At 39.2% G+C, this 144,179-nt stretch overlaps 2 protein-coding genes across 3 annotated transcripts; both read left to right on the top strand.

Annotated features, from left to right (window-relative positions):
* Window positions 1-8,301: 8,301 nt before the first annotated feature.
* Window positions 8,302-53,884, top strand: Ufl1 (UFM1 specific ligase 1). 2 transcript variants are annotated; one of them, XM_004663648.3, is made up of 19 exons: window positions 8,302-8,417; window positions 9,286-9,431; window positions 11,348-11,376; window positions 12,527-12,624; window positions 13,671-13,785; window positions 25,669-25,799; window positions 31,352-31,410; window positions 35,580-35,726; window positions 37,310-37,485; window positions 39,133-39,312; window positions 40,761-40,881; window positions 43,054-43,176; window positions 46,759-46,876; window positions 48,638-48,801; window positions 48,883-49,013; window positions 51,954-52,034; window positions 52,337-52,422; window positions 52,997-53,177; window positions 53,523-53,884. In XM_004663648.3, exons 1-19 carry the CDS (start codon window positions 8,341-8,343, stop codon window positions 53,739-53,741), a joined length of 2,382 nt encoding a protein of 793 aa, XP_004663705.1. In that variant the 5' UTR covers window positions 8,302-8,340; the 3' UTR covers window positions 53,742-53,884. The 2 variants fall into 2 exon arrangements, with proteins under 2 accessions (XP_004663705.1, XP_045010927.1); XM_045154992.1 differs by lacking the exon at window positions 8,302-8,417 and adding an exon at window positions 8,652-9,068.
* A 5,118-nt stretch (window positions 53,885-59,002) lies between these two features.
* On the top strand, window positions 59,003-127,648 carry Fhl5 (four and a half LIM domains 5). The gene is made up of 6 exons (XM_004663647.2): window positions 59,003-59,097; window positions 112,925-113,093; window positions 114,623-114,797; window positions 116,010-116,179; window positions 120,130-120,316; window positions 126,873-127,648. Exons 2-6 carry the CDS (start codon window positions 112,938-112,940, stop codon window positions 127,034-127,036), a joined length of 852 nt encoding a protein of 283 aa, XP_004663704.1. The 5' UTR covers window positions 59,003-59,097; window positions 112,925-112,937; the 3' UTR covers window positions 127,037-127,648.
* The last annotated feature ends 16,531 nt before the right edge of the window (window positions 127,649-144,179 follow it).

Below are 144,179 nucleotides of genomic sequence, written 5' to 3'. Positions count from 1 at the left end.
TGGGTGACTTTAACACCCCACTCTCATCAATTGACAGGTCATCCAGGGAAAGAATAAACAGAGAGGCATCTGGACTAAATGAGGTCATAGAAGATATGGACCTAACAGATATATACAGGACATTTCATCCAAAGGCTGCAGAATATACATTCTTTTCAGCAGCACATGGAACATTCTCTAAAATAGACCATATATTAGGACACAAAGCAAATCTTAACAAATTCAGGAAAATTGAAATAATTCCTTGCATTCTATCTGACCACAATGGAATTAAACTACAAATCAGTAGCAAGAAAGGCTATAGAGCATACACAAAATCATGGAAGCTAAACAATACACTACTAAATGATGAGTGGGTCAATGAAGAAATCAAAAAGGAAATCAAAAAATTTATAGAGTCAAATGATAATGAGAACACAACATACCAAAATCTCTGGGACACAATGAAGGCAGTTCTAACAGGTAAATTTATAGCCTTAAGGGCCTATATTAAGAAATTAGAAAGGTCGCAAGTAAACGACCTAATGCTTCGCCTTAAAGCCTTGGAAAAAGAAGAACAAGGCAAACCAAAAAGTAGTAGACGGGAAGAAATAATAAAGATTAGGGCAGAAATTAATGAAATAGAAACAAAAAGAACAATCCAAAGAATTAATGAAACAAAGAGTTGGTTCTTTGAAAGGATAAACAAGATTGATAAACCCTTAGCAAATCTGACCAAAAGAAAGAGAGAAGAGACACAAATTAATAAAATCAGAGATGAACAAGGTAACATCACAACAGATTCCAGAGAAATTCAAAAAATTATAGGGACATACTATAAAAGCATATACTCCACAAAGTATGAAAATCTGAAAGAAATGGATGATTTCCTTGATCTATATGACCTACCTAAATTAAATCAAAATGAGATTAATCACTTAAATAGACCTGTAACAAACATGGAGATCCGAGCAGTTATCAATAATCTCCCAACTAAAAAAAGCCCAGGCCCGGATGGATTCACTGCTGAATTTTACCAGACTTTTAAGGAAGAGCTAACACCATTGCTTCTTAAGCTTTTCCAGGAAATAGAAAAAGAAGGAATCCTACCAAACTCCTTCTATGAGGCCAGCATCACCCTGATACCAAAACCAGGCAAAGATAGAACAAAAAAAGAAAATTACAGACCAATCTCCCTCATGAACATACATGCAAAAATTCTCAACAAAATATTGGCAAACAGAATACAAGAGTATATCAAAAAGATCATTCACCCTGACCAAGTAGGCTTTATCCCAGAGATGCAGGGATGGTTCAACATACGCAAATCTATAAATGTAATACATTACATAAATGGGTTGAAGGACAAAAATCACATGATCATCTCATTAGATGCAGAGAAAGCATTTGACAAAATCCAACATCCCTTCATGATAAAAGTCCTACAGAGACTGGGAATAGAAGGAACATATCTCAATATAATAAAGGCTATTTATGACAAGCCTACAGCCAACATATTACTAAATGGGGAAAAACTGGAAGCTTTTCCACTAAAATCAGGAACAAGACAAGGGTGTCCACTGTCTCCACTTCTATTTAATATAGTTTTGGAAGTCTTAGCCATAGCAATAAGGCAAGAGACACACATAAAAGGGATACAAATTGGAAAGGAAGAAATCAAGCTATCATTATTTGCAGATGACATGATTCTATACATAAAGGACCCTAAAGACTCTACTAGCAAGCTGTTAGAGCTAATCAAAACCTACAGCAATGTAGCAGGATACAAAATAAATACACAGAAATCAGTAGCCTTCATATATGCTAACAACAAACACACAGAGGATGAAATCAGAGAATCACTCCCATTCACAATTGCATCAAAAAAAATAAAATACCTTGGAATAAACCTAACTAAGGAAGTAAAGAATCTATACAATGAGAACTTTAAGACACTCAAGCGAGAAATTGCAGAAGACACTAGAAAGTGGAGAAACATCCCTTGTTCCTGGCTTGGAAGAATCAATATCGTGAAAATGGCAATCTAACCTAAAGCAATCTACACATTTAATGCAATCCCTATCAAAATTCCAAAGGCTTTCTTCATGGAAATAGAAAAAACAATCCAAAAATTCATTTGGAATCATAAAAAACCTCGAATATCTAAAATAATACTGAGCAACAAAAAAGAGGCTGGTGGTATCACCATACCTGATTTTAACCTATACTACAGAGCCATAGTAACAAAAACAGCATGGTACTGGCACAAAAACAGACATGTAGATCAGTGGAACAGAATTGAGGACCCAGATGTAAGCCCAAGTAGCTATAGCCACCTGATATTCGATAAAAATGCCAAAAATACTCATTGGAGAAGAGACAGCCTCTTCAGCAAATGGTGTTTTGAAAACTGGATGAAAATAGATTCTTCTCTCTCGCCATGCACAAGAATTAAGTCCAAATGGATTAAAGACCTTAACATCAGACCGGAAACTTTGAAACTGCTAGAGGAAAAAGTAGGGGAAACCCTCCAACATATTGGTCTTGGCAAAGACTTTCTAAATACAACCCCAATTGCTCAGGCAATAAAACCACAGATTAACCACTGGGACCTAATGAAATTACAAAGATTTTGCACCGCAAAGGACACAGTGAAAAAAGCAAAGAGGCAACCTACAGAATGGGAAAAAATCTTCGCCAGCTATATATCTGATAAAGGATTAATATCTAGGATATACAAAGAACTCAAAAAGTTAACTAATAAGGAATCAAACAGGCCAATCAAAAAATGGGCTAAGGAGCTAAATAGAGAGTTCTCAAAGGAAGAAATACGAATGGCATATAAGCACCTAAAAAAATGTTCTACGTCACTAGTCATCAGGGAAATGCAGATTAAAACTACATTGAGATTCCATCTCACTCCTGTCAGATTGGCCACCATCATGAAAACAAATGATCATAAATGTTGGCGGGGATGTGGAAAAAAAGGAACCCTTCTGCACTGCTGGTGGGAATGCAATCTGGTCCAGCCATTGTGGAAAACAGTGTGGAGGTTCCTAAAGCAGCTAGAGATTGATCTACCATATGACCCAGCTATAGCACTCCTAGGCATATATCCAAAGGATTCATCTCATTTCCTTAGAAGTACATGCTCAACCATGTTTATTGCTGCTCAATTTATAATAGCTGGGAAATGGAACCAGCCTAGATGTCCCTCAACAGATGAGTGGATAATGAAGATGTGGTACATTTATACAATGGAGTTCTACTCAGCGGTAAAGAAAAATGAAGTTATGAAATTTGCAGAAAAATGGATGGACCTGGAAAGTATTATACTAAGTCAGGTAACCCAGGCCCAGAAAGCCAAGCGCCACATGTTCTCCCTCATATGGGGATCCTAGCTACAGATGACTGGGCTTCTGTGTGAGAATGAAAATACTTAGTAGCAGAGGCCAGTAAGTTGAAAAGGAGACATAAAGGGTGGAGAAAGGAAGGGAGGAGGATACTTAATAGGTTGATATTGTATATATGTAATTACAATGATTGTAATGGGGAGGTAATATGATTGAGAATGGAATTCCAAACGGGAAAGTGTGGGGGTGGGGAGGGAGGGAATTACCATGGGATATATTTTATAATCATGGAAAATGTTAATAAAAATTTAAAAAAAAAAAAAAAAAGACAGGAGTGCTATTGAAAATAAGAAAACCAAACACAGGGAACCGAATGGTTTCAGCTCCATCATGAAGTCCCAGCCATGTGGAAACCTCCTCCTAGCCAGGACCATGTCAAAGAGCAGGAGTGACTTTGACTCCAGCACTTGGGGAATACCTGAAATCCTACTGAGGTTCGCCCCAAGGGAAGGGAGGCAGAAACAAGGGAAAAGAGGGTACCAACACATGATGTATCCATACAAAACATCTTGTTGTTAATAATAATAATAATTAACTTTAAACAAAGAAAAGAGATTGTGGATGGGTTTTGTTTATAGGTGCAGAAACCAGTCTCAGATAAGGTCTATACCTGTACTGTCTTCTTGTTCAGTTTTGTCTCAGTGACATTATAAGCAAGCAGAAGCACTAGAAGTGAAATGGCCAGAGCCTGTGAGTTAAATGCTGGAAATAAGTCTACTTTTTTTTTTTTGTATGTGTATCTGAACTGCCTGAAATGCTTTATACTTTTGGCACTCAATAAATATTTGTTGCTGCCAAGAAAACCCCACTGTTTTTAAATAAGTATGGGAGTGTGTCACATATCATGCACATAGTATAGCTGAAGATGCCATCAGTTAGCCATACATCAGCCACTCAGAACTCAGCATCAGTTTGCAGCTAAAACTGATATGAATTAGGAGCAGTGTAAATTCTTTGTAAGTAGTCAGCTAGGGACTGGAGAATATGGATGCCTCTTCCCTGGCTTGACTAGAACTCACTGCATTCTGCTTCAGTCTTACCCACAATAATGAAACAACAGATCCTTTCTGATGTCTTGTGAACTTTTCCTGGGCTTAGTGAGACCAGCATGGTGTTGAAGATCACTGTGAGCTAGGTGCAGTGCAAGGTGGTGAGCATACTTGACTTCCTAAGGGAGATGTAGGCCTGCAACTTGAGCTCAGCATCCTGCTGAGAGCCCAGCCCTGGCCACTGGGAAAATGGCTAAGGCCCTACAGTACACCTGGTTGCAACTCCAGCATCAGTGCTCCTGGGTGAATGGCTCAACAGGGAAGACTTGGGTGACACACACGTGGAGGTCACAAACACCCCCCTGGGCTGCAACATGGGACAATTGGGCACTGGGGAAGTGGAGGAAGGTGCATCCTGTTGCAGGACTCGCTTGTGAAGACGGCGGCTTCCCTACCCTGCAGGGTTATGTTGTATGGCAGAGGCTCAAAGAAGATAGCCTGTATCAGGCAGATCAGATGGATGCAAACATACATTCCACAAAAAGGAATAAGTTCCTGACAAGTAGGACCAGTAAGAATATGGAGAACCGGATCCATCATTTGTATAAGGGGAAGGGAAAAGGAAGAAAAAGGTGGATGTCCATAAAATACCCTGATCCCCAAGCCAACCCAGTTATCTTCCTTTTTGCCAGTCTCTGACATTCTGTCTGTCCTGAGGAGTTCACTTAGGTGGGTTGTTGTTGTTGTTGTTGGGTTGTTGTTGTTGTTGTTTTCGAAGTAGGGTCTCACTCTAGCCCAGACTGACCTGGGATTCACAATGCGGTCTCAGGGTGGTGTTGAACTCACCATGATCCTCCTACTTTTGCCTCCCAAGTGCTAGGATTCAGGTTTTTTTGCCAGAAGGAACTAACCCCAAGCCACTCTATGGCTACATGGCATCAGAAAGTCTTACATCATTAGTACCAGTGGGCAGGTTCTTTTTCAGTGAGTTTCCTTCCTGGGCACCCATCAGCCAATTAGGGTCATCTATACACCTGAACCTGGCAATCACACTCATTCTAGTTTGATGCCTAATTCATATAAATGAACCTGATCCAAGCCTCCACAAGTATGAGAGAGATGGTCCATTTGCAGCTTGGCTGGGAGGGAGGAGAAACTTCTTTTGGCTTGGGATCTTCCTGCTTTTTCTTCTACCCTGTTTGCATGGCCCCTTTATAAACCCTCTATAACTTATGCTTCCTCTGTGTCCATGTTTTCAATTATTTGCTAAATATGGAGAACTCGAGACTTGAGAGCCACTGGCTCAGGGGTTCTAAGTTCTCCCACAGCCCAGCCTGCCTCCCACATCATTATGGAGAACCAGTTCCTCCCAAGAACGAAGCTTCCATTACCTAAATCTACCAAGGAATTCTTCCAAGGAATCTTCCATCCTCAATAACAAAATAAAGCCACTTGGGATTGTCACCAGTATTCTTATCATATGCTACCTTGCCTCAAGCTCCTCTACATTGTTTCAGATATTGGCCCCTGGTAAAATATTACCCTATTCAAAACTGAAAATGCAGGTGGTTTCCAGATCAAGATAGTCCAAGTCATACCATCCAGAACTTACTCCGCTGTACTTCCCTAGCAAAGGTCTACACCAGAGCTGCACAATAGGAGGGTCTGAGAAAATGAAAATATTTTTGTATATTTTTCCATACAAGAGACACAGTCTGGGCTGGAGAGGTGACTTAGCAGTTAAGGTGCTTGCCTGCAAACCTAAGAACCCTGGTGGATTCCCCAGTACCCACGTAAGACAGATGCACAATGGTGTATGCATATGGAGTCCATTCTCTCCTATGTCTCTGTTTACAAATAAACATTTTTTTTTTTTTTTTTGATTTTCGAGGTAGGGTCTCATTCTAGCCCAGGCTGACCTGGAATTCACTATGGAGTCTCAGGGTGGCCTCGAACTCATGGCGATCCTCCTACCTCTGCCTCCCAAGTGCTGGGATTAAAGGCGTGCGCCACCACGCCCGGCCAAATAAACATTTTAAAAGAGAGAGAGAGAGAGAGAGAGAAGCCATATATGACTACTGAGCACTTGAAATGAAGCTGATGCAACTGAAGTGTCAAAGTTTCTATTTTATTTAATAATTTAAACCTCACATAGCATATGATAACTATATTGGATAGTAGGGTCCCCAAAAAATATAGTCATTAATTGTCCCTTTGGTCTTTGTTAAAGGATTGCAAACAAATTTTAGTATCAGCACAGTACTGTTTAGACTGATGCACCAGAGCATTTACTTCTCACAGATCTTTGGATCAAGGTCTAAGTGCTGTTTTCATGCCAGGTGATGAGATGTTCAACTACTGGAAGATATGATTATTAAGTAAACAAGTTACAATATATTTGTATTTGATAGTAGAAATATGAGTAAAGAATGGTGGGTACTTAGTCTATATCATACTTGTTTGTGAGAATTAATAGCTGTCATTAGAAAATTTTCTTTAAGTTGGAACACCAGGGAAGAACATGTTACAAGACAGAATGAGAGGAAAGAGGGAGAAAGCGATAGACTTCCCAGATGCCCTGGAGTCCCCAAAGTGCTTAGCGTGTGCGAGACCCTCACAGTTCACGTGTGCAGTGCGTTCTTCAGCATAGAGGGCGCTGCAGAGTCGGGCTGCAGGATGACTGGGAGAGCCTAATACCAGTTTGGACACCAAAAGTAGATACAGGGCACTAAACTTCCACTGCTGTTAGATTTTACATTTCATAGGAAGTTCTTTTGTTATCTGCTTCATTTGATTTCTAAATGGGTATGGTGAGACCGTGTCTGCTTCACCCAGCACTGGTAGAGAAAATTCTGTGAAAATTTGTTGCAGCTTAATTCTCTTTGGAACATCACCTTCCCTTACTGCTCTGACATGTCGCGTTCCAGACACCTTTTGCCACCATGACCCAGTCATACAGTGTTCTTGGTTGGCATTTGGTGACAGGTCTTATGACAGAGTTCTATACTTTATTATTTTTTTATTTTTACCTTTTTTTTTTTGTTTGTTTGTTTTTCGAGGTAGGGTCTCCCTCTCCAAGGCTGACCTGGAATTCAGGGTGGCCTCGAACTCACAGCAATCTTCCTATCTCTGCCTCCCAAGTGCTGGGGTTAAAGGCAGGCGCCACCACTTGGGGCTGTCCTATACATTTTGATTACAGGTAGGAACTTAATAGACAAGTGTATTTGTGATGTTGGCTGTGAGTTACACAGAAAAATAAAATTCAGGATGTGTTAAATAAAGTACACTTTACAAACTCTACCAACAGGACTTCAGATAAAAGGGGGAAAATATGTTTGTTTTTAAAGTGGAGAGTGAGGTATACAAGTACAATGGCAAGGGGAAGTTGGCCAGCGCCATCACTGTGGGGAGCCCCACAGGGAAGCAGGTGCGCTCCCTAGCTCCCCCTTTCGTCCCCAGTCCCGCACACTCAAATGAGTGAGACAACCCAATCCCGCAACATCTGTGACCTAAGAGTTCAGGGTGCGCAACCAAGGCAAGAACTGATTTAGTAGTGTGTATCCTACCCGTCTGCCTAAAGATACTTTGCTCTGAACCCACATAAACGTAACATGACTCCCCATTCAAAATGGATTGCTGGTAGTTAGTAAAAGCTTGATGAAGAGAATCTACCGGCCCTGGTAAAGAGAGGACGGACAGCGGGAGGAGGCCGTTTCTATAAGAATCCCTGGGCACTCCGGACTACTTTTCTATATTTGCCCAGCACCTCAGCCTCTCAGCGTCCCGACCCGCAGCGCGGAGACCACGCCCCCAGGAGAGCTGGGCGGACGTCTGGCGTTTGCGCTCGCGTCAGGGCAGGGTTTCTTGTCCCTCGCCGCGGCCCGTTCCGTCTGGCCGCCTTGCTGCCGGCCCTGAGCTGACGTGTCTGCGGCTTTGCGGCGTCGGCGAGGCCCGGCGACATGGCGGATGCGTGGGAAGAGATCCGGCGGTTGGCGGCCGATTTCCAGCGGGCGCAGTTCGCCGAGGCCGCGCAGAGGTGCTGGTCCTTCTCTGGCCGTAGTGGAGGCGCCGCAGGCCCCTCGTGTGCAGGCCTGCGCCGCTCGCGTTTGGGGCCTGCCGCCGCCGCCCTGGGCACCCCGCAGAGCCTGCCGGGAGTCCCGGGCGCACCGCGAACTGCTCCTGTAGATGACTTGGCCTGGTCCTCGGCCGCAGCTGCTCCCAGCCTGACCCGGGACGCCAGCTGTCACTCTTAGGCCACAGGCGCTCCTACACACCCCAGAACCTTTGGAGGAGATGTCCAGAGCACCCCGACTCTGCCCTGCAGTGTTGTGGGGCGTGTGTCTTTGTGATGCTGATGAAATTCTTTCATTTTATCCCTTGTGGACCCAAAGGCACTACAGCCTTGATGCATACTTTGCATTCTGTAGCATGGCTGCAAGCACCCCCAAAGCAAAAACAGTCAAATAAATCTGGGCCACATTAAGTTTGTGGGTTACTTAAGAGTAGCAGTTAAGGATTTACTAAGTCAGATCTCTGGTTTTCAGACCCAGCTTACTAGTAAGGCCAGGATGAGCATTGAATTAAAACTACAGCAGGCGGTTTCCCTATTTAAATTCCATGTCCACAATATCCTATTTCGAGTTGAAAACTGGAGGCAAGTCTAGAAGACAGGAAGTTTGAAATCTCAGTAAGCTGATGTGTATCAGTTTAGTAAATGAATTAAATGTATATAAAATGGGTATTCTGTAGATTTTAAATGATTGAATCAGTAGCATTATACAATACAAATGAATAATTTGTCATGAAGAAAGTAACTTGTTACTCAAACTTCTTGAAGCCTGTTTTCAAACACTTTACTTTATGATGAGCTATTGTCATAAACACTCAAGAACTTTTCTTCCTAGGCTGTCTGAGCGGAACTGCATTGAGATTGTGAATAAACTCATTGCACAGAAACAGCTAGAAGTCGTTCACACGCTTGATGGAAAAGAATACATCACTCCAGCCCAAATTAGTAAAGAGATGAGAGATGAGTTACATGTCCGAGGTGGTAAGTAATTTTTTTTTTATTATCATCCCCGGGATTTTTGGAAGAAAATAAAACACCCTTGAGATTATATCTAAGTAATAAATGTTATAATTTAGAGTACCCTTCTCAATTATTTATTTTTATCCCCTTATGATCAAACCCAAGGTCTGCCAAATACTAGACAAACCTATCACTGATAGTTAACTTAATGATCAGCCTTAATGTTTCTACTAGATTCATTTAAACATGACCATATTAAGTGAACTCAAGTAATATCACTTAGACATATCATATTATTGTTATTTTGAGTCACAAATACTATATATGTGATTTTTTTCAGAATTTATCTCATAATCCTGGGTTGGGTACCCAGCTATCACGTATCAAGTGGTTGATTGTGAATGTAGAATAGAAAAATTTTTTGTTGTTGTTGTTGTTTTGTTTTGTTTTTCAACGTAGGGTCTCACTCTAGCCCAGGATGACCTGCAATTCACTCTGTAGTCTCAGGCTGGCTTTGAACTGACAGCTATCCTCCTACCTCTGCCTCTTGAGTGCTGGGATTAAAGGCATGTGCCACCATGCCCAGCAAGAATAGAGATTTTGGGGCTGTAGAAATGGCTTAGTGGTTAAGACGCTTGCCTGCAAAGCCAAAGGATCCTGGTTCAATTCTCCAGGACCCACGTAAGCCAGATGCACAAGGTGAGTCATGCGTCTGCAGTTCATTTGCAGTGGCTGAAGGTCCTGGCGTGCCCATTCTATTTCTCCCTATCTCTCAAATAAGTAAATAAGTGACTAGAGATTTTTAAATGATTGTAGGTTCTCAAAAATTAAAGCTAAGGCTGTATCACCACACTTTAAAAAACGCATACATAAGCCGGGCTTGGTGGCACACGTCTTTAATCCCAGCACTCGGGAGGCAGAGGTAGGAGGATCGCTGTGAGTTCGAGGCCACCCTGAGACTATGCAGTGAAGTCCAGGTCAGCCTGAGACAGAGTGAGACCCTACCTCGAAAAACCAAAAAAAAAAAAAAAAAAAAAAACCAGCATACGTATTTATACATTAGATAACTCAGTATAGTATGGAGTTGTGTCCATCATATTGAATGCAATGTTATTGTTACTAGCAAACACAAAAAGTTGTGTTTCTTTGTCTTTTTACAATTAGAACCACTGAGCAAATTGAGCACAATTTGATTAAAGTAGAAAGTCTTTATTAGTTCTTAATCAGTGTAACTTTGGTGTTTTGTTTGTTTTTTATTTTCCTGTAATAATGCTAATAAAGTATGTGCTGTGATTTGGAATATTTTAGGCTGTCATTGCCTGATGGAAACTGAGCTTTCAATTTCAATTATTGAAAACAATTGTTTTAATATAGTTGTAAATATTTCCTTTGGTCATAGTAGATAAAGTCCAAGTGAAGAGACTTGAATACACTCCATAGGTCTAATCAGCTTGGGTCAGTGAATGGCATAATTGATGAGAAGTGACCGAAAACAACTGTGTAAATACATGATTGCTGATGGCTTCAGCTATGAAGGATTCATGTTTAGATACATCAATTATTGATGACCTGTGTCCTTCATTTGACCTGGACTCATTAAGACCCAAATCATTTAGTGTTTACATTACTTGTTTCACATATGTGTAATTTAATAACCTTTTTAAAAATATTTATTTGAGAGAGAGAGAGAGAGAGAGAGAGAGAGGGGCAGGCAGAGAGAAAATGAGCTCTCCAGGGCCTCCAGCTACTACAAACTACAAACACATGCACCATCATGTGCAACTGGCTTTACACAGGTACTGGAGAATTCAACCTGGTTCTTCAGCTTTTCAGGCAAGTGCCTTAACTGCTGAGCCATCATCTCTCCAACATGTAATTTAGAACAAATGGTTCTGTTGAACATACATGTAACTTAAGTGATTCTCTTTTCTCTAAAGGTCGTGTAAACATTGTTGACTTACAACAGGTAAATTAATATTTTTTTCTTTCTCAACTTTGAAAACTATGTTTAAAACTATGTTGTCCAGTGCTTTTTAAGTGTTCACTGATACTGCTGTCATTGTTTGTGTAGTGTTTGTGAAGAGACAGTTACATAACCTTTACTGATAGATAGTTGTTCTTTCTTGGTTGATTGGCCTCATTCCTTGCCAAACAAACTCAATAGTTATTTTATGTAATTGCAAGGTTTCTGTAATTGTAGGAATAAAACTTACTATTGTTTCTTGTTTACATATTTTTTAGAAATTAGAGGCAATGGAGAAATAGTAAAATGTGGAAAGTATTTTCAGAATATAAATGTGCATGTGATCATCAAAGCACATTTTATAAAAGCTTGAGTGAAATGGTGTCTAGTTTACTGCTTTAATAATAATTTTTTTTGTTTGTTTGTTTTTTGTTTTTGTTTTTCAAGATAGGGCTTCACTCTAGCCCAGATTGGCCTGGAATTCACTATATAGTCTCAGGGTACTCTCAAATTCAGTGTGATCCTCCTATCTCTACCTCCCAAGTGCTGGGATTAAAGACATGTAGTACCATGCCCAGCAATATAGATTTTTCTAACAAAGAAGAAATTAATTTTTCATGGCTAAAAGTAAAATAACAGTAAGTCTTATTTAAAAAAAGAAAGAATGATGATTTGGCAGAATTTTATCTATAAATTTGTGTTTTGAGACAGGGACTAACTATATACACTATCTATCCTAGAACTTACTATGTAAACCAGGATGGCCTGAGACTAATGGCAGTCTTCCTGACTTAGCCTTCTGAATGTTGGAGTTATGGGTGTGTGCTACCCTACTTAGCTAATAATACCTTAGATTAATTCAAAATTCATCTAAGAATAAGTGGTTACTTTAATAGTATAATTCTAGTGCTGATGGGGCCAGAGACAGGAGGATTACTGGAGCTTGGTGGTCAGGCAGTCTAATCAAAAAGCATTGAGCTCATGAGAGACTGTCTCAAGAAAATAATGTGATAGAGGAGAACATACAATGTCCTCTGGCCTCTCCATGGGGTGCACCCACACACAAATCAAAATTAATATATGTAGTTAGAAATGTATGATTTCCAACTTAAGGAATAATTCACACTTATTACTAATATGGTTCTATTTTCAGGTCATTAATGTGGACTTGACTCATATTGAAAATAGAATTGGTGATATTGTTAAGTCAGAAAAGCATATCCAGATAATCCTGGGACAGCTGATAGATGAGTAAGTATAATATTTCCAAGATTTCTTTCTTCTTTCAAATAGTGATTGAATTTAGGCCACTTAGGCTTTTTGTTTAGGTTTTGTTTTCATTCGTTTGTTTTTTTTTTTTTAAGTTTTTCAGGGTAGGGTCTCACATTAGCACCGGCTGACCTAAAATTTACTGTGTAGTCTCAGGGTGGCCTCAAATTCATAATGATCCTCCTACCTCTTGTCTCCCAAGTGCTAGGATTAAAAGCATGCACCACCATGCCCAGCTTGTTAAGATCTTTTATAGCACTGACTTTCATAATAAAAATCATTTCACTTAAAAAGTAAGCACTAGCCGGGCGTGGTGGCGCACGCCTTTAATCCCAGCACTCGGGAGGCAGAGGTAGGAGGATCACCGTGAGTTCAAGGCCACCCTGAGACTACAGAGTTAATTCCAGGTCAGCCTGGACCAGAGTGAGACCCTACCTCGAAAAACCAAAAAAAAAAAAAGTAAGCACTGGACTGGAGAGATGGCTCAACAGTTAAGGCACTTACCTTCAAAGCCTAATGACCCAAGTTCGATTCCCCAGAACCCACGTAAAGCCAGATGCACAAAGTAGCACATGTATCTGGAGTTCATTTGCAATGGCAGTAGGCCCTGATGTGCCCATTCTCTCTCCTCCATCTTTCTGCCTATCTCATAAATAAATAAATAAAATGCTAATTTTTGGGAGATACACTCATAAATAATATAAACTTTTGTCTTTTTTTCCTATTAAAGCTATATAAAATAGAACTCATATCATTTGTCCTATATGATTTTAATTCTGAATGCAAATTTGCTCCAAAAAAAAATACAAAATGACTATAAAATTTCTACTGACAGCAACATACATCCCCAAATGTATCGTTTGATTACTCTGACATTTGGTTGCACTGATGAGGAAAACATGATGGTGCTTAATCATAGTCTCCTCATTCCTTTTGGATCATGCATTACTGCAGTAGAAGTTAAGCACAAAAGAAAGGGAAAGCATTCTTTCTAATTGCTTTTTCTGTTGTCTTTTGTTCACCCTTAGGAACTATCTGGATCGGCTAGCAGAAGAGGTAAATGATAAACTGCAGGAAAGTGGTCAAGTCACCATTTCAGAGTTGTGTAAAACCTATGACCTTCCTGGAAACTTTCTGACACAGGTACTTTTCTTAATAGTATAATGTATATTTAGGATAGTTTTTTTTAAGAATTTTTTTATTACTTACAACTTCCATAATTATAGACAATAAACCATGATAATCCCCCCCAACATACACTTTCCCCTTCACAACTCCACTCTCAATTAGTCTCTCTTTTGTTTTGATGTCATCATCTTTTTCTCCTGTTAAATTGGTCTTGTGTAGGTAGTGCCAGGCAATGTGAGGTCATGGATATACAGGCCATTTTGTGTCTGAAATAGTGCATTGTAGGGTTTCTACCCTCCCTTTGATTCTTACATTCTTTCTGCAACCTCTTCCACAATGGACCCTGAGCCTTGGAAGGTGTGATAGAGATGTTTCAGTGCTGAGCACTCCTCTGTCACTTCTTCTCAGCACTATGGTACTTTTTGAGTCATCCCAGAGGTTGCCGCCATCTGCAAAGAGGAGCTTCTGTAATCAAAAGTATGAGTAGCATTAACACATAGGTCTTAACATTAAAAGAAGGGCTTACCGGGTGAACATAATATATCTATTTAGCCAGACACCAGCAAACCTTATACCCCTAGGGCTCCAGACTTCACCATCATAAGTTTGCAGTATCAGGCATTTGTTCCCTCCTATGGAATGGCGCTCCAGTCCAGTTAGATCTAGGGAAAGATTTTTCAACAGAGAATCCTAGTGGGAGGGAAAAGCACCAGACATTTTGACCATCAGTTGATTTATTGGAAAGGGTGGCTTGATTAACCTTGAAGCAGTATATTTTGAGAATATTTCCTATACATAAATGGTCCTGTGGAGGCTATTTAAAAATGATTGCAGTTTTCCTGGAATCACAGGCCATCCTGAGAACAAATAATAGACTCAGTTCCAGGACTGTCTTGATGCGCATAGGACACACATGCATGGATTTGTTCAGTGCTCCTGATCTTGGGTACAGACACTACCAGGATCTGTGCAGTTTGATTGCTTGATGGGTTTTATGAAACAGCTGCTGAGGATTATAGTTCAGAGAGGCTACGACAGATCAGGGAAGCTGCTAAACATCTCACCATACACAAGGGACCCACTTCAGCAGAGGATTTCTTACCACAATGTCCATAGTGCCACTATCCTTTTTGTACCTTTCTTCCTCCTTTAAACGGTTACGTGCAATAAGGGAAGAACCCAGGAATTTCACAAAATTTTAAAATTTTGGTATTTGTGTTAGTACTCAGATGTCTTGATTTATAGTTTAATAACCATGTTACCTAAAAACTGGGGATTTAGAGTACTTTTGTGTCTTCTTTTTTCCCCAAGGTAGGGTCTTGCTCTAGCTCAGGCTGACCTGGAATTCACTATGTAGTCTCAGGATGCCCTTGAACTCACAGCAATCCTCCAACCTTTGCCTCCAAAGTGCTGGGATTAAAGACATAATGCCACCATGCTTGGCTCTAGTTTGATACCATAAAGTCATTGAAGTCCCTCTGATTTGGTAGAAATTCCGTAGACTTTAGAGTTAAGGAGACCTTGCTTTTTAACATTAAGAAAGTTATTTTTACTATTATTTATTTATTTATTATTTTATTATTATTATTTGTGTTATACTTTAAGTTACATATCTGTGAAATGGCAATAATTGCTCTTCTTTTACAGGCATCACAAGACACAGCTAGTGAAATGTTGGTGTGATGGGGGCACCTTACAAATGGCAGTTGTGTTTTGAACTTAGAAATAAAGAAATAACCAAATCTAATCTTTTTTTTTTTAATTTAATTTAATTTATTAGTTTTCTTTTCAGTAAATACAGGCAGTTTGGTACCATTATTTAGGCTCATCTGTGATCTACACACTCCCATTAGACCCTCCTTGTTATTGAAAATGGGTCGTGCATTGTGGAGTTAGCCCCCAGTTATTAGTATGATAAATGTCTCTGAAAATCATGACCCAACATGTAACTCTGACATTCTTTCCGCCCCCTCTTCCGCAAGATTTCCCTGAGCCATGTTGGGTTCATTTTTGGTCTGCTTCAGTGCTGAGGTGTTGGGGGCCTCTGAGGCTCTGGCTCTCTGATTTGGTAGGAGTTGATTTTTCTCTGCATTGATCTCCTTCCCCTTTGTGCTGGTATCCAGTTCACAGGAAAACATCACCCTTGCTTATTTCGCCAGTTGTCCTTAGTTTCATTTGGGCCCCTTCTGAGGTATGTTGGGGCAGCTCTCTTCTTAGGATCTGCATCTATCTGGAAAAGAGAAGCAGATTCTCCAACGGAGAGTAAGTTAGCACTCAGAAAATTGAGATAACACTTACTTTTTTGATAGACAGTTTGATAGGTGTAGGCCCTCTTATACCCCATGATTGATGGTAGCTTGATATTGTAGAGTGGGCTTGTGTTTGGGTATGGTTCTGACTTGTTTCCCAGCTCCAGCTAAGAGTCTAGTACCACTGAGTGGATCAGTTAGCCAAATCAAGAGCAATTGATTCCTCACCATGGCTGTGTACCACTATTGCACTTGTGTGGGTATCACATCCGGTTAATTGTTGCTACTTAGGTTAAACAATGCGTTGCTTGGACAGATCTTGGTCACTTCCCCCAGTCGCCTATGTAGCGCCTTCTGGCATTAGACACGCTGACTGTCTGGGGACTGACTCTCTCCTGGCTTCCAGCCATGTCATTCCATTTTACGTGTCAGCTGCGTATGGAGTCTTCAGCAATAGGGTCTTACCACTGGCCTTTAGTGGGTCATCAATTACTCTGACAGAAGTCTGTCATTGTTTTGGGAAACCTTGTAGGTTTCTCTGATCAAAAGCTCATTGTGGATTATAGGCCCAAGCTGGAAGTGGGGGTTACAGGTCAGTGTCCACTAAGAAATTGAGGAAAAAGATAACTAATATACAAGAGTTAGAGAGGAGAGAGATAGAGGGGAGAGGGGGAGAGGGAGGGAAAGGAGATATAGGAGATTTAGGTCAGTCTTGATCCTACCCTCTCCAGTGTCTTGTGGTTCAGGTGTTTCCTGTAAGGGACTAGTGAAAGTTCAGTCATTTGGTCTGTCTTTTAGGAAGTAGAATTTTATGGTACCATTGCCATTTGGGTCCGGATTACTGTTTTCCACCCTTTGATTCCCTCCCCGCCCTCCCATCCATCTTATTGTCTAGTCCATGAGGTACTTGCTGGGTATGTAAGGCATCTTGGGCAAATTCAGGTTAGGTGTTGCAGATGAGTGAGACTATGTGTCTATTTTTTTTTCTGTGATTGGGTAAGTTCGCTGAGAATGATCTGTTCCAGGTTCAACCATTTTTCCTCAAATTTCTTTATGTCGTTTTTTCTTACTGCTGTATAGAATTCCATTGTGTAGATATACCACATCTTTGTTATCCATTCTTCTAATGATGGACATCTGGGTTGATTCCAGCTTTTAGCTGTTACGAATTGAGCTGCTACAAACATGGTTGAGCAAATCTCTCTGGCTTTTGGTTTGAAGGTTTTAGGGTACATGCCCAGTAATGGTATAACTGGGTCTGTTGGTATTTCTATAGTCAGCTTTTTCAGGAGTCTCCATATTGCTTTCCAAAGTGGTTGTACCATCCTGCATTCCCTCCAACAGTGAATGAGTGTCCCTGCTTCTCCACATCCTCGCCAGCATTTATTTTCATTTGACCTTTTGATGTTGGCTATCCTTATTGGGGTAAGGTGGAATCTCATAGTTGTTTTAATTTGCATTTCTCTGATGATTAGGGATGATGAACATTTTCTTAGGTGTGTGTTTGCCATTTGTATCTCTTCCTCTGTGAATTGCCTGTTTAACTCTGTGCCCCATTTTGTGAGTGGGGTATTTGTCTTCTTATTGTTTAGACTTTTGAGTTCTTTGTAAATTCTAGAGATAAGGCCTCTATCAGTTGGATAACCTGCAAATATTTTCTCCCACTCTGTGGGTATTCTATTGGCTTTGTTTATTATATGCTTATCTGTAAAGAAACTCTTCAGCTTCATATGATCCCAATGGTTGAGTGACTGTTTAAGAACTTGAGCCACTGGGGTTTTATTCAGGAAGTCTTTTTCCATTCCTATATCATGGAAAGTACTTCCTAAATTTTCTTCCAGTAGTTTTCGAGTTTCTGGTCTTATGTTGAGGTCTTTGATCTATTTGGATTTGAGTGTTGTGCATGGTGAAATGTGTGGATCAAGTTTTAGTTTCCTGCATGTGGTTATCCAGTTTGTCCAGCACCATTTGTTGAAGATGCTATCTTTTTTCCAGTCTATATTGTTTGGGCCTTTGTCGAATATCAAGTAGCTATAGTTGCTTGGCCCAAAATCCGGGTCCTCAAGTCTATTCCATTGGTCTATACTCCTGTTTTTATGCCAGTACCATGCTGTTTTTATTACTATGGCTTTGTAGTATAACTTTATATCAGGTATGGTGATGCCACCAGAGGTATTTCTTTTGCTGAGGATATGTTTGGATATGCGAGGCCTTCTGCCTTTCCATATGAAATTTGAGATCATTTTTTCTATGTCTGTGAAGAACATTGTAGGGATTTTAATTGGAATTGCGTTAAATCTATATATTGCCTTTGGTAGGATTGTCATCTTCACAATGTTAATTCTGCCTATCCAGGAGCATGGGAGGTCTTTCCATCTTTTCAAGTCCTCCTCAATTTCTTTTTTGAGAGTTTTTAATATTTTCGTTGTATAGATCTTTTACTTCCTTGGTTAATGTTATTCCAAGGTATTTTATTTTATTTTTTGCTATTGAAAATGGGACTATGTCCTTTATTTCTTTTTCTGTGTCTTTGTCATTTGCATACAGAAATGCTTCCGATTTTTGTGCATTGATTTTGTATCCTGCTACTTTGCTATAGGAGTTAATCACCTTTAGGAGTTTTGGGATGGAGTCTCTCGGGTCTCTTACATATACAATCATGTCATCAGCGAATAGAGCTAACTTAACTTCTTCCTTTCCAAATTGTATCCCTTTTATTTCCTTCTCCTGCCTTATTGCTTGGGCTAGGACTTCCAGAACTATATTGAAAAGCAGAGGTGAGAGAGGACATCCCTGTCTTGTTCCTGATCTCAATGGGAATTCCTCCAGTCTCTCTCCATTAAGAATTATTTGGGCTTTTGGAGCTTTGTATATTGCCTTTATTATATTAAGATGTGAACCGGCCATGCCGATTCTCTCCAATGTTTTGATCATGAAGTGATGTTGTATCTTGTCAAAGGCCTTTTCTGCATCTATTGAAATGATCATGTGATTTTTATGTTTAAGCTTGTTTATGTGGTGTATTACATTGACAGATTTTCGTATGTTGAACCACCCTTGTGTTCCTGGGATAAATCCCACTTGGTCAAGGTGGATAATGCTTTTGATGTGTTTTTGGATTCGGTTTGCGAGAATTTTGTTGAGGATCTTTGCATCTATGTTCATTAGGGAAATAGGCCGATAGTTTTCTTTTCTTGTGGCGTCTCGGCCTGGTTTTGGGATTAGGGTGATACTAGCTTCATAGAAGGAGTTGGGTAGTTTTCCCTGTTCTTCAATTGTGTGGCACAGTTTTAGGAAGATTGGTTTGAGTTCTTCCATGAAGGTTTGATAAAATTCGGCTAGGAATCCATCTGGTCCTGGACTCTTCTTTTTTGGGAGGTTTTTTATTACTTTTTCAATCTCCATGAGCGTGATGGGTTCATTGAGGTGGTTGATCTGCTCTGAGTTTAGCTTTGGTAGATGATATGCATCCAGGAATTTATCCATCTCCTCCACATTTTCCAGTTTTGTGGAGTAGAGGTTTTTGAAATAAGTCCTGATGATTCTGCCGATTTCACTGATGTCTGTTGTAATCTCTCCTTTTTCATTTTGAATTTTGTTAATTTGGAGTCTCTCCTTTTTTTGCTTGATCAAATTGGCCAGAGGTTTGTCAATCTTGTTTATTTTTTCAAAGAACCAGCTCTTTGTTTTGTCAATTGCCTTAATTGTTTCCTTGGTTTCCAATTCATTAATTTCTGCTCTGATTTTAATTATTTCCTTCCTTCTGGAGCTCTTTGGGTTGGATTTTTCTTGTTTTTCCAATGCCTTTAGGTGGATGGTTAAGCTATTGATTTGGGATTTTTCTGTCTTTTTTATGAAGGCATTGAGTGCTATGAATTTTCCCCTGAGGACTGCCTTCATTGTGTCCCACAAGTTTTGGTATGATGTGTTCTCATTGTCATTCAATTCCAGGAATTTTGCAATTTCATTTTTTATTTCATCCACTATCCATTTATTGTTTAAGAGTGTGCTATTCAGTTTCCAGTTGCCGTTGGGGCTCTTGTTGGTTTTTTTGTTGTTGATTTCTAGGAATATAGCATTATGATCTGATATCATGCAGGGAATTATGTCGATTTTCCTAAATATGTGGAGGCTATCTTTGTGACCCAGTATATGGTCTATTTTAGAGAATGTTCCATGGGCTGCTGAGAAGAATGTGTAGTCTGTGGATTTGGGGTGGAAAGTTCTGTAGATGTCTGTTAGGTCTAAGTGCTCTATGGTTTTGTTGAGCTCTCTTACTTCCCTGTTGAGCTTCTGTTTGGATGATCTGTCTATTACTGATAATGGTGTGTTAAAGTCCCCAGCTATGATGGTGTTGGTGGTTATTTCTGTTTTATTGTCAAGTAGGTTTTGTTTTATGAACTGCGGTGCCCCTGTGTTTGGTGCATACAGATTTATGATTGTAATATCCTCTTGATGGATTGTTCCCTTTACAAGTAGGAAGTAGCCTTCTTTGTCTTTTTTGATTGTTTTTGGTTTGAAGTCAACTTTATCTGATATTAATATAGCTACACCTGCTTGTTTCTTATTCCCATTTGCTTGGAATATTGTTTTCCACCCTTTCACCCTGAGGAGGTTTCTGTCTTTAGTGGTAAGGTGGGTTTCTTGAAGGCAGCAGATTGAGGGGTCTAATTTTTTGATCCACCCTGTTAGCCTGTGTCTCTTGATGGGTGAATTAAGGCCATTAATGTTTAGGGTGATGACTGTGAGATTTGATTTGATCCCTGTCATGTTGTGGTGGTAGAGGTGTGTTGGCATTTCCATGGAATTTTTTTTTTTTTTTTGTATCTACTCTGGGTTTGATTGCTGTGATCTTCTTCTTGTAGGCATTTGTGTTTGGTTATTTGTTTCTTCTCTGTGGAGAATTTCCTGGAGTACTTTCTGTAGGTTTGGTTTTGTGTTCATATAATTGTAAAGCTGAGTTTTATCATGGAAAGTTTTCCTTTGCTGGGTAGAGTAGTTTGGGTTGAAAGCCATAGTTTCTTAGAGTTTGGAGAGTATCATTCCAGGCCCTTCTAGCCCAGAGTTTGGAGAGTATCATTCCAGGCCCTTCTAGCTTTCAGGGTTTCCATTGAGAAGTCTGAAGTAATTCTGATGGGGTTTCCTTTGAAAGTGGTGTGCTGTTTTTCCCTAGCTGCTTTTAGGATTTTTTCCTTGGTGTCAGTGTTTAGAGTCTTAATGATAATATGCCTTGGGGAGTTTCTCCTTTGGTCTAGTCGGTTAGGAGTTCTGTTTGCTTCTTGAATCTTGATGGGCCTTTCTTTTAAGAGACGGGGGAAGTTTTCTTCAATTATTGTGTTAAATAAGTTCTCCATGCCTTTGGTCTGAAATTCTTCTCCTTCTGGTATTCCAATGATTCTGATATTAGGACGTTTAAGTGTATCCCACAATTCTCTCATGTTCTGTTCACAGGAACTTTTGAACTTACTGAAATTTTTGGACTCTCGAACTGTTTCTCCATCCTGTCTTCCAGATCAGAATTTCTATCTTCCACTTCGCTGACTCTATTCTTGAGAGCCTCTAGTGAGTTTTGGACTTGTTCAATTAAGTTTGCATTTTCTACTACTTTCCTATGTATCACTTCCATCGCTTTGTCCAGCTCTCTTTTTGTCTCATTTTCTGATTTTCTTGATGATTCTTGGAAATCATCCTTGCATTTCTTTATGTTTTCATTTAGTGTTGCCAGCTGATTTTTAAGGTCCTCTTTTTTTTCATTCTCCCTCAACTCTCTTAGCTCTCTTTGAATTCCTTCCAGTGTCTTATCATATTGCTCTAGCTTAGTGATGGTAGCATCCATACGATTATCTATCCTTTGTAGCTTTCCTGTCAGATCTAGCAGTAGTTTGGTCAGGGTTGCATTGTTCATTGCTTCCACTTGATGTTCTGATCCTAAACACTCTTCTATGTTTTGGTTTGTTGTGATCTTTGTTGGACTGGGCGATCTGTCTGGATTTTCTTCCATTTTATTTTTCGTGTTATTTCTTTTGCGCTGTGGTCTACCCATGTCAGTGTATGGGCAGGTAGGTGGGTGGAGCAGCCTGGGATCTAGCTTAATGCAAATCCAAGGCAGCCTGGGGCAGTTGTAAGCAGCCTGGGTTTTTGCTCACTCTTGCCAAAGCCGCCTACCTATAGCCTGACAGGGGCACCAAAGTTGCCTGAATTCTCACCCAGTAATGCACCTAAGCTGCCTGCCTTTGAGCTTGAAAAGGGACTGAGGTAGCAAGCCTTGAAGGTGCCTAGATTCTGGCTGGGTACTCTGGGGTCTGTAAACAGTCTGTGCTCTTCCGCCTCAGGGGAGTGGGGGATGGGTGGCAATGTACAGGTAGGGGATGGCACCTGCGCTGGCGCTAGTGACTCAGTGTGGACTTATATGGCTCTTGCTGTGGGACTGGGCCCACTGCACGTGCAATTGTAGTGCAGAGGCAGATGATGTGGGTACGGAATCAGGACACAGCAGAAACTGACTGGCGGCAAGTGATGTGAGAACAGCAGGGCGTGAGGGGAGGGGGGGCAGCTAGGAGCGCAGGGCGCTGTGGGATACCGTGGGGTGCTCTGGACTCGCAGGGGGGGAGGGGGCAGATCGCGCGGGGGGGGGTGAGGGGGTTCAGGGGATCACGGATTGTGCAGGGGGCGTGGAGCACTCTGAGGTAAGATGGAGTGCTGGATGCTGCGGGACGCTGCGGGGCAGTCTGGACGTGCGGCGGAGGTGGGGTGCACGGGGGGGGGGGGCTCGAGGAGCGCGGGGGGGGGGGGCGCGGGGAGTCTCGGGGCACGCAGGGGGCGCGGGGCACACCTGGGCGCCCGGGCGCTGGACGCTGCGGGCCGCTTTGAGCGCCCCTGTCACGTGTGGGTAGGGAGCATTGGGCGCGCTGGGGGGGGGGAGGCGGGTGTGGGGCGCGCGGGGGGGCTCGAGGCGCGTGAGGGTGGGGCGTGGGGGTCTCAGGGCGCGCGGGGGGGCGCGGGGGTGCGGGGCACGCCTGGGCGCCCGGGGCGCTTGGGGCGTGCCTGCTGTGTGTGGATAGAGAGCACGGAACGCGCGGGGGGTGGGGCGCGCGGGAGGGTGGGGCGGGCGTAGGGTGGTCTGGAGGCACGCGGGGGTGGGGTGTTTTGTTTTTTTGAGGTAGGGTATCACTCTGGCTCAGGCTGACCTGGAATTCACTATGTAGTCTCAGGGTGGCCTCGAACTCACGGTGATCCTCCTACCTCTGCCTCCCAAGTGCTGGGATTAAAGGCGTGTGACACCACACCCGGCTCCAAATCTAATCTTTAGTACATAGCACCTGAAGAAAATAAACATACAAAATTTACCAAACAAGAATGCATGAGGGCTGGAGAGATGGTTTAACTGTTACAGGTCTTGCCCGCAAAGCCTAAGAACCCTGATTCAATTCTCCAATGCCTATATAAGCCAGATGCACAGGTTGGCACATGTATCATTTGCAATGGCTAGAAGCCCTGGCATGCCCATTCTATCTGCCTTTTCTCTCTCTCAAATAAATAAAATATGTTTTTAAAAAAGAATCGCATGATATTAATTTGTAGTACACATTTATCCACCTATATTAAGTGAATAAGGTTTCCTGGCTGCATTGAAAGCACAAAGTATGGATCTATTGTACCTAAAAACCAGGAGTATAAGTTATATTTTCTGTGTAGAACTGTAAGTCATGGAAAATCAAACACCATTTTAACAATATCAGACTCTTAGTCTGGAGAGATAACTTAGTTGATAAAGTGTTTGCCTTGCTAGCAGAAGGACCTAAGATTGGTCACTAAAACCAATATGTATTTAATTTATTTACTTGCAAGCAAAGAGAGAGAAAGAATGAGCATGCTAGAGCCTCCAGCCACTGCAAATGAACTCCAGATGTATGCTTCACTTTGTGCATCTGGCTTTACATGGCTACTGGAGAATTGAACTCAGGTCCTTAGGTTTTACAGGCAAGCACCCTAACCACTGATAACCACTGAGTATTCTCTCCAGCCCCCTTTTCCTTATATCCCTCCCCCCTTTTTTTAAGAAAGAAAGCAAAGGTATGGCATTTCAGGTTTTATCTTTTCTTTCTTTTCTTTTTTTTTTTTTTGAAATAGGTTCTCCCTCTAGCCCAGGCAGAACTGGAATTCATTATGTTGCCTCAGGGTGGCCTCAAAATCTTGGTGATCCTTCTACCTCTGCCTCTCGAGTGTTGGGATTAAAGATATCCACCACCATGACTGGCAAGATTTTATCTTTTGGTGGGGGGGATTGAGGTAGGGTCTCACTCTAGCCCAGGCTGAATTTCACTCTGTATTCTCAGGGTGGCCTCAAACTCATGGCAGTCCTCCTACCTCTGCCTCCCTAGTGCTAGTGTATGCCATCATGGTCAGCAAATTTTATCTTTTTAATTTGTAATCCCAGTTTTGGGGAGGTAGAGATAAGCACATGCCTGGGACTTGGTGGCCAGCAAGTCCAGTGAGAGACCCTGTCTCAAAAGGAGGTGGATGGTGGGGCTGGAGAGATGGCTTAGCAGTTAAGTGCTTGCCTGTGAAGCCTAAGGACCCCAGTTTGAGGCTCGATTCCCCAGGACCCATGTAAGCCAGATGCACAAGGTGGTGCATGCATCTGGTGTTCCTTTGTTTGCAGTGGCTGGAGGCCCTGGTGTGCCCATTCTCTCTCTATCTGCCTCTTTCTCTCTCTCCCTGTCACTCTCAAATAAATAAATAAAAATAAACAACAAAAAAGTATTTTTTTAATAAAAGGAGATAGATGGTACCTGAGGAATGACACCTGGCCTGCACACACACCCATAAATGCACATACATGCACACCCACCCACATGGACATGTGCCCCTCATACACAAAAATATCAGGCTCAGACCAAATGATTTCTTACAGTACTGTATTGTGTACTTTTGGACATGAACAAACATAGCTTAATAGTTTTTGGTTCTACTTTTTCTGAATAACATAAGTTGTCTTCTGAAAACTTATCAGGTTGTTTGAAAACATTTTTCTTTGTCACAATAAAAACAGCCACACTGACTTGATACCTACTTTATTTTAGGATATGTCCAGACTTATTTCACATATATTTCACCATGACATAGTATAGCTGAGGAGAAACACTATCTCAGGTTTGAAAACAGGTTACCAAAAAAACAGATCATCACCTATTTAAATCTTGCCAGAGGTATCTTGTTAATATTAATGTCATTAATTCATGTCTTACATGTCCCTTCATTACAGAATCTTGAAATAACACTAATCTCTCTGTTAGGGTTTAAAGGTCCAGATAATGTCTTGGACATCTGTATATTGGAAGCTGCCTGTATCTAGAAAATGGGTTAATCATTCATATTTATTGTAAATTATAAGTAAGCATTATTATACAGTGCTATTATTATGATATTTAAGCTGATTAATTTATTGACTCTGCTATGAGGCAATGACACTTTATAGATTCTTATCCTTTATTTTAGCTTATATATCATGTGATCTGTGCTTTTGAAATTTCTCTGTTGCAATTATTAGTACATCATCAGCATGTAGCAGAAATGAATGGGATTACACAAATAGATGTGTTCAATTTTGTTCTTTTAAATTAATAAAAATTGACATCTTTACTCCCAGGCATTAACTCATCGACTTGGTAGAATTATCAATGGACATATTGATCTTGATAACAGAGGAGTAATTTTTACCGAAGCTTTTGTAGCTCGACATAAAGCACGCATCCGTGGACTATTCAGCGCTATTACCCGGTATGCATGTTTAATATGGGTACATTTCTTTGATATTGTAACTAAATTTCTCTTTTTAAGCATAACCTCAGAAGATCCCAGTTATTAAACAGATAGAAGGGAAGCTTCTATAAATTGGGATTAAGGATGTCAAAGACCTGGAACTCAGCCTTGTCCACCCACATGTGCTCCCTACTCTTATGATCCCTCACCATGCACTTCTGCAGAATGGAGTTTAAAAACTGCTGCCAACATCAGTGTGTTGAAGTTACTGAAGTCATGGAAAGACCATAGAGTTAGTAAAGTGAAAAGAATGTGGGTTCATGTTGCTGGCAGAAAACACCCAACCAAGAGCAACTTACAGGAGGAAAGGGTATATTTTGGCTTATAGACTCAAGGGAAAGCTCCATGATGGCAGAAAAAAAGTGATGGCATGAGCAAGGGGTTGATATCACCTCCTGGCCAACAGCAACAGGAGAGTGTGCCAAATACTGGCAAGGGGAAACTGGCTATAACACCCATAAGCCCACCCCCAACAGTACACTGCCTCCAAGAGGCTCCACTTCCCAAATTGCCACTAACTGGAAACCTAGCATTCAGAACACTTAAGTTTATGGGGGACACCTGAATCAAACCACCACAGAAGCTCTGTAACATGGTGACCATGTGACCTAGAGCAAATAGTTAATAACCTAATTTCTTTGGACTTCAATTGGAACTGATTTTCTTAAGATGCTGTGTACTAAAATTCTTCAAATCGAATGAATAACAATGTTGTTTTGAAAGTCACATTTCTAAAATAAGTATTTTTTTTTAATGTTTGGATCTTTGTGAAAAAAAAAATATATATATGGAGATTTCAGAAACCATGCATTCTTGGCTACCTCCTGTACTGTGACATCAACTTTTGTTTCAGTGACTTGTTGACCCAACAGTATTTGAAATGTCCAATTGTCTCATTTTTTAAAAATTTTTATTTATTTATTTGAGAGTGACAGAGAAAGAGGCAGACAGAGAGAGAGAGAGAATGGGCGCACCAGGGCCTCCAGCCACTACAAACGAACTCCAGATGTGTGCGCCCTCTTGTGCTTCTGGCTAATGTGGGTCCTGGGGAATCAAGCCTCAAACCAGGGTCCTTAGGCTTCACAGGTAAGCGCTTAACCACTAAGCCATCTCTCCAGCCCATATATATATATATATATATATATATATATATATATATATATATATATATATATATATTATATTTATTTATTTGGGGAGAGAGAAGGAAAAAGAGAGCAAGAATCAGCTAGAGAGAATGGGCACACCAGGGCCTCCAACCATTGCAGACAAACTCCAGATGGATGCTCTGCCTTCTTTTTCTCACTTGTATAGGTACTGGGGAATAGGATCTGGGCCCTTAGGCTTCACAGGCAAGCACCTTAACCACTCAGCCATCCCAATTCTCTCATTTTTAAAACAAACTCATCGGATTGCATATTGCCTTCCGTCTAGCAACTTTATAATTTCTCTTTTAAAAAAGTAATTTTTGTGTTTTGTTTTGTTTTGTTTTGTTTTGTTTTGTTTTGTTTTGTTTTGTTTTGTTTTGTTTTGTTTTTGGAGGTAGGGTTTCACTCTGGCCCAGGCTGAACTGAAATTCACTGTGTAGTCTCAGGGTGGCCTCAAATTCATGGTGATCCTCCTACTTCTGCTGACCAAATGCTGGGATTAAAGGTATGCATCACTATACCCGGCTTATATTTTTTAGCTTTTTGTTGACAGTTTCTATAATTATATACAATAAATCATGATAATTCCCTCCACCACCTCCATTGTGCTCTCAAATCCACCCTGAAAAAAAAATCTTTCCTCCTATTATGAAGGTCTTGCATATGGCAAGGTCATAAATATCCAGGCCTATTTTGTGTCTGGGAGATTTCATTGTAAGCAGTCCTACCATTCCTTTGGCTCTTACTTCTTTCTACCACCTCTTCCTCAATGGATCCTGAGCCTTGGAAGGTGTAATAGAGATGTCTCAGTGCTGAACACTCCACTGTCACTTCTTTTCAGCACAGTGGTGACTTGAGTGATCTTATTGGTCACCGCTATCTAAAAATAGAAGCTTCTCTACCCAAATGTGAGAGTAGCATTAATGTATGGTATAAACATTTTAAAAAGTGTTCACAGGGCAGTTTGGTGAGCATAATATATGCATGTAGCCAGACAACAGCAGGCAATGCTCCCCTAGGGTTCATGACCTTTCTAGCCATAGTCTTTCTTTTACATGAACCTTGTTGAGGCTGATGTATAATCTCAGTTTTCTTACCCTCTTGTCACTTCTCAAGCCATGCATGTGGTGACTACCATTTACATTGTCAGTATCATTAAATCTTTATCCTTATTTGATTTGCTTGTGTAGCAGCATTTTACTACAGACATTTTTTAAAACAAGGTAGCAATAGTGAATTTTATGAGTCATTTAACAAATCATAATATCCACTTATTAAACACCTTATACATGCAAGACAGTCAGTCTACAGAAGACCTGAAAGTTAAAAAGCATAGTTTATAGTCTAATGGAACCATTTTCTTTTCTATCTTTTATTCTTAAATAATCTCAAACTTTTTCTAAGTCTCTGTGACCTTTTCTTTGACCCAGTAGAGGAAGTTACTCAAATGATGTTCTTTTACCACAAGTATTTTAGTCTGTATTTTCTACATAAAAAGTTATTATCCTATATCTTGTAATACAGTTATCAGAATGAGAAAATTAATATTGATGCATATTTACATCTAGTGTTTGGTTCACTGAATATTCCAGTAATACCCTTTAGCAAAAGAGTCAGTCCAGAATCACATATTTCATGAATTGTCACATTTCCTGCTCACCTTCAGTCTGGAACACTTATTTGGTCTTTTTCTGGCTTTCATGATCTTAACACTTTTGAAGTTCACAAGTAAGTTACTTCTTTAAATGTTCAGTTTTCTTATCTGCTGTGTTTTTATTGTTGATGTGTGTGTGTATTTAGATCCCCATATTTGGGCAATATCACAGAAATGACACATCATGCTTATAATTGAATCCTGTCAGTTGGTACATAGTTGATTTTTCCAGTACTGCTGAGTGCACTGTAATCACTTAAAAGATGCATCAGATTGGCTCCTTGTAAAGCAAACTGATAGGAATATATGGAGTAGAAAGTTTGGGAACATGCAAATTATGCCATCATTCATCAAACTTACAATTTTTCATGTATTTAAATTATTTTTGAAATGATGCTCCCTAAGTTTATTCATTTGACTTTGCTTGTTAAAATTTATATATTCATATTGGCCCTAATTTATTGATTGGCTCTAAGACTGGCTTCTGTGACCTTCTACCATTTTCTTGAGTAGAGTACTTTCTTACTGGCATAACAAACCTTGTCAGATTTTACTCATTCCACTATGAATTCTGGTTCCTTCTGCTAGCATATGATATTTAGAGACCAATATCTGAATATTTGATTGCTTATTTCCACTTGGTTGGCACTATTCCCAGGTGGGGATACACTGACATATGCATATACTCTACCGTGTTGTTATCTTTCCATGTATATAGCAAACCATATATTCAAATTAGTATTCCTATTCCAGCTAGACACTTTTATTTTGTTTTGGTCTTCTCCTTTTCTTTCTTTATTTTTATTATTATTATCTTTTGGTGGGGGGTTCAAGGTAGGGTCTCACTTTGGGCCAGGCTGACCTGAAATTAACTCTGTAGTCTCAGGGTAGCCTTGAACTCATGGCGATCCTTCTACCTCTGCCTCCCGAGTACTGGGATTAAAGGCATGTGCCACCACGCCAGGCCTTTTCTTTATTTTTAATTCCTTTCTTCAACCAAAGGAAGCTTGACATGCATTATGCATAATATGTGTACTTATTTAATTAATTTCCCTTATGTAACTAAGTTCCCATTACTGCCATGGCTTCTTCTCCATGTGGATGTACTTATTCTCTGTGGTGTCTGATAGCTCACACCTGATTTCTCTTCAACCACAAGAAATTGGTTAGTGGTGGTTCCTGAGGAGCAGAACTAGGAAGCTGATTGGTAGAAATGGTTGTGAAGGGCTTCAGTTTTCTGACTTTTTGTATCTGTTTCATTTATTGCATAATCAAAAACAAAAAGCTTAAAAGATACTTTTACTATTCAAAATATAATTTTGTGGGGCTGGAGATATATAGTTCAGCTGGCAAAGTGTTTGCCATGCACACATAAAGACCTCACTGTGGATCTCCAGCACCCACATAGAAAAGCTAGGAAGTATGGTGCTGGCCAGCTAGGCTAGCTCAGTTGGTGAGCTCCAAGTCAATGATAGACATGTGTCAGAAAGAAGAGGTGGATGACACTTCTGAACAGTGATATCCAAGGCTTTCTACATGTAGACACATACAAATGCTCATACAGATGGGGCACGTGCTTACATACATTTATATGAACACATAAATATACCCATATGTGCATGCATGTGTGCACATACACAAACACATGCACAAGATATTTGTCTTTCTTATTTTCCTAATTATTGTGGTAAATGTAGTTTTTATCATGATAACTTTCAAACTACAAGAGGAAAACAGTTTCTGAGAATGAAAAAAGATTGCTAAGCTGCATGGCTTCCAGATAGTTCCAGTTAATGTCCTATAACTTCATAAGGAGCCACCAGTTTTCCTTGTCTGAGGAAACACCTGCATTCTAAAATAAAGCTTAAAATTTTGTATTAATTTTGCTATAGGTAGCCAAAAAGAACACTGGGAAGTAGTGAGTGAAAAGTGTGATTTATAGGTACACTAAACTACATTCTATTTAATCAGTAGAAAAATTCAGCCATTATTTCATCAAATGACCAAAGGTAAAGTCACTTATGGAACCCTTTATTTGTTTACAAAAATAGGGTTGTACTTAGGTAAAAGGAATAGAAAATACCAAATATAAAAGGTTGTAAGCAGAAAGACATATACAGCACCTGAACCAAAGTACTTTGAGAGTTGTAAATAATTTAGCTGAAATGCTCAGGTCAAATGATTTAAAACATATCATTGTGTTCAAATTTTTCTTTAAAAATAATTTAGTCAAAATTTCCCAAATACAGGGATTCTTTTTTTTAATTCAGTTCAGCTTTAAGCAAGGGTTTTAGTTACTAAGTGTGTGTGTGTGTGTGTGTACGCTTTTGTATATGGCCCTCTGATTTTTTTTTTTAATATTTTATTTACTTATTTGAGAGAGAGAGAAATAATATGTGAGTATGAGCATACCAGGGCCTCTTGCCATTGAACACAAACTCAGGATGCATATGCTACTTTGTGTATGTGGCTTTATGTGGATACTGGGGAACTGAACCTTGGCCAACAAGGTTCAAGTAAGTGCCTTTAACCTCTGAGCCATCTCCCCACCTGAGATTATTTTTAATAATCAATATGGGATTACTTAAATATGTTTTAATGTATGTATTTTGAATATTTTTAAAATAAACACAAATTCTCTTTTTTCAAGTTCTTAAATAAGTGTATAATAAATTAGTTTCAATTCTTCCTTTTAATTTTCCACAAAGGCCTACACCTGTGAATTCTTTGATCTCAAAATATGGATTTCAGGAACAGCTCCTTTACTGTGAGTTTTGTTTAAATTATTTATCAAATGGGGTGGTAGTATAACAGTGGTACAATGTGTTCTGAGCCTCCATGAGTTTCTGGTTTTGTCACCAGTGATGTGAAACTTTATTAAAAAAAAAAAAAAAAAGAAAGGAGGAGGGGGAAAGAAAAGAAAGTTTATTTTTGTTTTGAGCACAGTTTTGGAAGTTTCATTCCAAGACTGGGTAGGTACATTGCTGTGGGCCTCTGGTGGGTATTGCTAGAGGTCAGTGGTAGAGAGCTTGTGGCAGAATAATTCTGTTTTTATCAAGGACAAGGAAGTAGAAAGGGAGACGGAGAGAGACTTATAGGAAGAGAGGAAAGTTCCTTCAAGGGTACATCCTTAATGACCCAAGGGCTTCCCAGTAGAACCCACCTCCTAAAAGTTCTACTTTGGGTCTTTGGGAAGTTGCTCAGTGCTTACTTACAAAGCCTGACAGCTGGGATTCATTTCCTGAGACCCATGTAAAGTGGTGCATGCATATGTGACTCTACTTCACCATGACAATGAGAGGCAGGGCCAGGAGAATCTGAAGTTCTCAGGCCAGCTAGCAATGTTTGCAGCCTGGCAGTTCATTTGCAATAGCAAGACACCTTATCTCAAAGAAGGTGGAGCACAGACACTTTAACATTGCCATCTATTCCACACATACACTATGGCACACAGACCCATACACACTCACAAATTAGTAAAAATTTAAATGGTCTACGTCCACCAGTGGTGTCTCCATAGGACCACACCTTTATTCTATGGACCCTTGGAAGGCCGTCAGCATCCAGAGTGTAGTACTGCTCAGTTGTTAATGCAAAACAGCATTATTTTAATGCTTGGCCTCTTTTATCTTAACATTGCTACTAAAATATTTCCTGTTTTAAAGTTTGTGCTGTAAGAGTTTTATATTTACATCTATGTATGCCTGCCAATCATTCAATATTAATTACCTCCAGAGAAGTGGAATGAAAAAATAATGTAATTAACCTATGAAATAAAAAAAAATTGTATACATACTGTTACTTATTCACATAGAGAAAGATTTAAAGTAGTGGGAATTTTTGTCTCTGATTGTTTGGAGACAGGGTCTTTGGTAGCTTGTGCTGGCCTAGAACTTAGACTCTTTTCTCACTACCTTCCAAGTGTTGGCTTTTTACTTAATTTACTGGTATGAATGTCAGTCCCATTTCTCTAGTAAGAATTTTTTTAATTTTTTTTTTTTATTTTTCAAGGTAGGGTCTCACTCTACCTCAGGCTGACCTGGAATTCACTATGTAGTCTCAGGGTGGCCTTGAACTCGTGGTGATCCTCCTATCTCTGCCTCCTGAATACTGGGATTAAAGGTGTGCGCCATCATGCCCGGCACTAGTAAGAATTTTACAAAGAACTGAGTGTGTTAGTGCATCTCTATTGTTGGAGTACTTAGGAGACTGGTAGGAGGCTCTCTAGGCCAGCCTGGGACAAATTGAGACCCTGTCTTCAAAAAAAGATTTGTAACAATAAAAATATCATTGAATTCTTAGCTTTCCAACAACCTTAAATTATCTCCATAATAGTTATGTTTTATTGTTTGTATGTATATAAAGCTTGTAGGAGGTTTTGAGGGCCATTTTAATGATTTTCTGGAGTGACTTTTTAAAATAATGACTTAATTTTTCACTTCAGATATTTGTTCAATATAAAAATTAAAGTGAAAATTGAAAACTCTAATTATAACACTAAAAAGTAACCAGACTAGGGTCTCACTGTAGCTCAGGCTGACCTGGAATTCACTGTGTAGTCTCAAGGTTGCCTCGAACTCATGGTGATCCTCCTACCTCTGCCTCCTGAGTGCTGGGATTAAAGGCATGCAGCACTGTGCCTGGCAATACATATTATTTTTTATTACATATATTATATACAAAACCTTGACAAACTTTGGTAACTGCATAATTGGAGATTGCTATGATTATTTGAAAATGTAAAGTTCTGCAAGGGGTAAATGATAATTTGATGTTAGTGAAAAATTGAGTGGATTTTTATAGAGTCACACTGAATTTATAATCATGTTATAATCTGGACTTTAGAGAAATCTTTGAAATTCACACATAAACTAATTTTTGTTTTTCTTTTTTTTTCTTTTTTTATTTTTTTGAGGTAGGGTCTCGTGCTAGCCCAGGCTGACCTGGAATTCATTGTGTAGTCACAGGATGATCTCGAACTCATGGTGATCCTTCTGCCTCTGCCTCCCAAGTGCTGGGATTAAAGGTGTGCACCACCACGGTCTTAATTTTTATTTTTCTTAACAGTCTTGTTTTTATAAACTTTTTTTTGTACTATACATCTTGGGTGTACTTGCTAATTCACTTATAATGGCTTTTTTATATCTGCTTTGTCTTTTTCACAGAATTTTGAAAGTTAAGATGCCTAAATATTGGGGTTGGGGAAATGGCTCAGCAGTTTAAGGTGCTTGGTTTCACAGTCTGTCCACCTGGGTTCAATTCCTCAGTTGCCCCTGTAAACTCTGACTGGCATTCATTTACAGTGGCAAGGGATCCTGGTGTGTCCATACACACATACACATGGCACACACACAGAAATAAATAAAAATTTTAGAAAGTAAAGAAAAAACACTAGTCAGTTAACTTGTATAGTTTAAATTAAATCTGTTTCTGGCAGCACTATATAGTTTTGAAACTGGGCCCAGATTTATGATGGTGGAAATGATGATCCTATCATTTAGTTAATATTCATCAATTGCTTATAACATGCCAGCTACCTGTGGATGCACTTTACTTGGATACAACATTATAGGTTTTGTTCTTATCCCCATTTCAAAGATAAGGAAATAAAAGCATAAGAGAATTAATTTGCCCTATATTTTGCAAGCAGTGGATGGCAGAGTTGAGGGCTACACTTAAACTCCCCAACATTAGAATCCATGCCCTTAGCTATGGAATTGTGCTTATCTTGTAAGAATGGTTAAAATGTATTGCTTTTGTTATTTAAACATATAGTTAATAATAATGAAAAATAGTTTTGTAATTTTCCTTAGTCATGTTGATTATAATATGGTCCAGGTATCTTTGCAGTGGGAACACTGGTGATTGAAGATTATTGAGTCTCAAAGTGTTTGGTGACCTACTTTACATCATATTGTGAAATAAATGACAGCCCATTGGTTTTAAGTTAGCATTTTAGAAAGTAATGAGTTTTGTTGTGGCATTTTCATACATGTCATTAAATTTTCTTCTTATCTATCTCCCTACCCTGTCCCACCTGCCCTTCCTCTTGTTGGTTCCCTTTCTTCCCCCCAAATAGTCCTACTTTAATATCACATGGATTCCATTCTTTTTTTTTAATAGTTGTATTTATTTGGGAGAAAGAGGGAGAGAGAGACAGACAGACTGAGAGCATGCCAGTGCCTCTAGCCACTGCAAACAAACTTCAGATTCATGTGCCCCCTTGTGCATCTGGCTTATGTGGGTTCTGTGGAATCAAACCTGGGTCCTTTAGCTTTGAGGCAAGTGTCTTAACCACTAAGCCAATCTCCGCCCATGCATTACACTCTTATTCCTCCATCTCCCCCTCTTCCCTTAAGATTGCTTTCTGTCCTCTCATGGTCTCCTTTCTAATTTTATGACCAACATGTTGGTTTTTATTCAGAATTAGTCAGACTGAAATTTAACATGCTAATATTGACTAGCTTGAGTTACAAGTTTAAACATCATTAGCTGGTTTCCAAAATTTCCACAAACTTGCAATCTTGGAAGTCCAATAAATGACAGGAATTTCTGTTTAAAGTATAATAACTAAGCTGTTTAAATGTTAGTTTCTAAAAAACATATCCAGTAGGTAGACTGTGAATTATAAAATATATTAAAGATTGGGGTCTCGGGCTAGAGAGATGGCTTGGTGGTTAAGCACTTGCCTGTCAAGCCTAAGGACCCCAGTTTGAGGCTTGATTCCCCAGGACCCACATTAGCCAGATGCACAAGGGCGCACACGTCTGGAGTTCCTCTGCAGTGGCTACAGGCCATGGTGCACCCATTCTCTATCTATCTGCCCCTTTCTCTCTCTGTCTGTCGATCTTAAATAAATAAATAAATAAATAAATAAATAAATAAAAGATTGGTGCCTCTTCTGATGTACTTGTATTTATATGCATCTGTTTGAAGCTGTGCTTGAGGAACTTGTTAACAGCGGACGCTTACGAGGCACTGTGGTTGGTGGAAGACAGGATAAAGCAGTGTTTGTCCCAGACATCTATTCCAAGACACAGAGTACTTGGGTTGATTCCTTTTTCAGGCAGAATGGCTATCTAGGTAACTATTTTTCATTTTCTTTGAAACTAAAATTTCTTTCTGTACTAACTGCTCCTTAGAAAGCACTGTACTAACCCAAGTTTACATGTACTTTCCATGTTGTTGACTAGCTTATAAGGGTTCCCTTTGACTATAATAGTAGTCACCTCAAACTCTGGGTCTTGGAACTGAGTTTAATTTAAGCATAGTTACCAAATGACTGAAATATTAAAATGCCAAAAGCTAAGCTGGGTGTGGTAGCGCTTGCCTTTGGTTCTAGTACTTGGGAGGCAGAGGTAGGAGGATCTCTGTGATTTTTAGTCTATCCTGAGAATACAGAGGGAATTCCAGGTAAGCCTGGGCTAAAGCAAGACCCTACCTCAAAAAAACAAAAAAAGAAAGGAAAGAGAACCAAAAGCTGTACTGTTAATACCTTCAAGTTATATTAAGATGGTATAAACTATAAGTATTTTTATATCTTAAAATAATTACATTATTATATTATCTTTATTATTTTATGAAGTTGTATTTTGTTACATCCTTTTAGAAATATTCATTGTCAACTTTGCACTACTCATTTTTATCAATGAATACTTCAGACACATCAAAGTTATTTTTATAAGTTGTGTTTCTTAGGTTGTATAATCATTTCAGTAGAGTAAATTCAGTCATTAAAACAATGGCCACTCAGAAAGAATGTAAGAGGAATGGTACCACTCCTTAAATACAACTGTCTGAACAGAATTTGGTCTCAATATCCAAGACCTCGCAGTGCCTAGGAATACCCACACAAGACCCTCATAATAGGAGAAAAAGATGATGACATCAAATTAAAAGAGAGACTAACGGAGAGAGGAAGGGGATATGACAGAGAGCAGAAGAAGAAAATGAGGAGGGGGGGAGGGAAATACCATGGTTTGTTGTCTATAAGCATAGAAGTTGTCAATAAAAACATGCATTTTTTTTAAATGACCACTTAATTTGATCAACTTTAAAACCCAATGTATAGCAGATTACATTCTCAGTATGAAATCTATAATAAAGAACATAAGCATATGCTAAGATACTGGGGTGTTGCTTATGTTTTCTTGATCTCTTTATAAGGACTTTTAATATCCTTAGTCACAGAGTAGGACTAGAACTTTGTTACAACTAGTAATCTGCTACTAAAACATTTTGTAGTATAAATTAGATTGGAGAATGACTTTGAATGTCTGATGGTGTATTTTGAATAATAAAGTTCACTTCTCTAGCTTTAATAAGCAAAACAAATTTCAGTTTTTATTTCTTAATTTGAACTATTACCATCTCTTTTACTCCCACTTGCGACTTGTGATTGTATTGTTCTGTCGTACTCATGTTTTCCTTGACCCTTCTTTGGTTGGAGATGGAGTCACACAGACTATATTCAAGAAGCAATAAAAATTTGAGAAGGTAACCAAGGAATAAGCTATAATACATTTTTGTGTCTTAGCCCTCAAAAGAATCTGGAATGCAGTGCATTTACAATCAGAATAGTTTGGGTAGTATATAATTTTTTTCCTAAGATTTCTGAAAGATGTGAATGACTGACAGTCCTGTTTAACTTTGCTATGTATTTCTAGAATTTGATGCTTTATCTAGACTTGGGATTCCAGATGCTATAAACTATATAAAGAAAAGGTACAGGAGCACACAGCTCTTGTTTCTGAAGGCAGCCTGCGTTGGTCAAGGACTTGTCGATCAGGTGGAAGCATCAGTAGAAGAAGCCATCAGCTCTGGAACGTGGGTGGATATTTCTGTAGGTTTTCTTTTTCTCTTTAATAATAAGTGATATTTTACTAGTATATGCCCATTTAAAAACTAGGATTTGTGTAGCTTAGTGTTTAAACTCTTGCTTATCATGTATATGGCCATTGGTTTCATCCTCAACACTGCCAGAAATAATTAAATAGTATATATAAAGATAAACTTGGCTTTAGAGGTGAATCTCTAGCTGTCACTGTTATAATAAGTGTATACAAATAAATATTTTTGAGACAGAGTCTCAAGAATCCCAGGCTGGCCTCAAATTCACTGTGTAGTTGAGGATGACTTTGAACTCCATTGTTTTTCTTTTTAAGACATGGTCTCATGCTAGCCTGGAAGTCACTCCAGCCCAAGTTGGCCTTGAATTCACAATGGCCTCCTAAGTGCTGAGAGGTTAAAGGAATGAGCCACCATGTCCAGCTGACTTTTAGCTTGTGGTCTTCCTTCCTCCTCTTCTCCAGTGCTGGGATTACAAGTATGTCCCACCATGCCCAGTCTGTGTGGGGCTGGAGATGGAACCCAGGGCTTCATTCATGGCAGGCAAGCACTCAACCTAGATATGTCTCCAACCCAAATAAAACAATCTTAATTTATTTATACGTACTTAAAGTCTTTCTAGCTCTTGAAAGTATGGTCTTTACATGTATATAATCAAATCCAGAATTCTATAGAACTCAAAACAAGTAAGAAAATAAAGCACTGATCAGTACTAATAGAGATATTGATGAGACTGTTCACAACTTTTATTTTTTTCATTTTTCAAGGTACGGTCTCACTCTAGCTCAGGCTGACCTGGAATTCACTATGTAGTCTCAGGGTGGCCTCGAATTCATGGCAATCCTCCTACCTCTGCCTCCCAAGTGCTGCGATTAAAGGTGTGCACCACCACACCCAGTTAAGGCTTTTTATTTTATCCAACCATTTTCAATTGTGTTGGCTGCCAGCATCGTGGAGTGTTTGTTTATCCCCTGTCCAGTCATCTCTGCTGATATATTAACACAGGCTGCTCTACCACATACCACAACCTACTTCAGTGTTGGCCTGCCCTTCATTAGGCCAAAGACAAGTGTAGGTAAAAATAAACAGAAGGCTAGTCTATCATCTTATAGTCAGAAGTAGAAAAACTTCCTGGATACAAAATTTCCCAAGGTATTTTTATCTATGTGACAAATTAAAGTACTTCTATGTGCCAGGTTCCATTCTCTGTATTGAGAATGTGGTAGACAATCAGGTTTCTGCTCTTGGTTTATGCACTTACCTTGAGGAGAGACTGTAATCAGAATAGTAATGCCAAGGAAAAGCCAAGGAGAAACCTGCAGATAAAGTTGTCAGGACTTACTGGTGGGTTGTAGATTTAATGAGAGGAATAGAGAGCTTTGTAGTTTTGGGTGCTTTGTGCAATTCCAGGTTCCTTTGTTAGGATATGAATGGTGAGATAAGATAGAAAGTACAATAAATGATTTCAGAGCTCAGGAATATGGCCAAACCAGAAATGCAGTTTAGGAGATTGTCATCATAAATATGGTTCTGAAAGCCACTGGGTTTAATGAGGTCACCTAGGGAGAACCTGTGTATAAAGACACATACAATCTCTGTTGTATTGCATTGCTACTTATTTTCATTTTGCTTGTACTTCTAGCCTCTGCTGCCTAGTTCTTTGTCAGTTGAAGATGCGGGCATGTTGCTCCAACAGGTGATGAGACCATTCAGCAAACAGACTTCTGCTGTAGTCTTTAGTGACACAGTTGTAGTCAGCGAAAAATTTATAAATGACTGTATAGAAATATTCAATGAACGGATGCACCAAAAAGCTGAAAAGGTATTCCATATTTCCTTTCTTCTACTAATCTTAGCAGTATTTTCATATTGTATCATGATGTTGTCTTCTGAAAAATTGGATAAGCAATCTGATGAAAAATGAGCATCAAGCCGGGCGTGGTGGCGCACACCTTTAATCCCAGCACTCGGGAAGCAGAGCTGGGGGAATCACTGTGAGTTCGAGGCCAGCCTGAGACTCCATAGTGAAATCCTGGTTAGCCCGAGCTACAGTGAGACCCTACCTTGAAAACTATAAAATAAAATAAAAAATAAAAAATGAGCATCAAACAACTTTTGCCTATAATGCATCATCTGTATTTCTTCTTTTATTTTTTCTTTTTTTCATTTTTGTCAAAACTTGTTAGAATTTAGAGAACTAATGTTATAAATTGAAATCGCATAAATGAAATTACATAATTTTTATTACTGAAATACACAAAAGTGTTATCTATATAAATGCACCCTGAACTGATGATGTGATTAGAGGAGCTTAAGGAAAGATAAGTGAGGACCATACTTTTAGTATAAGGTCTGTGCACATACACACACACACAATGTGTTTGCTACATCTGGCCTCATTAAGTTGGGGTATGTAAGCAGGATAACTTACTGTTCTTACTATCAGACTAGATTAAATATTTGGACACTGTATTTTGAGGCAGAAGTAACGCAAGTTCGATCTTCCTGTAGTCTTTTCCTAAAGTAAATTTAAAAAAAAAAAAAAAACTGTTCATCAATTTTCTTCCTTGCACTGTCTCCTGCCACAGAAATTGGTTCAGAAAAGGGTGATCTTCTTACACCTTGGATCATCAACATTCTAAGCATTGTTCTTTATGAAGCCCAAAAAGGAAACAATAGTATCTTTATCATAAAAATATAGTTTTGTCACAGACATTGTAGAACTTTCTCCATGAAAAAGGAAACTGTCTCTGATGTTGGAAAACACTGTTTGTTTTTAATTGTTAATACAAATTTTAAAAAGTGGAAATCATCAAGAACAAATTAATGGAACTATAAAAATTATAAAAATAAAAGGCAAGATAGATTTATTTCAGTTGATGTGTAACTCATGTGGTCATGTAGGTGATAGCAATTTCATTATCTTCCTTGTAATTTCAAGTCTTGTGCTACCAATGGACTTGGGAAACTCAAATAGAAAGTAGATACAGCCGGTTGTGGTGGCGCACGCCGGTAGGATGTTGCTGAAGAGGCAGAGGCAGGAGGATCAGGAGAAAGTAGATACAAAAAGCTAAGAACACCAGGGGAAGAGACTGAATTTTTTTGGCAAGGAGAAATAGCCTCACAGTGGAAGTTGTGAGGAAAAGCTTTACAGTTCATAGCAATGAAACAAAACAAGGGTAATTAGGATATGAGTGAGTATATATGCTACTTCTATGTATTTGAAATGCTACCTAGTTTTGCCTATTAAAAAAGTGTGTTTTATTTCAGGAAATAAAAAATAATCCAGTGTATTTAATCACTGAAGAAGATCTGAAACAAACTTCCATGTTAGAAAGTGTTAACACAAATAAGAAGGATAAAAAAGATGAGCGCAGGAGAAAAGCAACAGGTATTGACATTGACTCATTGAGAAGGCAGTTTCAAAGATGAGTTCCACTCGTGAGTGTGCATTATATGCAGGGCTTTCATTAGGGCACGTGCACACATGTATATACTGTGCTTTGATCATCTGCACCCTCCCTATTGCTCTTTGTTATTAAGGCCTCTTCTTTCCCCAATAACCAAAACTGCCCTGAATGTAACATATAATGCTGAAACTATCAGAATTTTAAACTCTGCTATAGATCCACAGAAACAAAAACAACCTAGTCCACATATGGAAACACACACATAGATCAAGTAGTGAATAGACATGCAACCCCAGCCAGCCCATTCTTGACTAAGAGACTCAAAACATGTCTTGGAAAATGACAGCCTCTTTGAGTTTTTGTGTGAACCTTGCACTTTACCCTTTGAAAGGCCATTTGTTTGATTGATTTGCTTTTAATTTTAACTGATAATCTGAATATTTTGCTAATATATTACATGTTAATTATGAAAATGAAATTTTATTTTGTAAAACTGAATTTCATAATTGTACCTACTTCCTGTTCTTCATTTTGAATTTTAAAACTGGCCAAGTTCACATTCACCTTAAGGCTTTTGTGCTAGCTGTTTCCTTCACTTGTATTGCTTTCTCCAAAATATCAGAAATTGAACTCCTCTAAGTGACATTTCAAATGTCGCTTCCTCAGAGACCTCCCTATTAACCTAGATTTGTTGGTTTAATGTTTGTTTGTTCCCTTCATCATTGAAACATATCACTTCACTGTGTTTTATACTTTGGAAACCATGCCCAGGGTTATATCTCTAGTGCCCATATACTTGGCATATTTTAAGTGGTTTATAAATATATATTGAATGAATGAGTCTCCCCCAATGAAACTGTATAGTTTAATTTTTTGTTTTGAATGTAGTCATTGAAAATCACTGTAGGTTGCACTTATATACTAGTAACTTATATTTGAGAAGTACATGTATTTCCCATGCTTTTCATACTTAGAACAAATTATTGATGCTATGTCAGGGTCAAATAAATTTGATATTCAGCATTTTTCTTTAGTAACTACAAATATTTCTAATATAATTAAAAACATAATTTTTGCTATGGAAATTCACTTCTTCTTTTAGATAGCTTTTGTTCTTCCAAAACCTTGCCTGCAAAATATCACAATGTCATTTTAAATTTTCTTTTTAGTCTTCAAAAATAAAAAACTTTATTTTCCTGGAAAAAAACTTTTATGGTTAAATAATATTTTCAATATATTTCAGTGCTTATTGTTCATTGCAATATACATACATCATTGTAAATCAATTTCCAATAGCAGGGTACTACCTCAATAATTTAACTTATATTTACAGTGTTTAAATCTGTTTGGTTTTTATTTTGTTTTGTTTTGTTTTTCAAGGTAGGGTCTCACTCTTGCTTAGGTTGACCTGGAATTCACTATGTAGTCTCAGGGTGGCCTTGAACTCAAGGTGATCGTCCTATATCTGCCTCCCAAGTGCTGGGATTAAAGGCATGTGCCACCACACCCCACTAAGTCTGGGTTGTTTTTTTTTTAAGTGTTTATAATCAACAGGTGATTAGTAATGTTTTTCTGTGTTGTGAGTTTAGTATTCATAAACATCTATTTAGCACCAATTATGTACTAAGCATTATTATATACCCCAGATAGAAACATTGAAGTGTGCTCCTTGCTTGAGGATCACAAACATGATCTGTGTCATTGGGTGTGTCAATATGTCTCTTCCAAGCATGGATAATAATCTTTCAGCCAAAAAGGCAAAATCAAGTAAATTTAAATATGGGAAGTACTGTGTTAGTGGGAGGAGATAACAGGAATGTATAAATAAAGATGGGAAGAAAAGATGGAGGAATGGATTTGGCTAAGAGGAAATGAGATTATAGGTACAGAAAAGAGAAAGAGGAGATTTTACTTAGTGCAAGCAGGCTATCATCAGAGGCTTGCTTAAGTACAAGAGATTTCATGTGTATTGTTTGGATTTATATTGAGTTGTTTATTGTCCTTTTACTCAATATAAAAGCTCAAACTTTAAAAGAATTGTAACAGTTTCTTTAGTTTGCCTTTTATTTTTCAGTTATAGAGTAAAATATAGTAGTACGATATCAATGTCTAAAAGTTAACTAGATTGTACCAACTAACGTTATTTCCACCAGAGGGCAGTGGAAGTGTCAGAGGAGGAGGTGGGAGCAATGCCAGAGAATACAAAGTTAAAAAAACCAAGAAGAAAGGAAGAAAAGATGAGGAAAGTGATGATGAGTCTCAGTCAGCCCATGTTGGTATGTAGCATTACTCTGTTGACCCACAATGGTATGTAGCTTTAGTTCTTTTTCTGTGTGTGTGATTTTTTTAGACGTTTGTCTGAATATGTATATAATGAAGTGTATGCACTTACAAGTATTCTGTTTTTTTAGCTTTTCAGGCCACGCTTCACAATATCAATACTAGATACCTCTTGTAATCAATGGCAGTTAGGTCCATTTTAAGTATTGTCTGTAACTGATCAAGCACAAACATTATTCTTGTAAAAAACCAATTGCCCAGTAATAAACCCTTGTGACATCTACAAAAATGCTTGATTCAAAGAGGGAACTGGTCAACCAAGGCAAAAGTACAGGAAAAAATGAAAAGTGGTAATACAATACTAGAAATAAAATTGGAATCAAACCAGGTATAGTGGCACACATATATAATCCTAGCCCATGGGAGATAGAAAAATCCAGAGATCCGGGTCAGCCTTGACTACATGAGACTCTGTCTCAAAGCAAAAATTTGGAATTAATCTTTATGCTGCAGTAATGGAAGGAATATGGACAGAAGAACTTAGTAATAGCCCACTTACTGACTGACATAAGTGGGGAAAATGATTGTGACAAAAAATGAAAATTTCTTAGAAAATGTAGGAGAAAAAAAATCACATTCAAAGAAACCTTGAAAATTTCTAAAGACATTAAAAGAGAATTTGTGGGCTGGAGAGATGGCTTAGCAGTTAAGCGCTTGCCTATGAAGCCTAAGGACCCCAGTTCAAGGTTCTCTTCCCCAGGACCCATGTTAGCCAGATGCACAAGGGGGCGCATGAATCTGGAGTTCATTTGCAGTGGCTAGAAGCCCTGGTGCATCCATTCTTTCTCTCTCTCTGCCTCCTTTTCTCTCTGTCACTCAAATAAAAAATAAAAAATATTTTTGAAAAAAGAGAATTTGTTTATTTAACTCTTACAACTTGCTAATTGCTATAACAGTTCTCATTGCTGTGTACAAATACTTGGCCAGAAGCAACTTATGAAAGGAAAAGGATTTAATTTGGTTTACCTTTCTAGATGGTAGCATTTTCTTGGTGAGAAAAGCATGGCAGGAACAGGAAGCCAATATTGCATCATCACATCAGTTCATCAGCTGGGAGGAAGTAGAGAGCAGTGACTGCTGAATGCTCAGCTAGCTTTCTGCTTTTTTACAGTCCAGGAACCCAGCCCATGGGATGGGGCCACCCTTACATAGGGAGGGTCCTCCCATCTCACCTAACCTGATCGAAAAATCTCTCATAGAGATGACTGGGAATTTGTTTCTGTGTTGATTCTAAATCCTATCAAGTTGACAACAAGAAATTAAGCATCTCAGTTACTTATATATAAGGGAAAGAATTAAATAAATGCATGCTTCCTTTCCCAGGCTAGTGTTCACTCTACAAGAGACATAATATCTTTTAAATAAAATTATATAATTTTACTTGTTGTTTAAAAAAAAGAATGAAACCATAATACTGCCTTCCTCCTTTTCTCCAACAAGAACAATGATCTGTGAGATTAATGTACCTCCTCTCTCACAGAGTTCAGTCTATTGAGCTACAGCTGGGAGATGCAGCTATCAAGTGATGTGGCTGTAGCTACAATGTCTGTCAATGGGTGATAACTCAGTTACTTATACAGTGTGCATCTGTGTGTGATAGCTCAGTCACTTTACAGTGTGTGCCTGTCTGTGTGTGATAGCTCAGTTGCTTATACAGTGTGTGTCTGTGTGTGATAGCTCAGTTGCTTATACAGTGTGTGTCTGTGCGTGATAGCTCAGTCACTTATACGGTGTATGTCTGTGTGTGACATCTCAGTTGCTTATATGGTGTATATCTGTGTGTGATAGCTCAATTGCTTAGGCTTTGCTTTAAATGTTCTAAGGTTGAAATCTCAATGTACAGAAAACAATGTTAAAGAAAAGTGTCTTCATAGAAATCATTCATTCCATTTATACTTATTTTAGGTAATATTGTGATGGTCTTATATGTGTTTTTACTTTTTGTGTGTGTGTTTATAAATCTTTTTAATCCCTAGATATACTGGGTATATGCCTGAAAAAAGACATTTTTTAAAAGTTGTCTTTCATATCTGTAATCTTAAAGAAATGAGGCATGTGATATTCCTTTTCTACATAGATTATTGAGGAACTGTAAAGGTAATAAAACCATTCTGCCTAAAACTGATTTCAGTACTTTTGAAAAACCATTGTGTTGTAATCTCTGAAATGGAGAATAAAATTAGGTTTTCAACTGAAATACACGATGAACTCGGTATGAAAAATTGTAGAAGGTATATACAACTCAATAACTTGTAAAGGCATGCAGGAGGCAAGCAGGGAAGTCGGGCCATTAATTGTGACATCAAGATTGAATATCAGATCTCAGAAAAGAAAAAATACTATACAGTGATTTCAAGTGCTTATATCTTTATTCATACTAAAAATTGATATTAAGCCATTATATTTTTATTGTTTCTCTTGTAGAATCAGTAATCTAATTTAACTGGAAATAATCACTTTTATAAAATGTTCAACTTTACAGTTTCTAATGGAGATATCTAACTGTCTTTACTACCCACACTTTTCCAAGTAAGTGGGTGGCATTACATTTCCTCAATTAACAATTATTTTGTGACATTAGCTGCATATACATTATTAATATTGAATAATTTTTGTAGAAACAAAAATACTCATCTGTGTCTTTCCAAAAAGACATATTTTGCTTAAATATTCCATTAGAGTTGTGGTTTATATGATTGTTACCTTTCTGAAGATTGTAAATTCCAAGAATTACTTGATTTTAATAAATATTCACTTTTATAAAGAAGGAAATTCTGCTTACTGTCTGTTGTTGAACAAGGAAAAAATTATCCTTTCCTAAAAGATTATCTTAAATCCACTTGATGTTTTCACATCCAGGTGTTTACTCATACACATTACATGAGGGTAAAATTATCTTTTCTCTAATTGCCTTATAGCAAAGATTTATCTTAGGTTAGAAAGTAATCATTTAAAGGAAATTCTGCTGACCCTACTATTTATCCTGTTTTAAAAATCAATATTATTAGATACTGCTCTTAACATTAACCTTTTTTTTTTTTTTTTTTTTTTTTTTGCTTGTGTGTGGTATATGCATATGTATGTACTTTGTGCCACCCCGTATGCTCATCTGGGGCACATGAATTCACCTAAGGTTGCTAGAACAAGCATCAGTTGTGCAGTTCTGTCACTCTTCAACCTGTCTTTTATTTATTTGAACCAGTCTCTTACTGGCACTAAAGCTTGTGTGATTGTTAGATCTTTGCTCCCTTACTCAACTAGGATTACAGACACACATGGCCATGCCCAGCTGGTTATATTGATGCTAGGTTTCTCAGGCCAACATGCTTGCACAGGAAATGCTCTTAAACACTGAGTCTTCTTTCCAGCCCGACATTACCAATTTTGTGTACATAAAAACAGCCTGAGCCTCTGGGTAGATTGAGTGCATGATCATATGATTGAATGTCTTAATACCTCATCTGTTTTAATCTGCTTAGCATTTTGTTTGCTTTTCCCATTGCTCCTGTCTGATACAGGAAAGAAGATGCCAGAGGTCACATTCATGTTCCAAGATGAGATTGAAGATTGTTTAAGAAAACATGTGCAAGATGCCCCTGAGGAATTTATTTCTGAACTTGCTGAATTCCTAATAAAGTAAGTATAAGACATTTTTCTTTCCCATTTATAATAGAAATAACAGTTTTCACCAACATCAAAAACATGTGTTAGGATTTGGGGTTTTGTTCATTTTTTGTTTTAAAGCTTGGAACTTAACTGAAATTCCAGATCATGCCTATAGAGGCAATTCATTTAAACAGTTAAAAAGTGCTTTGTATAAACAGATACAAATAGCAACAGAAAGAACCTTTAGAGATGTCCTCTTTCACAGATGTTGTAGTCTTGGGTCTTGGTTGGGACTGATCTCTTACACAGCACAAAAAAACTCAAGAAGTAAAAAATTCTTGCTTTTAAGAAGAAATAACAACCTCAAAGAGAGTAAGTTTTTAGACAGTACTTCCTTATATATGAGTTACGCTAACTTCACATACAAAAGTAAAAGAAATAACTTGACCATTATTAACCAGACCAACACGTGAATCTGCATAAATACAATCTGGGAACCCAGTGATTTGAAGTTTTTGATTTTAAAAATAGAGCTTTTGTAGTGAGAAGGGTTTTTTTTAACAAAAGTAAACATTTTTGAACATAAGTATATTATAGAAATATTTTTTCACATGTAAAAGTATGAAATAATTATGACTATTTATGTGCCATTGTTTTCTAAACTGTTGTAAACTGAGCACAAAGGAATTTTTAATGCATTATCTTAATAGTGCTTTAGAAATTGAGTTTTGGGCTGGAGAGATGGCTTAGCAGTTAAGTGCTTCCTTATGAAGCCTAAGGACCCCCGTTCAAGGCTCAATTTCCCAGTACCCATGTAAGCTACATGCACAGGTGGCACATGCATCTGGAGTTCGTTTGCGCTGGTTGGAAGCCCTGGTGTGCCCTTTCTTTCTTTCTTTCTTTCTTTCTTTCTTTCTTTCTTTCTTTCTTTCTTTCTTTCTCTCTCTCTCTCTCTCTCTCTCTCTCTCTCTCTCTCTCTCTCCCTCTCTCTCTCTCTGTCACTCTCAAATAAATTAATTAATTAATTTTAAAACAGAAATTGAGTTTAAAGTTGTCATTACTGACAGGAACAGATTTTTGTTACACTAATCTCCAAATTATCTTTAAGCCTATGTGTTGGGCTGAGGAGATGTTTCAGTGAGTTACTGTGCCTGATGCAAGCATGAGGGCCTGAAAGAGCCTAAGAGCACCAGAATTCAATTCCCCATGAACCACACAACAGCTGGGCGTGGCCACACACATCTGTAACGCTAATCCTGAGGAAAGTTAAGACCAGAGAAGCACTTGGACTCACTTAAACCATAGCTCCTTATTTGGGGCAAGACACCATTTTAAGGAAATTTGCAGATGAACAAGAGAGGAAGGATGCCCAACAGTCACTGACTTCCAAGTGTCTGCACATAACACACGCCTTAGCACACTTATTACACATGTGAGTGTTCATTACTGCTCTTTGTTATCTTTAGAGCAATGCTTTTAAATACTTACTAACTGAGAAAAATATACATGTAAGTTATAATTCCTCAGACTGAGGAACAAATTCTTAGTGAACTTATCTCCAAACCTATTATTAGCATTCAAAAATTAGGTTATATTACACTGTTTTTCAAGCAAAATTGTTTTTGTTTCCCTTCTCCCCTTCCTCGTCTCTCTTTTTCCCTTCTCACTTTGTGCTGTCATGACAGGTTTTCCACATTTTATTGGTTGGGAAAATAGAGTTCTTACATCACTAAAAGGAAAGTCTCTTGTCTCCATAAGCAACTATGCCATAATTGTTTGTCTTGCACTCAGGCCTCTTAACAAGACTTACTTTGAGGTAGTACGATCAGTGTTCATGTCTTCAACTACTGCTTCTGGAACTGGCAGAAAACGCACAATCAAAGACTTACAAGAAGAAGTTTCAAACCTATACAATAATATTAAACTGTTTGAAAAAGGGATGAAGTATTTCGCAGGTATATTTAATATTACTTTATTCATTGAGTCTCATGCTTCACAGAGGAAATTAGCCTGAATAAAGTCCCTTTCTTTTCCAGATGACACACAGGCTGCGCTGACCAAGCACTTGCTCAAGACAGTTTGCACAGATGTCACTAACCTCCTGTGTAACTTCCTGGCTGCAGATCTGATGATGGCAGTAGGTGACCCTGCAACCATCACAAGTGAGGTGTGTGTGAGTGATGATTTGGAACTTGATATCACTGGAGTCTGAGAATGCTTTTTATTCTCTTTCACTGTAATCATTTAAAAAGAGGGCTGGAGAGATGGCTTAGCGGTTAAGCGCTTGCCTGTGAAGCCTAAGAACCCCAGTTCGAGGCTCGGTTCCCCAGGTCCCACGTTAGCCAGATGCACAAGGGGGCGCACGCGTCTGGAGTTTGTTTGCAGAGGCTGGAGGCCCTGGCACGCCCATTCTCTCTCTCTCCCTCTATCTGTCTTTCTGTGTCTGTCGCTCTCAAATAAATAAATAAAAAATTTTTTAAAAAAAGGATTGTAGATTTTTTTTTAAGAAAAGTATCAAGGCTGAATAGATGGCTTAGCGGTTAAGCGCTTGCCTGTGAAGCCTAAGGACCCCGGTTCGAGGCTTGATTTCCCAGGACCCACATTCGCCAGATGCACAAGGGGGCGCACACGTCTGGAGTTCGTTTGCAGTGGCTGGAGGCCCTGGTGCATCCACTCTGCGCGCTCTCTCTCTCTCTCTCTCTCTCTCTCTCTCTCTCTCTCTCTCCCTGCCTTTCTCTCTGTGTCTGTTGCTCTCAAATAAATAAATAAATTTTTTTTAAAGTATCAGAATTTTTCAGAAAATATGAAAGATGTTTAGAAGAAAAAACATCTAAAGATCTTTTTTTAATATTTAATTTATTTGAGAAAAAGAAAATAGCCATGCTAGAGCCTCCAGCCACTGCAAACAAACTCCAGATGCATGTGCAACCTTGTGCATCTGGCTTACATGGGTCCTGAGTAATTGAAACTGGGTCCTTTGGCTTCACGGGCATGCACCTTAACTGCTAAGCCATCTCTCCAGCCCAAAATCTAAAAATCTTACTTAACTCAGGTATACTACAATAAATATATAGTTGTTAGCAGGATTTGTTTATATAACCAATCCACTAAAAGTAAAGATATTAATACACAAGGTTAATTATATCATAAACATGATTTTTTTCTGAGTATTTTTGTCTGTCTCCCCTTTTCCTATGAATTTGTTACTTCCTTGACAATCTGTTCAGTTTCTTTATTGTCCCAGTCATTTTTATTTGATGGCACTATCTCATTTAAATATTTAGATAAAGTCAAGTTCTGTCTGATTTTTTTTTAATTGCTATCTCAAACTAAATCCAAAGGTGATCTCTTTCCACTTGCAATATGTGATAGTGTGTGGCTCCTGCTTGGAGGAAGAAAAGTCCACTCTATTCCTAAGGTGACAACAAATATCTCTCCTTTACTCCCTCTCCTTCTACATCCTTGGTCCACTTACAGCTGGAAATACGGGAAAAAGTGAGGACATTCAAAGGTCTGCACATGACTGACTGGCTTTGAACAAGGTGAATCCCAGTCAATCTAATGCTTATGGCCAAAAGCACTGTGGTTATTGCCACACAGGTGGCATGAGTTGTTTTCTTGGGGTGTTTTTAATTTTATGTAACTCTCATAGTAAAGACCAACCCCAAACAAGTACAATTGTTTTTCGCTCTTACTACAACAAAGTACTGGCCTCCTTCTTTTTCCAACAATTCCCAACTATCTGGAAAGTTCCAGTTTCCTGTACCAAGTTCTTTGTAAGAATTATGGGCAAACTCGCTTCATTCTCTTAGCAGAACCACAGAAATACTGATGGGAGGTGAGGCCAGGAGGCACTTCATAGCCTGTGTTTCCCCAAGCACAGACACTATCCCCTTTACTTCCTGCTGCCAAGTCATTATATTATAGCTGGTTCTTCCCAAATTTTGTGTTAAAAGAAACTGGCTATGGTATGTAATGTTTCCAAACTTCACAGGATACTTATCTGTGGAGAAAGATGCTGAAAGTTCTTTATACCATACACCATAAGAAGCTGATGAAAAAAATGTAGGAGGATAAGCAGCCTTGCCTAAGGGTGAGCAGCTGAGAAGAAATGCCCTTTTAGAATTCAAGCTGCACTGGGAGAGTTACAGCACCATGCCACAGGCTGGGTACATGGTGGGGTCCCAAAGCCAGAGTGAGAGAGGCTCTGGAAATCTGAAGAACACAGGCAGTTTCTTGTTTTTTATAAGTTTTGGGGAGAGGAGGAAAGTTCTGCTCTGTGTGATTGGACATATGCCAGGAGCCAGAGGCACTAGTAGGACTCAAGTCAGGAACTTTGATGGCCTTGGGTTTCCCTAGCATCAACACTATAGTGTATTGCCTCTCCATTTAGCCTTGGTCTTGGGAAGTGAGAGGACTTGTGTTTACATCTGTGCTCTAACAAGAACCACAGAATAAGAACACAGGTGTCCTTACTTCAGCCATCCCTAATCTTGGAATGAATGAGGGGTGACCACATCATGGCTTCTCAGCTGCACTGGGGAGAGAATAGCACTTCTTTCCACCCCAGTGGGAAGCGAAGGAAGCAGTCTCTTACCCCAAACAAAGGCCAGGGACTTTCTAGTGTGTCTCTTATGCTGCTGGAGGACCACAACTGCATCTAGCCATTCTGGTTAATTGTTGGCTTGCTCTCTGATTTTATTTTTAAACATAATTTTGTCCCTGGTTTGAAATCTAAAGTTGAAAAACAAAAACAAAACTGTTAAGTTATACTTAGCATTCTGTTACAGTGCTAAATATATGGTATTTGTTTGCTCTTGTAGGCACTATGTATCAGAGACATAATGCCAGAGCTGAAGAGATGGCTTAGTGGCTAAAGGAGCTTGTCTGCAAACCCTAAGAACTCACATTTGAGTCTCCAGGACCCACATAACTAGACGTGCAGTGACACAAGTGTGCAATGTTGCAAGTGTGCCACAGGGGGTCACATATGTCTGGAGTTTATTTGCAGTGGCTCAAGGCCCTGGCATGCCCATTCATTCATTCATTCCCTCCCTCTCTCTCTCTCTCTCAAAATAAAAATGCCTAAAGATATTTTTTCTTACAGATAAGGAAAAAAATTATAAGCAAATTACCAGAAGAAACCAAAGTAGCTCTCACAAAACTCCACAACTGTCTGAATGAAAAAGTGAGTAGACTAGTTAGTTACTATAGCTACAGCTTTATGCTATAAAGCTCTTTAGTCAGGTTTTATCAGAATATGGTAAACCTAACCTAAAGTAAGCATTCTCTATTCAGATACATTCTGGGTGGTTAAGGGGAGAGGAAGGTGGGAGCACTTAACATTTTTAACTATAAATCCCAATTTCTGTAAGCCAAAATGGTTTTGTTTTAAATTATATTTGGGGTATAAAATTATAGAACAGTATTGCATGGCTATATCTCAGGCACCTGCATCTGAAAGTCAACTATTGTATTAAATATTTTCAGAGCATAGAAGACTTTCTTTCCTGTCTGGATTCTGCAACAGAAGCTTGTGATGTTATGGTGAAAAGGGGAGATAAAAAAAGAGAAAGGTGACGTTGCATTATTCTATGTTATTATTACTCCTATCTACAAAGGATTTTATTTCTGAAATTTGAATATGAGTGTGAATCTTGCACAGAGAGCTGTATGTATTTTGTTTTTATTTACTTATTTATTTTGAAGTAGAGAGAGCTGTACTTAAATGTCTGTAAACCTTTAAGCAAAATCAGTCTTAAACAGTTAGATATTTCTTGGACCTTCTTGGTAATATAACCAAGATCCCTAAGCCCATAGTTGATTAAACCTTAGACTTACTAGCATTGGAAACTTTCTTACAGAAAAACCCTACATAACTTAGTACAGTTCCGTATGATTTCCAGCAACTTAAAACAAAAAGCATACTTTTGAGTACCCCTGCTCTATAGCTTTGTAATTTTCTGGCATACTACTCTACACATTTCAGATAAATTTATTAATATGTGTATATCACATTTAAAGAATTTCTTAAAATTTATAGAATTGGGTCATTAAAGTAGAGAAACTAAAAAGTGAATATAGATGTAAAAAAAAAAAAAAGACATAAAATGTTGAATTCTTATTGAAGTGACTTTAATTTGGTTTTAGGCAGATCTTATTCCAGCACCGACAGGCACTGACTGAACAGCTGAAGGTCACAGAAGACGCTGCTCTTATCCTGCACCTCACATCTGTGCTGTTATTTCAGTTCTCCACCCACAGCATGCTCCACGCACCTGGAAGATGTGTCCCACAGATCATTGCTTTCCTTAACCATAAAATTCCAGAGGTACACATGTTTATTATATTGGAAAATTCCAGAGGTACTACATTGGGCATTTTTTAAGCTTTTAGACTTTGAATATTCTGAGTGAATAGATATGAATCATTGCCAACACTCTCAGGCCAATAACAAAACCAAAAAATAACTAAGCAACAATAACGAAAAATGTTAGCATCTTATGCCTGCTTTCAGGAATTGGAACTGTCAATTAGGCAATTGACGCTTTCCACACTCACAGACATTGTTCAATAGTGATAACCACCTTTGGTGTGTCTGTCAGACCAATTCTACTTCATCTGTTCCACAGGGTGCTGAATTGCATTTGGTACATTTTCCCCTTTCTCTTCACAGGATCAGCATGCTCTTTTGGTAAAGTATCAAGGCTTGGTTGTGAAGCAGTTAGTCAGTCAAAGTAAGAAGACTGGGCAAGGAGAGGATCCCTTGAGTGATGAGTTCGACAAAGAACATGACAACACCAATACTACTCGGAAAGAGCTTCAAGAACTTTCTGTATCCATTAAGGACCTTGTTCTGAAATCTAGGAAAACATCTGTGACAGAGGAGTTATAATCCTCTTTACTTTTGTTATATAGTGAGCATTTTCCTCCAAAGTTAAAGGTGAAGTCAACAGAAATAGTTACCACATTCTTTTGTCCCCTATTGACCCTTCCCCATACAATCCAAATAAAACAGCAGCATTGTATTAAATGTAAGTCTTATAAAGATGTGAATTTTTGTAAGTTGGGTTCTCCATGAAAGACTTTTTTTCATAAAAATTCCCTATAATTCTTATAAAACTTTTTCACAAAGTTCTAGAACACTTTACATGTTAGTTTTATTTTTTTCTAGATGTTGAAAAAGAATAAAAAGTACTGGTTTGCTGTTTGATTTCTAAGGGAAATTCTTACATACATTTAAAAAGAAACTTAAAATGTGGTCTTTTTTAAGAAAAAAAGAAAAATACCTTTGGTATATTAGAGATAAAAATGAATCAGGAAGTTTATTTTTAAATCAACAGAAAAATTCTTTAAAAGTAAAAGAAATTTTCAAAATTTACTTTTACTACTGAACCCTGGCCCTTACTGCTGGTATTAGAGGCCTCTGCGCCAGTTTATAGGACTACAGCAGGATGCAGAGGAACCTGTGAGCTGTGCTTGCTGCAACAGCAAGATTGGAACTGAGATTTAATTCTGTACGCATTATTCTTTATTACAATGACCAGAAATACAAAGATTTTTATCTGGTTAATCCAGTTTACATTTCTAAATTTGTTGTTTTTAATCTTAGCAGCTGTGCTAACCCTTAAGAACCTGCCTGACAGATAATTAGACTGCTCTTTTCTAATGAACAGAGGATCTATAAGTGCATTTAAATTATGGAAACTTTTTTTTTGTCAAAAACAGAATGTTTATAAAAAGATAAGTATTCTTCTTTTCTAAGATTATTAGTTTAAAGTAACTAAAATTCCTTGGCATGATCACTTAAACCAAATAAGTGTTAAGTGACATTATTTATCAAAAAAGAATTAACATTTTGATTGTAATAATAAGTTAAATCTCAAATACTGATTCTGTTTTATGTAATTCCTTACATGATATATGAATGTTATAATGTTATTAAGAATGTTATAGTTTGATGAGACTGCTCAGTGGTTAAGGCACTTGCCTGCAAAGCCTAATGACCCGGATTCAGTTCCCCAATACCCACATAAAGCCAGATGCATGAAGTAGCACATGCATCTGGAACTTTTGGCAGTGGTTGGAAGCCCTGATCTTCCCATTTTCTCTGTTTCTCTTCTCTCTTTCTGTGCTTGTAAATTAATAAATAAATAAAAATATTAAAAATAAAGTACAATGTTATATTTTCAAATATTTAAATGCAAAAGTAAGACTACCTCTTTTTTTTTCCTTTTTAGTGTCAATTTTGCTTAAAAGTAATTTCTGTCTGAGTTTTTTTTTTTTTTTTTAACTTGATGATAGGACTGTAACATAAATATGTTTTCCCTAGAGTATGTGTATGCTGTCATCTAAACAAAGGAGGAAGATGGTGAAGCCTCTGTGGCTACAGATTCCTCATTTATGTTCCAGCAGATACCAAAATCATCCATATCTGTGTCAAACTCAATCATAGAAAATAAATAGATGATAAAATAAAATCATTCTGACTTAAATAAGATAGAAGATATGGTAAAAAAAAATTAAATTTTGTCTTTGTATTTTCTTTCATTTATCAAAATAGTTCTTATGTTTCCATAGTAAATAAAGAAGTATTTATCATTTTTGTAAATAAAGTTAACTGATTTCATATATGAAGACTCAATTTCATTACTAAAGTTAAAATTTTAAAATATTTACAGTCATAATAATGGCCATGCTTATGAATATTAAAATTGCCTATTTTATTAAATTTTATGTACTTTAAAGCTTTGATTGTTTTGATTAATATGGAAATTAATTGACAAACATTAAGGGTATTGGAAAACTTACCCATTTGCTTTTGCAGTGGTAAAGGAAACCTACTCCTGGCCATCCAAAAGATGAAGTGAATGGTCTCACACCCTAGCTATGTGAAATAGCTAATGTAAAGAACAAAGGAGTACCTTTCCCTTCCTTATCTTCCCCCAACTGAAGAGCCCTATAAAGCCCACTATCTGTGCTCCTCTCTTGTGAGCCAGCCTGGTGGCTTGTGTTTTTTTCCAAATAAAAGCTTTCATCTTTGCCTCAGAGTGGTTTCTGTGATCTTGGTCACTCCCGAACCTTACACTAACTTGATTCCCAAGTACTCATGTAAGCCAGATGCACAAAGTAGCACGTGTGTCTGGAGTTCATTTCCAGTTGTGGAAGGACCTGGCATGCCCATACTCTTTCTCTGTATCTCTGCTGGCAAATAAATATTTTTTTCAAAGAAACTAATTCAAGAGGCTGGGAAAATGGTTTTGGATTCAACTGAGGACCACTGCATAAATGAAATGGAGAGCAATCGGGAAAGATATCCAACATCAACCAGGCTTCCTCTAGTTTCGTACCATGACATCATACTCCCTCTTTGCCCAGTCATAATCACAACTGTTCACTATTCAGCACACAAAGGCATAAAAATACATATAATGGGCTGGAGAGATGATGGCTCAGTGCTGCAAGACCTGACCACCTGGGTTTGATTCCCCGCTGCCCACATAGGCAAGATGCACTATGTGGTATGTGCATCTGGAGTTCCTTTGCAGTGGCTATAAGCCCTGGTGTGCCTGTATTCATTTATTCTCTCTCTTCCTTTCTACAAATAAGCACTTAAAAATACATATAAGTACTTCTTCTGTGTACTTATTTCTGAAGTCCATATCATGTCAAACTTAGCACATTTATGTTTCCCCATTAATTTGTCTTTTGTCATAGGTCCCTCACCCATGAACCTAAAATGGAAAAGAAATGTTCCTCATATGACTTTGCATGTGGTCTTAGCTTTCTAATAATGTGTATTTTATGATAACTGAAACTACATGCAAACATTTACACAAACATCTAAGCATTTCCTTATGTACTTAACATACATATATAACATTCAAAAATAAAGTGTGTAGTCACACACACATTTGGGCTATGGATATCTCAGATTGCAAATAATTTTGTTTTATATTTCTCAATTCTTCAGATTTTCTGCAAGATGCATTTTTATAATTCAGTAATATTTTTAAAGTAAACATTGCTGTATAGCAATGTAAAGGACAAAGGAGAACCATCCTGGAGCACATGCAAATTGTTTTTATGGCTGATAAGATAATTCATCTGAAAAATGTGAGGGCTAGAATTCACAAATGTTGATAAATTGGAGGTGTCCTTTAGTAAAGTAGGCAAAACACAATTGGAAACATTGGAGGCAGGTAGAGAGTAAGGGAAGTTGAGAGTCATAGTAACGGTGGATGACTGCCATGCCTGATGCCAGGCACACAGAAAACTGGTAGGAATATGATGGTTTTGCTTTGGGACTAAGACAGCTTCAGGCCTGTAGACAAAGATTCCAAGAATATTACAAAAGCATGCAGTAGGTAACAGGAGAGCTGTGACCAATGAGAAAGATTTAGGAGTCTTGTGGAGAAAGCACAAGGCACCCTCCGAACAAAGGAAGCTAAAGGGGAGGATGAGGAAGTGCCCAGTGAGGAAGGATCAGAAGAGTGTAACTTACTGAAACTGGGGGATACAAACTGAATAGGCATGGTCATACACAAGAAGTCTCCTGTAAGATTCAAGGCAGTGATCTGAGTAATGATTGTTTCTGTGTGCTTGTATGTGTGCATAGTAGTAGTTCAAATGAAAAGCAAACTGCAGAAAACAGGATGACAAGGCTGTGAAACTGAGTCAGTCCATATGAACTACCCTCTTGGAAAATGGGTATAAATCCATTGCAATGGCCACTTAACTACATAGGGACATAGACACTTTACATCTCCAAGATTTGCTTTCTTGCTCACAAATAGAAGAAAATGTTTACTTAACAAGTTTTTGATTATATTACTAATGAAGTGTACTGTGTCCTTTCACTGATCAGAATTTGTTATTATACCTGGGCATCATGGCACATGCCTTTAGCCCCACCACTCCAGAGGCTGAGACAGGATTGCTTAGAATTTGAGGTCAACATAGGGCGACACAGTAAGTTCCAGGTCAGCATGGGCTACAGTGAGCCTCTGCCTTGAAAAAATAACTTGTTGCTGCCAACCATGGCTGTATCTTCATGTCATACTCATGAAAGCTAGGTGGACAAAAAAGCAGAATTAGTTGGCTCTGTGTTTCCTTGTCTCAATTTCTTTGTATATAGCTGATCTTGACTTCAGAAATCATTAATATATGCTTTAATCACTTCAAATAAACACAGTTTAAGTTGGTCCTGGAATAATGAAGTTCAAGCAAAATATTTTCCCTTTCATCCCACTTTCTATACTGAAGGAATGGCCTCAAATGGAGATTCTTAGAACAAATGCCTCTTGTTACATAGATGAATGTGACCTACTGAGAATTCCTGTGGTGAACTAGTTCCATATCCATATTTCTTCAGACCCAACTCCAACATGGCTGGCCACTTTTCAAAATTGAACATTTCAAAAAGATCAGCTGAGTCTGAGTTTACATGAAGTCATACAGCATGGACATGACATAACAATTGGTACCAACCTGTGCAGAGATGAGCAGAAATCCACACCACAGGTATACAAAGCAGGTGACTACCCCAAGTTATTCTATTAAAATCCAAGGCTCAACATTCCCAGACTCCCCAAGAAAGAAGTAATAGCAGCCACGTCCCAAATCTCATCTGCCTCACTACCAAGAACTGGAAAGGTGAGAAAGTGGAGCCTTATCTCTTTCCAATAGTTCACCAGCAGCCATATGCACTCCAGGCATTTCTAACCTAAAAGGAGGGTCCTGGTAACTACCAGAAAATAAAACCACAAACAAATTGAATATGTAGATATAAAATACATCATCCTTTTAGAGAATGTTTTTTTGCAAATATGTCCTTAATTTAGCTTACTCAGTGGGAATTTCTGAAATGAGCATTTGTCTGTATTTTAAACTTGGAGCTTATCCAAATATTTCAAATACTAAGACTGGCTAATTTTTTTTCCCTTTAAGGATGTTCTGAAGAGAATTTTTCTTTGTGATTTTAAGTATAAAATGACAAGGAATAGTTTTCAGCCTAGTAGGAGTCATTTATGTGCATGTCACAAACTTGGAGAAAACACAGGGATCCTATTCTTTTTTTCCTGAAAAGTTGAAAAACACTGCAGTTGGGAGACTTGGGTAGATCTCGTGACTCATTCCATTCCTTTTCAGTTTAGGATTTGACATGCATGTGGTTTAGAGGGGGAAAAAGAAACACATCATCTACTCTCCTTTGTGACTGTGTAAACCGAAGAAAGAAGCAATAAGAAAAAGTGAGTATTTCTCCATGTCCAATAGGTTTTGTTTATATGGTATTCTCAAATTTCTTAAGGACAAGAAATTTTTGGAAACTTTGCAGTAATTGCTTAAGAGAAACTTTCAATTGATAAACAGGTACATACCTTGAAATTTTAGCCCTGACAGCTACTGGGTTTAATTTGCTGGACTTTAGGGCTCTCCTCATTTCAATGTGTGAGTGGAGACAGCACAGTGGCCAGAGAACTCTGGAACCACCTTCTGGGTCTGAATAGCTGTCTCTGTACTTGGAAATACTTACTTGAGGAGAGGAGGAAAGATTTCAAGTTTTATTTTTCTTGATTTAGTTGAGTGAATAACATTATCGCTGAGAATATTTTATGACAGAGTTATCTTCCCAAAGAACATTTGCAATTGACTCACAGACATTATGTAAAAGGAGTTAGTGAAAAGCCTCATGTTTTCAGGAAAAATGTTGCTACTTTGTGGGAACAGGCACACAGTGATTCATAATCTTAGACTTCCTAAGGTTGAATTAAAATGTCTGTATATCCAAACCACACAAGTACATGACAGACTATATCAATCCAAACTGATACTTTTTGAAATTGGGGCAGCATTATTTAAGCAAAAAGCATCTGTCTCTGTATTTCAGTCATTCTCTCTTTGGTATGTGTATTTGAAGCCCAAATGGGATTCGTCAGCTGTCATTTAGGATTTTAGAAATGTAGGAACTAAAACAAAATATGTAATTCTTGTACACACAGTGAAAGAAAACCTTTCAGCCACTTTGGCTGCTGTTTCTGATCTATAATGCTACCATGTGTAAATTATAGCTATGGAATAAAATTTAGCATAGATATCATGAAAGTTTCTCATCATGTATGTTAAGATACCCAATTGACATCATGAAACAACTTTCTTTTTTTTTAATTTTTTTAATTTATTTATTTGAGAGCGACAGACACAGAGAGAAAGACAGATAGAGGAAGAGAGAGAGAATGGGCGCTCCAGGGCTTCCAGCCTCTGCAAACGAACTCCAGATGCGTGCGACCCCTTGTGCATCTGGCTAACGTGGGACCTGGGGAACCGAGCCTCGAACCGGGGTCCTTAGGCTTCACAGGCAAGCACTTAACCGCTAAGCCATCTCTCCAGCCCCATGAAACAACTTTCTTGAAGGAGACAGTAAATTGTGATGCCAGGTTTCTCCATTTGTCTGGATATTACTACTTGAGACCAGATTAGTGTCTAACACAGTATCACCTCACTGACAAGTTTACCCCTCCTTCTTATTAAAGTTGCTTACAAGATTTTGAGTAAAGATGGATTAATTTAGGTTCAGTAAGGCTAGGTCTTTTCTACTTCAGATACCTAAGTATTTTGTTTAGAACATTTTAAAGAAGTTTTGATATTTTTTAATGTTTTTCAACCTGGGAAATGCCATCTCTTTAGAAATGAAAATCAAATACTTCAACTTGCAATGGTTTTGAATCAAATGTCACTAAGTTTTTCACATTGGTGCTCAGGTCAGTATCTTCCTGTTGTCCTATTCTTGGCTGTCTACTGCTACCACAAAGGGAGCTTTGATGAGAAGGAAGGAGAAGAGGCATAGAGATCCTTCTCACCAAAGCTTCTCGACCCTCGTCCATATGATCAACTTTAGGCCTTATCTGTGTCTATACTAGTCTACAAAGGGACCATGGTGCCCTCAGGATGTCACACAGGATCAAAGGGCTTTCTCAGAATAAATAGCAAAATAAGTTACTGATTAATATGATAGGGAGGATACCAAGAACAAGCCCATTAAAGATTCTGACATAGACTTTACCCTAGAACTTTTTCTAAGATGCCCCCAAGTAATTTATGAATTCATTCTACTATATCTTTGGTCCTGGTCAAACAACTCTATGTGGCTATCTGACAGTATTCTCCAGCCTCATCACTGAAATGCGCAGGTATGCTAATCTCTTTCCCTGTTTCTTAACCTACTTCCCCCATGTAAATGCTCCAGTAATCAATGAAATCATGATAAGCCAATAGGGAAATCTAGAAAAATGAGAATGAAGTAATTTTTCCTCCCTCTTAATTCATATACTCTAAATGTCTCCAAATTCTGCCATTGCAACTACTTCAATTTCCACCTTCTTTCCTGTTACTGCCACCACTTTCACCTTACCATCTTCTTTCACTTGGTTAACAGTAGCTCCCTAATTGTCCTTCTTGATGCCAGCCTCTCCCTCTTTGTCTGAATGTATGCTGAATGTATGTAATGACCAAGAGCCTTCTTGAGGAATGTATTGTCAGAAAAGCCCTACATTGCAGTAACACAAATTTCATCAAACTTTAAAGTGCTCAGAATCACCTTGCAGGCTTGAAAAAAATTCAGATTCTGTTTGTGCAAGTCTGAGTTGGTGCCCAAGTTTTTGCATTTTAACAAATTATGGGTGGTGTTGACAGTACTATTCTACCTGTGGTGGTTTGCATGTGAATGTATGGACCCATAGACTCAGGTGTTTTATTAATATTGAGTTTGCAGCTTTAGCCCCTTAGCAAGCAGATTCCTACTATAGGGAGTGTGACTGGGGTCTGACTAGCCCAAAAGTATGAAGAGCAGTTGGAGTTCAGGCAGGGTTCTTGTCTGTTGGGACTCATATATTTGCTGCTGTTGGTGTTTGCTTGCTACAGTTTTTCTCTCTGTTTAGATATATCAAGTTAGCAGCTTCTGCCAGTACTGATGGATGTTCCCCTGGATCTGTTAGCTTGAAGTATATCCCTGCCTCCCATAAACTCTGTCTGTTTGTAAATTTTTCCAGCAATGTGGAGCTAACTGTAACAACAACTTTCACTGTGGAGCAAAGAACTCCCCCTTGTCCCAGATGTGAGGCTCTAATCACAGTTGTAGTACCCATAACGTCCATGAATTTTCAGGAGTCACAAAGCCTATGTGTGTCTGGTTTTCTCCGTGAAGTGGAGATCACAGTGATGTCCTACATTCTCATAGGCTAGATGTGATAATATCAGTTGCAGTGGAGCCTTGCAAAATACTAATTATTAGTGCTAGTTACTATTACTTATATCAGGACTCTGAATAACTTAGTCTCTATAGTTTTCTTCTCCAAATCATTTTTTCACTACTGCACTATTATACACACATATATACATATACATATTCATGTACACTCTACTTTTGGCTATACTGAATGACCTTCAGCAAGTACCTCTTTTCTATCAGTTTTCCCTTGGTACTTTTTTTCAAACCACTCTGCATATCATTCCAACAACTCTCATCTTTCAACCCTCCTCTTGGAGCTGTATCCCCTGGGTAGTACCTTCTTCCCAATTACATATTTGGCTCCACACTGTGTTTCACAACACAGTGTACCCTTTTGGATATATGTGATCTCCTTGTTTTTCTTTTATGTTAGGAGCATAGCTGTGGCACCGGCTATTGAATTTCTAACCTGCTACATTCTCCTTGGCAGGTATAGATGAATAACAAAGGATGAATGCATTTTATAGACACATTATTAAGGACCTTTAAAATGATAAGCAGAGATGGGAACAGAAAGCTTTAGGACCTTGCTTTTTTAAAATAATTATTTGACAGACAGAGAAAGAGAGAGAAGCAGAGAGAATAGATGTGCCAGGGCGTCCAGCCACTGCAAATGAACTGCAGACAGGTGCACCCCCTTGTGCATCTGGCTAACGTGGGTCCTGAGGAATCAAACCTGGGTCCTTTGGCTTTGTAGGCAATTGCCTTAGCCACTAAGCCATCCCTCCAGCCCAGGACCTTGTTTTTTTTTAAAAAAAAAAAAATAATAATAAATAGGACTGGAGAGATGGCTTAGTGTTAAGGTGCTTACCTATGAATCCCAAGAACCTAAGTTTCATTCACGTAAGCCAGATTCACAAAGTAGTGTATGCATCTTTAGTTCATTTGCAGTGGCTGGAGGCCCTGGCGTGCCCACTCTCTGCCTGTTTCTCTCTCTCAAATAAATAAATAAAATATAAGAAATAATAAAATAAGACTTGGACTGTGAACCCACTAGTAGAGAACACACATGTACACACACACACACAAAGAGAAAGAGAGAGGGAAGACACAGAAAGAGACTATCATGCAACCATATGCTTCTAACCTAGATATCATCATTTATTCAGTTAAAGTTGGGATGTTAAATGAAACTGAAAACAATGTGCATGGCACCAAAATGGTTGTGTTCTCAACCCAGTCTGTGACTCTTGTTCTGATTAAGCTAATTAGCTTGTTTCTGTGAAAATTTATTATGTGGCTGGGGGTGGTGGTATAAGGTGAATTCAAACACAAAAGAACTTTATTAGTTCATGTAAAATACCAAGCATTTCAACAAGAAATTCTAAGTTAATTACAAAACAAGATAGCAAACCAATGATGACAGTATGATAGCAAAAGTCAAAGCTTAGAAGTCTAAACAGTGCTGAGCTCTCTGTGAACTCAGTTCCCAAGATAGCACGCTACCTGTACACTGGAATACAACCTCGTATAGAACTCTGCATTAGACTAGAATGGTTCTGCTACTTCCTCTTGTTACAGGGTCCTGTGTTGCACAAATAAGACCACTGACTCACAGAACATGAGTCAAAGTTTTTTTGGGTAAAAAAAGATAGAAATGGAGAAAAAAAGGATAGTCTGGTATACCAGGACTCCATTTTAGATTTTGAGTGAATCCCTGAATTGTTTGGAGTGTCAGTGTTTACAAAAAAAAAAAAAAAAAAAAATCACAATTTGCTGTGACAGTTGCAGCCATAAAAGTAAAAAAATAAAAATTAAAAAATAAAAATGGAACTTGCAAAGAGGTCTGTTGCTCAGTTACAGGAAGCGCCCCCTGGAGGGTGCGAGGTAGGCCTGTGACCAGGAGTCCCACTTCTCTTTAGGAGTTTGCTCAACAATGCAGCCCCCAGGAAATGCTATTCATCCCAGCTGAGCCTCTTGTTTACCTGCTGTTTGTCTGCCATCAACAGAGTCTCAAGACTTCTACATTTCTCTAGGTTAAATATAGAGAACTATAACATTTTGCTCTTTTTACACTCTCAGATTCTTTTGTTAGAATTTTGTCTCTACCAGACTTCAACCCATCTCACATGATTGCTAGCAAAGTCCTGAGATTTCTCTTACTGATTTTTCACAGAGCAGTACTCACCAAACAGATCCTTTAATTTTCCTTTTGATAGGTTCTTTTGAAATACATTGTTAAGGGCTGAGAAGGTGACTGAGTAGTTAAAGCTGCTTGCTTCTTAAAATGTCTGCCCTAACACTATTTAAGAATAAACTATTTGGTTTTCTTTCTAATTTAATTGTAATGATAACACTGAAGATGTTGAAATGAGAGGGAAGGGTCAATAAATGAACTTCTGGGGATCTAATTTGCCAGCTTAACTTTTTTTTCTCTTTTTCTGCATCATATTTTATTTTTAAATTTTTCAATCTGTTCATGTGATGCATCACATTGATTCATTTGCATATGTTAAATTTGTCTTATATTCCAGGGCTATTACTCATGGATGAACAGTACTTCTAAAATTTTTGATAAGTTTATACATGTATATAATATATTTTGATCTTATTCTTCCTGAATTATCCTCTCTTTTTATTAAGAACTTTGAATGGATACATTATGTGTTGGTATCATCATTTCCCTCCTAAAATTCCACTGAAGGCCCACTTTCACTTTTTTCTTCTCTTTAATTATATCTGACAATTGTTGACAGAACAGTTTGAGTAGTATGTCATAGTCAGAGGTTCCCTGATGCTTTTTAAAAGAATACTAGCATTTCTCCTTATCAAGGTATCAAGGAATCACCTTTATTTTGACAAAGACAAAAATTCATACAAACTGCTAATCCATTCATCCATATAATAACCTAACTACTCACCAACTTGACCAAACCAGCATAGCACTACAGAAAAACTGGTTAAGGTTCGATTTTCATTATTTCATGAAACTAGAGAGGCTCCTGTAGACAAAGAATTTCTATCCTAACTTCTGACCAGATTCCTGTCAGTCTAGAACTAACAGTTTCCATTCTGCCTAAGGAGTTCTCTCCACATAAAAGTCAACATTTGATATATGAGTATAATTTTACTTGTAAAAAATTGAAAAGCAGCTTGACACTAAGCTTGTTCTCTAAATCAATATTTTGTTTCTAAAAATCATTTCCAGTCTTATAATTACATCAAACCTATTCATTTGTTCTCTGAAACTTTTATAATTATACTATGACATAAAATCTAGCCTTTGACCTATAATTGTTCTAAATTCAGCAGTTGTACTCCAATTTTGTTCAATATTTCTATTATAAAAGTAATACTTTATAATATATGATTTGCAAAGTACTTAAAAGAAAACATTTTATAATTCCATCAAGAGGCTTGAAAGTTGGACAAATTTTTTTTCTAAACTTTTTCTCTACTTTAAGAAAAATATTGACATAATTCAGGTCATAGTGATTCTATTTCTTTTTACACATAAGCAATATAATACTATCACCATTCCACTAAATACCACCACAAACACCATAGTAATGATTTCTGGAATTATTTAAAAAGTCACATGGAAAACAAGTGCAGTCTTCCTCTTGGTGTGGAGAAAGTTCTTCTCAAGCCCTAGGTAAACTTGAGCTTCCACTAGCAAACATGAGCAGGTTGTAACTAAAATAATAGAAAGCAAGCTGGGAGTGATGGTGCACGCCTACAACAAACAGGGGTGAAGAGCTAGGACAACCCGAAACTGGTAGGTCTGGGTCAGGATCATTTGCAGCAAAAGACCCTGTCTCGAAGAAGGTGAAGCAAAGGTACCTCCAGGTTGTCCTCTGACCTCCATACATGTGCTGTGGCATGTGCACACCCATATACACACATCTACACATACATATATGCATACATATACATGCATATACATTCATACACCCATACACACACTCCCATATACACACGTATAAAAACATGCAAAAAATAAAAATAAAATTTAAAAATATTAGGACTTAGGGAGCACAGCTATAATCTCAGCAAGAGAAGGTAGTGACAGGTTGATCCCAGGGATTCATTGGCCATCTAGTCTAGTCTAACTGGTGAGATTCCAGTTAATGAGAGACTCTGGCTTAAAAAGGTAGGTGGAGAGGGGCCATTAAAATTGTTAGAGCCACAAGTTGTGACACTTTGCACAGAGACATTGCCTCTCCCTCATAATTGACTGATACCCCACAATGCATGACCCACAATCCCCATGGGGTTGACCTGCATCCCCAACAAGGATGGCCTCTTCAGAAAAGGGGCAGGGATGAGAGAAAGGGTAGTACCAACATGTGTTGTTTACATAGTAAGCTTGTCCATATCTAATAAAAATAAATATTAAAAAATATTTAGCATTCAGGCTGGAGAGATGGCTTAGTGGCTAAGGCATTTGCCTGAGAAGTCTAAGGACCCAGGTTCTATTCCCCATTATCCACATACATCAGATGCACAAAGTGGCATGTGCATGTGGAATTTGTTCTCAGTGGCTAGAGGCCCTAGCATGTCCATTCTCACTGTTAAATAAATAAATAAATAATATATAAAATAAAAATATAAAAGAAATTGTCCTAGGAAGCCAGGCATGTTGGCACATGCCTTTGATCCCAGCACTCAGGAGGCAAAGGTAAAAGGATCACCATGATTTAGAGGCCACCCTGAGATTACATAGTGTTTTCCAGGTCAGCCTGGGCTATAGCAAGACTCTACCTCAAAAGAGAAAGGAAAAAAGATGAAACTCCTCTCAGGCTACCATTTCTCCCTTGTCCCAGGAATTGCTTCCACCTCCACCTCCTGAAGTTAAAAAAAAAAAGCAAAGTCCAGGAGCTACATATTGTGTGTACCTGCTGTCTTCCTTTCCAGAGAAAGGAAAAACCTGAGTCCCTGAGGACTGTTTCCTTCTGGGTGTTTTGGTAGTAAAGAGGAGGACATATGCAACAAGTCCAGTAACACTAAAGGACACACATAAAGACTACTGGGAAATTGCTGTGAGATTTATAATGCAATGTAGTTTGTAGACTTTTTTCCCCCTAGTAATTCACAAGCCTGGACAATAAGAAGCGGTTTGGTGAAAATTTGTTTGTGGCGTATGAAGAGGCAGAGTGGCTTTAGAACTGTTTGCCTCACATAACATTCCTATACTATGTCACTAGGCCTATAATGGTTGCATCTAATCATGTACAGACGTTTTTACTTGCATTATTCCCTAAATAATACAGTATAACAACTATTTACAAGGGAAAAAATGGTGGGTGGAGTTTCTGAGTCTAACACCTGCGGTTGTCCTCTGGCCTCTACCCATATGTGCATCTGCACACACATGAACACGCACACACACTAACACAGAAATATAAAAAATAAGTAACTAGTAATAAAATATGAAAGCCTTCTTTAGGTCTCAATCACAGAAAACAGGTGGTGGCTAGATTTGTTTATACTTGTCAAGCTCATAAACCTTGCCTTTCTGGATCTGAGGAACTCCTGTGAACATGTACATAAAGTTATATTTCATTGAAATAGTTTAAAAGATTTTAAAATAAAACTGAGTAAGGAACCTTGTTTTACATAATGTTCATAAATGCACTATAAGCCATAAATCCATATTAAAATACATGTTGTACTTCATTTATGATCTTATTCAATTTGACATCAAAACATCTAAAAATATTGATTAAATACCATTATCAGAATTACCTATAGAAAATGGATGCTGAAAATCCACAACTCAAATAAACTGTAACATAGTGAGAAAATAGGCAACAAATTAGATGTTTTTTGACTCTGCTTACAAAACTTTACCACTTTTTTGAGTTTCTATATTATTCAGCTTTCAAGACATATCCCTAGAAGTTTTTCCAGAATTTCCTAAAAATTGCCTGGAAATTCTCAGAGCACACTGTATACACCTCCACAGGCTGTCTCTCCTTTCTTCTCACCCTCCTCCATCCACAAACATTTACTGAATGCTTAGCAAGGCTAATAATGTAAGTTACCAGGAATCTGGTGGCATGCACACTTTTTTTTTTCTCTACATTCTGTGGAACAGGAAAGACCATTAACTAGAGATAATAAGAACTGTTATGAGAACTGAGGCCAGTGAAAATTTACTACTTACAGCCAGATTCCAGTCTGGAAGCAGAGTAATGAAGTAAACCTGGTAAGTGAATGTCTCTCATTTGGGCCAAGGTGCATATCATAACTCAACATGTGGCTCTGACATTCTTTCCGCCCCTCTTCTGCAAAATTTCCCTGAGCCATGTTGGGTTCATTTGTGGTTTGCTTCAGGGATGAGGTGTTGAGGGCCTCTGAGGCTCTGGCTCTCTGATTTGGTAGGAGTTGATTTTTCTCTGTGTCGGTCTCCTTCCCCCTTGTACTGGTATCTGGTTCATCAGGAAAACAGCACCCTTGCTTGTTTCACCAATTTTTCTTAGTTTCTGCTGGGGCCCTTTTGAGGTATGATGGGGTGGCTTTCTCCTTAGGATCTACATCTATCTAAAAAAGAGAAGCAGATTTTCCAATGAAGAGTAAGTTAGCACCAGGAAAAATGAGAAAATGAGATAACCCTTAAATTTTTTTTTTCCAGGTAGGGTCTCACTGTAGCCCAGGCTGACCTGGAATTCACTATGAAGTCTCAGGGTGGCCTCAAACTCACAGCAATCCTCCCACCTCTGCTCCCGAGTGCTGGGATTAAAGGCATGAGCCACCACGCCCAGCTTAACCCTTATTTTTTTAATAGAGAATTTAATAGGTGTAGGCCCTGTTGTAGCCCATGTTTGATGGTAGCTTGATATTGGAGAGTGGGCTAATGTTTGAATATGATTCTGACTTGTTTCCCAGCTCCAGCTATGGGTTCCATACCATCACAGGGATCAGTTAGCCAAATCAAGAGCAGTTGGTTCCCCACCATGGCTGTGTGCCACTATTGCACTTGTGTGGGCATCACAACAGGTTATTTGCTGCTAAGTAGGTTAGACCATGAATTTCTTGGACAAATATTGGTCATTTTCCCCCAGTCGCCCATGTAGCACCTTCTGGCACTAGACTGTCTGGGGACTGACTCTCTTCTAGCTTCCAGCCATGCCGTTTCATTTTACGTGTCAACTGTATCTTCAGCAGTAGGGTCTTACCACTAACCTTTGGTGGGTCATCAAGTACTCTGACAGAAATCTGTCTGTCTTTTAGGAAACCTGTAGGGCTCTCTGATCAAAAGTTCAATGTGGATGATAGTCCCATGCTGGTACTGGGAGTTACAGGTCAGTGCCTACTAAGGAAATGAGGAAAACAATAACTAATAAACAAGAGCTTGAGAGAAGAGAGAGAGAGAGAGAGAGATAAGAAGAGGGATGGAGAGAAGATGTGGAAGATTAAGGTTGGCCTTGATCCTACCCTCTCCAGTGGATCAAGGTTCTCTCTCTCTCTTGTGGTTCAGGTGTTCCCTGTAAGGGCCTGGTGAAGGTTCAGCCATTTGGTCTGTCTTTTAGGAAGTAGAATTTTATGGTACCATTGACATTTAGGCCTAGATTTGTGTTTCCCACCCCTTTGATGCCCTCCCCTCCTTCCCCATCCATCCTAGTGTCTAGTTCACAAGATGCTTGCTGGGTATGTAAGGTATCTTGGTAGATTCAGGTTAGGTGCTATAGATGAGTGAGACTATGTGGCGATTTTTTTTCTGTGATTGGCTAAGTTCACTGATTTGAAGGTTCATTCAAATTTTCCAAATTTCTGAAAAGATTGGCTTTATAAATAAGTCCTTGGAACTTAGTTTTCATGTGTATAAAGTGATCACCTTCAAATTAATTCTTTGAGGTTTTATATTTTCTGTTCAAAAACATAAGATTCTGTACAGATGTGCATTGAGATTGTCGCATGAGCTTTGAGGCCAGCAATAGAGCTCCAAAAGTGTGACATTGCTAGCTGTCTTCCCCATGTCTTTCAGTATCTGAAGAATTACCCTAGGTGTAAATGTTGGTTGGCAGGAGACCTAGGTGGCTTTGGAGCAGTACCCAATGTTATAGAACTGTCACAAAACCCATATACCTACAGAAAGAAAAATTTTAAATTTGAGTCATTTTTCTATCTTTATTTCCCATATGCTTTCCTCCTCAGCACTGTTCATATTTATGTAACTCCTCCTAATTTTAAGGTAGATTAACATATAGTATCTTGTTTGTTCTAAATCATCATCTATTAACATAATTTACAAAAATTCTGCTTTGCAAGGAAAATTACAAATGTTATGTTTTTACCATACATGTATTTAGATATATATTTATATTTTACCATATATGTATATATGCAATTGTCAAAATGCCCAATGGGATGATGACAATGCCTTGTTTTCTATAGTGTTACTGTAATCTGTCTCTAAAATCAAGAGAACTGTAAACTGAGATTAAGAAGTTGGAGGTTAATTTGCAATTTCATGACTTTGACAAACAGTGCATATGTCATGACAAGCTTCAGTGGTGGCCTGCTGGGCTTCAGGGGAGTGGCTGGGCTGGGGCTTCCCCAGGCCTGTGAAGAGACAGAAGAAGTTCTGCTTATCAAAGCCTACCCCTGGATCATGTCATCCTCTGCAGACTTACTGAGAGCCTGGAGGCTTTAAGGAGCATTAGTTTTGGAAACAGAATAAAAAGATGTGACAGGACAGTGGATCTGCATGCCAAACCTATATCCATCAGCCAAAACTGCTCATAGGAAGGTAGGATTTTTATAACCTTTGACTTGGTCTATCAATTCCCCCAAAAATGAAACTGAATGCATATAGTTAATTAGAAATCAAGCAAAGGATTCCCACCAGATTTACCATACAAGAAACACTTTAGACACAAGGGAGTCATAGTGATGTCCCCCAATTTGACATTCCAGAGCTGGGGGTGCTATAACCTATTTTGTAGGCCTTGAATCATTGTCACATTTTAAAAAGTAGAAATCCTATGCAAATTACCATTTTTTTTAAATTTTTTTGGAGGTAGGGTCTCAATCTGGCCCAAGCTGACCTGGAATTTGGAATTCACTATGCAGTCTCAGGTTTGCCTCGAACTCACGGCGATCCTCCTACCTCTGCCTCCCTAGTGCTAGGATTAAAGGCGTGCGCCACCACACCCGGCTTAAATTACCATGTTTTATGCAAGTCATTGTTTGAGTTTAGCAAATAAGTGTTTCACCCTACTAGGCTCTAATTAGAATATTAAAGTAATAAAGACAATTGTCCCTAGTGAGAGTATATTTTATAATTTATAATACAAGGCATACTTTTAAATTATCTAAAACAATCACAAACAGTTTCCATTAAACATATCACAACTCATACAATTTCTAAATGCATTCTTATAAATGCATTCTTATAAATCTTAGAATTAAAAAGGTTGACAGGCTCTCCTTGCTTTAGAAAATCCAGAAGTGAGCTCTTCTTGCATCTCTGTCTTATGACTTTTAAGACCATGAACCAACAGAACTTACTGTGTATATCAATGCTAGGGCAGATGAAAACCAAAATATTATTGAGCTAGTCTGTTATAAGTTCAGGAAAGAATTATGTGAGTAGTTGTAAAAATCTCACTTTTTGCTTTTAGTTAAATGGCTATAAGTTCTTCCTGCTTTTTTTTCAACCTGGAGTTATAATTTAAGTAAATTATGAGACTGAATAAGAACTATTCTTTATTCTTTTCTGTATAAAGAATAAATCAACTACTATTACAAACTGAAATGAATTACATAATTATTTTATTGAGTAGTTTCTAGTTTCTATTGGTCTTCATATATCACCAGGATAATTAACATTATTTCTTATGTTTTAAGGAAAATCATAGAAAATAATTTTGTTTAATTCTTCTATATTTTAAGTGTAAGGTTTAGGAGTGCCCAAGACCACGGAAACCACTCTGAGGCAAAGATGGGAGTTTTTATTTGGGGGAAAAATCACGAGCTGCCAGGACTGACTGTCAAGAGCAGAGCAATCAGTTTGGGGTTACAGATCATGGGCTTTATAGGCTCTTCAGTTGGGGGAAGGTGAGAAAGGAAAGGAATGTTTTGTTGAGGGCAGTAAACCTCTATTCTGTACATTAGCCATAAGGTGGGACCAGAAGTGACCTTGAGAGCCATAAGGGGGCAGTAAATCTCTGTTTTAGGGTGAAACCAGAAGTAACCATGACTGGGTGAGAGATGGGGGGGGCAATAAATCTGGATTTGGGGTGTGGTTAATGGCTGGGCAATTTCTTAAGGAATGTGGATAACCCACTCCCTTATATCTCTCTGTCACCATCCTGTTTTCTTTGATGACCTCCTTTTTGGGAAGCCCACCTTGACCTAACATTCCAGCCTTTTGTTAATGACAAGGGAACATAGTCTTTTCTTCTGTAGTGTCTTCATACTGACCATAGGGGGTGATGAGCTCTTCTGGGAGAGGCTGGGTAATGTGGTCGATGGGTCTTCCCTCAGGAAAGATGATGAGGAGCCAGTTCTTTGGTCACTAAAGGCTGGTAGGAGATAGAGGACAGACAGGTCAATAAAAGTTGATTAAGTTTTAGGTGGGTGAATTGGTCCACCTGATATTGGATGCATCTCAGAAGGCAGGGGGCCAAGGCAAGTAGTAAGAATAGTCCAGATATAGGCCTTAAGAATGGCAAAAGCCAGGGCCAAACTGTACCAAAGATGTTCCATGACTCAGAGGGAATTGGTGTTCCTACCTGAAGCTGGTCAGTCAGACTTTTTAGGTGTTTAATTTAGACTTCTACATTGCCTGATTGGTTGACATAGTAATAGTATTCCTCATTCAGAAAAAGGCAGGTCCCTCCATTGTCTACTATCAAGAGGTCTAGGGATCAGCAGTTCTGTAGCACAACTGAGCCCATAGAAGTAAGTTGCTCTTGTAGCAGTCATAGGGCCTCAGTGGATCCCCGGACTGCAATGCTCAGTTCTTTCATAGGAGATTAGGCTGTGGCTCAGGCCTCCTGTAGCCAGTCCTGTGGCAGTTATAGAGGCTGCCAGGCTTACCCTACCATTATAGGCAAGTGGGCAGCTCTTTTGTAATGATGATCCCACTTAGGTAGAAGGACTGCCAGTTCTCTCTCTGTATACATGGTGAGACGAGGTACCAAAGTGACTGGGATGCAAGGACCCGAGTGTGTTCTCTGAGACATGCAAGTACAGAGTCACACAAAAAATAAATTCCCTTAGGTAAGGTGTGGTTTGTAACAATAGTTATTCCTGAAAGCTCCTGACCACCAATGAGAGATATCCTTATGCCAGCAATCAAGGCAGTTCAGAAGAGAAAGCAGGATAGGGAGCTTGGAGAGAGGATGACAGATGTCAGAAGCAGGGAGTGTCTGAAGCAGAGGTGACATTGTATAGGGGGCACTCAAGGGAAGTGCACAGTGTGATTGGTAAAATTGAGTTGATTGAGGAGGGAAAGAGAAGAAGGATGGACATCCACAGTAGAGAAGGTTAGATCATGCAGATCTTCCTGGAGCTTGCTATGAGCCTGTTTGATGTCCATAACTGTCTGGATATGGGCATTTTGGGCAGCCATAGGGGCATTTTGAATGGATCTAAATATTTCTATTCTGCCCCCACAGCGAGATCCCATAGAGTTATTGGGTTTCCACCCCTACCATCTCATCTGCCCACTTTTGGTCCCATGGGTCTGTGATGGAAAAACTTGTGAGTGCCTCCTGAGATTTGAGCTGTGGTGGTTGGATGTCATAGGACATAGTTGGGTGAAAGTAATGGCACTGACAGAATGGATAGATCAATAATGAGCACCCTCCAACAGAGCCAGGGTAGCATGCTGGTACAATTTGGTCTTTAGTGAAGCAGAGACTTCTCTCATACCATCCCTGTATTAAGCTGGCTTTAAGGAAGTCGTTGGCAACATCTATTATAGAGAAGGTGAGAGAGATGGGCTCCACACACCCTGTGAGAGGACAGAAGGAAGAATTAAGGAGCTTGTTATCCTTGTCAATGTCTATGACATCAAAATACCAGGCACAAGGGGGAGATGAGCACTCAGAGGCAAGGGATAGAGGGCTTGAGGCAAGAGAGAGGAGGTAGAGGGGCATTAGAGTCAAGAGGAACATTCTGGGATTGGGGGAAGAGTGGGAAGTTTAAGAGGGCCTGTTGGGGTGGGGGTGTACTTATCCCTGGATGAGGTAGGATAGGATGGAGGTGGCTTGACTCCCTTTAGCTGTGATAGGTGGATCCAACTGGGGATGCTCTGAAGCTTTGTGGCTGTGGGAGTGGTTAGGATCACCAGATGAGGTCCAGTCCAGAGCAGCTTGAGACCCTGTGGGCAAGACTGCTTAAGGGAAACAAATCTCTAGGCATGTCTGTAAGCAATTTTATAGATTAGGTTGTTTGAGGTGAAGAGATCTACCCTATATGTGTAGAGCAGCATTCCACAGGCTGGGTATCTGTAATTGTACATAAAGGAGAAAGGCAGCAAATGGCAGTGTTCATCTTTCTGTGTCTCCTGACTGTGGACTGAATGTAACCAGCTACTGCATGCTCCCACACCACACCTTCCTCATGACTGACTGCAACCTGGAACTGTAAGCTCAAAGAAACAACTCTTTCCTTAAATGGCTGGTTTTTTTTCAGGGTATTTTTCTCAGTGATGGGGAAAGTGCCTATTATAGACATCCATTGGGGTAATAAAGGAACTTATCCATTTCATTTTGTATACTGTATCTGAAGCATAATGTAAGATTCAGCTAAATTGGGAAGTGAGATAAGCAATGAAAGCAAATGGTTGGATAGAGGCCAGTAGAGGAGAGAGTATGATTAGGCAAAAAGAGCCTTTTAGAAAGACTCTGGCAGATCTATAGGGCACTGTGGAACACTAGAGAGAAATGGCCAGAACTCAGGAGGGACTCATCATACTCTGAGAAATGCATAAGAATCCTCAGATTTTAGATAGAAAATGATGCAGAACCTAATGTGTTGGCAGACAGAGGTTGCCAAATAGCATCACTTTACTCTCTATTAAAAGAAAAAAAAAAAGGTGGCGATCCAAGCAGGCATTTTTATAGCCACTCCAAGCATTTAGTAGGTGTTCGGGAAGTGGCCATCACGATGTATTTTTTTTATTGATTTTGTTTATGGACAGGACCTAAAATCACTGAAGAAAGGAACCTTCAGGCATGTTTGTGGGGGATAATGTACAGTAGGTTTGCTTCTGGACATGATGTAAGGAATTATCTTGATTAGGTTAATTAAGGTGGGAAGACCATCCTAACCTGTGGGAGGCACCATTTCATAGGCTTCAGTTCCAGAGTGTATAAAAGGAGAGTGCTGGTTGAGCACCAGTGTTCATCACTCTCTGTGTTATTATTGTGGTCTGAGGGTGACCAGCTTCCACAAGCTTTGGTCATCATACCTTATGTGCAATGATGGACTGTAACTGCAATCTTTAAGCAGAAAAAAAAACACCCTTCCACTATTTATATTTTTGGTCAGTTATTTGCCACAGCAGTGAGAATGTCATCTCTACTATAGTAATATAAAAATGCTGTCTTGGGGGGAAAAAAGTAGACTTGATCTTCAGGGTTAACTGAGAGAGTTGTGGCTCCCTCTGGTGGTTGGGGAAGAAGACAGTCAGCATGTTCCATAGAAGATTTTGAATAAAGGTGAAAGTTGGTAATTAGCCATGAAGAGGGGTTTCTGGTAGTGGAGGAAGGTTGTTTAACAGGAAAGGGTGTCCAGACATGAGTTCAAAAGGGCTAAGGAAGGAGGGGGCCTGAGGAGTTGCTCTGATTTGGTCTAAGGCAAGTGGGAGGAGCTGGGTCGAGGACAGGTGAAGTTCAGAAGTCAGTGTAGACAGGAGAGTTTTGAGAATGGTATTTTTTCTTTCCACTTTGCTTGAGGACTGAGGCCCATATGGAATATGAAGTTTCCAATCTATTCCCAGGATAGATACTCTGGATATTTCCGGGGTTATCTTGGAAATGAAAGTCAGTCCATGGTCTGATTGAATGGTAAGGGGAAGGCCAAAACGGGGCAGAATAGAGTCAAGAATGTGGGGCGACTGTGTTTGAAGTTTCTCCTGTTGTAGGAAAAGCTTCAACCCACCCTGGGAAAGTATCCACCATAGTGAGAAGGTATTTAGTTTTTTTGTGAGGAGGCATGTGAGTATCCGCCAGTCCACTCTGGGAAGTAAGCCCCTGTGTTGGTGGGGTTTGAAAGAGGAAGGAGGACAGTATTCCCCTTGTGGAGAAGCCTTGACACAGAGTGAACAAGTCTGAGTCACAAAGGAGATTAGAGGCAAGGATGGAAGAGGAGTGGGGTCAGGAATCTTTGTAGAGGGCGGGCTCCCACATGAAATAGATTATGTAGGTGGATCAGAATGGTAGTAGCTTGGAAATAAGGCAAGCAGTAGAGATCCCCCCAGCCTTGTGGTCCTGGGATGGTGCCGAGTTTTGTTAGAGGTTGGCACTGTTCTGGGGTGTATGAAGGAGGTAGGGGCAAGAAAAAAGGATGAAGCTGAGTGCATGCTGTGGAGGCTGGATTCCCTGTCAACTCTGTCCGCAAAAGAGTTTCCCTTGGCCACAGGTGAAGTTAGAGCCTGGAGTTCCCTACAGTGAATGACAGCTGCCTTTGTAGGAAGATAGGAGGCATGTAGCAGTTTAAGAATAAGGGGTCCATTAGTAATGGAGGTTCCTTTAGCTGAGAGGAAGTCTTCCTCCTTCCAGATAGCAGCATGGTGATGTAGAATATTAAAAGCATATTTAGAGTCAGTATCCATATTAACTGTCTTGCCTTGTGCCAAGATTAAGGCTCTAGTGAGTGCTACCAGCCCTTTGGGATGTACTCCCCTTAGGCAATGGGCCAGTCTCTATTATCTAGTCATCTGAGACAATAGAACACCCTGCTATTTGAGAGCCCTATGAGTTTGTAGAGGAGCTGCCAACTATATACCATGTGTGATCAGGGTTGGGGAGAGGAGATAAAGAGATTCTAGGATTATGATAGGAGAGTTCCTCTAGAGTCTCTAAATAGAAATGTGTAAGTTGTTTGGGTAGAGGCAGGAGGGTAGTGGGGTGAAGTGGGGGACAAGAGTGAAGTGTGATGTCAGGGTTATCAAGGAAAGTGACGGAAAAGAGGTGCATTTTAGATGGGGTCAAGTCTGTGGGGGGAGAGGACAGTGAGTTTTTATCTAAAAGTGAATTTCTGTGACTGTTGGGCCAGAAGAGCAGCTGCAGCAAGAGTGCATTGGCATGGTTGCCAGCCCCTGACAGAGGTTTCTAGTTGTTTAGAGAGATGAGCTACAGGGGCAAAGGATGGGCCCTTCATTTGACCTAGAACTCCCACTGCCACACCCCCTTTTTCTGTGGAATAAAGGAGAAAAGGCTGTTGAAGGTCTGGAAGTCCAAGGACTGGAGCTATTTTTTTCACTCAATTTTATTAAACATTTTCCATGATTATAAAAACTATCCCATGGAAATACCCCTCTCCCCCCTTTTCTGCTTTGACATTCCCTTCTTCATCACATCCACTCCCCATCTCAATAAGTCTCTCCTCTATTTGGATGCCATGATCCTTCCCTCCTCTTATGATGGTCTTATGTAGGTAGGTAGTGTCAGGCATTATGAGGTCATGGATATCAAGGCAAATTTTTTTGTCTGGAGGGAGCACGTTGTAAGGAGTCCAACCCTTCCTTTGGCTCTTACAATCTTTCCACCACCTCTTCCACATTAGACCCTGAGCCTTGGAAGGTGTGATCAAGTTGTTACCTGGTACTCTAGTTACTTCTTTCCAGCACCATGATACCTTCTGAGTTGTCCCAAGGTCACTGTCATCTGAAAACAGAAGATTCTCTATCCAACGTGAGAGTAGCATTAATATAAGGGTATGAATATTAAAAGAAATGCTTACTGGGCAGTTTGATAAGCATAGTATATACACTAATACAGACATCAGCAGATGTTACAACCCTAGGGCTCATGACCACCCCTGTTTTAAGTTTTCAGTATCAGGGATGTATTCCCTCCCTTGGAGTGGGCCTCTAGTCCAATTGGAGGGCAGTTGGTTTCCACCATGACAGACATGCCACTATTGCACCCATTGGCTCATTTGACCTGGCTGGCCAATTATAAGGCTTGCAGTGTCCACTGTTGAGTATCTTCGCTGGTAGTGTCTCTTTCTCCCATTGAACTGCATGTAGAATGGCTTCTTCCAGCTTTCTGTCAGCTGGTCTACATGGAGGAGGTTATCAGCTCACTTCCAGCAGGATTTCTCAGTGGCCTTGCAGCCCAAGTATGTGGAGTCTTCAGCAATAGGGTATTACCATCCATTCCTGGTGGGAAACCAAGGGCCTTGGCAATGGTTTATAAGGTTTTGGGACATCAGGGACCTCCCTGGCTAACAACTCAATGGAAGGTATCCCATCCCTGGCACTGAAAATTTTCTAGCAACGATCTATGGCTCCTGAGTATTCCATTGCCAAAACTGAAGGATTTCATTTGATTTATTTATATCCTCTCAGATTTTGATTAGCCCTCCCTCCACCTTTACTTTACTCAATCTCCTCCCCTGACCTCACTTTGGGCCTTTTCACCCTCATTAATCTATTCTTTGACTTACATATATATAATACCAACCTATTAAGTACCCTCCTCCCTTCCTTCTCTTCCCTTTGTATCTCATTTTTAGCTTACTGTGTCTGCTACTGAATTTTCTCCTTCTCACACAGAAGCCCAAACATCTGTACCTAGGATCCACATATGAGAACATGTGGCGCTTGGCTTTCTGGGCCTGGGTTACCTCACTTAGTATAATCCTTTCTTGATCCATCCATTTTTTTTTTTTTTGCAAATTTCATAACTTCATTTTTCTTTACCACTTAGTAGAACTCCATTGTATAAATGTGCCATATCTTTATTATCCATTCATCAGTTGAGGGACATCTAGGGTGGTTCCACTTTCCAGTTATTATAAATTGAGCAGCAATAAACATGGTTGAGCATGTACTTTTAAGGAAATGAGATGAGTCCTCAGGATATATGCCTAGTAGTGCTATAGCTGGGTCATATGGTAGATCAATCTTTAACTGTTTTAGGAACCTCCACACTGATATCCACAATGGCTGGACCAGATTGCATTCCCACCAACAATGTAGAAGGGTTCCCTTTTTACCACATCCCTGCCAACATTTATGATCATTTGTTTTCATGATGGTAGCCAATCTGACAGGAGTGAGATGGAATCTCAATGTAGTTTTAATCTGCATTTCCCTGATGACTAGTGACGTAGAACATTTTTTTAGATGCTTATTGCCATCTGTATTTCTTCCTTTGAAAACTCTATTTAGTTCCATAGCCCATTTTTTAATTGGCTTGTTTTATTTCTTATTATTTAACTTTTTGAGTTCTTTGTATATCCTAGATATTAATCCTCTATCAGATATATAGCTGACAAAGATTTTTTTCCCATTCTGTAGTTTGCCTCTTTGCTTTATTCACAGTGTCCTTTGTGGTACAAAATCTTTGTAGTTTCATGAGGTCCCAGTAGTTAATCTGTGGTTTTATTGCCTGAGCAATTGGGGTTGTATTCAGAAAGTCTTTGCCAAGACCAATATGTTGAAGGGTTTCCCCTACTTTATCATCTAGCACTTTCAGAGTTTCAGGTCTGATGTTAATGTCTTTAATCCATTTGGACTTAATTCTTGTGCATGGAGAGAGAGAGGAATCTATTTTCATCCTTCTGCAGATACATATCCAATTTTCCCAACACCATTTGCTGAAGAGGTTGTCTTTTCTCCAATGAGTATTTTTGGCATTTTTATTGAATATCAGGTGGCTATAGCTACCTGGACTTGCATCTGGTTCTCTATTCTGTTTCACTGATCTACATGTCTGTTTTTGTGCCAGTACCACACTGTTTTTGTTACTATGGCTCTGTAGTATAGGTTAAAATCAGGTATGGTGATACCACCAGCCTTATTTTTGTTGCTCAGTATTATTTTAGATATTCGAAGTTTCTTGTGATTCCAAATGAATTTTTGGATTGTTTTTTCTATTTCCATGAAGAATGCCTTTGGAATTTTGATAGGGATCGCATTAAATGTGTAGATTGCTTTAGGTAAGATTGCCATTTTCACAATATTGATTCTTCCAATCCAGGAACAAGGGATGTTTCTCCACTTTCTTGTGTCTTCTGCAATTTCTCGCATGAGTGTTTTAAAATTCTCATTGTAGAGATCCTTTACTTCCTTGGTTAGGTTTATTCCAAGGTACTTTATTTTCTTTGATGCAGTTGTGAATGGGATTGATTCTCTGATTTCATACTTTGTGTGTTTGTTGTTAGTATATATGAAGGCTACTGATTTCTGTGTATTTATTTTGTAATCTGCTACATGGCTGTAGGTTTTGATCAGCTCTAACAGTTTGCTAGTAGACTCTTTAGGGTCCTTTATGTATAGAATCATGTCATCTGCAAATAATGATAACTTGATCTCTTCCTTTCCAATTTGTATCCCTTTTATGTGTGTCTCTTGCCTTATTGCTATGGCTAAGACTTCCAAAACTATATTAAAAGAAAGTAGGGACAGTGGACACCCTTGTCTTGTTCCTGATTTTAGTGGAAAAGCTTCCAGTTTTTCCCCATTTAGTAATATGTTAGCTGTAGGCTTGTCATAAATAGCCTATATTTTATTGAGGTATTTTCCTTCTATTCCCAGTCTCTGTAGGACTTTTATCATGAAGGGATGTTGGATTTTGTCGAACGCTTTTTCTGCATCTAATGAGATGATCATGTGATTTTTGTCCTTCAATCCATTTATATAATGTATTACATTTAAACATTTGCATATGTTGAACCATCCCTGCATCTCTGGGATAAAGCCTACTTGATCAGGGTGAATAATCTTTTTGATATATTCTTGTATTCTGTTTGCCAATATTTTGTTGAGAATTTTTGCATCTATGTTCATGAGGGAGATTGGTCTATAATTTTATTTGTTTGTTCTATCGTTGCCTGGTTTTGGTATCAGGGTGATGCTGGGTTCATAGAAGGAGTTTGGTAGGATGCCTTCTTTTTCTATTTCCTGGAAAAGCTTAAGAAGCAATGGCATTAGTTCTTCCCTGAAGGTCTAGTAAAATTCAGCAGTGAATCCATCTGGGCCTGGACTTTTTTATTTGGAAGATTTTTGATAACTGCTTGGATCTCCATACTTGTTATAGGTATATTTAAGTTATTAATCTCATCTTGATTTAATTTGGTAGGTCACATACATCAAGGAAATCATCCATTTCTCTCAGATTTTCATACGTGGTGGAGTATATGTTTTCATAGTATTTCCCTATGATTTTTTTGAAGTTCTCTATCATCTGTTGTAATGTTGCCTTCTTCATCTCAAATTTTATTAATTTGTGTCTCTTCGCTCTTTCTGTCAGACTTGCTAAGGGTTTATCAATCTTGTTTATCCTTTCAAAGAACCAACTCTTTGTTTCATTGATTCTTTGGATTGTTTTTTTTTTTGTTTGTTTGTTTCTATTTCATTAATTTCTGCCCTATACTTTATTATTTCTTCCCGCCTACTGATTTTGGGTTTGCCTTTTTCTTCTTTTTCCAAGGCTTTAAGGTGAAACATTAGGTCGTTTACTTGTGACCTTTCTAATTTCTTAATATAGACACTTAAGGCTATAAATTTACCTCTTAGAATTGCCTTAATTTTTTCCCAGAGATTTTGGTATGTTGTGCTCTCATTATCATTTGACTCTATAAATTTTTTGATTTCCCTCTTGATTTCTTCATTGACCCTTCATCATTTAGTAGTGTGTTGTTTAATTTCCATGATTTTGTGTATGCTCTATGGCCTTTCTTGCTATTGATTTGCAGTTTGATCCCATTGTGGTCAGATAGAATGCAAGGAATTATTTCAATTTTCCTGTATTTGTTAAGATTTGCTTTGTGTCCTAATATATGGTCTATTTTAGAGAATGTTCCATGTGCTGCTGAAAAGAATGTATAGTCTGCAGCATTTTGATGAAATTTCCTGTAGATATCTGTTAGGTCCATTGCTTCTATGACCTCATTTAGTCCAGATGCCTCTTTGTTTATTTTTTTCCCAGGAGGACCTGTCAATTGATGTTTGGTGCTATCTGTATTTGGTGTTATCTGTGACCCTAGTTCTAATAGCGTTTGTATCATGAATTTGGGAGCCCCCATTTTAGGTGCATATATGTTTAGGATTGTAATGTCCTCGTGTTGGAGTGTGCCTTTAATCAATATAAATTGCCCTTCCTTATCTTTGTTAAGTAATGTTGGACTGAAGTCTACCTTGTCAGATATTAGGATAGCAACCCCTGCTTGTTTTCTAGGCCAATTTGCTTGAACCCCATTTTCCAACCTTTCACCCTAAGATAGTGTCCATCCTTTGTAGAAAGGTGGGTTTCTTGGAAGCAACAAATTGAAGGATCCTGCTTTTTAACCCAGTCTGCAAACCTATGTCTTTTGGTTGGGGCATTGAGGCCATTGATATTAAGAGATATTATTGAAAGGTGTGTATTCATTTTTGCCATTTTTTTTTTTGTAGTTCTTCAGGTTTTATCTTTGCTTGCTACCGTTAACTAGTATTTCAGTATTGTTTGGTTTTTCCCAGTTCCTTATATGTGTGCTTTTTTCTTTCTTCAGCATGGAGGATTCTTTCAAGTATTTTCTGTAGAACTGGTTTTGTCTTCAAGTAGTGCTTTAGCCTGCTTTTGTCATGGAATCCTTATTTCTCCATCTATTTGAATGGATAGCTTCGCAGGATATAGTAACCTTGTTTGACAGTTGTTATCTTTCAGAACTTGGAATACATCACTCCACACCCTTCTGGCTTTTAAAGTTTGTGTTGAGTAATCTCCTGTAATCCTGATAGGTTTACCTTTGTAGGTAACTTGATTTTTCTCTCTAACTGCTTTCAATATTTTTTCTTTGGTTTGTATGTTTGGTAGTTTGATTATAATATGGCAAGGAGAGGTTCTTTCCAGGTTTTGTCTGGCTGGGGTTCTAAAGGATTCCTGTATCTGCATTGGCACCTCTTTCACAATTTGGGGGAAGTGTTCTTCTATGATTTTGTTGAAGATGCCAACTATGCCTTTGGAGTGAAATTCTTCTCCTTCTACTATGCCCTGTATTCTTGTGTTTGATCTTTGCCAAGTGTCCCAAATATCTTAAAATTCCCACGCATATTTTACTATAAGTTTGTCTTTCTCTTTGTTGGACTGTATTAGATCTGCCACCTGGTCTTCTACCTTAGATATTCTGTCCTCTCCTTCATCCATTCTACTGGTGAGATTTTCTACAATTTTTTATTTCATTAACTGTGTTGTTTATTGCTAGTAATTCTAGCTGGTTTTTCCTTATTATCTCTATTTCCTTATTTATGTCTAGTATTGACCTCTTCATTTCATTAAATTGGCATTCTGTGTCTTCTTTGCTTCCTTTGAATTCTTCTTTGAGTTCTTTGAGCATATTTATAATCATTGTTTTGAAATCTTTCTCAGGCATTTCCTCTAACTCATTCTCACTAGAGGTCATTTCTGTTGCATTAATAATTTTTGTTGGATTTATATTGTCTTGATTTTTGATGTTTCTTGTGTTATAATGTTTATATTTTTGCATCTTGGATTATTTAATGATTGGATTTTCCAGTTAGCTGGGTATTATGAGATGTATCAATCAATCTGTTATTATATATTTTCAGGTTAGGAGCTTAAGGTGCTAGGTGTGGCTCTGAAGACTCTCAAGAGTATGTAGGAAAGTGACTCTAGGTGTTGGGTGTGCCTGCTATGAGAGTATTCAATTAGGCTACGATTAACAAAATACAGGCAGATTCTAAAATTTAACTAAACAATGTACACTGTCAAGGAAAGATAGCTCAGAGTATTTATCTATGAGTTTCCTATTTATCTAAGGTATTATGACAACCAGATCCTCTGTCTGTCCTTTAGGCTGTGTGGTGCCTCATCCACTCCCTTAATCCTGACAACAAGGTGGTTAAGATTTCCTGTCTGTAGAGGGTTCCAAGTCAGTTTGTGACCAGGTGAGACCCTTCCCTAATGCATAACAGGTGAGACCCTTCCCTAATGCATCAGATTTAACATATAATTTTTTCCTGATATGGAAGGTGCAATTAGCACTTCTGGTTCAGGCATATATACCAGGTTTATTAGGTGGGTACTGACGTGGTGTAATCCCAGTTACCTTTTGGAATGATTTTGGTCTCAGCTGTGCTCTTGATTAGGTCCCTCGTTGGTGCTCTGCCAGTTCAATAGGCGTGGCTGGGTCCCTGGACCACTGTGCTGTTCCTGCAGGCTGGGCACTGTGGTGGTGTGGGGAGGGAGCCGATGTTGTTCAGTTTGCCCGCTGTTCCACGTGTTCTACCTCGTGATCTGCTCCTCCATTGTTCACTGTGGTTTTCCACATTTCTTGAGTTTGTGGACAGCTCCATTGTGAGTGGAAAATCTCCTCTCCTGGCTTTTCCTGAGTGCTGCTGCCACAGTCTGGCATGCAGACCTGCCCCACAGGAGGCACTTTTGCAGGCCTGTGCGGGCTCTGGATGCTCTGGATCTCTCCTACTTCTTTGCTGCTGTTTCAATTTCCTATACACCTCACTTTTTAGTAAAAGTGTGTTTTTTTTTTTTTTTTTTTTTTTTTTTTGGCTTTTCCCTGCTATGCTGCTTTGGCATGGTACCTATGCCACCATTGTAATCAGAAGCTAGAACTGGAGCTTTTAAAAGGGCATCATGCAGGCAGCAGAAGGCATTATGTCTCTGACTTAGGGTCTGGGGGCTTGTGAGGGTTTCCCTTAGCCTTGTCATAAAAGGGCTTTGCCAGGAGGTCAAAGTTTGGAATCCATATTCTAAGGAACATAGCAAAACCAAGAAAAGAATTTCTTCCTTAGATGTAGGTAGGGAGAGAGCAAAGATGTTGTTTGCTGTCTAGGGTGAGTTGTCATGAGGTGGGGGTGAGGAGAAAATCCAGGTTATTTGGCTTGGGTTAAAAAAAGTTGAGCCTTTTTTGGTGGGGGGACTCAATTTCCCTTAGATCCAAGAAAATTAAGTTGTTGATATGTAGTTTACTTAGAGAGGGTGAGCAGAGCAAAAGATCATCTACATATTGTAAAAGTGTTCTGGGCAACAGATCCAGGGTAAAAAGGTCAGTGGAGAGAGCCTGACCAAATATGTGGGGATGTCTCTAAAACCCTGGGAAAGGACAGTCCAGGTAAATTGAGAAGTAATATGAGTATCAGGGTCCTCCCAGGCAAAAGCAAAGAGATTGTAGGAATCAGGTTAGAGGAGGATGGAGAAGAAGGCATCTTTGAAGACAAGAACTGAAAAATGAGTAGTTGAGGAGGGAATGTGAGAAAGAAGATTATAGGGATGGGCACTACTGGATGAATGGGTATAACGGCAGCATTAACTAGGTGTAAGTCTTGGACTAAGCAGTAGGTCCCCTCAGGTTTAATAAGAGGCAGGATCAGAATATTGCAAGGGAAGGGGTGGGGTGAAGGAGTCCAGCTTGGAGCAGATGAGAAATAATAGGTTTGAGACCTTAATGTTTAAGTGAGAATGGGTATTGAGGGCAACAGGGAAAGGATGTGGGGTCTTTGAGTTTGATGAGGATGGGCATGTAATGAGAGGCTACTACTGGCGAGGAAGTGTGCCACACTCTGGCCTTAACTTCGGAGGCATGAAGGAGAAAGTCTGGATCCTTTGTAAGGGAGGGGACTGGGGTGAGGAGAAAGACAGAATGTGGATGATAAGTCAGAGAGAGAGAGAGAGAGTTTTTTCATAATATCCCAACCTAGGAGAGGGGCAGGACAACATGGTATTACGAGAAATAAATGGGAGTGGGGAGTGTCCCAGATTACACAGGGTAAGGGGGGAGTGACATGTGGGAAATGGGGAGTGGGATAGGCCATCATATCTGACATGGAGATCTGCGAGGGAAAAGTCTTACCTCAGTAAAATTGCAGGATGGACCACGTGGCTGCCCTGTCAACCAGAAATGAGATAGGCCATCTTGCCAGCTTGACTGTGACCCTAGGCTCCTCCATTGTGATATGGAGAGTGTTAATGGGGGCCAAAGTCCCAGGGCATCATCAATCTTCAGCTGCCAGGCCCAGAAGATCAGCAATTGTCTCTCATGAAGGATGAGGGGAAAGGATTGGCCTACCTTGTTGAGACAAAGAAGGATAGTTCACCTTCCAGTGCCTGGCAAGTCTGCAGTGAGGACAGGGCACTGGTGGCAGGAGTGGGTTGCAGCAGGCTTTTGCCCTGTGGCCAGCATGGCCAGCATGGCAACACTTGAAGCAGGGCATTGGTGGTAAGCATTGTAGCCCCATAACCTTCTTTGGAGGAGACCTCCAGGACACAGCCAGGAACTGGAATTGTTGCCTGTCTCTGGCCACTCTCTCAGTCCATTCTTGGTCCTCTCTGTTGTTAAAAACTTTAAATGCCAGATCAAGTAGATCGCCCTGAGGGACCGAGGGCCCCTTTCTAAGTGTTTAAGTTTTTTTTTTTCTGATGTTAGGAGCAGATTGGGACAGGAAAGGGGTATTGAGAACTATCATGCCCTCCTGGGAAGTAGGGTTGATGAGAATGTATTAAGTGAGTGCCTCATTTAGTTGTCCCAGAAATTCAGCTGGATTTTCATTAGGCCTCTGGGTAAGCATGCAGAGTTTGTCAAAATTGACAAACTTATGGGATGCCTTTTGGAGGCCAGCCAAGAGGAAGAGAATTGTTCTATTATGGGTCACCCTTCATGGGGAATTAGTAGGAGCATGGTATTACCAGTCAGGGTCCTCTCTAGTGACAGCAAGTGTTCCCCACTGGGAAAGTGTTATCAGTTAAGTGAGCCTCATCAGCATGAGCCTGAGCAGCCACCCAGACACATTTTTGTTCACCAGGAGTGAGAGTGGAAGAAAAAACTTCAAAGAGATCATTCCAGGTTAGGTCATAGGCCTGGGTGAAGTAGCAAAATTCTTTGGTGTACCAAGTTGGATCAATGGAGAAAGACCCTAGAGGTTTTTCAATCTGGGATAAATTGGACATAGAAAAAGGAACATGAATGTGAGTGATTCCTTCAGCACCTGCAACCTCATGCAATGGGTATATGCCATCCTTATGAGAATAAGTATGGTGGGCAGGAGGAATAGAGGAGGAGAGGATATAGGAGATGATGGGGAGGTATGGAGAGTGAGCGTGGGGCAGATGAAGGGAGGGAGGAAGAGTGTGGGCATGAGGCAGGGCATCAGGAGGGGTTGAGGGAGCTGGAGGAGCTGGAGGGGCTGTTGGAGGAAGATCATCTATGGTATCTAGATCAAAAGCACAGGATGAGGATGAGTATGGAGGAGGGATTGAATTAGAGTACATTTCTGATATTTGGGCCAAAAGGACCTGGTGAGACGAACAGGTGGAACAGAGAGAAAGCTGTGCATGCGGAGTTAAAAATGCTTGGATATAGGGTATTTTGGACATTTGCCTGTATGATGGCAGAAGTTTTTTTTTTGATCAATGAGAATTTAGAAATCAAAAGTACAATTCTCAGGCCATTTGGACCCATTGTCCTGTGTATATTGTGGCCAGGCAGAATTGCAGAGGAAGATTAGGCGATAAGGTTTGATGTTGTCCAACAGTTGTAGAGGTTTTAAGTTCTTAAGGAGACAGGCTAGGGAGGTAGCAGAAAGTGGTTTGAAGATTTTATTCCTCATGGAGGTGTGATAGTATAATGAAAGTGCTAGTGAAAGGAGACTGAGAAAGAACAAGACAAAGGTGGTAGAAGAAACAAGAGCTTAAGCTGGGTTTACACAGATACCAATAAGACCTTCTGTCTCATTAGGGTGAATGGGGCTGCACCTCCCATGTAGGAAAGTGCCATACAGGTCACAACTGTTGGCTTTTTAGCCTGTTAGTGGGAAAAGAGAGCACCTGTGCTCCCTATGGAGAAAGCCTCTGGTAGTGAAAGACTAGAGCAGCTTGCAGTGGAAGATGAGAGTTCAGGATGGAGAGGGAGAAGAGAAAGGGAGACAGAGTGTCCCAAGATGGTACAACTGAACCAAAAGGCATCCCTTAGAGTATGGTAGACCAGAGAGTGAGAGACTTGAGGTGTCCAGAGTGCATCTTTCTGGAGACCTGGGTTTGGGGCTTAGTGGCCAAGGGATGTAGCCTGGCATGCCATCATGACTTCCATGAGGAGGGGTGAACCTTGAGAGCAGGCCAACCTGAGAGAGAGGGACACCTACTGAGAAGGGAGGAGATGAGGAAGGGAAGCACAGTGAGGCTGAATCATGGTGGGTGTGAGAGCCTGTATCAGACAGAGATGGTCCAAGGCTTTCAGAGGGTCAAATAGCAACTCAGTGGTCTGTTCAGGGGAAAAGGAGGTCTGTTTGCCTGAGAGGGCAACTGGGAGCTTCCCTATCTGAGTCATGGCACCAGATGTATGGTTCAGGAGTGACCAAGATCACAGAAACCACTCTGAGGCAAAGATGGAAGTTTTTATTTGGGGAAAAAACACAAGCTTCCAGGACTGACTCTTAAGAGCAGAGCAGTCAATTTGGCATTACAGATAGTGGGCTTTATAGGCTCTTCAATTGGGGCAAGGTGAGGAAGGGAAGGGATTTTCTTGTTGGGGCAGTAAATCTTTGTTCTTTACATTAGCCATATGGTGAGACCAGAAGTGACCTGGTGAGAGATAAGGGGACAGTAAATCTCTATTCTTAGGGTGAGACAAGAAGTGACCTGCTGAGAGATAAAGGGGAGGGGGTAATAAATCTGGACTTGGGGCATCATTAATGGCTGGATAATTTCTTGAGGAATGTGGATGACCCACTCCCTTATATCTCTCTGTCTCCATCCTATTTTCTTTGGTGACTCCCTTTTAGGGAAGCCCATCTTGACCTAATGATAAGGAACCTTATTTTTAGTTTTGTAAGAATGTACAACATTAAGGTAAGTCAATGACAATGTGATAAGTGGAACCTTCAGTAAGAATTTCTTGAATTTTCTGGAAGAGGAATCACTAAGTGGCCCTGCTCTAGCAACAGTTAAAGTGAATGCATTTGTCCATTTAAGTGACTTAATTAAAGCAGGATTTAATATTTTGCTCATTACTTATCATTGAGTGGTTATTTTTAAATATCCAGAAAAATAAAACAACCATCTTCATTTTATAGTGCTCAAGTCACTATCTTAACACTGAGAAAATAATAGAAATGGAAGTGTGTTTTTTTTCTGAGAGTTACCTCCCCCAGTCCATATCAACCTTTTCATATGATCTTTGCACCCAAATACCCAGCCCTGAGAGTTTTATCCAGCTGAATATTGTGTATCATAGACATGGACTAACTTACAGCTTGGTATTTCCTACAATAGTCTTAGTTTCTGTAATAGTTGTAATAGCAGATCATTCTGTTTACTGGACAACTTGGCATTTGTCATTAGATGGAAGGGGAAACAGCAGAAACACTGTTCTGTAGACAGATCAATGCAGCTTCCTCCCCAGGGCTGAAATTGGCCACTACTGTTCAGACACACATTAGTTAACAGGATGAAGGACAAAACTAAAGTCAAAATTAAAACCTGACATAATAACTTTATGAGATTTCACAGAGTCCGTGTTGACCATATGAAACAGAGAGGCAGAGTACTTGCTAACATGTATTATATTTATGGCATTATCAACAACTTACTCACTAGCAAACATTCATGTACAAGAAACACTGCACCAAAACAGTGTGGAGGTTCCTAAAACAGCTAAAGATTGATCTACCATATGACCCAGCTATAGCACTCCTAGGCATATATCCAAAGGATTCATCTCATTTCCTTAGAAGTACATGCTCAACCATGTTTATTGCTGCTCAATTTATAATAGCTGGGAAATGGAACCAGCCTAGATGTCCCTCAACAGATGAGTGGATAATGAAGATGTGGCACATTTATACAATGGAGTTCTACTCAGCGGTAAAGAAAAATGAAGTTATGAAATTTGCAGAAAAATGGATGGACCTGGAAAGTATTATACTAAGTGAGGTAACCCAGGCCCAGAAAGCCAAGTGCCACATGTTCTCTCTCATATGTGGATCCTAGGTACAGATGATTGGGCTTCTGCGTGAGAATGAAAATACTTAGTAGCAGAGGCCAGTAAGGTAAAAAGGAGACATAAAGGGTAGAGAAGGGAAGGAAGGAGGACACTTAATAAGTTGATATTGTTTTGATATTGTTTTGATTTTTTTGATATTGTGTAATTACAATGATTGTAATGGGGAGGTAATATGATGGAGAATGGAATTTCAAATGGGAAAGTGTGGGGGTGGGGAGGGAGGGAATTACCATGGGATATATTTTATAATCATGGAAAATGTTAATAAAAATCAAAAAAAAAAAGAAAAGAAAAAAAGAAACACTGCACCTAACATATGCTGAGTCTGTGTAGAAATACTGTTAAGTAAATTATCTCTGTAAGCTTGCAGCTTCTCTGTACCATGTCCTGGTACTAAATCAGATCACCAAACAAGCCTGAGGAGATTGAGATAATCTGGGAACTAAATTTGCTTTTCCAGAGCTTCTTTTACAGGAATAACCAAGCAAGAAATGGAGTATAAGACAGTCTCAGCTTTTATCTTCTAAAATGATCTGGGTTCCTTGGCTGAAGGCAGTATTAAAAGCAGAAATCTGAGACACAGTTAAGACATGGACCTAGGTAACCAAGTTTCATTCTTAGAGACAAGATTCTTCTTGTGTTGAACTTTGCCTAAACTTCAAGGGTTGTAGGCAGTCTGTGAATATGTAGAGTCCTATTCTTTACTTTCTTAAGAATAAAATGTTGGACAAAATATTATGCTTATATCTTACTGTGAATTATTCTGCCTCTGTGTTAATAATTGCTACCATCATGGCCTGATTCTAAATATAATCTCTCCAGGGAAACCATTCAGATGCCTTTTTACTTTGTTCCTTTCCACAGAGCAACTTAACAGACAGAAAGCTCTAGTTTAGTTTCATGGGAGAGTAGTTCATTTGCTCTCAGGAGAATTCATGTTTGACCTCCACACAAGACACTGAGCTTCCAACAAACTGGGCTTGTGAAGACATCCCTAGAGACTAATATCAAACATTCCACCACAACTCTGCATTGCTTGTTTTGGATTATTTTTATTGATAGCCTGAACTTATGGCTTTGGCTATTTTAAGGTTGTTCGTTGAGATTTTTAAAGCAGATTTGAAGTGGGAAGAAAAGAGAGTTCCCCAAAATGTGAACTATAGCTGGCATTGCATTTTCCATCAGCAAAGTATACTTTATAATTTACCATTACTTTTTTACTCTTACAACCTTCTTGATCCTTGGGTGGGATCATAAGTAGCCAGTAGAATGATCATTTTAAGGTTAAAAGCTAAATTAATTCTGTAACAGTAACTTATAATGTGCTGGCATTAAAGCAAGTAAGGTAAGACAACAGCATCTGTTTTCTGCACCTGAACTCTGCTCAAGCATTGGTTACAAGAAAAAAAAACCATGAGGTTTACACAGATCTGCTTACCCTCAAAACCAGGCATAAAGCAGAAAGAGAAAACTAAAAGTAGAACAGACTTCCTTGCTTTTCTGACTCCTTCACAGTTTTAAATTCTCAGTCTAGAATGCATATTTGCTACATCTAGCCCAGCTTATTCAGTTGTAAAACATTTACTGAAATTCCATTATACTTATAACTGAAATGCTTACATCTTGAGGAGTTGACAGTCCAAGGAGAGACACACAGAACAAAACACTTCCACAGGCAAGTGTGGTGGCTCATGCCTTTAATCACAGCACCTGGAAGGCTGAGGTAGGAGGACAGCTGTGAGTTCAATACCAGCTTGAACTACAGAGTGAGTTCCAGGTCAGTAACCTAAGGCCAGTCTCAGTGATCTTAATTTTAACTTGCTTGAAGTTTTCCAGCTTAAAAATATTAAATCTCTCAGTCCAATTATCTTTAGCCAAGCACATCAGTCCATTACAAATTTAACCTGGATCAAACTCTCTGGGCCTGGGCAGCAAAACACAGCCAGCCCTCATGCCAGTAGCCCAGTTCCAACAAAGTCCTCTGCAGTCTTTCCTTTTCCTTAGAAAGCTCATAAGCCAAGCCTCGAAGTGCACTTAGCATTCTCAAACTCTCATCAGAATAGTCCATAAAACTTCGCTTACCATGCCAGAAGGCATCTTCAGTTGCAAGCACCAAACATACTTACTATGTAGATTAACAGCTATATGGTTATCCAAGTTATGACACAATGAAATAAAATTCCTTAAAAACACATCAACACTGAGCTATAACTGGAAAGCAGGAAGTCAAATTTGCACTGATTATATTTCAACTCCATTATCAGAGAGTAAGAACTCTTACTTTGGAGACTTACGTCTCTAGTAAGAAAGTAATTGGGCATATATATACAATAGTCTTTGATTTGAACAATATTGACTAGAGTAACTAAAATTTCACATCATGAAACTATATTCTTTGCATAGTTTTATGATAACTTTATTAATAGAGAAGAGAAATGGAATATAGAAGACGGGAGAGAAAAAGAAAGGAGATAAAAGGATGCCAGAAAACAGTGGAAGAGAATGCAATTTTCATCTTTCCCTCTCTTGTATCTGCATTTGCCCCACACAGCAGTTGATTTTTTTTTTTTTCTCAGTCAACAAATGTCTCCATGTCTTCTCTATTAGGGCAATATCTCTCCTGACCCACCAAAAACCAAAGCCCTTCCCAAGTTATGTTGCAGTCACATGGATTACTGCAGCCAATGACAGTAGAAGGATGGCTTAGCTTACCATTTCTCTTGATTCATAGTCACTTGTTTAAATAAATATTATAAAGAATATAATATATACAAAATACAGGAACTAACATATTAGCTTAACAAACCCAGATCCATCATATATTTTATTCAAATTCACTATACTTTTTTCTTTTTTATGATTTAAAAGAGGGTCATGGGGTTCACTGGAGAGAGAACCCCACCTGACTATACCCACAGCTTTTATTTAGGATTCATCCATAGAAAACTATGGGGAGCTAGAGCCAAATTGAAATGACACACTATCCTTTTTTCAACATCCAGAGTTTAAATAATTTTAAAGTGAACTTTGAACTTATATTTATCATACTTTTAAAATATTTATAGTTTATTTATAGTTTCTTATAACCAATTTTTGCTACTTGCAACTATATATTTCAAAAAAATGTAAAGTTCTGAGCCGGGCGTGGTGGCCCACGCCTTTAATCCCAGCACTCGGGAGGCAGAGGTAGGAGGATCTCCGAGAGTTCGAGGCCACCCTGAGACTACATAGTGAAATCCAGGTCAGCCTGAGCCAGAGTGAGACCCTACCTCAAAAAACAAAACAAAACAAAAAAAAAAAAGTAAAGTTCTGTATTAGAAAAGGCCTCAGTATGTCATGTTTTCACTAGCATATGACAATGTAATATAGGACAGTTACCTGTCCCTTAGGCCTTTCCTGGACAGACTGTTTCTTGTTTCTAGTATATTCTTCTGAATATGGCACATAGTAACTCTGATGATATCTGTCTGCTTATCTGTACAGTGAAATTTTCTATCAATGAGGCTGAGAACACTTTCACTTTGTTATTGTTGTTGTTATTTCCAATTGACTATTCTCTTATGCATTTATTCAGGTCTTTTGACCTTTTATTCAGTTGTCTATTTTTCCCTTATTTGGTGAGTATGTTTTCTGAATATGAGCTTCTGGTTGATTAGTAAGTTGCAATGCCTGCTTTGACTCTGTAACTTATCTTCATTTTCATTAATGGCATTAAATGGTTTTTTTTAAATTATTTATTTATTTATTTATTTATTTGAGAGCGACAGACACAGAAAAACAGATAGAGGGAGAGAGAGAGAATGGGCACGCCAGGGCTTCCAGCCTCTGCAAACGAACTCCAGACGCGTGTGCACCCTTGTGCATCTGGCTAATGTGGGACCTGGGGAACCGAGCCTCGAACCTGGGTCCTAAGGCTTCACAGGCAAGCGCTTAACTGCTAAGCCATCTCTCCAGCCCATTAAATGGTTTTGACAAACAGACATTTTTAATTTAGTGTGACATTCCCTATGGCTAGTAACTTTTCTGCCTTATTTATGAAACCTTGCATGTTTTCAAGTTTATGCAGATATTCTATATTTTCAAACTTTGCCTAACCTTGAGATCTGCAAACTACCAGAAGTACTAATCTAGTTTCATTATTTTCGCACAAAAATTCAGTTGTCCCAAAGCCATTTATCAAATAAACTGTTTGTGCCTCTCTTTACTCTCCATGATTGATAGATCTCTCCTACTCCTCATTACTGCTCACACATGTGTGCCTTTGTTTCTAAGCAGCTAAGCCTGTGCTGATGGCAGCATTGGGTATTGTCATAGTATTATATCCTTGGCATCTGGTTCTGTGAGCTGTTCTCATTTTGTTCCTGATCAGATGGGATTTAACTCTTTTTGGCTTTTGCATTTCTTGCACTGGCTTGTGAAATGCCATCAAAAATAACATGACAGCACTTTTGTGTGATCTGCAGGACAAATACGAGACAACAGAACACTTTCACAGTAGTATGTTTACAACCTACAAATAACATACTTCCTTCTACTTATTTATTTGCATTTTACTTATATTCCTTCAAGGTTTTTATAACGTCCCATGTAGAGATCTCATGGGTTCTTAGGATGTTTATTATAAGGTACCTGCAAATATTTGATGATAACAATGACTTTTATCATTCAATTTCATTATTACTTTTACATAATAATACAGTGTGTAGATACTTTCCTACACATGTATCTGTGTTTGGTGTATATATTTTAAAATTTAATATCCCCTTGATGGATTGTTCCTTTAATCAGCATGGAGTAATCTTTTTTTTTTTTTTTTTTTAATCTTTTCTGAGTAGCTTTGTTTGAAGTCTATTTTGTTGAAACCTGTTTGTTTCCTAGTTCCACTTGCTTGGTTTATGCTTTCCTATCCTTTCACCTTAAGGTAGTGACTGTCTAGAGCGGTTGGAAAGAAATGGCTACTGTGTTTTGAAAACTTGGTCTCAGTTGTTAGCAATTTGGGAACGCTGTGGGTCCTGTGGGAGGAGGAGTATTGCTTGAGAAGGTATTTCACTGGGCAAAGGCCTGGGGAATTTTGTAGTCCAACACCTCTTGTCAGTGCAGTTCACTCACTCTGACTACTTCATTTCTGCTGGTATATGAACATGGTGCCCAGACTTCCTGCTCAGGCCTACAAAGGTTTCCCCACCAAGACAAAACTTGCCCTAAAAACTGTAAGCCAATATAAACCTTTTGCTCTCATAAGCTGCTTCTGTTCAAGTGTTTTGTCCTAGCAACAAAAAGGTAACTTCGATATTGTCTTTTATAGTGACGTCCATTCTTGAAGGCAGCAACTAGTTAGGTCCAATTTTGTAATCTGATCTGATTTGAAAATTGAGAACATTAATATTATAGTTATTATGGAAAGGTATGTTTCATTCTCATCATTTAGTTGATTTTATAGTGTTCAATATTTTCTAGTTCACCTCTTAAGTAACTCTTATTCTGGTAATGTGTCCTTGCTTGTATACTCATGAATGAGTTTATCTTTCTCTTCAGTCTTTAGGCATCCTTCAAGTATCCACAGAGCTAGCTTAGTGGTCATGAATTCTTTAGCCTGTTTTGGTTGTGGAAAGATTTTCAGTCTCCTTCAATTATGACAATTAGTCTTGCTGGATATAGTAATCTGAGTTGGGAGTTACTGTCTTTCAGAACATGAAATACATCTTAACATGCTCTTCTAGCTCTTAAAGATTCATTTGAAAAATTTTGCTGTTATTCTGTTGGACTTGCCTTTATGTATGATTTGTTATTTCTCTCAGTTTTCAGTGTGTTTTCTTTGCTTTATATATTTAGTGTATTAACTATCATGTAATGAGGGGAGGTTCTTTTCTGGACCAGTCATTTCATGTTCTAACTAACTCCTGTATGTGAATCAGTATCATGCTCTCCAATTTTTAGAAATTTTCTCCTGTTTTTATTTTATTTTATTTATTTATTTTATTTTAGTGTGAACTTATCCTTCCATGGCCATCACTCTTAGATTTGGTCTTTTCATACTGTTCTACACATCTTGAAATTATTATTAATGATTTCTTATCAATTTATCTTTGTTATTACCTGAAACTCCATTCCTCTACATTGTCTTTGGGTCCTAATATGCTGTCTTTCCCTCCATCCATTCTTTTGAGATTTTCTGTGGAGTTTTATATTTGGCTTACTATACTTTCCATTTCTAGTATTTCAGTTTGTTTTTCTTTAGTATTTCTTTCTTTATTCTTTTGTTTTTCAAGGTAGGGTCTCACTTTAGCCAAGGCTGACCTGGAATTCACTATGTAGTCTCAGAATGGCCTCTAACTCACGGTGATCCTCCAACCTCTGCCTCCCAAGTGCTGGGGTTAAAGGAATGTGCCACCACACCCAGTTTCTTTCTCTTTATTAAATTCTTTCATATCTATATTGAGTTTCTTGTTTTATCTACCTGTGTTAAAATTCATTCATAACTTTCAATATTTTATTTCTTTATCATACTTAAAATTATTTCTTTCAATTCCTTTAGGATTTCCTCCAGTTTCCACTTATTGGAAACCATTACCATGGGAATAATAAATTTTGAAGGAGTTATGTTGCCTTAGTTTTTCATGTTCCTTAGGTTTTTGCATTGGGTCTTACATATCTAGTGACAGAGCATTGGTTGAATTGATTTGTAAATCACTGTAGCAGTTACTTTCTCAGTGTAGGGATAAAACATTCAACTAAAAGCACCTTGTGTAAGGAAAAGGTTTATTTCATCTTATAGTCTCAAGGGGATGCTTTATTGTGTCAGAGAAAGCATGTCAGGCAGCTATGTGGCATATCTTTCCACATCAGCTAAGAGGGAGCATTAAGGGTGAGCTGACATTAGTAAGGAGGGAGCTGTCATATAATATGCTAAAGCCCACCCCCAACAACACACCTGCTCCAGCAAAACTACATATCCCAAAGGCCTCACAATTCTCCCAAACTGCTACCATTTGGGGACAAAGCATTCAAATCATATGAGCCTATGGGGAATGTTTCATTCAAACCACCACAATCACCCTTAGTCTTTTTGAGGAAATGCTTAAAATATGCAAGAACCTGTATTGAAGCAAGGTTGAAATGTGGTTTTCCTCTGCTAGAATGGTGTTTGGGGCACCAGGCTCAGTCACACATTACTTCTCTGAGAGCAGATTTAGTATCTGCAAAAGCAATCACTATCAATGGGTAGGCTCACTATGCAAATAGAATAATAGTCAAATAATAAATAATCATGAGCTAGAGAGATTGCTCAGTAAAGACACTTCCTTGCAAAGCCTGATGGCCTCAGTTCAATTCTCCAGTACACATGTAAAGCTAGATACACAAAGCAGTGCATACATCTGGAGTTCATTTGCAGCAGCAAGAGGCTCTGTGATGCTCATTCTTCTCTCTCTCTCTCAAATAAATTAATAAATTAAAAACAATCATCTTTTGAGATGGAGAGATTGCTTAGTGGTTAAAGTGCTTACCTGCAAAGCCAAAGACCCAGGTTCAATTCCCCAGGACCCACATAAGCCAGATGCACAGGTGGTGCTGTAAGGGTCTGAGAATCACTCAAGAAAGACCCCAGACTCTAATAGTACGTAAAAGCAAAGAGAGTTTATTCTGCAAAATCAGCCAGCATGCAGGGGTCAACCATTCATACAAAATGACAACACTGAGAGAAGCACACAGGCCCTTTTTAAGCATAGCTAGGGGAATTTTAGGAAGGTTAAATCATCTTTCTAATGCAATTGGCTAAGCAAGCAGCAGTTTGTACACCTTTGATTGGCTGCAGCCCAGATTTTACCATCCTTGGACAGGTTTAGACATGTTTTAGAGACTCTGTAGGAACTGACTCAGCCCTGAAGCCTGCTATCTTGGGCAAGTCTTTTTTTGGTCATAGTCCAGAGGTATTGCAGGAACTGACTCAGGCCCCTGGGTGGCTATCTTCCCCAGCCACATGTCAGGGTCACTGTTGATTAACAGCCCTTTGTTCAAGGTTTTCCCCAGAAGTCTTGTCTGCCTCTCCGGGAAACTGAAACTTAGGCCTAGCTATAAAGTGGAGCAAATTTGACCCTCTCATCCCCCTCCTCCTTAAGAGGGGTCTAGGGGTTGATATTGGGACGTAAATACCATAAGCGGAATGGTAGACACACATTCTTTTAAAACCTTACGAGAGCATTAAGGATATAGGGCCCAAAGATGAGGGCAAATAGCAACAGCATCCAGAGCCCTGCCACCACCAAAAGGAGGGTAGTGAGCCAAGGAGACCAGTTAAATAAAGGATTCATAAGAGTTTTCAGATTCTTGCCTCCCTTTTTTTCTGTCTTGTAATCTTTTCCATATTATAGACATTGATTCTTTAATGATTCCAGAATGGTCAGCATAAACACAGCATTGTTCTCCCAGAGCTAGACATAGTTCACTTTGTTGGAGGAATAGGAGGTCTAGTCTACACCTGTTCTGAAGGGTAACTTGGGCTAGTGAAGATAAGAAAGTCTCGAGATGAGAGATGGACTTTTCTAGCTCAGATAGGTCAACATCTATTGCTAAGCTTAGAGCTTTGTAACTTTTGTCTTGAAGAACTAGGACCGAGGTGCCCACTCCGGTGGTCCTGGTAACACCGAGTCCTAGCAGGGTGGGGGCAAGGATTGCAACAACTGACACCTGTTTTGGCCTCCACTTGGGAGAAGGGAGAGTCAAGTCTTCATGTCTTCACCTGAATAATTAAGGATCTTAGGAGTTACCTAGACCAGCACACAGAATCCACCAGTGTGGTTGAGAGTTAAGGTATGAGCACAAGGAGTCAACCCAGTAGAGCAGGCCCACCAGGTGTCATCTGGAGGGATGAGGTACATCTCCTGATTTGCAGCTGATTGAGTGGTGTGGCATGGGTGTCTATAGTATGGGGGACAGGTTTATGTCCTCCTGTAATTCAGAGTCCATTCCCTTCAACCAGTTCCAAAGTTAACCTCCCAATGCCCAGGTGGTGCCAACAGCAGGCCCCATTATCCTCAGAAGTGGTATAATTTTGAAGGATGGCTATTCCCTTATAATAGGGAGGCCTTGCATCTATGCAGAACCAGCAGTTATCAGTGAGTTCAGGCCTATAGTTATTTATCACTTGATAGGTGGCCTGAAGTAAGTCCTAAGGTCAGGATCGGGGTTAGGGTTCCTGACTTGGAGCAGGACTCCTGGATGGGATATGTCACCCTAGGTTTATTTGTTATGTTGGGCCTTTCAGTAGGCATGGCTTCCTGCTTCTGTGGTGACATTTTAACTGGTAGCAGGACTGGGTTGGGGCCTATTCAGGCCCAAACTTTATCTTTTGAGTTAGGATCTGAATAGTGAATAATATCCCAAAATCACTATTTGGTTTGTAGAGATGTAATTCCTATGCGTTTCCTGCCCCACAGTTAGTGGCTTTTTTTTACCTTTTGAGGTAAACTTAATAGTGATTGGATTACAGGTACTAAAAGTACACGGTCCATTGAGACCAATTGAGTAGAGTTTGGGCTGCAGTCCATATCCCCATCCTGGTGAGTCTGACCCTGGGCTCTGTTTAACTATAATGAGATCATCCTTAAATAGGGGGTCCCAGGAGATTGTTTCTGTGACTTGAAGTCCCAGCTTGTACAAAAGAATGATCCCACCCCCCAACACACATTTGGCTTTCTGAGACTTGCCCCCCCCCCCGGCAAACTTAGAAGGGGGTGTGTCATACCATGTGGCACCTGCTTGGCTGGTAGCAATTTGGGAGTTCAGCAGAGGTATCCCAGTTCCCTTCAGTCAATGTGCACAAGTCAAATGTTATGTCAGGGAACCAAGTTCAAATAGGGGCTGAGTGGGACGTGGAATTAACAATTGTCCATGTAGCCATGTTAGTAACAACCCATGTGAGGTTATATGGCTGATGAGGGTTAGGTCTAGTAAGGGCCAAACCCAGAGCAGAGATCAAGATCAGGACTTGTAAAGTCTTAGCTTTAGTGGGTCCAGTGGGTTGGGCTGAATCTTCCATCCTTCTGGAGTCATCAGGAGGCCTCTCCCATTGGTGTTGCAACTGTTGAGTGGTCTCTTGTCTCACAGGTTTGATGTGGGAGTGATGTATCCAGGTTCTAACTGTGTCAATCTTCATGGCTGTGGGCATGGTCAAGATTACCATATGAGGGCCTTTCCAGCATGGCTTGAGAGTCTGTGATTGTATCTCTTAATCCAGACTTCATCACCTGGTTCAAAGCAATGGGGGTGAGGAATGGAGCTGACTCATAGATTTGGCGTATATCCAGCCAAATCTGTTTTTGGACCTTATGGTGAGCTTGTAGGGATTCCAGGAACCTCTGATGGTCAAATTCTGCAAGGATCTCAGGTTGAAGGTTATGCAGGAGGAGAGGAGACATCCAATATACTATCTCAAAGGGAGTTATGCCTAGGGTATAGAGGTGTTTCTAGCCTTATACAGGGCATAAAGAAGGAGGGCTACCCAGTCACCACCAGTTTCTAGGGTTAATTTAGTTAAAGTCTCCTTTAAGGTCCAATTCATTCTCTCTACCTGGCCTGAGCTCTGGCAATGGTAGGCACATTGAAGTTTCCAATCTGTCCCCACAACCTTAACAAGCAACTGTGTTAACTGAGATATGAAAGTTAGTCCACTATCAGATCCCAACAATGAAGGCAGTCCATACCTTCTAGCCGCTTCTTAGCCACTATGGCAGTGGTCTCTTTCTTGGTGGGGAATGTCTGCACCCAGCCTGAAAGGTGTCTACAAGAACTAAAATGTACTTGTATCCACATAAAACCAGTTTTACTTCTGTGTAATCTATTTCCTAGTTTGCACCTAGTCTCTGTCCATGTAGCCAGTTTCCCAGTGCCTTTTATCCTACAGTTAAGGGATTCACTGCCTTACAGGTAGGGCAGTGGGAAATGATATCAATCACTAAGGGCCCTAGGTGAAAAAAATTTGTAGTTAGCATTTCTCAGCAGCACCCTAAGTTTCTTAAGACCCAGATGGGCATTTTGAAGAAGCTGATGAATGAGCTGTAAAATTCTGAAGGGAGAATTATTCAGCCCTCATCTGTGTGGAGCCATCCTTCTTTTTGAAAGAGCCTTGGCATTTTGTTAGGTCCTCCTTATCTTTTGAGCTGTAATGGGGGGCTGGAGGGAGCCCTGGTCGAACCATAGCCACCAAAGCTATGGCTGTGGAGTCTAGTGCAGCCTCTTTTGCAGCCTTAAAGGCCTGTGTGTTCACTTTTGCTCTTGTATCTTCCTCATTTTGATAGCCTGGGCAATGGATGATGGCTATCTTCAGGAGCAGCCATATTGCCTCGAATAGTGCTAGGATTTCATCTTTATTTTTGATGGTTTTTCCTTTCACCATGAGCAGCCCCTTTTCCTTATAGATGAGCCCATGGACATGAAGATGTGAAGATGTTTGGAATTTTGTCTTTGGCCATTTTAAGGGCCTGAGTCAGGGAAATTTGTTCAGCCCTTGGAGCCAAAGTCTCAGGTGGTAGGGTGGAGGCCCATACTAGAGTCAAGAGTTACTACTGCAGGGCCAGAATACCTGACTCCATCTTGCATGTAACTGCTCCCATCTGTGAAGTAGTCCACCTCTGCATCCATCCAGGGGATTTCTGTCAGGTGTGGCCTCGTGTTTTGGACTTGGTTCACACTATTGAGCAGTCATGTTTAATGTCCTGATCTAAGTCCGGCAGTAAAGTGGCTGGATTGAGGGCTGAGGTAGGGTGGTATTGGATGCAGGGCAGGTTCAGAAGCAGAAACTGGTAATTAACCAGCAGTTATTAGAGGTCCATCAACCTGGGGGATTATTGAGAAACCCTTAAATGGCATGTGGGTTAATTCTTGTCCCATAGTAATCCTAGCTGCATCCTTAACCAGCAACACCATGATGTGCAGGCAGGCTGGCCATCCTTGCACTACTGGGTCCAGCTTTTTGGGCAGATAGGCTGCTGGTCTTTTCCAAGGGCCTAGAGTTTGAGTCAGCACCCTCTTAGCTATGCCTTTGTTTGCATCCACAAAAGGTGGAAAGGCTTGTAGATGTCTGGTAGGGCCAGTGCTGGGGCCCTACGGAGTGCCTCTTGAGCCAGTGGAAGGCTCTATCCATCTCTGGAGTCCAGTCCAAGGTATTCTCCTGCCCCCTTGTGGCCTCATAGAGAGGCTTAGCAATTTCCATGAATGCTGGCACCTAGAGTGTACATAACCCTGCCAAACCCAAGAACTCTCAAACTTGTCATTGAGTTTTGGGAGTGGGGATACTGAGGATTGTCTCATTCCAGGCCTGAGACAGCAGGCATTGACCCCCTTTGAGTATGTACCCTAGGTACGTTACCTCTCTTTGGCAAATCTATGCCTTTTTCACAGACATTCGATATTCCATCTGGTCCAATTCTCTGAGCAAGGCACCAGTCACCAAATGACAGGTTTCTTCATCTGGGACAGCTATAAGGAGGTCATCAACATACTGTAGGAGGGTTATTTAGGAGCGTGTCTGCCAGTACTCACCCAGGTCTTCATGGAGTGCCTCGTCAAAGATGATGGGCAAGTTCTTAAACCCTTGTGGTAGCCTAGTCCAGGTCAGCTGTCCATTGAAACCATGTTCCAGGTCACTCCATTCAAAGGCAAACAAGGGTTGGCTAGCTGGAGCCAGTGGCAGGCTGAAGAATGCATCTTTAAGATCCAACACCATATAGACATCCTGCTTAGTTGGCAAGCTGTTCAGCAGGGTGTATGGATTGGGCACTGTGGGGTGGATATCTTCTACTCTTTTATTAACTTCCTTTAAGTTCTGTACAGGTTGATAGTCATTGGAGTGGGGTTTTCTTACTGGCAGAAGGGGGGTGTTTCAGGCAAACTGGCAAGGAACTAATATTCTTTGTTCCCAGAGTCAGTTAATGTGAGGTGTTATTCTTACTTTCACTTCCCAAGACATGGAGTACTGGAGGACTTGGGCTGGACTGGCATCAGCTTTTAGTTGTATCAAAATTGAGACCTGATGTTTAGCTAGCCCCATCTGATTTCTTTCTGCCCATACTCATGGAATTTCCTCCCATACTTTTTCCAAGTATGGTTCCTTGTTGGCAGTCAGAGGGGCGGGGCATAGAGTTTGTATTCTTCCTCTAGAGATACAGTCAGAACATGTATGGGGCCGTTTTCACTAAAGACCTGTACTCCTTCAAGGCCAAAATGGATTTGTTCCCCCATCTTGGTCAGCAGGCCTTGGCCCAGGAGCAGATATGGGCACCCGGAGATGACCATAAATGAATAGGTTACTCATCCCATTCCTAAGTCCATCTTTCTTTGGGTAGTTCATGGATATTGGTTAGTTCTGGTGGCCCCCTGGACCCATGTTCTCTTGTTAGACAGGGGCCCCATAGGTTGTTTTAGGATGTAGTGTTGTGCCCATGTATCAACTAGGAACTCTACCTGATTCCCCTCCACCTTTAGGGCTACCCAGGGCTCATGGAGGGGACATGAGCCCTGATGCCCTCAGTCACTCAGTTCTTCTATCTCCAAAACTTTTGGTCCTTTCTCCCTCTGCTTTTTTGGAGTAGTCATTCTTCCAGTGTCTTATTTCTTTGCAGTAAGTTCACTAGTCTTTTTGGAGATGGGGTCATCCCTCCTTTTTTTGAAGGGTTTGTTTGTCTTTCCTCCTTCCATAGGCTATATCTCTTAATTCTTGAGAATCAGATCTTTCTCTCCCTGTAGCCACCAGTAGTACTATGGCAAGTCCTTTTGTTTGTCTATCTTCTGGAATCTCCCTATTGTTTTAGACCTTTTTTTTTTTTTTTGCTATGGCTATGAGCTCTGCCATTTGCTTACCTGTGAATCCATTCAATTGTTGGAGCTTTCTGTAGATGTCTGGTTCCACCTGGTTGACAAAAGCCATGTTCACAGCAGACTGATTTTCCTTCTCTTCAGGGTCAGGGGGTGTCTAAGTTCAGTAGGCTTCCAACAGTCACTCTAGGAAAGCCCCTAGGATTTCCTTCTTACCTTGTATGACCTGGCCTACCTTAGACAAATTTGTAGGCCTTCTGGAGACCACCCATTAGCTTCTGGTGGTAGATAGTCAGCCTCTCTTTACCTTCAGAGTCGTCAGGGTCCAAGTTCAGGTGAATCAAGGGAAAAGCCGCATCAATGTTGGCCTCGACCAGCGTGGGCTGGCCGTTTGGCCCTGAAACCAACTTTCAGGCTGCACCTAGCACTAATTCTCTTTCCTAAGTTGTGAAGAGCACATGCACAAGCTGTTGGCAATTGTCTCACATGAGTTGGTGGGTAATCATTAGAGTCTGATAGGTCTAGCAGGTTTTCTCAGAACTTGGGAGCTCACATTTTCCAGTTATATAGGTCACTAGTGGCAAAAGGGATGTGAGCCATATACTGTTGGCCCTCCTGATCAGGGAGGGTGGTTTTTTTGCTCCCCTAGAAAAGCTCCACTTTTGAGTCTGGGGGTCTCCAGTCATCCCGAGAGGAGCCCCCAAATGTAAGGGTCTGAGACTCACTGAAGAAAGATCCTGGACTCAAATAGTATGTAAAAACAAAGAGCATTTATTCTGCCTGCATGCGGGGGTCAACCTTTCATACAAAATGATGATTCTGAGAGAAGCACACAGGCCCCTTTTAAGCACAGCTGGAGGAATTTTAGGAGGGCTTGATCATCTTCTAATGTGATTGGCTAAGCAAGCAGCAGTTACATTTGTACATCTTTGATTGGCCACAGCCCAGATTTTACCATCCTTGGACTTGTTTAGACATGTTTTAGAGACTTTGTAGGAACTGACTCAACCCTGGAGCCCGCTGTCTTGGGCAAGTCCTTCTTTCGGTCATAGTCCAGAGGTATTTTGTAGGAACTGACTCAGGCCCCTGGTGGCTATTTCCCCCAGCCACATGTCAGGGTCACTGTTGATTAACAGCCCTTTGTTTATGGTTTTCCCCAGAAGTCTTGTCTGCCTGTCTGGGAAACTGAAATTTAGGCCTAGCTATAAACTGGAGCAAATATGATCCTCTCACTGCATGCATCTGGAGTTTGTTTTCAGTGGCTGGAGGCCCTAGCAACCCATTCTCTCTCTATATCCATCTATCTATTTCTTTCTCTATCTGCCCCTCTCTCTCTCAAATGAATTAATTTTTTTCTAATTTAGAAAATACAATTACCTTTTAATTGTCAAAAATTGTAGAATATGGGCTGAATAGATGGCTTAGTGGTTAAGTGCTTGCCTGTGAAGCCTAAGGGCCCCAGTTCAAGGCTCAGTTCCCCAGGACCCATGTTAGCCAGATGCACAAGTGGGCACATGCATCTGGAGTTCATTTGCAGTGGCTGGAAGCCCTGGCACACACCCATTCTCTCTCTCTCTCTGTCTCTAGTAAATAAAAAAAAAAAAATTTAATTGTAGAACACAAAAACCAAGAAAGCACTGATAGTTCAGCATGAACTGAACTACGAACTGAACACTGAAAGGAATGAAAGTAGCAAGGCCTGTACTAGGTAATTAGTAAGACTAGTAGTACTTTAGGTCGAGAAAAAGTAGAGGAGTGACACATAACTAGAAGGGGGAATGGTTGGGACAAAATGAGGGGGGATAGGGCAGTTTGGGCTAAAAGTAGAAAAAAACAAAGTAAAATAAAACAAAGTAAAATTAAAAAATGCATCAGATACCCTAAAACAGTCCCATTCCTTCCAGACACTGAGACATAGAGACCCTGTAAGCCAGACCAGCCTATGTGCTTTAGGAAAACCTATATATGCAAAATGAAATAGAGATCGAAAGATGAGAGACCATGAACAGCACAGACTGGGGCACAACTGACCTGCTAATTCACCTTGAATATTAACTAGATGAACATTAAAGGTGAAGCGGAAGGGGCTAAATGGAAGTATAGAGTATGAATACAACATGGCATGTTTACAGGATTCAGCTTTTTCCAGGGCTCCCTGATGCCTGTCATGCCTCTGGGCATCCTTCAGGAAGTTCAGGTCTCCAATGCTAGTAATACCTCTGTGCAACACTGCAGGAGTCTTGGCCCTACCCAGTGAAAATTCTACTGAAGTCCCATGAGCCACTTGAAACCTGTGTTTAAATTTCTCTGCAGACTGCAATTCCAATTTTCCCCTCACTGATTTCTGTGAAGCTCAGATTTAAACATTCTTATTCTCTAGAGGTTTTTCTACTGGTCAGGTTACAGCATATTATCCAATGACACTTACTCTGAGATGGCTAAGAGTATAGTTCACGGAGGGACACAAATGGCCCAGCTGCTGACTCTAGTTATATTTTGCATGCCAAAAGTACTTTTCCTTTCTCCTTTCTGGAGTTGATTGTTTTTGACCCTCACTAGGCAAGACAATTGTTTAGTATTTGCAAAATATATCTGTCTTCAGTCTCCACCCCTAGAAATTCTTATTTGAGATGCTGATGTATTGTAGACATTTTTAATATTGTGTTTAGATCCACTGCTCTAAATAATCATAACCTTTCAACTCTCCCTGTTACTTCCTAGCTTTGCTTTCATTATTTGTAAAATACCATTACTCTTTTTCTTATGTTATATGTTCTCTGTAGGTGAGATTTGAATCTATTGTGTTTGTCTGTCCTTTATAGCTTCTAGAAATTTACATTTTAAGTAACACTTACTTTACATGTAGCTTGAGCACATGAATGAACAATGGTATATGGGGCTGGAGAGATGTCTTATCAGTTAAAGAACTTGCTTACAATGTCTTACTGCCTGGGTTCAATTCCCCAGTACCCAGATAAAGCCAGATGCACAAAGTACTGCATGCATCTGAAGTTTGTTTGCAGTGGCAAGAATTGTATGTGATGCCTTGCAAGAAGAACATAGTAAAGATACCAGTATAAGCATATAGTTTTTACCTCTCTCCTGCTTGGCCTGTTTTTTTTCAGTATATCTGCTATGAATCTATTCATTCTGATCAGCATAGTAAAAATGGAAGTGGATATATTGTACATAGCATTAGCTTCCTCATCAACTTGACTTGATATACAATTTTGTAATAACACAAAGCCATTCTTTGAGAAATAACGCCCAAGAAATAGCATCCTCAGCTATGGAAGCTATTACCAATAAATTCACATTCCTTTTTGGTACAAACATAAAACCTAAAGGAAGAACTGGAACAATAAAACCAGACCATTTCTAAACTATTATTTTTCTTCATTTATGTGATTTATTATTTTACCTCTAAATCAATCTTCTAAAGCTGCAGTGTACAATGATAAAAATTATGGACTTAAATTTTGAATCAACTGTAGAATGTTTTTTAAAAAAAGTCTGACAAATATGTTTAAAGTATATATCCCAAGAAAATTAGTAGAACTGCATACCCAAAAGCTGAATGCTTACCTGAGCATGGTGGTACTCACTTTTTTTTGTTTGTTTGTTTTGTTTTGTTTTGTTTTTCAAGGTAGGGTTTCACTCTAGCCCAGGCTGACCTGGAATTCACTATGTAGTCTCAGGGTGGCCTCGAACTCTCGGTGATCTTCCTACCTCTGTCTCCCAAGTTCTGGGATTAAAGGTGTGCACCGCCACGTCTGGCTGTTACTCACTTTTAATCCCAGCACTCTGGAGGCTGAGCCAGAGGATCACTGTGAGTTCTAGGCCAGCCTGAGACGACACAGTGAGTTCCAGGTCAGCCTGGGCTACAGTGAAACCCTGCCTCAGGAAAATAAAAATATGCTGGATGCTACCCAACAAATGCACATTATTAACAGTAATAGTTCTTAAGATTCATCACTATAAATCAATTTTGCTTAAGGATTCTAAATTTTCAAAAACAAAATTCACTGTCTTTGACAAGTTAAAAGCTGGATCAGGATTCCTGAGACAGAAATTACAAAGTTCTCTCTTTCCTAGAGCTTTATCTGTTAGTGATTACAAATAAACTTTGTGAACAAAGTTCTTTAATGCATATTTTAAAATATTAATACCATGGACAAAATAGAAAACAAAGTACAAAACTGTGCTTAGAAAAGAATAAGGTGGTAAAAAGATGATTTTTAGTTGGAAAAGATTCTTACCCTTATCTCTCTTCTCCATCCTTTCTTCAAATCACCACAAAATGTTTTAAAGTTTCAAGAACTTTGTGATACTTAAATTGATCCTGGGAAGAATTTGATCTCAATTTCTGAGGATATCCTGAGTCATGTTTTCATTTTTTTTTTTCTTTGATAAAATGGAAGTGATTGCTTCTTTCTCTACCCTTTTTCCCCCTCCTTCCTTTCTCCTTTTTTTCCTTCCTAATGGATGTTCAAAGGCTGAGTTCCTTAAAACCTTCCTAGAAAAGTCATTCGATATTCTCCTTTCTATTGGTTTCCTAAGAATTACCTATGGTTCTAATAAAATGCATCTCATTTATAATGTTGGAGATCTTTATTTTAAGAATCTTTTTGAACAATAGTTATACATCCATAATTAAATACCATATGTAAGTTAGCCAGATGCACAAGGGGGCGCACGCGTCTGGAGTTCGTTTGCAGAGGTTGGAAGCCCTGGCGCGCTCATTCTCTCTCTCTCCCTCTATCTGTCTTTCTCTCTGTGTCTGTCACTCTCAAATAAATAAATAAATAAATAAATAAATAAATAAATAAATAAATAAATAAATAAATAAAAATCAGGTATGGTGATAAAGCCAGCCTTAAAAAAAAAAAAAAACCTTACTTTAGAGTATGCTTTACCAAGAAAAAGATGATATTTATTCAGTTTGCGCTCTTACCTCAAACTATATTCATGATTATTAAGGTAGAGAATAAGTAAGCTCAAAGAATTTGAACTTCTTGAGGACAGGATATCCCTGAATTATATTCAGTAAATAACCAGGCTTACTTTATACTCCTATATATGCAAAAGATGTTAATATAGTGAGCCAATACTGTTTTCCACCTACCTTATTCTGTAATGTTGTTCTTGCAGAGAGAATGGAATAAGAGGTGATGCCATTCTTTTAAAGATGAGGAAGTATGTATGCTCTGTGTTGTTAAGAGCTTTCTATGGAGAAAAATCTATCATGTAGTTAGGGAGGAAATGAGGGAAGAACCATCTACTCTTCTACTTAGACTTCTGGACCTAAAAGCCAAGTGAGATTTGGCATTATGATGCTGTGTTAAAGTGTTTTAAATAAACTGTTGACATACTACCAATTTTTAAATCCTGTTGACATTCCTTCATTTTGTAACATACTGAAAACTGTATGAAATGAACATAGCCTGAACATTCCCAAGCCCTGAAAGCCCAGGCTTCATGGTGGAATAGTGTACATCTAAAACTATGTATTAATGGTTAAAATGGAATTCCCAGGCTGGAGAGATGGATTAGCAGTTAAGGTGCTTGACTGCAAAGCTGAAAGACCCAGGTTCAATTCTCCAGGTCCAATGTAAGCCAAACGCACATAGTGGCATGCACATCTGGAGTTTGTTTGCAATAGCTGGAGGCCCTGGAATGCCCATTCTCACTCTACTTCTGTCTCTAATAAACGGTTAAAAATAAATCTTAAAAATAAAGTAGCCAGGCGTGGTGGCTTATGCCTTTAATCCCAGCACTCAGGAAACAGATGTAGGAGGATCACAGTGAGTTCAAGGCCATCCTAAGACTTCATAGTGAAATCCAGATCAGCCTGGGCTAGAGTGAGACCCTACCTCAACGCCCCCCCAAATGTTTTTTTTAATTTAAATTTTTTTAATGGAATTCACATTAAGTGATGAACATCAAACAAAGGTACCATATTTACTACTGAGGTAAACATTTGATCATTGTAATTAAAATAAAAAAGCTTTGAAAACTTTTCAAGGAAATAAGATCTAGTTCCTTCCTGTTTTTAAGCCCTTAGTAACCTTTCAAATATGTTTGTATTCACTAGGAAGGGACATTTCTGTAGAATTAATCAAATGGGCAATTTAATTTTCTTTGCAAATAATTTTGGCCATGTTCCATTGGGAACATTTTAGTCTGAATTTTCCTGGGAAAAGACCCTCATGTCCAAATCACGATCCTTTCCGGTACTTAATATCGAAGAAAACTATAGAAAAACTGGTATATACAGAATTAATAACAATATATACTCTCCAACGAGCTCCATTGTGGATTTCATCACTGTATAAACCTTTCTCATTGCTGCAACAAAATACCTGAGGAAAGCGACTTAAGGAGGAATAGTTTATTTTGGCTTACAGAGTGATACAGTCAGTTCACCAGGCAGGAAAGGCCTGGTAGCAGGGCATGAAGCATTGGGTTCACGTTCCATCCACAGTCAGAAAGGAGAGGGAGGAATGCTGGCTCTAAGCTCTCTTTCCTTTTTTTGTGAAATTTTTTTATTTTTTATTTTTCCAGGTAGGGTCTTACTCTAGCTCAGGCTGACCTAGAATTCACTATGCCACCCAGGACTCCATCACATGGAATGGTGCTGCCCACAGTTCAGACAGGTTTTCTTGTATCAGTCTAATCTAGAAAATCCCTCAAAGGCATGCCTAGAAGTTTGTTTCTATGGTGACTAAATCCTGTTAAATTAACCATTACACTTAACCATCACAATCACTGGAGTAAGAAAATAAAAGGTGCAAGAATAATAATTTAAATGTATAAAATAACAAAATAGCATCAAAATGATTTTAAAGTATTATAATTAACTGGTATGATTTTGTTAAAATTAAAAAGAAACTCTGAATTGGAGAATAAGAATACATTTACTAAATCCTTACAGACCCTTTTTTCCAACGAATCCAAGGGCTGGAGTGATGGCTTAGTGGCTAAGACATTTGCTGGCAAAACCACCAGAACCAGGGTTCAATTACCCAGTACCCACATAAACCCAGATGCACAAGGTGGCACATATGTCTGGAGTTTGTTTGCAATGGCTAGAGACCCTGGCATGCCTGTTCTTTCTCTCTTTCTTTCTCTATCAAATAAATAAAATATTTTAAAATACCTTTTAAAAAGCGAAGAAAATCAATACTTATTTATTAGATAATAAAATGTCATATTTGATACCTAGTTAAAAACCTTACTGGATTTTCAAAATTTAAAAACTAATCCAGTTCTTATCCTGGTCCTAGGTTTATGCTTCTTACCAGTTTTTCATTCTGTAAGATGCCGCCTGTGCTCATGCCACTCCTATGCTTCTTTAGCCCCGCAGCTGCTGGTGGTCTCACCAGCAGTTCTGCATGGCACCACTGCCCAGTAGAAGCCATAAACAAACCGCACACTCAGATTGAATCCTACCTAATGAAGATTGTTTTGCCAGCTTGATGTAGGACAGCTTGATGAAGATGTTTAGGACACCAAACCTAGCAGGAAGTGGTATTTGAAGTCATCAGCATACTGACAGTGTCTGAAGCCACAGCTGAAGAGGCTGGCCCAATGGACAGAATGACAGGAATACCTTAGGGTTACTGTACAGGACCCATGTTAGGAACTTAATAATTAGGATTAAAATAATGGGTAGAACAGCAAAGCAAATGATTATTCAAGTTTGAGTAAAAATTAACTGCTGCTAATTATATCATATTCCACTTCCAGAACCATCCAACGCAGTAAGTGACAATGGTTATTAAAGCCCTATCAACAGGTCATATTTACATATTTAAATGATGAGCCACACATTTCAGCACACACCACGTTCTTGTACTGCACAGCCACTCCTTGGGAAGAAGTAAGTGCTCAAGGAGCGCACTTCAGACTTCCTCTTTCAGTGTTGGCTGTTTTTTCTTTTGGTTTTTCAAGGTGGGGTTTCACTGTAGTCCAGGCTGACCTGGAATTCACTATGTAGTCTCAGGGTGGCCTCGAACTCACAGCAAACCTCATACCTCTGCTTCCCAAGCACTAGGATTAAAGGCATGTGCCACCACGCCTGGCTAGTGTTGGCTTTTTAACACTATTTGCTACTGTATATAAAGACCCTCATAGCTATCTCTGGCCACTGTGCACTTTGAAATATGTGCTTTAATCCCTGAAGTATCCTGTAAAGTAGTGTTTCTTTCTGTGTGTGAGGGTTGTGGTATGGTTTTAAGAAGGTTTAAAAACAAAATTCCAGAGCTGGAGGAATGGCTTAGTGGTTAAGGCATTTGCCTGCAATCCAAAGGACCCAGGTTCAATTCCTCAGGACCCACATTAGCCAGATGCACAAGGGGCCATTCATGTCTAGAGTTCTTTTGCAGTGGCTAGAGGCCCTGGCACATCCATTCTCTCTCTCTCTTCTTCTTTCTCTGTCAAATAAGTAAAATAAAAACAAAATTCCATAGTGGTGTTTGAGGGATACAATCTGCCTGCTTTTTTTCTTCATTTTTTAAATGAAACAAACCAAAAAATCCTTCAAGAACTGCCAACATAGAAGAGTGCCCTTTCCTAAATCACTCTTAAGTGTCATTATGATGCACCAATTTCCCAAGTTTGTGGGGGTTTGCTTAAGAATTCATTCAAAAGCTGGGCGTGGTGGTGCGTGCCTTTAATCCCAGCACTCAGGAGGAAGAGGTAGGAAGATTGCCATGAGTTCAAGGTCACCCTGAGATGTCATAGTGAATTCCAGGACAGCCTGAGTGAGCTACAGCAAGACCCTACCTTGAACCCCCACCCCCAAAGACTTCATTCAAGTGCTTCACTCTTATTTTAATGAGGACTTTCCATTTGTAACAAAAGTTTTCTTGTATACATGGGAATCGTTTTCTTGAGCACAGAACCAAGCTGAGTATGAGCACTCGGTTTGACTGTCAGCAGTGCACAGCATCGCTCCTTGGGAAGAAGTACGTTCTCAAGGACAGCAACCTCTACTGCGTCTCCTGCTACGACCGCATCTTCTCTAACTACTGTGAGCACTGCAAAGCACTAATTGAATCAGATTCTAAGGTAGGTCTGACAACACTTCAGAGTTCGTCTTTTCTTTTAGTGTTGGCTTTGAACACTATTTGCTACGGGATACAAAGACCCTCATAGTTATCTCTGGCCACTGTATACTTTGAAAGTTGTGCTTTAATCCCCACATTATCCTGTAGGGTAACCTTTCTGTGTGTGAGGGGAGTGGTATAGTTTTCAGAATGATAAAAGTAAAAGACATTGAGCTATGGAGACAGCTTAGTTGTCAAAAGTTAGTAAATTAAGTTACCTTGAAAATATGAGAAGCTGAACTCAATTCCCAGAGTCCATATTAAAAAGCTGGCATGGTGGCACACACCTGTAAGCCCACCACTGGGGAGGCAGTTATAGGTGGATTATTGGTGTTCACGGACCAGCAGTCTAGCCTAATTTGTGAGCTCCCAGGCCATGAGAGAACCCATCATAAATGAGGGAGGTGACGTTCCTGAGCAATGATACCTGAGGTTGTCTTCTGACCTTCCCATGCACCTGCATATGCACATGTGTACATATGTACTCTCACACACATGTGGAACCACACACACATGCATAAGAAAATTTTCCGAAGAAGTTGACCTATTTCAACATTGCATGGCTAAAATATTGTGCTACTTTTGGAATAACAAGCACATAAACAAATGCATAAAAAATTGGAGGTGTAAACATTACAAGCCTGTGCTTTCCTAGTGAAGAGTATGCCTCATCATCCTTCACCACTGACAGCCACACGGTGAGCCTCCTCCAGGCTGTTTCTTCTTCCTCAGTGTTCATTATTGGCTTCTTCTTCAGCCTTTGTTTTAATTAGACGGCATTATTTAAGGTATCAAAAAGTAATAGAATATTGCAACCTAAAAATTAAAGATTAAACTATGAAAAACCTTTCTGGGACACAGGAGATAGTGCAGTGGTTAAAGTGTTTTCTTGCAATCATAAGGATGTAAGTAGGGTCCCCAGAACCCATGTAAAACTGCCCAGCATTGTGGCATGGACCTGCAATCTCAGCAAAGAAGGGGGTGATACAGGAGGATCCCTGGGGCTTCCTGGCCAACAAGCCCAGCATAATTGGTGAGCTCCAAGCCAAAGAGCAATGACAGAACTTGTATTAAAAATGGTGGACAGTATTTCTGAGGTTAACACCCTGAGGTTGTCCTCTGGCTTGTACATGAATATGTACACACAAATGTATCCCCACACACACATATAGATGTGTACCTAAAAATAAACACAAACACACACTAAAACAACAGCCTCTTTTGTTAGTTATAAAAGGGTGGTAGAAAAATCTGAAGTAAAACAGAGCCAGGTTATTTGCCAGCTACCTTAATGGCCAAATGCAAAGAGCCCAAGGCTCTTCATTACGCCAGACAGTCTCTTCTCTGCAGTAGCAGTATCAATTACAACTTCCCCTCAAGCTAGTCGCACAACCCACTAAAACTAGAGTCCCAGGAGTGATCAGTTTTACCACAAGAAATGAGTTGGTTTGCAGCAAACACATTTAAATAAGTTTATTTACTGCCTTACAGGATCTTTGTTACAAAAACCGGCACTGGCATGAAGGATGCTTCAAGTGCACCAAGTGCCATCACTCTTTGGTGGAAAAGCCTTTCGTTGCTAAGGATGAGCGTCTGCTGTGCACGGAGTGCTACTCCAGTGAGTGCTCCTCCAGGTGCTTCCACTGCAAGAGGACCATCATGCCTGGTAAGATGGCAAGGGAGCTGGATAGCTCATTACGAAGTGCCAGCAGCTCACAAACCTCTGAGCTTAGAGAAAGCATCTTCTTGCTCTTACTGGATCCATTTCATGCTCTTTGGTTCATGTGTTCTTCCTGAATGCATAAGTGACAGTGTTCTGTAATTTCATGACAGTGTTCCATGCTCTATTTCCATAAAACCCCATTTATAGAGACATTTTGAGCCAAAATTTACTGAATAAAGTTTATACCAGTAGTGTAACCCTACTGCCCTTGGCATAACCAATGAAGGTAGAAAGAATCATTGTCATAGAAGACTGGACACAGCCATCATTTTATAGCTGTATACAAACTGCTTTGAGGGTCAGTCCTTACTGTTCTTTGGGGAAGAAAAGGGTCTATGTAAAGATTCTGCCTTTGACAAGCACTGATTTTTTGGTCATTTTCTGTCCCTATGGACAGCAGCATAAGTATATGAAATGCTTTCCCCCCTTGATATATATGTATGTGTGTGTGTGTGTGTGTGTGTGTATGTGTGTATACACACACACACACACACGCACACACACACACACACACACACACACAAATATATATATATATATATATATATATATATATATATACACATACATATAAAATTGGTTTTATGAGATAGTGTCTCACTCTAGTCCAGGTCAGCCTGGAATTCACTATGAAGTCTCAGGGTGGCCTCTCAGCAATCCTACCTCTGCCTCCCAAGTGCTGGGATTAAAGGAATGCGCCACCATGCCTAGCTTCAATATATATTTTTAATTATAGATTCAAACAATTTCACAGGCCATAACCACTCAATATATCTCAGGAGTTGTGCCCTAGGCATTTCAACTATCTTTCTAATGATGATTATGACCTAATTTATCTGAGCCATGAGCTGTGTAAAGTCTCCACTTAAAGTACTTCCACATCTCTGAATTGTAGCTTATGCAAAGCTTGCAAGAGTTTTACACAAGTGATTCACTATCATTGTAGCTGAACTCTGTTAATGTTCTTTCCGTGACAAATATCTCTGAAACTGATAAAAAAAAAAAAAACTGTTGGTCTAACAGCACAATTAGGTTATCACCATTGTTTAAAATATATTTTTAAATATATTTTTATATTTATATATTTTTAACTACATCTGATTTAGGAAAATGAATCTATACTTGTACTAACAAGTTCTTCCTTTTGGCATTCAGGCTCTCGCAAAATGGAATTTAAGGGCAATTACTGGCATGAAACCTGCTTTGTTTGTGAGCATTGCCGACAGCCAATAGGAACAAAACCTTTGATCTCCAAAGAAAGTGGTAATTATTGCGTGCCTTGTTTTGAGAAGGAGTTTGCTCACTACTGCAACTTTTGTAAGAAGGTAACTATTCAAGGAGAGTGAGCCTTGTGGAACCTTCCAGACTATTTGTTCATAGGTGCAGCATACATTTGGAATGAAGTCCACAGTCATGATATACCTAACACATTCACCTTAGCTTTGAATTTCAAAGTGTCCCAAGCCTCAAGATCACAGTGTTGATCACTTCCTAATTTTATCAGCCATAAAATTCCACCCAGATCATGGAAAGTATATCCCCAACAGCTCAAAGGTTCAATCTCCCAGTTCCACCCACTCGCGGCTTGTACTCGAGAGAGGGCTAAGCTTCAAGTGAATTCAGAATGTTTCCTAGAAAATGATTTTTTAAAATATTTTTTGTTTGTTTACTTTTGTTTATTTGAGAGGGGGAGAGAAAGAGGGAAAGAGTGAGAGAGATGGAGAGAGAGAGAGAATGGGCAGCTGCAAAAGAACTCCAGACGCCTGCGCCCCCTTGTGCATCTGGCTAACGTGGGTCCTGGGGAATCGAGCCTTGAACCAGGGTCCGTAGGCTTCACAGGCAAGCGCTTCACCACTAAGCCATCTCTCCAGCCCTAGAAAATGATTTTTGACCCATTTAGTGTTTACTGTTTCAGAGAACTGTGGATTTGCCCACACAGAATGACTAATGGGAATAGAACGCACGCTGGGAACCCCTCCCACCATCTTCTAGTTCAGATGTCCTGTGCACTTGAAGCTTTGTATTTTCAAGGATGAGATTGGTGGGCTCAGGAGAGTGGCAAAATCATGAGGGAAAACCAGTAGACATAGAGAAGACGAAGCTCCAAGCTCCTTAAGGCCCAGCTCCAGAATAAAGCAAAGGGCTTATCACTTATTTTCCTAGTCAAAGGACATTTTCCAATAGAAAAAGTCATTTTTCAGAAGTAAACTTGGCCTCATGGTTTTATCTTCCAAGTTTTTGTGTGAAAAGAGTCTCATGTCCATCATCTAGATGAAGAATGTCTATATATAATGATATTCTCAAAGAAAGTCTTGACCTGTGATGCATCACAAGTTTAAAATGACATATGAATTGAGGGAGGGGAGAATGCCAAATCTTCACAATGGATTAGCATAGTGGCTCTTATGCCTTTTTAGTCCATAAAATACTTTGGCAGATCTCTGAAAACCTTTGTGTATTTCCATTTGGGCTGTTAGAGTTGTCATTACTATTTTCTACAGATCCATGCACAAGCACATATGTACATGTAGCCATGTACAGTAATTCTCTACATGTATGAGCAATACTAATATTGTATTTGAAACAAATTAACAAATATGCTTTCCTGACTTAGTTTATACCATACCAAAGGCAGAGTTATAATGAATAGTTAAGACATGAAATCAACTAATAGTCAAAGATCTCTAGTGTGTTACCAGAAATGCTGACTTCAAAAACAGTTACAAGCAGCAATCAGACTTGATAACCCTATCACATATAAAACTTTATTGAATTACCAGAGTCAATGGTGTGCATTTAAAAGCAGATGCTGGATATGAAATGAGTAGGTTTATCTTACTATTTTTTAGGGGCTGCTAAGTAGACAATTTTAAACTTCATTTCCTAAAGGCTTAGGCTAAAATATAAATGAAACTTGTGGAAATTGTCTTAAAATAAATTAAACAAAATAAAATCTTTTTACCAACTTTTTCAGAGTCAAGATGACAGGGACAAAAGGTCAGACTTTTCTAGGTAATAAAAAACTGTGACTATATTTAGGATATTTGAAATCATCAGTGCCTGATGAAACATTCATATTGAATAGTAAATAGGTCATAACATGCTCATATGATATTCTACTTGACTTTTTTTTAACCGCAGCTTCTTAAGGAAAGCTGAATATAAATGATTTTTTTGTTGTTGTTTTTTCAAGGTAGGGTAGCCCAGGCTAACACCCGGTTTGAATATAAATGATTTTGATCAAAGCTAAAAAAAAATCTTCCACTGGCATGGTGGCACATGCCTTTAATCCCAGCACTTGGGAGGCAGAGGTAGGAGGATTGCCATGAGTTCAAGGCCACCCTGAGACTCCATAGTGAATTCCAGGTTAGCCTGGGCTAGAGTGAGACCCTACCTCGAAAAAAACAAACAAACAAAAAATCTTCCAAGCCAAGTCAAAGACAAAATATTTTTTTAAACAAGACCCTTAAAGTTTTTCCGCCAATTTTATTTTGTTACATTAGAATTTTTTACTGGAAAGCACTGTCCCATGCTCTAAGTTCTTTGAACTCAAATTCTTTAGGGTGAAAGAGAATTACATGTTTTCTGTAGTCCTTGAATTCAATGCCATCACTGTCTGCACTCAGCCAGAGAGGAAACTTATCCTAAATCATGACATCAGTCAGAACAAAAACTAAATTCAGATACTAGATTTCACCGGTGCCTGCTTACCACTTCAAAGGGTAGTATTACAAACAACCTCTTTCCCATGAGTCCAGAAGTTCTTCGCCCTAATTAAAAAGACAGATATATATCTGTTGTTTTCTGTGAATCCATTTTTTAAGCTTCAGATCCTCTAAGCATTGCCCAATCATTTGACCAAACAAATCAAGTGGTTTGTGCTGTGACAATGGCAGCTGCTTAAGATGTCTGAAGTCAGTAGGGGGTGTTGTAAATTTCTTTCCTTTACACATACCACCTTGCTTCCCATTTACTTATTTAGACAAATTCATGTATTTTCCCTGCAGAAGAAGGAACTCATATCAAATATTTGTAATTTCTAATATATATGACAAAATTAAATATATACTTAGGATATTTTTTAAAAGCCTATATGATACATAAATATTTTTTGGTTTGCCAACAAAAGCTGGCTTAAAATGGGCTTACATTTTCAATCTCTTATAATTTTGATGCAAAGATTATACAGGGACTGTCTCAGATATCACATTCACTCAGTCTTTCTAAGACATGGGCATGCTGGTCCCTCAACAGTTCAAAGCCATGGATATGTAGGACAAGATGATTGTAAAAGAGCTATGTATTTACCAAGTGGATCCTGAATAAAGTTATTTAAAAAGGCAGAGCCAAAAGAATAAACTTGTTTAGAAAAGCATACGTTATAGGGCATGGATGTAATTGGCCTAGCATGCACAAGACTGTGGGTTCAACCCCCAGCACTATACACAGATTACTAATAAGCATCTCTGTCCAAATCTTATCATATCTACAGCTCAATTTACAATCAGTGTTATTATTTAAGTCCTAAATCTGAGAAGTTATGCAGTGGCTTAAAGTACCCTTTTGTGCTAAACATGATGTTGGAATTGTTGTTTCCAAAGTGGTGGAGTGGTTATGGATTCAGGCTGCTGGGTGTAAGACTGTCTCTCCCTATCCTCTATAACACAACTGCTCTAGCACTCAGGAGTTGTTCATTTGTAAAGGGGGAAAGATATTAGTCTCTACCATGAAAAGGTTTTGGGAATACCCACAAAGGGCCACCTAAATGTGAGTCTTTGTCAGCAACTGATGAACTGACGGTACTCACTAAGTGCACCCAGAATTACTACTTGGGGCATTCTTGGGCATAGTGTAAAACTTTCAAGAAATGTCAGATGCTTTTTACAGAACCCTTGAAAGTCAAATACTGAAATAAAAGGTGGTATAGAACTGTCTTGGCTCCCAGTGGCAATATCTTTAAAGACCAAAATGGGAGCACACAATGAAAAGAGAGGTAAATCAAATACCTACTTCCTTTTTCTATCGTTGTGAGTTGAGAATGGCTCTGCCTCTTTTCAAATCTCTGGTAGCAAAAAAATATTAGAACAGTTTTCACATTTTGAGGTTCTATATAACATTTGGTTCCTCACATTGATTTGGAAAACAATCATAGACGTTTTAAAGGAAGTTGGCAGCCTGACACAAGTGAGTAGTCCAAAGCACTAAAGAGGAACCCCATGAGGGATGTAGTGCAGTGGTACCCGAATTCATCGCCTTTTTTGTGATGTTTTGGCAGATAATAACTTCTGGCGGGGTAACATTTCGTGACCAAATATGGCACAAGGAGTGCTTTCTGTGTAGTGGCTGCAGGAAAGAACTTTGTGAAGAGGCATTTATGTCTAAAGATGACCTTCCATTCTGCTTGGACTGCTATAACCATCTTTATGCCAAAAAGTGTGCAGCCTGCAAAAAACCCATCACTGGTAAGTTCTTCAGCTCAATATGGTTCTCCCATGATGCTACCTTTACAGGATTATAACTGTAAAAGGCTACTTACCTAATTTAGAAATTGCATGTAAAAAGCCTTTAATCCCAGCACTCAGAAGTCAGAGATAGGAGGATCACCATGAGTTTGAGGCCAGCCTGAGACTCATAGTGAATCCAGGTCAGCCTGTCAGCCTGAGCTTGAGTGAGACCCTACCTCAAAAAGCAAAAGAGAAAGAAGGAGAAGGAGAAAGGGAAGAAGGAGAAGGAGAAGGAGAAGAAGAAGAAAAGAAAGAAGATGCATGTAAAAATGTTTTTGTTTTTTTCAATGACTTTTCCTTCAGAAATAAACACAACTAGATACTCATTTATAAGTGTAAACCTTACATTGGCCTCTTAAGGAATTAGAAGAATATAATTTTGGTGCCTGCACTCAGTGTAAATACTATGCCCTACTGGTACAGGCTCTGAGTAAAGTCATAGTCAGAGGAGAAGGAGCACAGGATGAACAGAGGTCAGAAGACCTTAGTGAGAAGCCCCATTGATCTCTGTAAAGATTTGAGTGGGAAGAAGGAACTCTGATAAACTGGAATCCTGCTTGATTCCAAACAAGAGTCAGACTTAAAATAGAACTAGACTTTCCTCTGTTTTAAATTCTTCTTTTTAGTTTTCATTTTGATATATTTTTTTCATTTCTTTCTTCTTCCTTCCTTACTCTTTCTTTTCTTTTTCTTTTCCTTTCCCTCTCCATCCATAGTTCTTTTGTTCCCCCCACACACACACACCCATCTCTTTTTCTTGATTGCTTTCTTGCTTCCTTTCCTTCTTTCTTCTTTCCCTGGCACTGGGATTTTCCTATAATGACCTATGGCTTCCAGGAATAGCACTATCTATCCACACAGGGTACTTTTGCTCACTCTTTTTTCAATTAGCTAACAAAGAAGATTATCATATGGTTGTTCATGTATCTTTAGTTCTTACCTCTCCTCTCTCCATCCCCCTCCTCTGTCCTCACCTAAATCTTTCTACAGCTAGTACTCTGTCCCACTACTGTCATATCTGCTATCCTTTCCCCTTAAATCCACCCTCTTCCCTATCCTACAAAGGTTTTAATTAAGTCAAGTTATTCTTTTCTCCAAAATTTTTTATATTTTATTTATTTATTTATTTATTAATATTTTTTGTTCATTTTTTATTTATTTGAGAGCGACAGACACAGAGAGAAAGACAGATAGAGGGAGAGAGAGAGAATGGGCGCGCCAGGGCTTCCAGCCTCTGCAAATGAACTCCAGACACGTGCGCCCCCTTGTGCATCTGGCTAAGGTGGGACCTGGGGAACCGAACCTCGAACCGGGATCCTTAGGCTTCACAGGCAAGCGCTTAACCGCTAAGCCATCTCTCCAGCCCTATATTTTATTTTTATGTATGTAACTAGAGAGAAAAAAATGGGAGCACCAGGGCCTCCAGCTATAGTAAATGAACTACAGACATATGCATCACCATGTGCATCTGGCTTAAGTGGGCTCTAGAGAGTCAAACCGGGGTCCTTAGGCTTCACTGGCAAGCACTTTAACCATTAAGCTATCACTCCATCCCTAACTCAAACTATTGTATGAAATATCTTAAACTATAATAATTAGAATAACAGATTAAGAATTAATTAGTTAAGCTTTGTTTTAAGATGCTTCTAGCAAATATATTCTCTACTAATTTGCAACACATCTCAATTTTGGACAGATTAATAAAAGCAAGTGTTTTATTGTAGAAACAAAATATATGAGACATAATTTGAAAAATAACAAAAATGACAAATTTATCCATATTCCATAGAGTTTTTTGTTTTGCTTTGGTTTGGTTTGGTTTCTTGAGGTAGAGTTTCACTCTAGTCTAGGCTGACCCAGAATTTACTATGTAGTCTCAGGGTGGCCTTGAACTCACAGCAATCCTCCTGCCTCTGCCTCTGGAGTGTTGGGATTAAAGGAGTGCACCACCACACCCACCCAGCAAGGCTTAAACAGGTTTTCACGGGTTTAGAAGAATACATTCTATTCTCCTGACAGTCATCTGTAAAATGCTAATCCTTTAGTAAAGGAGCCAAAATCAGCTTAATGACATGGCACAATTGGATTTGCCAGCTCTGTTCTTAGTAGGCTTAGATGTTGTTTCATTTTTTAGTTAAGATTGCATAACACCAAATTAAAGATTACTTTCTTCCTCTTCCTTCTTCAAGTGTATGTGTGTGTTTTCATGTGCTTGCATAACCCAAATCTACATGAATCTTCCAGTGAAGGGTAATATTTTTCTCTGCAAACTCAAGCTTGAAGTATTTTGCCCACTTGCACAAGCATGGAAGAAGGGAGGCACAGAGTGTTTCTCAGACTCGCACTGGCCCATAGGCTACACGTGGCCAGCAGATGGGTTTTATTTGGCTTGCATTTAATTTGGGAGTCTGGAGGAACCTAACATAAAAGCCATCATGGTAACCAGAATGAATGAAGATGATGAGTCTGCCTTTATATTCCCCAAGTGATACTATTCTCCTGTGGAGCACTGGGACTGCCAAATTGTATTAGGCATGTCGTGCCTCTTTCCCACATTCAGACCTTGTCACTCAGCTATAAGCTCCTTCGAGGTCTTGCAGTAGCAACTGCAGGCTGCCGAGCTTCTGAACATGTGCTCCTAATATTCTATTCTCCTGCCTCGAATTCATCTGGCAACTCCTACAGCCCAGGGAGCCAGCCATCATCTCCATCAGTTTTGGTTAATGCAACTTCCAGATGTGAACAGCACCTGAAATGCCAAAATCTCTTCAGTAAAACCTCCCATATTAAAGACACTCCAATGATGAAACTAAATAACTCAAAATGAGTTTCACAAGTGTCTAAGAACTGAAATAGGTAATAATCATGACCTCAGAAAGAAAGAAAATTTGGTCTAGATGGAAAACAACATTGCTCTGCACAACAGCAGAAAGATGATCTAGAACAAAGGTCAGACCCAAAACCATCCCAAATGTGATGTAGTATACTTAAATCAGCCTAAGGGAACTTCTAATAATTATCTCAATTTCTGTCCTCTGAAATACCAGAGAATGAAATACCTACAAAAATTTCCAGCTCATTTAAATATTTTCTCATTTGATTGTTAAATATATGTAAAATCTAGAAGTAATGCTTCTTTAAAAGTGAGTTAATAGACCACAGAGAATCCCAATAATGCTATGTGTTTATCTTCAAAAAGTTTATTTAATCCTAACATTAAATCACCTTAGGAGCTATGCATTCTTGGTAAAAATGAGTAATAATTTTAGGAGCTTTATTCAACAATTCAGTACTATAGTTAGTGATAACATATATTTGAAAATTGATGAGTAGCTTTGAAGAGATATATGTGAGGTCATGTGTGTGTTAATTAGTTTGAATTGGCCATTCCACAATGTGTGCCTATATCAAAACATTGTGTTACATATTTTAGATATATACAAAATTATCAATTAAAAAACAGTTAATTTTAAAAAGCTATCTATGTTAGAATGGGTTAGAATATTATTTTATAGTCACTAACCCTATAGGTAAACAAGTACAATTTTAATGTTATTATAATAAATTTGCTGTTCTTATGCAAGCTGCATAAATAAAATTTTCTCTCTTTTCTTTTAAGATGCTCACCATTTTTTTTCTTGAAATAGCTGAGCCAAATGAGACAGCTTGAAATAATGAAAGTGCTCTGAACTAAAAATACACCTTAGTCTTGCCTCTGCCCCTGGCCACAGTGTGACTGTGGGTAAATAACTCATCTTTGGAGGTCCTCACTTGCCATGTTTGCAAAATAAGATGAAAGGAATTGTATATTTTCTTTCTCCAATTTGTGTTTATTTCGAGGAAGTTTCAGGTGGTCCAGTTTCTCCTGAGAGAGAAACACTCACATTCCTAGTCATGTGAGGGTTTTTTTGTTTTGTTTTGTTTTGTTTTGTTTTAAAGAAAAAGGAGGACTTAATTTGATGAGGTTCACCTCAGGCTGTGACATGAAAATGCCTGGGTGCAAATCACACTTGGCATTGCCAGCTGGGTGACCCTGGATGAGAAGGTGAGCTTCTCTATCCCTCAGTGCTTGTCTGCAGGTGGCAGATGATGCTGAAATCTACCCTCTGAAGGCAAGATGAAGACTACATAAGGTAGCTCACACAATGACTTAGAGTTTAGGACTCAACATATGCCAGGTTTTGTTTTATTGATGTGCCAAGAACAAACAAAGTCAAATAAAACAAGTGCCAGAAACATGTACCCTAGCTGACCTTCAGAGCTAAAAAAAAAAAAAAAAAAAAAGTAAACATATCCAAATTTGGAAGAAATAACAAGTATTGCATATGTTGGGTCACATGTTGATTCAGGCCTTTCTTAAAGTTCTCCTGCCAGATGACTCAAGTTTTTGTCTTTATAAAATTGTCACTTGCACAAGGCTTACTAATAAAACAGAATAACTCATAGTCATCAAACTGCTACACATGTAGTAATTAGTATGAATAGAGATTACTTATGTACATAAGAATAATAATATTATAGACAGCTTATTAATGCATCAAATAACTTTTGGGAATTAATTGGTATGCTACTAATTTACTCTTACTAGAGGGGGATAATAATATATTAGGTAAGCAAGCTATAACTGTAATAAAGGAAAGAAAGTAGAACTGGATCCAAATTCTCTAAGATAGATATATAGATATAGATATAGATATAGATATAGATAGATATAGATATAGATATAGATATAGATATAGATATAGGTATATATAGTCTCTATATAAAGACATCAAGTAAACTTTTTGGCTGGAAAGAAAGTCCATTATCATATTGATTGAGAAATAATCTGAAATAGACTTATTTACCCTTTATGATTCACTACCCCAAATGAAGAATTTAGAAATTAGATATGAGTCAGCATATTTCCTTACTCCATGCATAATAACAAATAACAGGAAACCCACAGTCATTCCAAGAAAATTTGCCAAGTAAATTCTTCCAGGACTACAACATTCTAGTTAGTTCCCACCTTCTAGGATATTTCTCTCTACAACTTCTCAACATTAATTTCCTGGACTGCCCCCTAAAATCTGAGAGAAAGTGATCAGAGTGTCTGTGAAGACTCAAATTCTACTTTTAAAAATACTACACGTCTACCAGAGATGGGGGTGGGGTGCACACCTTTAGCCCAGCATACAGGAGGCAGAGGTAAGAAGATTCCCTTGAGACAAAGGTCAGCCTGAGACTGCAAAGTGGATTCCGGATATCAACCTAGGCTAGAAGTGAGACCCTGCCTAAAAAAAAAAATAATAATAATAGTAAAATAAAGAGCTTTGGGGATGGAAAGATGGCCTTATGGTTAAGGCATTTGCCTGCAAAGCCTAAGGACCTGGGTTTGATTCCCAAGTACCTGCAAAAGCCAGATGCTCAAGATGATACATATGTTTAGAGTTTATTTATTTATTTTGGGGTTTTGTTTTGTTTTGTTTTGCAATGGTGTGCCCTTTCTCTTTCTCTTCTCTCCTCTCCTCTCCTCCTCCTCTTCCTCTCCCTCTCTCTCTCCTTCCTTGCCTCCATCTCTCCCTCCCTCTCTCTCTCTCTCCCTCTCACTCCCTCCCTCCCTCCCCCCTATGTCTATACATCAAATAAATAAATGAAATATTTTTAAAATGTTACAGCTCAAGTGAGGTCCAAGTTAAAATGAAGGAGATTGAGACACTTCAGTTTCATCTCTGGGTAGGTGACCACCATAGCTAGAATTATCATCTTCATCCATATACAGTAGAACCCTAAACTGAAGCTGTCTCTGGGCAAGTTAATATTGCTGTTACTACTGGACTGCTTTGTGACAGTCTGGATGAAATTTTCTACTTGAGCATTCTGGAAATTGTGCTTCAAACCTTTGTACATAGGACTTATTCCAAATAAAACATAACATGGAAAACAAAGGAATTAATGAAATCAAAAGTCACTAAAACACTAAACACCAGGCTGAGAAGTACATATTTGTTTCATTTTGCAGCTGAGAAACCCCCATCACATAGAAAGGGAAGAGAAATTCATACTTGGATATTTCTGACTTTAAAACTTATCCAACTTCCCTATTGCACTTGCTTTTCTTTAGCTGTCTTTGAAAGTTCTCATTTGTTTCCCAAAAAATAGATGAATTGTATGTACCAGACTGGATTTACTTCCATAGATAGCAGGGGAATTTGGCTGGGAGTCTTATTAGGCTGCATAGAAAGAACTCACCTATAAGGTAGCTGACCTTCCCAGCTGGACAGGCCAGAGGGTCAGCACTCTTGGGGTTGTGTCTACCTTCTCTTACTCACTGTTCTAGCACCAGTTTCTAGAAACTCTCTTGGTAAACTGTTCCATATTGGTTGAAAGGCTTAACTACTCTTTTTCTTTTTCTTTCTTTTTTTTTTTTTGTTGTTTGTTTGTTTGTTTGTTTTTCGAGGTAGGGTCTTACTCTAGTCCAGGCTGACCTGGAATTCACTGTGTTGACTCCTCTTTCTCTAATCCCCTCCAGGTCTCAAAGGTGCCAAGTTCATCTGCTTTCAAGACCGCCAATGGCATAGCGAGTGCTTCAACTGTGGGAAGTGCTCCGTCTCCTTGGTGGGTGAGGGATTCCTCACCCATAACATGGAAATCTTCTGCCGCAAGTGTGGCTCTGGGGTGGACAGTGACATCTAGACAAAGACAGCCTCGCCCCACCTGAAAACTTGGTCCTCAGTAAATCTAAAACTTGATTGCAGCCATATTTGATGTATGCTTGAGAAAATGTTTTAATGTAGGGTAAACAGTAGAAAAGGCTTTGCTCACATTCTTATTGAATTGTATAGTTAGGGCACAAGAAAGCACAGTGTGACAGAATTGAATATATACTAATTTCCAGTGTTATCTCTCCTTGAAAAATACTGCACCCTCGCTGATAGAAACATAAGCTATCTCGTTAAAATCAATTATGTGACCTCTCCCTAGGAGTTGTGAACATTATTACTGAAGGACATTTTTCAAAGTTGCAGAGTAAAGGTATCACAGAGACCCAGTTGGGAGATACAGAGGAGACTAGTGCTTGCCTTTCAACTGGCCAGTTACGTATTGTAATATATACTAGGAAAGGCAGAAGATTTATGGCAGAATATTAAGTAATCATCACATTTAGGAATTATGCCACTCTGAAATCATTCTTTGTTTAGAGTTGAAAAACAAGATATAGTCTCCCCTCCCCTACATGACTTCCATAGGGAGTCAGCACCCTTCCATCAATGGAACTTGAGAGCAGCAGATGCTATGTTCTCAGACTTTATAATTAAAGTTCAAAGGGTATCCATCTTCTGAACCAAGGTGTATTTCAATGTATTTTGTATTAATTGTATTTTCAAAATCCACAGTGATTTTTCAAAATGCTTACAGATTCCAAGAAATAAGTCCATTCTTTTAAGTGAAGTGAACCAGGCTAATCACTGTCCCTACGACAAACATTTAAAGTAAATAGATCATTAAGCCATCACTTGTGGAATAAATTTTAGAGAAGGGATTGAGAGCTGGAACACGACTGTCATTCAGCTATCTAAGGGCATAATAGAATGCATAATTAGTTCTAAGCTTCATGCATTTTGCCTTCTAAAATTATAGAGATGATTAATGGGCAAACAGAAAAGTAGGCTTTAAAGAAACCTAGTAAAAGTAAGAACTTGAAATGAATAATTCCTAATAATTCAGGCCCTGCAAAAAAGCACCCTAGAGAAACATGGGATGCAGAGGAGCCTCACAGCATCCCTCCACTACCCACCACCCACCTGACCCAAAGCAACCACCTCACAGCTCCAGCCTGCTGTGTGCAGGATCTGTCCTCAGAACTCTAGGCAGACAGTCTACAAATAAGTATGCATTCTCCCACATAGGAAGTAAATATTAATGAAAAAGATGGCTTAATGGAAAGTTGGACACCATATGAACACATTTTCATATTAGATGTAAATGGATCACAAGCCTCCTAGCTTGCCCAGATACACTCTCTACATTATTTGGGACAAATGAAGAGCAGCCTCAGCTGGCCATGATGTCACCACTGTTGGGTACAGCAGCTGTTCAGTGAGTCTGAGGGAAGCCATGGTAGCAATTCTTTGAGATTAGTAACATATTGATTATTATTATAGTATTATTATTACATTGTTTCAGAAGCTTTGAAGGTTCTCAATCATACATGATAGTCTCTATGATTACAATTTAGCACCACAGGACATTTAATTAAGATTGTTTAAACAATAGTTTAGCATAGGACAGGAAAGTGCATGGCTCAGTACTTGCACACCTGAGTTTAGATCCTTAGAACCCACATAAAAATGCTGGGCATAGTGATGTGCATGATTAATCCCAGCACTAAGGAGGCAGACAAGAGCTCTCTAGATTTTGGTTTAGCAAGGTACCCTGTATCGTAAAACAAGGTGCAGAGCAATTAAGTAACCTTGATGTCTACCTCTAACCTGCACATGTGTCTGTACACATATGATCTCACACATATCAAACACACATACACACAAAATGCACACACAAATGCAAGTACATTTAGATATGTTAAAGATTTAGAGATACTAATAAGCAGGCCACAAAGGCTGAAACTTCTAGTTGTGCTTTTGAATTAACAATGCCAAGCTATTTCTCATATTCATATTGTAACAGGAAGGCCAAAGTATTAATATGTTCATGCATTATATGAAATTGCATAAGTAGAAGTTACCATTGCAATTGTTCTATGACCTTGAAAATAGTAATACATGTATAGGGTGTAAAATTGTTCAAAATTCAGACAGATATGCAACATGTAATGTCTTCTCTATTAACCATTTGTAGATAAGTAAATGGCACATAATGTCTTCTTAGTTAAGCAATTAGAAAGATTTAGACACTTACTGTGAGTGGAGTAAGGGTGCATGCAAGCACTGCTCTACTCCTGAGCTACATCCCCAGGCCCCTACATTTAATCTTACAATTAAAATTAAAACAGAATTACTTCCTAATGATTTTATTATCCCTTATTAGTTTAGTAAATAAAATAATTCTATATGTGGACACGGCTTAGTCATTGGAGATTTAAATATGTGCCATGCCCAGAGTTAAAGCTCCAACTGCTGTTGTTCTGAGGTGAGGGAAGGGGTGGATCCAGACATGGAAATCCCAAGTTACCAGATGTAGACACCCTTTCCTGAAGCTCAAAGTGCTGGGTAGACATAACACATGGATGCATAGCAACCCTAAAAGAAAACCACCTCACAGTGACATGCACACAAAGACAACTGTGGAAAGTATGGATAATTCACTTGATTTGTGCATCTAGCAGAAAAGCTCTCAACAGGTTTATCCAAACATGGGGTGAACTGCCTCAGGAAGCAGTGGATGCCTGTGATTCAATGTGACATCTGTATGGGAAGGAAAGTAGTCAGAGCAAATCTCTCATGCTAATGAGAACCAGATGGCTTGGAAGCAGCAGAGAGATTGTGCCATGGAGCAGAAAGGAATGAGACTGCTAGAAGAGAAAGAATCAGAGGTAGAGAGAATGTTAACTCTTTGAATATAAGATGTAAATTTATGACATAGAAAGTTATCAAATTCTCAAATTTTGAAAAACAAGTTAGAGAGCAATCATGATCCTGTGGAACAGAACTGAAGTGGGCAGGAATCCAACATTTCTTGCTTCCTGCACTAATCCATGTTGAGGGAGTGGCTACAGAAGGGAAAGAATGAACAAGTGAAACATGGAGCAAGTTCAGAGCTGTGTTTGTGGATGTCAGTGACTTTACAAATCTGCCAATCAAAACATTATATTGCTATGTTTGGGATAGAGGTACCACAAAAGCAGAAAGGCTTTTCTGCTTTAAGGATAATGACGGAATGCCCAAGGGCTCAATTAATATGTAATAAGCAGTAAAATGGTATTTTGGGACGAACTAGTGAAAGGTGATCATGTGCCACCACAGGTTATATAGTTTTAGAAACAATACATTATACATCCCAGTAAAGAGGGATAGGTTACTGAAAAATACATAACTCTGGTCACAAGTAACCTTCACTAAGAGTCATTGAAAAATTTAATGTCAAAAAAATTTTGGGTGTTATTGATACAATTTTTTAATATAAGAGAGAAAAAGTACTTTTTATTCTACTTGGGATATTGATAAGACTTCATGTTTGAAACTTAAAAATGATTTCATAGTGTGATTTGCATATATTTAATTGAACATATGTATTCTCCAATACTATTATAGATAGCTATATGATACTGCCATAATGCAGCATTTTGTTTAGCAGAATGTTTTCAGAAGTTTTTATACTGAATAAATGCACATTTCAAATGTGTATATTCTTGATTTCAGACAATTATTCTTTACATTAACTGTGCAACAAACACAATAGATTTGGAATAACTTCTTTAGTATTTTTATTTCTACAACATAACTTCTTGTCTCATGTTTTCAATAACATACCAGTTACTACATATGAATACCATTTCAGGACATTAGTAGAAAAACACTATAATTTGAGTCATGTCCCCAACAGAATGCCTCTCCTGTTAAGCTAGAAGAACCATGTCATACTCTTTCTTCTAGTGGTCATATTCTGAAACATACCAAATTAAAACAATCGCTTTATTTCTAATGACTTCTTCTGAGACTAAAAATATGACTCACTTCAGGGCTGAAAAGAAGGCTTAGCAGTTAAGGTGCTTTCCTACAAAGTCTAAGGACCCAGGTTTGATTCCCCAGCACCCATGTAAAGCCAGATGCACAAGGGGCACATGCATCTGGAGTTTATTTGCAGAGGTAGAGGCCCTGGAGCATCCATTCTTACTCCCTCTCTCTTTCTCTAATAAATGAATAAATGAAATATATATAATTTATTTACATCTATATCTATATCTATATCTATCTATCTATCTATCTATCCATCTATCTATCTATCTATAATGTAGATGGTTCTCTTTAATTGGATTTTCCTAATATAGCTCAAGGGCTCTTTTGATAACATCTTTCCAGTTAGAGGCATTGTTAAAACTCTTGATGGTTTTTTAAGTTCTTATTTACTTCATCTAAAGGAAGATTTTGTGGATAAGACAACTTTGCTTTATCTGCACCATGCATCTCTCTACAATTATCTTAGATACTGAATTTGGTTGTACTAAACAAAAAAATATTTGGAAGTAAACCCCTCAACTGACCTTACACATTTTCTTTTATTTTCTTTTAACTAGTGATTTTGAAACAAATTGTATGGGCACTAAAATGATACAATCTTTGACCTTATGTCTTAAGTAATGATTCTTCCATTAAAGAGCCAAAATGTCAGTAGGAATTACAGTTGCAAGAATATATTGCCTTAATCATAAACATTTCTCTACAGAAGCAGTGAGCCTTAGCTCTTCATTTGACTATGAGAAACATTTTTTGTGTATATGTGTGTGTGTGCAAGCACATGTGTGTACATGTGCTTGTATTCACGAACTGGGGTGTGGGCAAGCTACAATGTATGTATGGAGGTCAGAGGACAACCTTGGGGGTTGGTCCTCACCTGTCACTTTGAGTCAGGGTCTTTTTTTTCAGTAGGCTACCTTACCTATGAACTTCTAAGTTTCCTTTGTCTTCACTTTCCATCTCGTCTAGCTATACCAGGGTGATAAACACATACTATCATGCCCAATGTTATATAGGTTCTGGTGATCTAAACTTGGGTCCTCACATTTTCCATGCAAGTGCATTAGTACATTACTAATTGAACTATCTACTCAGCTCAAAGACCATTTTAAGAATCACATAAAGTTATCATAAAGAAATATTTGAGTTGAACACAAATGGAGGCCTCCTGTATACCTTACTTATTAAGTGGCGGAGGCAAAAGCAATGGGTAGTAACCCGGGTAGTAAACCTGAAGCCTAGGACTTTGAGGCCACCCTGAGCAGCCCTGTCCCAAATGGTAAAATTTAATTTAATAAACAGCAATGTTTTAAAACTTTGCAGTTCTCTTTCTACAGAGAGATAAAGGAGCCCTACAGAGAGTTCAGAAAGTGTGTCACAAGAGTAGATATGTCCTTATAACTTCTCATCAACATAACAAAAAGATACTAAGACAGAAGATATAAAGAATCTTTATAGGTACTATCTATACAACAGAACTTGAATGTGAAGCCATTAATTCAATTATCAATGTGGCTTCTTAGAAGCCCCCAAAAAGTGCAGGTAGAAAGAATTAGAGTTCTTTATCAGAATGAGAATCATTCTGGGGCTGATGGGTGAGCGGTTAAGCACTTGCCTATGAAGCCTAAGGACCCTGGTTCAAGTCTCGACTCTCCAGGACCCATGTTAGCCAGATGCATAAGGGGTGCACATGTCTGGAGTTCGTTTGCAGTGGCTGGAGGCCCAGGTGCGCCCTTTCTCTCTCTATATATATGCCTCTTTCTCTCTCAGCATGATGCTTTCAAATAAATAAATAAATAAAATAAAATAAATTTTTTTAAAAAATTAAAAAAGAATGAGACTCATTCTGTATTTCCTGGCTGACTAAGCTTAGTGCCAGGTATCCTGTTGTATAATAGAGGTGAAGTAGTTACTTCTAAAACTGGAAATCAGAAAGGAGAGGAAAATAAACATAAAAGATCCAGGCTCATAATTCCAGTGTATAAAGAAACAACAGGGTCTGTGTATATTTGTAGTGACTAGTTTGGATGGATCTGTGGTTGTGGAAAGGAAGAGCTTGCTTTGATGAAATTATGGACCATGTCACAAAGGAGCAAAGAGAACTTTGGTCAAATATTTTCTCACGAATGGTAATAAACTCAGAATGGATGTCCATAAATGGTCTGTGAGTGAGGGACATTAATGAGCTCAGCAGACATCCATTTGATGACTCAAACATTGACATTAAATACTATTCCTACCCTACATGGAAAAAAGAAATCAAGCTTGATTTTTATGGAAAGCCAAATGTAGAATTCCTGCTACTTACTCTTTAAACAAATGACAGCATATCTTGGGTTGAAACATCATTAACCAGGCTATTTATCTGACAACTACAAGCTTTCAAACAGAATGAAGAAAGGAATATGAATAGAGGGGAAAACAGCGATTAAAAAAAAACATGACATTTGGGAAGAAACTGAAATCTTAAAATATCTTCCCTATGTAATACAATTTACCAAAAGTACCTGGCAATCACAGGAAATAAAATATATAGAAAACAAAGAAAGTTCATTGAAAAAAGAAAAACGTAGGCTTGGTAACTCTATTTGATGAGGAGTTTGCAATTGTTTCCCTTTGTTCCTTAAAAACTCTCCTGGGGACTGGTTAGAGGAACATATATATTACTAAAAACAAAACTCACCAGGTCTCTGCTGGTAACCATGCCACTAATATGCTATAAATATTTCCCTTACTGATGTACAATATCTTCTGGTGTGTGTGTGTGTGGTGTACATAGTTTGTGGGCATATGGATATATGTGTGCACACATATGGAAAATACAGGTGGACGCTGGATGTCTTCAATTATTCCTCTTTGTTTTACTGAGGTGGGGTCTCTAACTTGAGCCCAGGGATCACCTGCTTCAATTAGTCTAGCTAGCCAGCTTACCCCAGGGATCCAGTCTCAACTCCTATTCTAGGATTATAGGTGGGTCACCACACCTACCTGGCATTTAACTAGATTCTAGGCATCCAAACTCGGGTTGTCATGCTTGCACAGTCAGATCTTTACCCACTGAGCAATCTGGCTACCCTGATCACTGATTTCATAAAAGCGTATCTTTCTCAGTATTCTCAAACTTATGTGCCTCCATTGCTTTAGTTGGTGATTTCAACTCGCTCTCTCTCTCTTTCTCTCTCGCTCTCGTTCTCTCGCTCTCTTGCTCTCTCGCTCTCTCACTCTGTCTCTTCCATAGGAGGAAGGGGTTCATTTCAAGGTTACAGATCCAGGGGAAAGTTACATCAGTGGCAGGAGAAACTGCTTCCATATATCCAAGCAGACACAAACGACCAAAACAGTGCGTGAAAACCAAAAGCAGTAAGCTGGAAGAGCAGGGACTCGGACAGAGTTCAAATCTCTCTGCGAATCTTTTGGCTAGAAATTTGACCCAACCCCAAACACACCTTAGAGCTGGACCCCAGGACCCATCCCAGGTGGTTGGAGGTCCAAGTTAAAAGCTTTAATGAAACACCTAAATCTAGCACACACCTTTAATCCCAGCACTGTGGAGGCAGAGATAGGATGATAGCTTTCTCTTTCTCTCTCATTTGGCCCCCAAATCTTTGTTGTTTTTTTTTCTTCTTCAAATTCTGAGTTTTGACCCAAGTTTCTTGTTGCCTTTTGGATATCTGTAGTCAATGACATGCAGACAGCTAACTGCTTTTTACCCTTTCCACTAATCACACTTCATCCTTCCACCTTCTTTTTTTGGGGAGGGGTTCACGTTAGGGTCTCACTCTAGCTCTGGCTGACCTGGAATTAACTCTGTATTCTCAGGATAGCCTCGAACTCATGGCAATCTTCCTACCTCTGCCTCCCTAGTGCTGGGTTTAAAGGTGTGCACGACCACACCCAGCTTCCTTCCACATTCTTTATCTTAGTTAATGAGTTATTCAAATAGAGATTTTAGAATTCAAGTCTTTGGCACAGGAAGATTAGTCATTTGGGAGATGCAAATTAAAATCACAATGAAATTGCATTTCACACAGCAGAATGGCCATGCTAAGTGAAAGAAGAGAATGTGCTGTCAAGGATCTAGAACTTGTATTTGCTGGCAGGAATGTAAATTATGTGGCAACTTTGGAGAATATTTTGCAAAAAGTTAAACAAAAAACTACCATAAGGCCCAGCAATTCCCCTAAATATATACATAAAGAAATGAAAATATATGCCCACACAAATGTTTACAGCATCATTATTCATATGAGTCCAACACTGGGAGAATTAAAATGTTGAATTATAAATGGATAAACACTGTGGTATGTCTATACTAAATATTATTCACTGAGAAGTAAGAATAAGGTAATCATATACTACAATATGAAGGAATGTTGACAATATTAACAGAAATAAATCAGACAAAGGCATAGAAACAGTAGATTAGTATTTTCCTGAAGTTCAAAGGAAAATAGCAAGTAACTATAAATGGACACGAAGTACCTTTACTAAAGGGGTAGAAAATATTTTAAAACTGATTTCTGGGTGTAAGGTTTGGGAGTGACCAAGATCACACAAACCACTCTGAGGCAAAGATAAAAGCCTTTATTCGGGGGGAAAAAGCATGAGCAACTAGGGCTGACTCACAATAGAGGAGCACAGGCAACCTGAGTTTTCAGGTAGTGGGCTTTATAGAGCTTTTTCAGTTGGGGAAGGTGAGGAAGGAAAAATAACTCATTTATTAAGTTGAATAGAAAAGTTCCCTTAGGGGAGGTCATTACATTAATCATTTACAATAGCTAGGGTATGACACCAAAACAGTGACCAGGTGACTTATGAGATAACGGGGCAGGAAACCATGACCTGGGGCATTGTTAGGCATGGAAAGGATAATGGTGGGTTTCTTGAGGAATGTGGATGATCCACTTCCTTTTGCCTCTGTCACCATTCTGCTGACTATGGTGACTCCATTTTGGGAGCCCATCCTGACCTAACAGTGGAGGTTATGGATGGGGCAATGCTCAGCATACAATATATATTTAAATGAAAATATCCTTATATGACAAATTATCATATACAATGGAAAAGTATTAAATTTTAATTTGAAAACATGATAATTAGACTATATGATAAAATTAATAAAAATCATTGATTTGTATATTTATGGTGAATGTATTAGATTCATATTCTACTAATATAGAGTATTTCAACAAAGCTTTGAAAAAAGAACTATTGGTCTTCCCCAAATCTCTTAGATCTTAGTACTATAAGAAAAGCCATTCCTGGGCTGGAGAGATGGCTTAGAGGTTAAGCGCTTGCCTGTGAAGCCTAAGGACCCCGGTTTGAGGCTCGGTTCCCCAGGTCCCACGTTAGCCAGATGCACAAGGGGGCGCACGCCTCTGGAGTTCATTTGCAGAGGCTGGAAGCCCTGGTGCGCCCATTCCCTCTCTCTCCCTCTATCTGTCTTTCTCTCTGTGTCTGTCGCTCTCAAATAAATAAATAAATAATTTTTAAAAAATCAAAAAAAAAAAAAAAGAAAAGCCACTCCTGGGAATATATCTAAAGGTCTCTGTATCCTACTACAAGAGATGCTTGCACATTCATATTTATTGCTGCATTAATTATAATAGCAGAGAAATAGATCCAGCCTCAATGTCTATGAATAGACGAAGGGATAATAAAAATATGGTACATACATAAAATGGCATTTTATTCAGCTACAAAGGATAATGAAATTTCCAAGAAAATGGATGAATTTGAAAAGTATTAAGCAAGGTGACTCAGAGTCAGAAAGACAAAACTTGCATGTTATCTTGTAATGGAGAAATTGGGGTTCTGGGGTGCTTCATATCTGCAAACTAACCAAAGAATTGGCAATTCCAGATTCAAGAGAATGAATTTTAAAATACCACATTTTATTCCAATTTTACAAAGGATTGCTGAAAGGGGAAGGCTGGGAGGCAAGGAGCAATAAAGTGGTGAGAAGAGAAGTGTACCATGTGGAGCCCTAAAGCCCACGTGGGACACATGTAGCTCAGGAGTTCGTGTGGCCAGATATAGATTTGGGGGAAAACTGTAGAAAGAAAAGAGAAAAGAAAGTTCAAAGAGCTCTTGCCATGTGGGGAGCTGGGAAGGATAAAGAACCCATGTGGAATGTAAGGGCTAGTGAGCCCCCCAGGCTGGGCTTGATGGCCCAGGCTCAGGCGAGGAAAAAAAAAGCACCCACAGTTAGAAGCCCCCAAGTGATCAGAGAGCAAGTGACTGCCTTCCCCTTGCAAAGGTATTTTTAATGTTAGGGTGGTGGTTGTCTTTTGGCCCAGATGAATCAGAGGGCCAGCTGGTTATTAGGGTAAGGGGCTGTCTCAGGAAGAGATTAGCTCTTAGGGGCTGAACTTGACCAACCACAATGTTTAAATCCTATGAAAGATCTCCCTCCCAGGAGAGGTCCTGAGTGTTTGTGGAAAAACAGTTCTTTGGAATTAGGCAAGAGATAAGAAATCAGATCATCTTAACTTTCTAGCAAGTGCAGACTTTCCTGCTTTTTTTTTTTTTTTTTTTTACCTTCAGGGATCCAGTCACCATAACTCTACCCACACTCAATCTCTCATAGAGTCTAACATACATATAAGTTTATACATAAGTCAGTGTCACTATAGGCTATGTAACTAGAAAGGAGACCATGAGAAGGAGGAAATAGGTCTTGGGGAAGTAAGGGGGCAATAGGACACTTGTGACATGAAAGTGGAAAAGAGCCTGGAGGGTCAGGGTATAAGGTAGGACAGAGAACATGGGGGAGAAGAAAGGAGAGGATGGGGAGAAGAGAGGAGAGGAGAATCAACCATATAAATTTTGTTTGAAAATGCCATAATAAAACCTAATACTCTGTATCATAACTAAGAAGTTAAAAACCTGCCAAAGAGAAACATACTTTTCTTCCCCAGTAATATTGCTTTTACAGTGCCCTGCTGTTTCCTTTGCCAAAACTGCCTTTTTGCCTTCCTGTCAAAATTGTAATCAACTTCTAAAGCAGAGATCAGAAACCCTTTACCAATATCCCTTAGCAAAATATAATCATTTTTTTTAGCTTAAAAAATTCTTGAGAAGTTTAAAAAAACTTGGCTTATATTATTTTTGGGAATAAAGGGCAATCTAGGTAAAAGACAGTTTTCAGAGAAAGAAAAACTGGATTGAGGCCCCAGTTTTGACACCTGCTTGCTATGTGGTATTTGTGAACTGCTACATTGCCCAAGCCTCACTTTGTTCTAATTCCAGTTTGGAGAACTCTGAAAGTTGCAGGTATGAAATGAAATCTATGTAAGCTGCTTCAATGAGTCTGGTACATTTTCAGCTTATTGTAAAATTTTTGAATGTCAGTTACCCCTTCCTTCCCAACCCACCACACTCTAGATCATGTGCTTATTCATATTTTATAAGCCCAGTACTTAGGTCAGAGTCTGACACTGGGTTGATGGTCAATGGACAGCAAGTTGAAAGTACTGTTGCTACAATATTCTCATGCTGTCAATAACCATGATTAAATACATAAATCTCTTATATATTTGTTTCAATGATGTTATATTGAGTTGCCTGTGTAAGAAGCAGCTAGATAGCAAACCAATGTATACAGTTACAGTTTCAAATATTTATTTTATTTTTTGTTTGGCACAAGATTCCTCTATCCATATGAATGTGTAAGATTTACTTTTTCAGCTAGCATTTTTATTAGTAGTACTTTGAGACCCCTAACTTCAGGAGCCCTGGAAATTTCCTCTAGGGTACCTCAAAACATATTTTGTATGAAGAGCTTGTATGTTAAGCCAGTCAAGCCCAAATATGCCCGTCAAATTAAAATTTGTCCATGTTCTGTATCATGTGAGCACAGGCGACTAGAAATATCATTGTACTTATTCCCAGGTTCTGACCTTCCTCTTCAAACTCTTAGCAAGCTTCCTGCTCCCATGACACTTTCCTCTCTCTTGCCACACTGTCCTCTGCATGTGGTTTCTACTGGCCATAAATTCAGATTATTTGAATAATAATTTTGGATGGAATTCCAGAACACAAGTATCCAGTTAATTTTCTTAGATATTTTATTTATTTGAGAGAGAAAAAGAAACAGAGAAAAAGGCAGATAGAGAAAGAATGGATCCACGTGGGCCTCCTGATTCAAAAGTATATGTGTCACCTGGTACATTTGGCTTACATCGGCTCTAGGGAATTTAACCTAGTCTAAAACAAAGCCAGACATGGAGTAGGAAACATCTGATTATTTATCAATCCAAAAACAAACGAGAATTCCTAGATACCCTGTGCCAGAAGGTGCACACAGCACAGAGTAAGTAGGCCAGATCCCTCATCCCTGGGGCTTCTCCCAATTTCTGGTCCTGGTAGGTCCCCCTGCAGTTGGCTTGGGGTGCTTGGACCATGTGTGCCCCCTTGTGTGTCTGGCTCTCACCATTGCTCTTCAATGAAATACTAGTGCAAACAATAAGACAGGCAAAAGGAAGATGTCAGGCTAGCCCTATTTGCAGAAGACATGATTCAAATATATACAGAAAGAAATCAATGAGGCTGTCCCTGTTTCAATAGCAACAAAATAATTAAATACCTTGGAATAACACTAACCAAGGATGTGAAAGTCCTATATGATGAAAACACAAAAGATATGAAGAAAGAAATCAAGGAGGACTTGAGAAGATGGAAAGACCTCCCATGCTCCGGTATAGGTAGAATTAATATTGTGAAAATGGCAATTCTATCAAAAGCAATATACAGATTTCATGCAATACCAATAAGAATAACAGAATCATTCTTCACAGATTGAAAAAGATGATCTTAAAATTCATATGGCGGCTGGAGACATGGCTGAGTAGTTAAGTGCTTGCTTGTGAAGCTTAAGGGCCCCAGTTCGAGGCTTGATTCCCCAGGACCCACATGAGCCAGACACACAAGGGGGCACACATGTCTGGAGTTCATTTGTAGTGGTCCTGGCTCACCCATTCTCCCTCTCTCTCTCTCTGTCTCCCTCTCTCTCTCTCTTTCTCTGTCACTCTCAAATAAATAAATAAAAATGAACAAAAATAAATTCATATGGAATGGCAGCAGACCTCTGATATCCAAACATATCCTCAACAAAAAGAAATAAAAAACACCTCTGGAAGTATCACCATACCTGTTCTAAAGCTAGATTACATAGCCATAGCAACAAAACCAGCATGATACTGGCATAAGAACAAAAACATAAACCAAAGCAACAGAATTGAAGACTCAGACCTTAGGTTAAATAACTACAGATATTTGATCTTTGACAAAGGTGCCCACAATGTAGACTGGAGAAAAGACAACATCTTCAATAAATGGTGTTGAACAAATTGGATGGCCATATGTAGAAAAATGAAACTAGACCCACTCATCTCCACACACAAAAATCAAGCCCAAATGGATTAAAGACTCCAATATAAGACATGAAACTCATCTCCTACTACAAGAAAAAATAGGCACTCTCCACTATGGAGGAATGGGGAAAGACTTCTTAAACAAAACCCCAGTAGCCCAGGAAATGAGAATGGAGTTTCTAAGGGAAAAGCAAGGGGAGGGAGGGTATTACCATGGGATATTTTTTATAATCCTGGAAGCTGTTAATAAAAAATAATTGAAAAGGAAAAAAGTCACAAAACAAATGGGATCTCATGAAGCTAAAAAGTTTTTGTGCAAACATACCATAAGCAGAGCCAATATATTACCCACTGAACAGGAGGAAATCTTTGGCAACCATACCACTGGCAGAAGCCTAATATCTAGAATATAGAATTAACTAAAAAAAAATCTAAACAATAAAAAATCAAACAGCCCATTCCAAAAGTGGGGCAGAGAACTGATTAGGGAGTTGGCAGAGGAAGAATTCCAAATGGCTAACACACACTTACGAAAATGTTCAACATACCTAATCATTAGGGAAATGTAAATTAAAACAACCATAAGATTCCACCTTACTCCAGTAGGAAGGCAATCATTAAAAAATCTAACAGCCAGACTGGAGAGATGGCTTAGTGGTTAATGTGCTTTGCCTTAAGGTTTTGCCTGCAAAACCAAAGGATCCCGGTTCAATTCTCCAGGACCCACTTAAGCCATATGCATGCCGGGGCGCACATGTATTTGGAGTTTGTTTGCAGTGGCTGGAAGCCCTGGCATGCCCATGCTCTCTCATTCTCTCTCTCTCATAAATAAAACGTATATTTTTAAAAAAATCTAACAGTGACAAATGTTGGAGAGGATGTGGAAAAAGAGGAACCCTCATCCACTGTTGTACAATTTGTAGAACCACTATGGAAATCAATTTGAAGATTCCTGAAAAGGATGAACATAGATCTACCAATAGACCCAGTAATTCCCTTAATGGGGATTTATCCTAAAAGATGCATGCATCAATAGAGAGACATTTAACTCAACCATTTCTATAGCTGTTCCATTCATTATAGCTAAGAACTGGAATCAACCCAGATGCCCATCACTGGATGAATGGATAATAAAGTTGTGGTAAATTTACACAAAGAAATTCCACTCAGCAGCAAGGAAAAAAATGATACTATGAAATTTGTAGAAAAATAGAGAGCCTTGGAACAAATCCTACTCAGCGAACCCATATAATCACAGAGATAAAAATGCTGCGTGGTGTCACTCATTTGTGATTCCTAACCTGGACCTGCTCAAGTTGCTGTCATATCTGATAGGCAACTCAAGGCCCAGACAATAGGGATGAAAGGGTTTGGGGTGAGTAGAAGGAAAGGGGGAACAACAAGCACAAAATTATATCCAAAATGAGCTGATACCATAGAAATATTTTTCCTTGGAGATAGACTTAAAGACATAACCCTGAAAAGGAGTAAGTGGGTAGCACCTGAAAAGCAGGGCTCTGTTGAGGGTGGGATGAAGCCTAAGATTAAAATATATTTTTTTCAGCCGGAATTGGTGGTGCGTGCCTTTAATCCAAGCACTCAGGAGGTGAGGTAGGAGGATCACTGTGAGTTGAGGCCACCCTGAGACTACATAGTGGATTCCAGGTCAGCCTGGACCAGAGTGAGATGCCACCACTGTCTCTGACCTGTAACTCCCAGTAGCAGAGATTGTTTGCTACCCACACTGAGGTGTTCATCAGAGAAATCAATGAGGTCCCCAAATCAAGACAGCTTTCTGTCAAAGCACTTGATTGCCTGACCTGAGGCAAAAGCTAAAACCCTATTGTTGAAGGCACCACATGCTGCTGTCACAGGGCATGGAGAGACGTGTTTGGAATTCAAAAGGAAGCCAGTCCACAAACAATTAGCTACTCAGAGGCAAACATCGTGACAGGATGTACATGCCAGTACAAGAGTGGCACACAGCCTCAATGGGTAACCAGTAGCTTTCTGATTGGCTAAGAGATCTGCTCCATGGAAAGGAACCCATATCTGGAATTGGGAATCAGATCAAACTCCTATGTTCTCCGGTGTTAAGTTCTCACTAGTCATTGGTTTAAAGAGGGATTACATACATCAAATGCTACCTAAATTAATAATGTTTATCCCATTTAAACTATGCTGACTTCACTTTCCATTCCAGAATCTGTTCTTTTTCAGAAGGTAATAAGACTGGTGCAGAGGAAATAAACTACCCCTCACATTTCAGCCAAGCCACAGTTGAATCCATAGAAGAATTGGGGAGATGAGCAAGAGTGTTGCTTCCATGCTGTTCCTGATAATCAGCACCAGGCTATAGGAAACTGACCTTGAGGATACTCAACACCTACCAAAGTAGAGATCCAGAGGCTCCTAAGAGCTCATCACTGAAGTAAACTTAAAACTCACCCATCACAGCTCAGGGAATTTTATAGAAGATGAGATGGAAAGATTGTAAGGGCCACAGGTTGAGGTATCATGCCCAGAGGCATTACCTTCCCCCCAAAATAACTGACTACTTCTCCCACACACATAAAATACAACCCCAGGGGAATACCTCCAACCCCACTAAAGAGTGTCCCCAATGGAATGAGGGCAGGGGTGAGGGAAATGAGAGTACCAACACATGATGTATCCATATGAAACATCTTGTTAATAATAATAATAATAATAATAATAATAAACTTAAAAAAATTTTATTAGCATTTTCCATGATTATAAAAAAATATACCATGGTAATTCCCTCCCCCCCCCATAATAAACTTTTTAAAAAAATAAATAAATGATGGAATGTTTCAAGTTGATTTCTTTCCTCAAAATGATGTGCTACCTGGGAGTTCTCTTGACCTTCTCCACTTACGCAATTCAATTTTCATGAAAACTTACATATCATGTAAGTTATATTTAATTTCTCCATCTAGAAACTTTTTTACCCTCTACTATATTTTGCTCATTTTCATATTACTATTTTGTGGTGCTAGGTATTTGTTAGGACAGGACAAAATGAAGTAACCAAGGACAGGAGGAGGGCAACAGAGAAGTGATTCATCCACATTCCTCAAGAAATTGCCCAGCCATTATCCCTCCCATACCAAACAAGGATCCAAGTCTAGATTTACTACCCTTTATGTCTCAGTCAGTCACTTCTGGTCTCTCCATATGGTTATTGTAAAGAACAGAGATTTACTGCCCCAACAACAAAAAAATAAATAAATAAATTCCTTCCATTCCTCACCTTCCCCCAACTGAAGAGTTCTATAAAGCCCATTGTCTGTAACCCCAAGCTGACTGCTCTGCTTTTGAGAGTCAGTCCTGGAAGCTAGTGTTTTTCTCCCAAATAAAATCTTCCATCTTTGCCTCAGAGTGGTCTCTATGGTCTTGGTCACTTCTGAACCTTACATGTGGTGCCCTGGCTCGGATAAGAAGGCTTTTGATTGCTCTATGAGGCAGCCAGAGCTCTCTTTCTCTGATCAGACCACAGGGCTGCCATTTGACCTTTTGAAGGCCTCAGACCATCTCTGCCTAATACAGGCTCTCACACCACCACGATTTGGCCTCACTGTTTTTTACTCTATCTCCTGCCTTCTCCTCAGTAAGTATCCTTCTCTCTCCTGTTTGCCTGTCTTGGGTTTAACCCCTCCTCGTGGAAGTCATGCCAGCACCTGAGGCTATACCTGTCGGCTGCTAGGCCCCAGCACCAGGTATTGAGAAACATGCACTCTGGACACCTCA

Source organism: Jaculus jaculus, chromosome 7 (assembly GCF_020740685.1).
Source record: "Jaculus jaculus isolate mJacJac1 chromosome 7, mJacJac1.mat.Y.cur, whole genome shotgun sequence".
Classification (NCBI taxonomy): Eukaryota; Metazoa; Chordata; class Mammalia; order Rodentia; family Dipodidae; genus Jaculus; species Jaculus jaculus.
This window is presented reverse-complemented; position numbering and strand designations above follow the sequence as displayed.

Coding starts and splice junctions, on each gene's coding strand:
- Ufl1 (XM_004663648.3), top strand. CDS start 8,341: ATGGCGGATGCGTGGGAAGAGATCCGGCGGTTGGCGGCCGATTTCCAG. Junction 31,411..35,579: donor TCAGGAACAGCTCCTTTACT/GTGAGTTTTGTT, acceptor ATCTGTTTGAAG/CTGTGCTTGAGGAACTTGTT. Junction 43,177..46,758: donor GTCTCAGTCAGCCCATGTTG/GTATGTAGCATT, acceptor TGTCTGATACAG/GAAAGAAGATGCCAGAGGTC.
- Fhl5 (XM_004663647.2), top strand. CDS start 112,938: ATGAGCACTCGGTTTGACTGTCAGCAGTGCACAGCATCGCTCCTTGGG. Junction 113,094..114,622: donor TAATTGAATCAGATTCTAAG/GTAGGTCTGACA, acceptor ACTGCCTTACAG/GATCTTTGTTACAAAAACCG. Junction 120,317..126,872: donor CTGCAAAAAACCCATCACTG/GTAAGTTCTTCA, acceptor AATCCCCTCCAG/GTCTCAAAGGTGCCAAGTTC.